The 124,152-nt window shown below is 39.5% G+C and overlaps 8 protein-coding genes across 10 annotated transcripts; all 8 read right to left on the bottom strand.

Annotated features, from left to right (window-relative positions):
• Positions 1-4,772: 4,772 nt before the first annotated feature.
• LOC106088523 (uncharacterized) lies at positions 4,773-9,748 on the bottom strand. The gene is made up of 3 exons (XM_013254084.2): positions 9,548-9,748; positions 6,168-6,340; positions 4,773-6,103 (listed from the first exon to the last, which is right to left on the bottom strand). The coding sequence occupies exons 1-3, from the start codon at positions 9,678-9,680 to the stop codon at positions 4,967-4,969; spliced, it is 1,443 nt and encodes a 480-aa protein (XP_013109538.2). The 5' UTR covers positions 9,681-9,748; the 3' UTR covers positions 4,773-4,966.
• Positions 9,749-15,308: 5,560 nt separating this feature from the next.
• On the bottom strand, positions 15,309-22,800 carry LOC131997391 (uncharacterized). The gene is made up of 2 exons (XM_059368355.1): positions 22,706-22,800; positions 15,309-15,845 (listed from the first exon to the last, which is right to left on the bottom strand). Exons 1-2 carry the CDS (start codon positions 22,789-22,791, stop codon positions 15,371-15,373), a joined length of 561 nt encoding a protein of 186 aa, XP_059224338.1. The 5' UTR covers positions 22,792-22,800; the 3' UTR covers positions 15,309-15,370.
• A 1,170-nt stretch (positions 22,801-23,970) lies between these two features.
• LOC106088526 (uncharacterized) lies at positions 23,971-25,733 on the bottom strand. The gene is made up of 3 exons (XM_013254088.2): positions 25,577-25,733; positions 25,213-25,385; positions 23,971-25,155 (listed from the first exon to the last, which is right to left on the bottom strand). The coding sequence occupies exons 1-3, from the start codon at positions 25,692-25,694 to the stop codon at positions 24,046-24,048; spliced, it is 1,401 nt and encodes a 466-aa protein (XP_013109542.2). The 5' UTR covers positions 25,695-25,733; the 3' UTR covers positions 23,971-24,045.
• Positions 25,734-37,595: 11,862 nt separating this feature from the next.
• Positions 37,596-44,158, bottom strand: LOC106088514 (uncharacterized). Its single transcript, XM_013254075.2, has 3 exons — positions 43,896-44,158; positions 38,792-38,964; positions 37,596-38,717 (listed from the first exon to the last, which is right to left on the bottom strand). Exons 1-3 carry the CDS (start codon positions 44,020-44,022, stop codon positions 37,596-37,598), a joined length of 1,422 nt encoding a protein of 473 aa, XP_013109529.1. The 5' UTR covers positions 44,023-44,158.
• Positions 44,159-52,046: 7,888 nt separating this feature from the next.
• LOC106088528 (uncharacterized) lies at positions 52,047-56,916 on the bottom strand. Its single transcript, XM_013254092.2, has 3 exons — positions 56,788-56,916; positions 53,284-53,456; positions 52,047-53,221 (listed from the first exon to the last, which is right to left on the bottom strand). Exons 1-3 carry the CDS (start codon positions 56,852-56,854, stop codon positions 52,109-52,111), a joined length of 1,353 nt encoding a protein of 450 aa, XP_013109546.2. The 5' UTR covers positions 56,855-56,916; the 3' UTR covers positions 52,047-52,108.
• A 4,931-nt stretch (positions 56,917-61,847) lies between these two features.
• Positions 61,848-71,634, bottom strand: LOC106088527 (solute carrier family 2, facilitated glucose transporter member 12). Of its 2 annotated transcripts, none has more exons than XM_013254090.2 (3): positions 71,448-71,634; positions 63,216-63,388; positions 61,848-63,151 (listed from the first exon to the last, which is right to left on the bottom strand). In XM_013254090.2, exons 1-3 carry the CDS (start codon positions 71,533-71,535, stop codon positions 62,021-62,023), a joined length of 1,392 nt encoding a protein of 463 aa, XP_013109544.2. In that variant the 5' UTR covers positions 71,536-71,634; the 3' UTR covers positions 61,848-62,020. The 2 variants fall into 2 exon arrangements, with proteins under 2 accessions (XP_013109544.2, XP_013109545.2); XM_013254091.2 differs by lacking the exon at positions 71,448-71,634 and adding an exon at positions 71,168-71,435.
• A 10,374-nt stretch (positions 71,635-82,008) lies between these two features.
• Positions 82,009-92,102, bottom strand: LOC106088522 (uncharacterized). Of its 2 annotated transcripts, none has more exons than XM_013254083.2 (3): positions 91,804-92,102; positions 83,269-83,435; positions 82,009-83,201 (listed from the first exon to the last, which is right to left on the bottom strand). In XM_013254083.2, exons 1-3 carry the CDS (start codon positions 91,973-91,975, stop codon positions 82,041-82,043), a joined length of 1,500 nt encoding a protein of 499 aa, XP_013109537.2. In that variant the 5' UTR covers positions 91,976-92,102; the 3' UTR covers positions 82,009-82,040. The 2 variants fall into 2 exon arrangements, with proteins under 2 accessions (XP_013109537.2, XP_059223460.1); XM_059367477.1 differs by lacking the exon at positions 91,804-92,102 and adding an exon at positions 89,130-89,219.
• Positions 92,103-96,075: 3,973 nt separating this feature from the next.
• On the bottom strand, positions 96,076-103,175 carry LOC106088521 (uncharacterized). The gene is made up of 3 exons (XM_013254082.2): positions 102,490-103,175; positions 97,592-97,764; positions 96,076-97,518 (listed from the first exon to the last, which is right to left on the bottom strand). Exons 1-3 carry the CDS (start codon positions 102,842-102,844, stop codon positions 96,406-96,408), a joined length of 1,641 nt encoding a protein of 546 aa, XP_013109536.2. The 5' UTR covers positions 102,845-103,175; the 3' UTR covers positions 96,076-96,405.
• Positions 103,176-124,152: the final 20,977 nt, after the last annotated feature.

Below are 124,152 nucleotides of genomic sequence, written 5' to 3'. Positions count from 1 at the left end.
TCTTATATAAGACCGTTATTTAAAGCAGGAAATCGCAATGAGGATTCTAATTACAGGGACATTTCAATTTCAAATGCTATTCCGAAGCTATTAGAGAAAATTCTGACTGACACTATTTCACATCAAGTCTCTTCTATATTGTCTCCCTACCAACATGGGTTCCGGAAATCGAAATCGATGATAACAAATATGTTAGAATTTACTTGTTTAGTCAACGATGGATTTAGGGAACGCTACCAAACGGATACTATATATACCGATTTTAGTAAAGCATTTGATAAAGTCAACCACAACCTTCTGTTAAGAAAAATAGAACTTATTTGTTTCAGTCCATCGTTACTAAAGTGGATCCGATCATATCTGACTGGACGTACTCAAAGAGTTAAATTTTGTACTGCAGTTTCCAAATCAATTGTCTCTTTAGGTGTTCCACAGAATAGTCATCTTGGTCCTGTGCTGTTTTGTTTGTTCATAAACGATCTCTTTCTTTTACTTTAAAGCACTCGAATATTTTGATGTATGCAGATGATGTAAAGACCTTCAGATCAACGAGGGACCCTGATGAACAATGTTATCTTTAGTATGACCTGTATACTGTTTCCGAATGGTGCAACCAGAACTTTATGGCTCTTAATATATCCAAATGCAAACACATACAGCGGTCAAAAAAAGTATTCATCATTCAATGTTTTTTTTTTTAATAAGTCTACAAAAGACAATTGGAATAAAAACATATTAAACTAATGATGCAGTAGTGCTTGTGTGATATATATGTACACAATTTCATTGTTTTTAAAGAAAAAAATAGTATTTATTGGAACAAAAAGGGCCATTTTACAGCTGAACACAAAAAATTAAACAAAAAAAGTATTCATCATTGCAAAAAAACAAAAAAATAAATAACATCATTTATAAAAATTAATACTTTGTTATTCGACCACCGCGTCTTATAACTTCTTTTAATCGGTTTGACATCGATTGGACTAATTTAGCGGTTATATTTTGGTCTATATTAGTCCATTCCTCCATTATCACCTGTTGCATTTGACTCTTGCTCGAAAAATTGCGCGTTCTCAATTTGCGTTCGAGATGTTCCCAAAGATGTTCAATTGGGTTCAAGTCGGGACTTTGAGGAGGAGTTTTAATGACTTTGGGGCAGTTATACAGCATCCACATCTTGGTATTTAAAGCAGAATGTTTGGGGTCATTATCTTGATAATATTGAAAGTTATTACCAAGCCCAAGTTTTACAGCACTATCTTTTAAATTCCTCTTTAAAATGTCAATGTAATACTTATGATCCATTACTCCATTAATAATTTCAAGATTTCCCGCTCCTGAAGCCGCCATACACCCCCAAACCATTAAACCACCTCCACCATGTTTTACAGTAGCAACTGTGTTTCGTTCTTCAAGCTCTGTATTTGGTTTTCTGTACACTATGACCTTTCCATCGCACCCAAAAAGATTAAACTTGCTCTCGTCTGCAAAAATGACTGTTTTCCAAAATGATTCGGGCTGTTTTACATACATTTTTGCGAAGTTTAGCCTTTTCACTCGGTTTATTTTATTTATAAAGGGCTTCTTACGTGCAGTTCTTCCTCTGTAACTATGCCTTTTGAGTGTATTTCGAATTGTTTGTGTAGTAACTTCCTTCCCTAAATATTCCATAGTGTTTTTACGAAGAATGGTCGCATTTGTCTTCGGAGTTTTCTGAACTTGCCGCACTAGCCAACGCACATCTCCAACTGAAAGTGCTTTTGGTCGACCAGATCTTGGTTTATTGTCAACAGTTTTCGTTTCTGTCCACTTTCTGATGATGGATTGTATAGTAGATCGTGGTCTATTTAATATTTCACTGATAGTTTTTTGAGTTAAACCATTCCTGTGGTGTTTTATTATCAAAACTTTTACCTCATCAGAAACCTCGTTTTGCTTACGACCCATTTTGACAAAAACTATATTTTCAATGAAATTAAATATTTGCTGTCAAGGGCAAAGCCTCCTTTACTAAATAAAACAGAAAAGGGGGATTCCCAAATAATATTTGAATTTGACTTTGATGATAGCACATCAATGATGAATACTTTTTTTGTTCTGTTTTTGGTGTTATTATATAAAATTGCATTTTTTGCGCTAATTAAATTTATTTTTTGAATTTATTTTAAAACATATTACGAAAAATAAACTATTGCATAAAACTGCATTATTTGTTTACTTTAAATTTTCTTCAATTACCCAAAATAAGTGAATTTATTATCAATTTTGCTAATGATGAATACTTTTTTTGACCGCTGTATCATAACTTCTCTTAAAACTAGCTACTTTTTGGGTTCCAATCAACTTCAAGTAGTCTATAGCTTTAAAGACCTTGGATTTCTTCTAGACCAACGCTTAAACTTCCGTCAACACATCTGAATGGTGGTAAACAAAGCACATAGTGCTCTTGGTTTCATGAAACGCTGGAGTAAAGAACTTAATGATTTCTCTGTGACGCTACTCAGAAGTAATCTCGAGTACGGTTCAGTTGTATGGGATCCGTACTACAATATTCATTCTGATTTGATAGAATCGGTTCAAAAACAATTTCTATTATTGGGTTTTATCTCCGTCGAAATGGGTGCGACAGAAGTTAACTACCTTCGTATGAGTACCGATTAAATCTTTTAAATCTTCCTACATTAAAAAGTCGTAGAACCATGCTAAACATTATGTTTTTGACTAAATTAATCCATGGTCAAATATATTCCTGCTTTCTTTTGAGTTGAATTGCCTTTAACGTTCCTATCAGACCTATCAGATATTTTGATCCTTCAAAAATTTCTTATCATAAAACCAACTGTGCCAATAATGATCCTTTTCGGCACCTGTGCTATCAATTTAATCAACTGAAAGATATAATAGATATATCTGAGAATGGAGAAAGTATAAAAAGGAAAATTATATATTTTTATAAATTCTTAGGTTAAAACATTTGTAAATATATTGTTATTAGTCTGTAAGGGTATTTATTATCTATAGACTTCTTCACGAGGAATTCCCCACGTCAAGAAATAAAGTTAATGCACTCATTAGTGATGCAAAATTATGATATTATTCATCCAAATATTATTCGGCGTTAGACACGAAAGGCAAGTGGAGGCTTATAAACCATATCGGAATTGGGAAATCCAAGGCAGTTTCTAACTACCATGGTGATATAAATGAATTGAATGAAACTTTCGTTAGTAGTCCGACCTTGAAAATAGACTCGATTTTTTACCAAGACACCAATACGCTTCCGGAAAGCACAAATGTTGATTGCTCTTTTGAGTTTAGATGTGTATCGCACGATGAATTTTTTGATAACATTGACCCAGGATTCATTGGAATATTAGTTCCTTACCTTCGACCCTATTTTACTCATCTCATTAATTCAATTCTAATCTCCAGTGCATATGCGACTATTTGGAAAAGATCAAAGATAATACCAATCCCTAAATCGAATGCAGATTTCCGTCCGATTTCTATATTTTGTTACCTCTCGAAAGTTTTCGAGAAGATTTTGCATAAACCAATGTCCGAATATCTCGATCATGAATCTATGCTGTCCGATAGACAATCTGGGTTTCGTGCCCATCATAGTTGCGTTAGTGCATTAGTTGAAGTTTCGGAATCAATTGGAATTGAAATTGATGATAGCAGTGTTAGTTTTCTCGTCCTACTAGATTATTTAAAGGCTTTCGACTCGGTTGATCATCATAACTTATATATGAAGCTTAGAAGATTTTTCAATTTCAGCGATACTTCTATCATATTGGTTCAACCATATTTTAGTAATCGACAACAGTCAGTGTACGTAGGAGATTCAATATCAGAGCCAATTCTAGTGCCCAAGGGAGTTTCACAAGACTCAATAATTTGTCCGCTCATTTTTTCGCTTAACGCAAATGATCTGGTCCATAGCCAAATCCTTATGTAAGCTGATGACGTTCAGTTAGTGAAAGCGTTGTGCGTCGAAAGTGATTGTTATTCACAAAAATAAAAGATTTAGTTTGCGAAACCTGGATATCAACAGCAGATCAACAGGAAATTGATATTGTGTCTTGTGCTTAGAATTTAGGTGTGATTTTTAACAATTCTTTAACTTGGTCAAGTCATATAAATGCTGTAGCCGACAGACAAATGCAATACACCAATCGAAATTCGAATTCTGTTAGCAAAGACATTTCTAATTCCTGGTCTGATCTATGGGTGCGAACTTTTTTCAAACTGCGATTCACTAAGTCAACAAAATTTAAATGTAGTATTCAACAGCATTATTAGGTATATCTATAGTATAAGAAGGTCTCAACATGTTTCTCACCTGGCTACTTTCCTTTACGGCTGTAGCTTCGACAATCTACTTAGAACTAGATCTCTACTATTCTTACATAAAATCATTTGAACCGATCTAGAAGGCGTAGGAAACTTGTCCCTTTTAGAAGAAGGAGCCTAGTATCTAAATGGCAGGTTTATACGAGTACCATACGTCTTTGCAACTCTTTCTCAAAATATCGAAAACATCAGCAGCTCAATTTTTCTCGAAAAATTCCAAAATTCTCGCTTTAGATGAAATTTCTTAAACAATTCTGCCTTAAAGGAATTTTAATGAATTTTTTTTAAAAATTTCGGTTTTTAGTAAAACTTTTTTATTAAATTTTATTTGATTAAATATTGGGTTGCCCAAAAAGTAATTGCGGATTTTTTTAAAGAAAGTAAATGCATTTTTAAAAAAACTTAGAATGAACTTTAATCAATTATACTTTTTTTACACTTTTTTCTAAAGCAAGCTAAAAGTAACAGCTGATAACTAACAGAAGAAAGAATGCAATTACAGAGTCACAGGCTGTGAAAAAATTTGTCAACGACGACTATATGAAAAATCCGCAATTACTTTTTGGGCAACCCAATACTTGCTTACAAATTTTTTAAACAGAACTCAATTTCATATCGCTTTCCAATTCAACAAATTTCGGAAACGTTTCTGCGCTTCACGCAGCGAAGTTTGTTTAGTCTCAGGCATGGTTATGCCAAAGTAGATGCTGGCCACGACTATCATTATTCCCTCTGCCATTAGGGTGCCATCATTGCCAATGGGATCAGCCAAGCACAGGACAATAATTTGTATGACCTGTTCCAGTACGGCACACAAAGCTATGCAGTATGGTTTTGTTTTCAGAGGAAAGGCTTCAGCCACATATGCCGAGGTAAGGGGGGCAAACATGCCTGCACAGAATTGCACCATCAAACAAAATGAGCTAACACAACTCATGGCATGGGCACTATCCAAATTGTCATAATTACGACATATGACTGCTATACTTATCATGAAAGCTCCAGTTGCTAATGCCGAAATTAGAGCAGGTAATTTTCGACCCAATCTATCTGTAGCAAGTAGGGCTAGAAATGCTCCCAATATACGCATAGCAGCCACCACAATGGGTATGTTTAGAAGATAAGCTGACGGATTGCTAGTTTTACTTAAAATCGTAGATTTACTCATCTTCAGCATTTCCGATAGTGGCAATGAGAAAGTAAAGGCCAACATCATGCTACGGAAGAAAATCATTTTCAACATGGGTCCAATGCTGCTGCAAATACCCAAATCACAATGTTCATTCAGATAGGTGTTGTGTTCCACAAGTGAAATATTTGTGGCACTATTAACACGTGGTGGTCGTTGTAGACGAGCCAAAGCACCCAGAGCCGAGGCCTCATCGCCCATGCGCAAATAATCCACTGGTGATTCCACAAAACGCCACAAAGAGATTCCCGCCAATATGGCTAAGATGATATCCAATATTCCATGAAAACTGTTGGTGGTCAATAGCGATCGCACATCCCAACGAGTAGTTATGATTATTTGTAGTGCCATGCCCAAGGTCAGCGATAACTGTTCTATGCCAAGACAAGCGCCTCTAGCGCCAAAACGTGATATGTCACTGATTACCGTCAGATATGGAGTGGTGGCTAGACCTACCGCAATGCCATTGAGATATCTTCCAGCTACAAGGGCATCCAAATTGTGCGGTGAGCAGGTGAACACAATGCCACCTGCCAAAATCAGCAATGAGGAAATGCCCTGGAAAATGGTCAAGTTGAAGATGGAGTTTTCTCTTATTTTCAAGATTTCGTTTGATACATACCATTATAAATTTCTTTGGCATAATGCGTATAGCTGGCAACGACAAAACTATTCCAATTATGACAGCCACAAACCATGAATACTGAAAGTGTCCACTATAACCGGTTACCCGATATTCAGTCCATCCTAAGCCTTGTGCCATTGCCATACCACCGGTGAAAAAGATAAAAGCACCTGAAAGAAAATGAGAAATAACATTATCTGTATAGCAAAAGATAAGCTTGTACTTTATAGGGAGTCTGCATTATCAGAAGGGTTTAAGCGTTAGGCCAATTGGTAACACAAAAAAAAAAACTCGCCTGACTTTTGTCAAAATTGTTGTCTACGACAATTTTCCGGTGTTAAACCATAATTTTTACTTTTGTTCTTACGCTTTACGATCTCCCAGTCTTGAGGTTAAACCCTGGAAGCTGAATTTTTTAGACCTTTTTTTTACCCACCACCATTGGATGAGAGTGTACTAATCTAGTCATTCCCTTTGTAACACCTCTAAATATTGATCTTAGACTCCATAAAGTATACATATCCTTGATAGTCTCAACATTCTGAGTTGATCTAGTCCGTCCGTCTGTCGAAATCACTGTAGCAGCTGCTTGAAATTTTGCACAGATACGTACTATTGATGTAGGTCATTGAGGGTTGCAGATGGGTCATATCGGTGTAGATTTGAATACAGCTCCCATATAAACCGATTTCCTGATTTGACTTCTTGAATCCTTACCAGCAGCAATTTTTGTTCGATTTGGCTGAAATTTTGCATGCGGTGTTCCACATCCAACAACTGAACCAAGCACCGTTCAAATCAGACTATAACCTGATATAGTTCCCATTTAAACCGATCTCTTGATTATAATTATTCGGTTCCTTTAATTTTTACTGGTTTGACAGAAGTTTGGTATGTAGAATAAAACTATGCCCTCCAAGTAAATTTATTTTGTATAAATTTTAAAAAGAATCCATGATAGTGGATTCTCAAGATTCGGACCTGCCGATCTTAGCACGCTTTTACTTGTTGTGGATAAAACCTGATGCAAATTTTAAGAGTTACCTGTTTTTTACACTCTAACAAACGTTATGATTGAATATATTTTTAATTTTAGCAGGTTGTCTAATGTCAGTATGAACCTCTCTTTTTCCCATTGGACGCTTATATAAGTAGTTGCAAGCCTTGGTCCTTTTCTCCATGAAACACAAATTTTAAGACTTACAAGCGTTTTAAGTTTGGTCGAAAATTTCGGATACATTTAAAAATTGTATTTCTGGTCGATGAAAAGTTTGTTTTCAGCTGAGTTCCGTAGACTTTTCCCAAAATGTACTTTATTATTTTTTATGACTTTTATACCCTCTGCCATAGGAAGGAGATGATTTACCTTCGCCATTCCGTTTACAATACGTCGAAATATTGGTCTAAGGTCCCATAAAGTGTATATGTATATTCTTGATCGCCATAACATTTTAGGTCGATCTAGCCATGTCCGTCCGTCTGTCTGCGGAAAGCACGCCAACGTGCGAAGGAATAAAGCTAGACGCTTGAAATTTTGCACAACAGTGTAGGTCAGTTGGGATTGTAAATGGCGTATATCGGTTCATGTTTTGAAACAACTGCCATATAAACCGACCTTGGTTTTTGACTTCTTGAGCCGCTAGACGGCGCAATCCTTATCCCATTTGGCTGCATTTTTGTACCAGGTGTTTTATAATGGCTTCTAAGAATTGTTTTAAGTATTGTCAAAATGGGTTCAAAACTCGACATAGCTGTTATGTAAACCGATTTTGGATCTTGACTTCTTGAGCCTCTAGAGAGCGAAATTATTAGCCGATTTGGCTGAAATGGAAGTTGGAAGTCAAACTTTTGTTTTGACTTCCAACAACTATGCCAAGTATGTTTTAAATCTGTTCATAACCTGATATAGCTCTATAAAATGATCTCCCCATTATACTTCTTGAGCCTATAGCAGACTCAATTCTCATCCGATTTGGATGAAATGTTGTTCAACGACTTCTCTTTTAACCTTCGGCAAGCGTGCCAAACATGGTCTGCATCGGTCTGCAATCTGATATCGCTCCCATATAAACCGATGTCCCGATTATACTTCTTAGGCCACTATAAGGCGCGATTCTTGTCCGATTTGGCTGATATTTTTCGCAATGACTTCCATCATGGTCTCCAGCATCCAAACTAACTACGGTCCGATTCAGTCCAGAATGCATTCAGTTCATAATGGTGGAGGGTATATAAGGTTCGGCCCGTCCAAACTTAGCACGATTTTACTTCTTCGATTATATTTTAGTTTTTTTCGATTATTTTTTAAGAATTAACATGGCATGGGGGTATTCAAAAATCGCCATTCGATCATTTGAACAGATGCCAAGAACTTATGATGCACTACGGCTCCAGAACTTATGAAAATTTTACGCAAAACCTTGCCACATTTTGGCCTAAGCTCCGCTTGGCTCTTGCCCGAGTCTTATCTCGAAGCTTGTCTGCTTTACGATGCATATTTCTGTGGCCAAAACGGACATTTGCCCACAAACATTCCATTAAGGAACAGGGGTAAACTTCTGACATATCAATGAGTTGGAGTATTACCTCCTTTTTATAGGCGGGTTTGAAAGGCGTGCCGCATTGCTAGATCTCTTTGGAGAGATGTTGCTATATCATTTTTTCTTATGACACAGTGCCCCGCAAATGTTGCCATCATTAGGAGGGGAAAGCCAATAGAAAAAATGTTGTGCCTCGCACCTCAAGTGTCGTCTCAGGTATCCAATCGAAAACCTCTCTTCCCTTCCTTCCAGGTTTTCTATCGTCTCCTCGAGTTTATGGCGATGGTATGAGCTGCTCCCATCATCAATCCAATCTCCAATTGCCTGGCTCGGATATCTAGCGCAGTCTCCAGTTCTCTAGTAGAAGTGGTCCTCATCGCTCCGCCTATGCCAAGACAACATGTTCTCTGAACCTGTTGTATGGTCCTTATAATTCATTTTTTCTCCATAGCATTCCACTAAACTACTGAGGCGCAAGTATGTATTGGTCCAATAACGCTTCTGTAGAGTCAGTGGTCCAATAACGCTTCTGTAGAGCCAGTTCGAGACTACGGCCCAACATCTGTGAGGTTTGTCAGTACCAACCTGAATGTGACACTTCCAATTAAGTTTTCTATCCAAGATTACTCCGTTCTAAAATGGCAGACTTATTTTCCCTTATTTTTTTGTTATCGCGATAAACTTGTGCTTCAAGTACGAACATAGTACCGGTCTTAATGTATATATGCTTGATTGTCTTGACATTCTAAATCGATCTAGCCATGTACTCCCCTTGTCTTATTGCATTTCGCCATGACCTCGGATTCAATACAGTTTCTCTTTTTTTCTATCACTTACCTGCTGCCATAGAGCAGAGATGATGCAGACTGTACCATACTGATATGGGTGCTGGTATTGTTGAGCGTTGTGAAGAACCTATATTGGCATCATAAATAATTGTGGGAGATTCAGCCATAGGTCTTAATTCCATTCCAATAACTCAAGGATTTGCTATTATGTACTGTGCAGAAAAAATATTCCTAATGAAATCCAATCCAATGACTTGAAATGCCAAAGTATGACTGATGTTTTTGTATCACACAAATGTTATGAAATTTTTATATTATTCCTAAAAATAAATGCATGACAATTTTTTGCCACATTATAAATCTTTGTGGTTACTCGTTGGTCCATAGTAAATAAAATTATTTCTATGTCCCTGGAGAATGAATGCCCTATTAAAGTTGAGATAAACACTGAGTTGAGGTTCATTTTTTTTGGTCTGTAAGCAAATTGTATATTCGTAGAAGCTAAAGTAGTATTCGCGGTTAATTATTATTCAAGAACTGATTTCCTTCTTCCATGGCTATGAAAATATCAGATATTTTTAATATACAATCTATTTGTGTATATAATAATTGTAGTAACGAATGAATGATGTGTCATAAGATTAGGTTCAAGATGAGCGCTAGCGGCATAGGGAGCTCGAAAGGCATTCAGACGAAAGCAGCACCTGCAAGAAGGAATCATCCACACGTGTGGAATGTACTATAATGACAAGATCAAACGAATCTTGTGAGGATGAACTTTTGTCCGACAAAGACTGTGGTGAAAATTTTGAATGCTGACAATGCTCCGGTTTCTACAAATAAACCTCCACCATTGTAAAGCCACTTCGGCGACTGTAAAGGTCCTCCTGGTGGCAGCAGGATTTGACGTTTTTCCTATTCGGGAACGATGGGTGAATGGAGGTTTGGATTGTGAACTAAGAGTTCTTGAAGGTAAAGAACTAAACGGAATGAGAAACATAGATCCCGTATTCTTCTAAAGAGTAAATGCAAATTTTGCCCATGAACATGCCATTAAGGAACATGTTCAAACATCTCACATATCAATGAGTATTGGTCGATTCAAGTTTGCTCAATAATAAGGGGCCTACTTTTTATAGTCAAGTCCGAACGGCGTGTCGCAGTGCGATACCTCTTTGCGGAGAAGTTTTTTACATTGGGAGGGGATATCCACCGTTGAATTTTTTTTCTCGTCAGGATTTGAATCCAGGCGTTCAGCATTATAGACCCAATTGCTAACCACTGCGGTGACACCCTTCTACAGAGTTCGGTTTACATGGGAGCTATATCAGGTTATAGACCCATTTGGATCATACCTTGCACAGTTGTTGGAAGTGATAGCAGAACACTGCGTGGAAAATTTCAGTCAAAAAGGACAAAAATTGCGGCTTCCAGGTGCTCAAGAAGTCAAATCGGGAGATCGGTTTATATATAGAGTTATATCAGGTTATTGACCGACTACACTACGTGCAAATTTTCATCCAAATCGGACAAAAATTGCAAGTTCTCAGCCTATTCGAATAAAAATTGCAGCTTGTAAAAGCTCAAGAAGTCAAATCGGGAGACCGGTTTATATGGAAGCTATGTCCAAATATGAACCTATGTCCAAATATGGAAGCTATGTCCAAATATGAACCGATATGGCCCATATGCATACCCCAACGAAATTTTCTGGAAGCAATAGCAGAACATTACGTGCAAAATTTCAGCCAAATGGGTTAATAATTGCAAGTTTTCAGCCTATTTGAATAAAAATTGCAACTTGTAAAAGCTCAAGAAGTCAAATCTGTTTATATGGGAGCTATATCCAAATCTGATCTGATATGGCCCATTTGCAATTTCCTACGACTTACATCAATATTTCTGTAAAAAATTTCAAGCGACAGCTTTACGCGTTCGACCGCTATCGTAATTTCAACAGACCAAGAATATATATAAAGTTTATGGGGTCTCAAATCAATATTTCAAGGTGTTACAAACGAAATGACTATATTAGTATACCCTCATCCTATGGTGATGGGTATAAAAAGAAGTAGAAAAGTAGAAGCCTAAATCTTCTCGTTGAATTGTATGACAGGGTGGAGCACCAAACTGACATATTTGTCAACTTCACTTTGACTAATTTCCATGGCGAAGTGTACTCTTGAGTTTAGGGAAAATAAGTTGTCAGCATCTTTTTCAATGGCTTAGTTACTTCTGTGATAGGATAGTTAGCGTGGTTGGTTTTACAGAAACAGTTTGTGAGGGTATTGAGAGCTTGTCCTCAGGGATCCAACTGTGCTCTTTACATATGGATCTTCATGCTGGATCCGATGCTGAGGTGTTTAGCTAAGTTCTTTACGAATTGTGTATATGCAGATGGTTGCTCTTCTATGCGGAAGACCAGCTCATTCTATGCCGATGACGTGCTTATCCTATGCGTAAAACGTGATCATCATATGCAAATTTCCGCTCCCATCCTATGTGGAAGCCCTGCTCATCCTGTGTGAATGACATGCCCATCCTATGCGGATGACCTGCTCATCCTATGCGGATGACCTGCTCATCCTATGCGGAAGACCTGTTCATCCTATGCCGATAACCTGTTCATCCTGTGCGGAAGACATGCTTATCCTATGCGAACTACCTACTCCCTCTTTGCGAGTGACATACTCCTCCTATGCGAATGACTTGCTTATCCTATGCGGAAAACGTGATCATCTTATGGAAATTACCTGCTCATCCTATGCGGAAGACCAGCTCATTGTATGCGATTAGTTTTCTAATTTAAGATTCTAAACTTGCGCTAAATACTCGGTGTGACCAGGCCATGGGTATTGTACGCGAACGGAGCAATCGTGTCACTGTTTACACGGTGCTAAATAAAGGGTTTTAGAGGCAAAAAATCATAGGATGCAGCTAGGACTCTAAAATGTTTCACAAGCGACTGTGGGGGCATCAAGACGCCGCGGATAAAATATAAAGTCAATATGATCTACACCCCACCTACTTTTAGCGGTTGGTGTTGAATTGACCTCTTCCAAGTTGATTTCTTAAGCTGCTACCGGGGGCAATTATTATACGATTTGGCTAAAATTTTGCATACTGGCCTCTTCTACCGCCAGCGTACACGTCAAATATGGTTAAAATCGGTCCATAACCTGATATAGCTCTCACATGAAATGATCTTCCGATAACATTTCTTGAGCGCCTATATGACGCAATTCTTATTTGAATTGCCTGAAATTTTGCACTATAAATTTTGCTATTGCCTCCAATATCCAAACCAATATGACCTGAATCGATTCATAACCTGATATAGCGTCAATCTCTTTCTTACACTCCAAGATTTTTTGTGTCCTTACCACCCTGGTTATTAGTGCCTTAAGGCCAATTTAATGTCCGTAATGATGTTCACACTCGACGTCCTCGCGTTAACACCACCCCACCTTACGCATTCCGTGATCGCCAAGAACTCTGCCCGCAGGACCGTATTATGGTCGTGTAGTAGAAAAAATAAATCTTAGTACCTGTCAGATTTAGATATAGCTCCCATATATATAACGCCCGATTTTCATGATTTTGCACGAAATGTGGTAAGGAATGTTTTATTAGCCACCTCAAAATCGGGCTCTAGTTAACCAATCGTTGATGATTTAGATTTTTGTACCCACAACCATAGGTTAGGGGGTATATTCTTTAAGTCATACAGTTTGCAACACATCAAAATAAGACATTTTAACGATGTCATCGTGTCTGTCCGTCTGTGTGTCCATCAGTTGTAATCACTCTACAAACTTTAAAAATTTATAAATCGAGTTGAAATTTTGCACAGGCTCGTATTTCTTCTATACGCAGGTTAAGATCTTGAATGGGTCAAATCATGGATCAAATAAATAGACCGATCTGCCGATTTTGGGCCTCAAGCCCATAAAAGCCAAAAATTTTTTCCATTTTCGCTGAAATTTTAAATAAGAAGTTGTACTAGGGCCCGATATTCAAACCGAACATGGCCCATATCGGAGCATATTTTCATATATCTGAAATTGTGAGTTGGTTTGAGCCTCCCATCATCCGATTTAAATCTGGTTCAGACCGGACTATATTTAGATATAGCTGTCATATAGACCGATCTCCTGATTTAGGGTCTCAAGCCCATAAGAGTCGCAATGATTACCCGATTTCGCTGAAATTTGAAACAGTGAGTTGATTAAAGCCTCGCGATATCTGACTCAAATATGGTTAGATTGGTCTATATTCAGATATAATTGCCATATACAGCGATCTGCCGATTAGGGATCTTAAGTCCACAAAAACTGCATTTATAACCCGATTTCGCTGAAACTTGAAAAACCGAGTTGATTTAAGCCTTTCGTCATCACACCAGAAAATGGTTCGGATCGGTTTTTATTCAGATATAGCTGCCATATATACCGATCTGCCGGTTAGGGGTCTTAAGACCATAAAAGCTGCATTTATTATCCGTTTTTTTTTGGAGTTTATGGTTCGGATCGGTCTTTATTCATATATACCTGCCACACATATCGATCTGCCGATTAAGGGTCTTAAGCCCATAAAAGCTGCATTTATTATCCGGTTTCTCTGAAATTTATGGTTCGGATCGGTCGTTATTCAGATACATTTGCCATATATACCGATCTGCCGATTAAGGGTCTTAAGGCCATAAAAGCTGCATTTATTATCCGATTTCTCTGGAATTTCACACAGTGACTTGTATTAAGCCTCCCGTCATCCGACCAGCATATGATCCAGATTGGCGCGGTCGAACTCAGCACATTTTTTCTTATTCTTATTGGGATTAAAAGGAAACAAGTAAAGGATATGAGTTTCACCAAAAAACAGAATACTTTTTTGCTTTTTGGGAGAGTATCTGCCCAGAATTTTAACCTTGGGGTACTCATTGCAAAAAAAAAGTTACGAAAAAAAAATAAGTCAAAGTTTTGTTGTTTTCTGCAGCGCTCGTTTTCTGTCAGAAGTTTTGTTAGTTTTGCAAATATGGCTTGTTCAGATATATGTGGGAAGTTCAATGTTTTGTTCCATAGGGACTTAAGCTCTATAGCAATTAGATCAACTCTCTCTCTCTCTCTGCTCTTTGGTAGGGGTATTGAACGTTAAAAAATTTTCATGATGACCCCTCATAAATGTGGCTTCTGTAACGAACTCATCCCCAACAGGTAGCCAACGGAAAAACACACATTGTTAAAGTTTATGGGGATAAAACATTTAGATTTAAAAATGGGTTCATAAATAAATAAATTTATGAATTACCATTACACCAATGGTGGGAGAAAATCGCTTTACCCAGAGGATGGGAAAAGGTAAGAGTATCGGGAGTTGATACTATGGATCTAAAACAATTCTTTTCAAAATTGGAAAGATCCAAGGAGTTGTGGGAAACGAGTAGGAAACCACGGGATTGTGGTCAGACACAATACCAAATATTGCAGTCAAGTTATAAGGGAAATAAAAATGCTCCTTTTTTCAAACAACTTACATTTGTACTTTTATTTATACTTAGGTGAGATGTGATCTGGTTCGCTGCTGAGACAAGAAGAGACCCTATGCTTAGTCTTTACTTGACAGGCCAGTTCGTAGAATATGCGAACTGCCAACGAGATAAAAGAAAGAGCCCTAATTGCCAGATCAATACATATTAAAAATAGGGGGAAAAATTTATGTACTGTAAAGTTAATACATACTGATTCATATTAAAATATTTTTGAGTTATTATTAAAGTTCAAACTTATTTCATTTCTTAAAAATAAGGGTAAAGTACAGTAAACATCCTGCCCCCCTTGGCCAGTATTGGCCAAAGAGAGAAGGTCTAATGTCCTTAAAGAGTCCTTTGCAGACGATCCAATGCCATCATCGCATTCTGCACACATCGCCGTAAATTTGTAGTGGGAGGAAGTGAAGAGGTTGTCTTTTGTTGAGATCGTTGTCGTTTACACTCGGCTAAATTCCGTCTGTTAATTCCATTTTGGTTTCTCACCGATTTATTTTGCCTTGTGACATTAGAGCGTACATTTCTTGGAGTTTCACATTTTTTGGAAGGTCTAGCTTGTATACGATCTGTAATAGGAAGATGCAATAGTGTATTATGTGCATGGCCGCAGCGCTGACACAAGTCCGGTGATGTACAGCCTGCCGAATCATGTGATCTTGCCATGCAATTCATACAATACCCATGAGCTCGCACAGCTCGACGCCGATCCTTAACGCTCATTGCCAAGAACATTTTGCAGTATTTCAACGGATGATACTTACGGCAGATGAGACACTGGTGTAGGTTTGAATTTTTAGGACCCCTATAATGGAATATTTCTCTGGATAAATGATAAAGATTTGCAACATTTTACAAAAACTTTAATAAGAAATGGAGCATATACTGGACACCTCTGATGTTTTATTGAAAAAGGAGATTTTCAAATGATTTTGGGAAAGTAAACTATTTTGGGATTTTAGGATATTGTAGGAAATGTTGAAGGATTTTTACTACAAGTCTTCGTGTCCGAGGGGAGAAGGCAAATCTTCGTTATTGGTCTTGTGAGAACACCCATCTGTGTACGTATATCCGCCACTCTAACATGACCATCGCTACCGTAGTAAGTTTTCTTAATCCTCCCTAATCGCCATTCGCATGGTGGGAGAAGTTCGTCTTTAATGACAACGAGTTGGCCGATAGAGATATCGTCCTTTACATTTTTCCACTTGTACCTTCTGTGGAGTTCTTTCAAGTACTCGTCCTTCCATCGACGAGCGAATTGGTGCTGAAGAGCCTTGAGTTTATCCCATCTATCTGTTAAACAAAGGGGTTCTGAGGGTGTTTCTGGAAAGGCCATCAATGGGGCACCCCTCAGAAAATGTCCTGGTGTCAATGCCAATATTTCGTGGGGATCATCGGTCATAGGTGATAGTGGCCGAGAATTCAAAACAGCTTCAATACGAATTAATAGAGTGGAGAACTCTTCAAAGGTGTACTTATAATTATGTGCCACTTTTCGGAAAAGAGTTTTAAAGGATTTTACTCCAGCTTCCCAAATCCCTCCCATATGTGGGGCATTTGGAGGGATAAAGGACCAATTAAAACCGTGGGATGAGTACTTTTCAGAGATGTCCTTGAATGAGGACTTTATAAAGTGTTCAAAGGACTCTCGAAGGATTCTTTCAGCTCCCACGAAGTTTGTCCCGTTGTCAGAATAAAGTTGTTTCGGTAGGCCTCTTCGACCCACAAACCTTGTAAAGGCTGCTATAAACGAATTGGAGGAGAGATCAGAGCAGATCTCAAGGTGTAACGCTTTTGTGCAAAAGCAAACAAAAATACAGACATATCCTTTATGATATGCTGCTTGTCGAACAATGGAAGTCTTAATGGAAAAGGGGCCTGCGAAATCCAAGCCAGTCACAGTAAAAGGGAGGGAAAAATTGGTTCTTTCGGGTGGCAGTGCAGCCATGATTTGGGATTGAACCTTTTGCTTGTATATGACGCACGTTTTACAGTTTCTAATACACTTTTTTATGAGTGGTCGCAGCCTTGAGATATAATACTCTTGCCTAATGGTCCTGAGCATAAGAGAGTGTTCAGCATGCATGAGGAGTTCATGTGTAAATTTTACAAAAAGTTCAGAAAATCTCGATTGAGCCGGTAAAATAATTGGATGACGTTCGATATAAGTGAGATCTGAATTGACCAACCTTCCATTTGCTCTTATGGTATCGTCTGAGTCAATAAAGGGGTTAAGGGAGTAAAGTGAGCTTTTCTTGCTAACTATTTTAGCTGTACAAAGAGAGTGATACTCTGATGCGTAATACCTTTTTTGGGTTAAGGTAATGAGTCGATTTTTCACCAAATTAAATTCTTGAAAGGAAATAGTGGGTGTTGTGAATGGGGGATAATCAAATGATCTTGAGATTTTGGAGTAAAATCGGAAAACATAAGCAAGAACCCGTATGGCCTTGTCCCATTTTGAAAACCTTTCTAATGTGTCGGATTGGTCATCGAACGTGTGAAATACTTTTATCCTTCGCATTTCTGGTGGATTCTCAGATAAGAATCTGGACTTTGGCCAATCCTCGGGGGGGCCAAGAAGCCATGTCGGTCCATGCCACCACAATGTGTTATTCATGAGATCAACAGAGCTACACCCACGGGATCCTAGGTCTGCTGGATTATCTGCGGAGCGTATATGACGCCAGATGCAGTTTCCAACATTGTGGAGGATTTTGGAAGTCCTGTTGGCCACATAAGTTTTCCACGTATTAGGTGGTTTTTCCAGCCAGCCCAGTACAATGGACGAATCACACCAGAGAAACATATCGTAGTTCTGAATTGGGAGAGAGGTTATGAGTTGTCTCATTAATTTCGAGAGTAAAACGGCTCCACAAAGTTCCAATCTTGGGAGACTGACTGGATCAATAGGAGCGACCTTCGTTTTGGAGACAAGAAGGTGGCACTGGACAGAATCCTCCGTTCGAGTTCTCAAGTAGACCGCAGCACAGTACGCCTTTTCTGAGGCGTCACAGAAACCGTGTATCTGCGTATGATATAATGGGGCAAAATTGATCCAGCGAGGTATTTTTATATCAGCCAGCTGGGAAAGATTTACGACAAATTTATTCCACTTTAATAGAGAGGAGGGCTTTACATTCTCGTCCCAATCGGTCCCTTCCAACCACAGCTGTTGCAAAAGGAATTTTGCCTGGATGATTATTGGGGAAATCCAACCAGCTGGGTCGAAAAGCTTCGAAGAAGCCGATAATATTTGCCTTTTAGTTATAGCTTCAGAGGGCGATATATTTGCAACTTGATACGAAAATTGGTCGTTGAGGGCGTTCCATTGGATACCCAATGTCTTTGCCGAACTAGTTTCATTGAACTTTAGAAAATTCGTATCCAACAGACAATCCTTTGGGACGGAATTTATAACTTGTGGGCAGTTTGAAGTTATTTTTTTGAAAGGAAAACCGGCTGAACTTAGGACTTTGATTAATTGTGATAGGGAATCAATAGTTGAGGCTATATTGTGTACTCCTGAGAGGACGTCATCGACGTAAATTTCTCTCTGCAAAATTTGAGACGCCTGAGGGTGTGTATCCGCTGAATCACGAGCTAACTGCAAAATTGTCCTTATTGCCAAGTAGGGGGCTGAACTAACACCAAAAGTCACGGTATTAAGGGCATAATCTCTAATGGGACTAGTGGGTTCTGGCCGGAAAAGTATCCTTTGGAAGTTCGTGTGGTCCTTGTGAACTAATATCTGGCGGTACATCTTCTCGATGTCACCGCTGAAAACGTACCTATACAGACGCCAGTTCAAAATCAAAGTCGAAAGGTCTAATTGTAGGGATGGACCGATATACAACACGTCATTAAGGGACTTTCCTGAGGAGGTTCGCTGAGAGGCGTTAAAAACAACCCTCACTTTTGTACTACGACTGTCAGGCTTAAGGACCGCATGGTGGGGCAGGTAGTATGTACTTTGAGATGAGTCTTTGGAAATTTCATGAGGCGTAACCTCCTCCATATGTCCAAGGGAAATATATTCCTTTAATATATTGTAATATGTGTTCGCCATTTCTGGTTTCCTGCCTAGAGACTGTTCCATACGCAAGTACTGGATAAGGGAAATATGTCGTGAAATGCCTAGACCTAGTTCCTTGTGATTTTCGGACTTAAAAGGAAGTTTTACTATGTATCGACCTTCTGCGTTTCGAGTGGTGGTTTGACAGAAAAAACTTTCGCAATACTCATCATCTGGGGATATAGGAGGGCTTGAAAGAATCTCTTCCTGCTCCCAAAACAATCGCAGTTGTTGGCTTATCGGATACTCAGAAGTTTCGGTGGTTTCAATAGCGAATGATGAGCAATTGAGGGTTTCTAATGGACCGCTAATTATCCACCCAAATATAGTCGCTTGGGCCAAAAGAGAATTTGGCAACTTCTTGACCCCATCAAGAAGTAATTTTGGCATGACATTGCTGCCGATCAACAAATCTACGGGTCCAGGAGAAAAGAATTCAGGATCAGCCAGATCTAAATCAGATAAATCGTCATAAGAATAATCTGATTGAGGGACAAAAAAGTTTGGCAGTAGTCGGGTTATCTTGGGGACGACAATTGCTTGGATGGCCAGCGAGTGGTCATGTTTCCTCGAATATAGGGTGAGCTTACAAAAGGACTTTGAGTTTGCCACTACACCGCCGCCCATTCCCCGTATTTGAAAATTCATTGGTTCGGTTGGAAGCAACAAACGCTGCTGCAAACGTTTAGAGATAAAGGTTTTTTCTGACCCTTGGTCAAGAAAAGCACGAGCACTAAATGTGTCTCCATTATGGATTATGGAGACTAAAGCGGTTGGCAAAAGGGTTTTCTCGCAGAGCTGGTTGTTCTCGGAAACATAATGAGACGACGTTTGGGTCACTTGGTAAAAGTCTTGGCTAGGAGTGGAAGTGGATGGTAATTCAATAGGAGAGTTTACGTCAACAGGGTTTGTGGTATTTACGTTAGACTTGTTTGGAGAAGATTTGGTGTTGGAATTGGGAAAGTGCAAGAGCGTATGGTGGTTTTTCTTGCACGTTGTGCACAGAAATTTGCTTTTGCAATCGCTCCGAATATGTGTATATGACAAGCAGTTTAAACACGTATTATTCTGCCGTACAAATTCGCTGCGAGCTTGGGGACTCATTTTTAGGAATTCTTGGCAGCTTCGAAGAGAATGGTTGGAGTTGCAAATCTTACAGGGAAATTGGGCTTTACTTTCTGTATTGAAAGCATGAATATCAGAATCCTGTTTTCTACTGTTCCCTTTCTTGGCGCCCTGGATGCTATTGAGTCTTTCGACCACCTCATACCGATTGGAAAGAAAGGTATCCATTTGGTCCCAATTGGGGAGATCCCTATGTGATTTCAATGACTGTTCCCATAGTGAAAGGGTTTCATGTGGGAGTTTTGTAGAGCACAAAAACACGAGGATAGGGTCCCAATCGGCTGTGGAAATTTTCTGAGCATTTAAAGCGGCCAAACAATCATTTATTGTAGCCTGGATTTCCTGAAGGGCCTCGCTGCTTTCGGAGGGGATTTGCTTTAAATTGAGGAGGATTTTTAGTTGGTTGTCAACCAAAATTCTCCTGTTTTCGTAACGAGTCTTTAAAGCATCCCACGCCAGAGCAAAATTCTCTCCACAGAGCTTATATTTCTTCACAATAAGTGCCGCCTGGCCTCTTACCTTCAAACGAAGGTGATACAACTTTTGTACGGCCGATAATCTGGGATGTTCTCCATACACTGCGGAGAACATGTCCCTGAATGAGGGCCATTCCTCATAGCCCCCATAGAAGATCTCTGTGTCGCAAGGAGGGACCTTTATGCAGGGAACAGAGTTGTCCATAATTGGACTTTCTAAAACAGGAGAAGAGGATGAATTATAGGGGTTTATGAGGGTCTTTTGCAAGTCCAAAATCCTGGCTTTACAAGACTGAAAGTCACTTGTACATTTAACAAACTTCTTTCTAGCTGACTGTAGCAGCCCCTCATCAGAATTTGAGTCCTTCGAAATACAAAGTGTCCTATAAGTCTTTTGAAGAATTGTCCATCTATCATTTAGCTCCTGAAGAGCAACTTCAAGGCGAGAATCGGAAAGGTCCTCCACGGGCGTGTCGCCAAAGCTAGCAGAAAATGTTATTAAATTATCAGAATCGAAAATGAATTCTTCCATTGTGGATAAAGGGATATTCCGAAAGGAAATATATCAAAACTGGATGAAAATATTAATTTGCAATTTCCAAGGAATGGAAGTGCCCTCAAAGTTTTGAAAAACTTTAGGCTTGAGTAAAAGAAAGTAATAAAAATAATAAAAAGGGTTTTCAGAGAGGACAAACCTATAAGAGAATATGGGTATTTTTGTTATATTTATTTATATATATATGTAAAAGACGGTATATATTTGTGACACAAATACAGAAAATAATAATATCTATTATGGAAGTGACACAAATATAAAAAATAAATAATTAACGTTGGGGTTGTTCTCGTTCTTTGTACCATATAATTCAAAAAGGTAATAGGTTCAAAACTGTTCCCAGTGTGGACAAAATTTCTTCGTTCTAATATAAATATCTCAATATCAAGGGGTTTGATACATAAAATCTTTCAAAGACCTATTTCCTTATTCACATATAAAATTGAACGATGGTTTCTTAAAAAATTCTTGTATTTAGGAAAACTATTCCCAATTTCGCCACAAGGTATCAATAAAGATTTATAAGCCCGATTTTTACACTGTTGTTGGTTCATAAAAATGTAAAAACTGTTTCCAATTTGAATATGCCACTGACATTCAATGTAAAGGCAATAATAGTTTGAATTACTGCTTAAAAATTAAAACGAACTGTTCCCAGTTACACAAGCAAAATTTCATAACAGCTTTTCAAATGTTTCCAAAATTCACAAGGGTCTGTAAAACTGTTCTCACTTTGAGCCTTCGTCTATATGTACATTCATTTTAACAATGTTAACCAACACTTCGTATAAAATTGATAAAATATGTATGTTTTGGGTTTGGTCGATTAAGCTATCGTTTCTAGCACCGAAGATCCGAACCCAAATAAGCTAAGTTGGAGTTCATGCAAAACAAATTGTTGATATAATATTTTGAGGTAAAATAATTTAACATTTGTTAATGATTGTTTCGAGAGAGTTTTTACAATTTGAATAGCACTGTCCTCGGATAACAATATGTATGTTACTGTGTGTAGTACATATTAAGTGGGAATTTAACACCCACGTTCAGAACCACATTAAGCAATGAGTGCTAACATTGAATGTTAAACCGAATGTTATATAGTTTAGTAGTCACTGATCGCAAGCAAGAATTGATTTGGGGGATTTATTTGCAAATGTTAATGTGGGCTCCAAGTGGATGTCAACATTTGAGTCGTAAGTTGTTGTTGTTTATTTTTTCTTTTTCTTTCGTATATTAGACCGTTGTTTCAAGGTTAATTGAATTGAGTTACACTTCCTGGTAGCCCCAGGGGATGGGGGGAATGGATATGTAAATGGTTAAGTGAATTGAGTTACACTTTTCGGGAGCCCCAGAGTAGGGGGGTGGTGTACGGATAAGTAAATGGACTGTATTTGTGATAATAAAATAGGAATAATTTGGAAACTTACTTTGAAGTGAAGAGAATTAATTCCATGTGAAGTACCACTTGTGGGATGAAAGATCCAGCTGCGACGACCGTGGGCAAGAGGAGCATTGCAGCATGCGGTTTTCGTCCAATGTCGGTGAGGGGGTGAACCTTTGATACACCCCTGCTTCAAATAATAGAATTGCACGTTTTTGTGAAAAAAAAAAAAAAAAAAAAAAAAAAACGTTTGACGACCAATCCCTATCCAGTAGGGGGAACACAACAGATGGGAATCTGGATTGGCAAATGGAATGCTGATATACTTTCCGGCTTTCTTGCGTTTCCTTTAATATTCTGGACAAGGCACATAAAAAAGAATTTTTTTGCTTTTTAATATTCTTTTTGGGACGTGAAGTCCTCCAAACGCAAATGATTCTTTACTCACTTCTATCCTTTAATTTTCACTGTTCTGTCCAGCAAAAACTATCAAAAACAAAACACTTTCTTATTCCCGAAAAAAATTGATATTCAGCGAATATTTTGTCAAAACACTTTTTCTTCACGCAAAAAATTGATATTGAGTAGCAATTTAAAGAATGCGAGAATACGGGAAATAGTGATAAAACGTGTTCAGCACTAGCTGTCACTTTTTACTTCGTTGCACTTTTTAGTAAAGGTGAGGTTGCCAGATAACAAGCAAGGCTCGAATGGACCATGTTAAAGTTTATGGGGATAAAACATTTAGATTTAAAAATGGGTTCATAAATAAATAAATTTATGAATTACCATTACACCAATGGTGGGAGAAAATCGCTTTACCCAGAGGATGGGAAAAGGTAAGAGTATCGGGAGTTGATACTATGGATCTAAAACAATTCTTTTCAAAATTGGAAAGATCCAAGGAGTTGTGGGAAACGAGTAGGAAACCACGGGATTGTGGTCAGACACAATACCAAATATTGCAGTCAAGTTATAAGGGAAATAAAAATGCTCCTTTTTTCAAACAACTTACATTTGTACTTTTATTTATACTTAGGTGAGATGTGATCTGGTTCGCTGCTGAGACAAGAAGAGACCCTATGCTTAGTCTTTACTTGACAGGCCAGTTCGTAGAATATGCGAACTGCCAACGAGATAAAAGAAAGAGCCCTAATTGCCAGATCAATACATATTAAAAATAGGGGGAAAAATTTATGTACTGTTAAGTTAATACATACTGATTCATATTAAAATATTTTTGAGTTATTATTAAAGTTCAAACTTATTTCATTTCTTAAAAATAAGGGTAAAGTACAGTAAACACACATCAAAAGTTTTACAAAAAAATAAAATCATATTTATTAAAAAAAAATCGATGACTGACAAAGTTAAACATAGACAATTTTAAATCGACTTCCAGTTGAAGAAATGTCTAAAGCGTTTCTGAGCTTCTCGCAATGAAGTTTGCTTCGTCTCGGGCATGGTTAGGCCAAAGAAGATGCTGGCCAACAATATTATAATACCCTGAGCAATGAGAGTGCCATCATCTCCCAAGGGGGTTGCCAGACATAAGACAAGAATGCCGATGACTTGTTCCAGTACCACACAAAATGCAATGCAATAGGATTTTCTTTTTAGGGGAAAAGCTTCAGCCACATACACCGAGGTTAGTGGGGCAAAAAGTCCAGACCAGAATTGTATTATCAAGCAGAAGCTAAAAACATAGCTCATGGCACGGGGATTGGTTAAATTATCATATTTTTGGCATATTACGGCTACAGTTATCATCAGACTACCAGTTATCAAAGACGAAATTAAAGCGGGTAATTTTCGACCCAATCTATCTGTGATTAGTAGGGAAAGAAATCCTCCTAATATACGTATGCCGGCCACCAACATGGTAGTGGTCAAGGATAAAGTGGCAGTTTTACTGTATTTAAATGTTCTCGTCAAAGGCAAGGAGAAAGTAAAGGCCAACATCATGCTTCGGAAAAGTATCATCTTGAACATGGGTCCTATGCAGCTGCCAAAGCCCAGCTCACTCTGTTCACTTAGATAGGTGTTGTGTTCCATGAGTAAAATATTGGCGGCACTATTGGCACCAGGTGGCTTTTTTAGTCGAGCCATGATACTCAGGGCAGTTGGCTCATCGCCCATGCGCAAATAGTCCACGGGGGATTCCACAAAATGCCATAGAGCTATGCAAATAAATATGGCAAAGACAACATCCAGAAGTCCATGCAAACGATTGACCGCAAATGTGGTGGTAACATCCCACTGTGTGCTAATGATGATTTGGAGTTCCAAGCCAAGGGTAAGCGATAATTGTTCAATGCCTAGACAAGTGCCTCGGGTGCCAAAACGTGATATATCCCCAATCAGCATGAGATATGGAGTGATGGCCAAACCTACTGCCATGCCATTGAGATAGCGTCCAGCAATTAGGACATCTATACTATAGGGAGCAACTATGAAAACAATGCCACCCATTAGAATCAATGCTGCTGAAATGCTCTGCAAAGGAAAATGATTTTAGGTTCATGTTAAGTGTGATAATTCTTTCATACCTACCGTGATATATTTCTTGGGCATTATTTTGATAGCAGGCACCGACAAAATGGCGCCTATAAGCACCGCTACGAACCAGGATAAATGAAAGTGTAGGCTATAGCCGGTGGTTGGATACACCGACCATCCTAAGCCATGTGCCATGGCCATGCCTCCGCTGAAGAATATAAAGGCACCTGCAAAATGAGAATAAAATGACAGGGATAGCAGAAGAGAGAGAGGGAGATAGTTTGCTGGATTAAGGAAAAGGCAGATACATGGAGATTAAAAAGTTCTAAGATTCTTTCATCGACACCCCTCGGTCAAACTGGGACTCTGCCCAAAACTTAATATGAAATATTATTACGAATATGAATGGAAAACTCACCTGCTGCCATTGTACTCAAATGATGCACACTATACCATGCTGATGTGGGTGCAGCCGATAGTGAGTACTTGGAACCACTTATATTCGCCTCATAATTTAGAGTTGGCGTTTCGGCCATGGTTATTTAGGCACTTTTATTTTATAACTTCCGGGTATTCGCCTTATATGAAGAAAATTAAAATCAATTTTCATCAATCCAATTACTAGTAATGTTTAACAAAGACTGATGGCAGTTTTTTCAATTTGTAATGCGTATTGTATTTGGATTCTAAATTAAATCTATGATATGATTTGCCACAAACAAAAGACGTTGTGTGGTTAGGCATAGGATAATAATAAAATATTTAAAATGAGAAAGATGAGATAAAAGTCATTGAGGTTTTTTGTACGAGTTGTTGTGCCACAAAATATTTAGTTCAAGGTAATGTTTTCTTGTTATTATTAGATGTTGTTGGAGTTTTGTTGAGGGTCAAGATGTAAAATGGGATAATTTTGAACCAACCAACGTCATCTTGGGTGTGGCGTGGCCCCTTTATACTTGGTCAACTAATCACATAACAATCCTATTGCTTTCCCTAATACTTTTCAATTATGTCCCATATTTGCATATTGTAACAATTGGTTTATACAACGGCTTTTGGGTTTTTTTTGGTGGCGCGTTCCCCCAAGTTTTTTATTTGTTGTTTCGATCCAATTATCCTTCTTATATCTCAAATGTATAAAAAAATGTTCGCAAAACTTTATGTTCGAACAGGTTACATAAAGAAAGACCCTGAAAATATTGGCCTGAGAATTTCAAGCCCATTTTAGATTTTGCTCTTCCGACTTTCCAATATGACCCTAACTTGGAATTTCCCACCCTTATATAGGCTGTTGTACTGAGTTATATGAGAAGGTACTCTCCCATGTAAGATTAAAAGATAGTCAGTTAGAATTTCCACTCAAAATCCGCTTCCGCTGCTATTTAACTTACATATCTGTCATTACTATATTGTCATATAATTGATTGAGTAATTCTATTGCTTTTAAGATGTTATCAATTCTGTGATTCCATCGCTTTTGCGAATATATAGCATTTTTATTAGAATATTGCTTTTGTGAAAATGAGTTTTTCTACAAATTTTCCGTTGTTGTGATTTTATTACTTATAAGAAATTTTCCCCGTATTTATCACTTTTCCAATTTTTTCCCGTTTACTTTGGTGAAATTAATCCCTTATGCGGCTAAATCACTTGTGCGACTTAAGCACTTGTGCAATGTTATTGCTTGTACAGTTTTATGGCTTGTGCGATTTGTGAATTTGATACCTTGTGCGATTCAATTGCATATGCGATTATCGCTTATGCGATTTTATCGCTTATGCGATTTTATCGCTTATGCGATTTTATCGCTTATGCGATTTTATAGCTTATGCGATTTTATCGCTTATGCGATTTTATCGCTTATGGAATTTTATCGCTTGTGCGATTTTATTGTTCGATTTTATGGCTTGTACGATTTGTGGATTTAATTGCTTGTGCGATTTTATCGCTTGTGCGGTGTTATGTCTTGTGCGATTTTATCGATTGTGCTATTTTATTACTTGTGCGATTTAATCGCTTGTGTGGTTTTATTGCTTGTGCAGTTTTATGGCTTGTGCGATTTTATCGCCAGTTCAATTTGTGGAAATAATCCTTTATGCGAGATATCGCTTGTGCGGTTTTATCGTTAGTGTGATTTGTGGTATTTATCCCTTGCGCGAGATATCGGTTGTGCGTATTTATCGCTTGTGTGTATTCATCGCTTGTGCGTATTCACCGCTTGTGCGTATTTATCGCTTATGCTGTTTTATCGCTAGTGAGATTTGTGGAATAAAAATAATCCATTCTGCGAGATATCGCTTGTGCAATTTGTGGAATTAATCTATTGTACGAGATATCGCTTATGCGATTTGTGGAATTTATCCCTTGTGCGATAATCTCTTGTGGGATAACCGTTTGTGGAATTTTTTGTACGATTTTATGATTTGTGCGATGTTATCGCTTGTGTGTGTTTATCGCTTATACGATTTAATGAATTGTGGGGTTATATCGCTAGTGCGATTTGTGGAACTAATCCATTGTGCGATTTTTTTGCTTGTGCCTATATATCGCTTGGGCGGTTTTGTGGCTTGTACGGTTTTATCACTAGTGCGATTTGTCGAATTATTCCCTTGCGCGAGATATGGCTTGTGCGATTCATGAAGTTATTACCTTGTGCGATTTTTTGCTTGTGCGTATTTATCGTTTGGTCGGTTTTATGGCCTGTGCGATTTTATCGCTTGTGCGATTAATGGATTGCTCGTTGTTATAGTTTGTGCAAATTTATTGCCTATGGCTTTGGTTTTATCGCTTACACGGTTTTATAGCTTACACGGTTTTATCTCTAGTGCGATTAGTATAATTAACCCGTTGTGCGAGATATTTTATGGATTGTGTGATTTTATCGCTTGTGCGATTTCATGGATTGTGCGATTTTATCGCTTGTGTGATTTTATTGCTTGTGCGATTTTATCGCTTGTGCGATTTTATTGCTTGTGTGATTTTACGGATTGTTCGATTTTGTCGCTTGTGCGATTTTATCGCTTGTGTCATTTTATCGCTTTTGTGATTTATAGATTGCTCGATGTTATCGTTTATGCAAATTTATCGCTTATGGCTTTGATTTTATCGCTTACACGGTTTTATAGCTTACACGGTTTTATCTCTAGTGCGATTAGTGGAATTAACCCCTTGTGCGAGATATTTTGTGGATTGCGCCATTTTATCGCTATTGCCATTTTATCGCTTGTGCGATTTTATCGCTTGTGCGATTTTATCGCTTGTGCGATTTTATCGCTTGTGCATTTTATTGCTTGTGCGATTGCGCGATGTTATCTTTTGTGCAAATTTAACACCTATGCGTTTAGTTTTATCGCTTACGCGTTTTTATGTCTTATGCGATTTTATGGCTTTGCGATGTTATTGATTGTGTAAATTTATCGCTTATGCATTTACTTTTATCGCTTATGCGGTTTAATAGCTTGTCCAGTTATATCGCTAGTGCGACTAGTAAAATTAACCCCTTGTGCATTTTTTTCTTGTATGTATTTATTGCTTGGGCGGTATTAGCACAAGTGCTATTGGTGGAATTAATCCCTTGTGCGATAACAACTTGGGCGATCGTGGAATTAATCCCTTGTGCGATTTTTGTTTGCTTGTGCGTTTTTATCGCTTAGGCGGTTTCATGGCTTGTGCCATTTTTTCGCTTGTGCGATCTTATCGTTTGTGCACGGTTTGCGCGATCTTATCGTTTGTGCAAATTTATCGCTTATACGATTTTATCACCAGTGCGTTTTGTGGATTATCGCTTATGCGATTTGTGGAATTTATCCCTTGTGCGATAATCTCTTGTGGGATAACCGTTTGTGGAATTTTTTGTACGATTTTATGATTTGTGCGATGTTATCGCTTGTGTGTGTTTATCGCTTATACGATTTAATGAATTGTGGGGTTATATCGCTAGTGCGATTTGTGGAACTAATCCATTGTGCGATTTTTTTGCTTGTGCCTATATATCGCTTGGGCGGTTTTATCACTAGTGCGATTTGTCGAATTAATTCCTTTGCGCGAAATATGACTTGTGCAATTCATGAAGTTATTACCTTGTGCGATTTTTTGCTTGTGCGTATTTATCGTTTGGTCGGTTTTATGGCCTGTGCGATTTTATCGCTTGTGCGATTAATGGATTGCTCGTTGTTATAGTTTGTGCAAATTTATTGCCTATGGCTTTGGTTTTATCGCTTACATGGTTTTATAGCTTACACGGTTTTATCTCTAGTGCGATTAGTATAATTAACCCGTTGTGCGAGATATTTTATGGATTGTGTAATTTTATCGCTTGTGCGATTTCATGGATTGTGCGATTTTATCGCTTGTGTGATTTTATTGCTTGTGCGATTTTATCGCTTGTGCGATTTTATTGCTTGTGCGATTTTACGGATTGTTCGATTTTGTCGCTTGTGCGATTTTATCGCTTGTGTCATTTTATCGCTTTTGTGATTTATAGATTGCTCGATGTTATCGTTTGTGCACATTTATCGCTTATGGCTTTGGTTTTATCGCTTACACGGTTTTATAGCTTACACGGTTTTATAGCTTACACGGTTTTATCTCTAGTGCGATTAGTGGAATTAACCCCTTGTGCGAGATATTTTATGGATTGCGCCATTTAATCGCTATTGCCATTTTATCGCTTGTGCGATTTTATCGCTTGTGCGATTTTATCGCTTGTGCCATTTTAGCGCTTGTGCGATTGCGCGATGTTATCTTTTGTGCAAATTTAACACCTATGCGTTTAGTTTTATCGCTTACGCGTTTTTATGGCTTATGCCATTTTATCGCTTGTGCGATGTTACCGTTTGTGCAAATTTATCGCTTATGCGTTTAGTTTTATCGCTTACGCGGTTTAATAGCTTGTACAGTTATATCGCTAGTGCGACTAGTAAAATTAACCCCTTGTGCGAGATATTGCTTGTGCGATTTGTGAAATTAATCCCTTGTGCAATTTTTTTCTTGTATGTATTTATTGCTTGGGTGGTATTTTCACAAGTGCTATTGGTGGAATTAATCCCTTGTGCGATAACAACTTGGGCGATCGTGGAATTAATCCCTTGTGCGATTTTTGTTTGCTTGTGCGTTTTTATCGCTTAGGCTGTTTCATGGCTTGTGCCATTTTTTCGGTTGTGCGATCTTATCGTTTGTGCAAATTTATCGCTTATACGATTTTATCGCCAGTGCGTTTTGTAGATTTAATCCCACGATTTTTTCGCTTGTGCGTATTTACCGCTTGTGCGATTTTTTGAATGGTGCGATTTTATCGCTGGTGCGGTCTTATCGCTAGTGCGTTTTGTGGAATTTATCTCTTGTGCGAGATGTCGCTTATGCGATTTGTGGAATTTATCGCTAGTGCGATTTTTTCGCTAGTGCGATGTTGTCGCTTGTGTGATGTTATCGCTTGTGAAATTTGTCGCTTATGCGTTTGGTGTTAATCACTTGTGCCATTTTATCGTTCCTGCTATTTTTCGCTTGTGCGATTTTCTTGCTTGTGAGATTTTAACGTTTGTGCAATTCTGTCGCTTGTTTGGTTGTGGTATTGTATTGTAGCATTAGTACCAGTGTCCACCATGATTGGTTCTTCTTACTCGATTTAAACGCTCGTACGATTTTTTCGCTTGTGCGATTGATGATTATTGCTTGTGGGCCTTCGCATATGTTCCCTGAAACTATCCCACCTAGTCTTCCTCAGATTTCTATACAGCTTCCTTCCTTCTCCCCCGTGCCCAACCTGAATATCTATTCTGAAATGATCGGAAAACGGACATTGGGTGGAGACTTTCCAAGACTTCAAACATGACTCTAAGACTTCAATCCTTACAAGCATTTTGCCTATTACCAATTCTGGTTCCGTTTGTAGAATGTTGGGGTGTTTCCCTGTTGCACATAACCAAGAAAAACAAAACCATATATATCTGCCCAGAACAATTTATTTATTCATTCCCAAACACTATACCCTTTATTTGTATCCCATATAGCCATAATTAGCAAATATTTGGGGGTGGGGTCTTGGAGTCCTATACTGTTATGACTTCCCCCTTCCGATATCCTTCCGGACCATATTCTCCCATGTACTCCCTAATACCTTTCATTTGAGGCCTATATTGCCATTATCATCCAATATGCCAATTTGATGGGGTTTTAGGTCGAGGCGGCCCTCTAGGTACCAAATTATTATCAAATTAATACTCTACTCCCGAATACCTTTCATTTAAGTCTCATATTGTCTCGATCGGACCACTTTTATGTTTGGTGGTGCATTTGGGTTAAGATGGAGGGTCCGCCACCTTACGATATCAACAAATTCTATAGCCTATTACCTCTTCCTGACCATATACGTAATCTACCCCTTCAAACCATTATCGTGAAATATGTATATTTGAGGGAGTTTTGGGATGACGGCGCTCTAAGTATCTGGACCCAATGTTTATTATTAAATTAATACTCTAATACGGGACTCAAATGAAAGATATTCGTTTCATTTGAGTACCACATTGTCCCGATCGGTCCACTTTTAGTTTTGGGTGGTGCTCCTACACAATCTGTGAAAATCAAGAAAATCGGTTCAGCCATTTTCATTTTGAGTTTTTTTTTTAGATTTTTGGCTCTTTTATTGATTTAGCAAATTTTTTCTTTTATGATTTTATTGGTCCTGAGACTTCATGGTGAATTTATTGTTTCTATGAATTTATCGTGCGCAAGAGCGTTTCGTCCTAAATCTAAAACGCTTCTGTCAATTTATCGCTTTAGTGATAATATCGTTTTTGCTATTTGATTGCATCAGCAATTTGCCTATAGATTTGCTATTTAATTTTTCAGATTTTATCGCAATTTTATTGCTTTCGTAAAATATGCTAGGTTTTACTGCCATAGTATAAGTTGCAAATCATTTGTTCAAGTTCCTCCTATTATGGGGGTACTTAAAAATCAGAAAAACGCCAAATATAAACATGTGAATAAAATTTTATTGTTGTGGATAGACAGACTTGTTCCAGATGAGTTAGCTATTGGATGGACATGACTTGGATTAGTTCAGCTAAAATGCGTAGATGGCGTTCGGTATTGTTGTTGTTGTTGAAGATCAGTAGATGTCGCGTCAACATCAATCGTTATCGCATGATATCGATAACTATTCAGTACAACTTTGCTCCCAAAACCTGTTCAGTTCATCTGATTTGCACCGAATAGATCGAAAATAAAACAAAGTAATTTATCTTTCAATCGATTCCCAATTTTATTACTTTATCAATATTTTTTATATGCGATATTGATTTGGTTTGGTACATTTTAGTATTGTTTTTTCTTTCGTGATTTTAGAAGTCTTAAAATTTTATTCCTCCCGCAGTATTATCGCTTCTAGGCATGAATCATTTACTGGAGCATTTTGGATTTTCGAAAATTGAACGCTTTTTACAATTTATAGCTTTTGCTTCTTATCATTTAGACCATTTCTTCTTTTAGTGAATCATTTACGGGAGCGTTTTTGTCCATGATTCCATGATTAAAGCGTTTGCATAATTTTATAGCCTGCAATATTGTATCGGTTGCTTGATGTTATTATACACTCCATCATAGGATGGGGTTTACTAATTTCGTCATTCCATTTGTAACACCACAAAATATTCGTCGAAGACCCCATAAAGAATTTATATTCATGATCTTCATGCCGTTTTAAGTCGATCTAGCCTTGTCCTTTCGTCCGTCTGTCGAAAGCACGCTAACTTTCGAAGGCGTAAAGCTAGACGCTTGAAATTTTGCACAAATATTTTTAAAAGTGTAGGCCAGACGGGATTGTAAATTGGTCATATCGGTCCATGTTTTGATATAGCTGCCATATAAACCGATCATGGGTTTTGACTTTTTGAGCTTTTAGAGGGCGCAATTCTTATCCGATTTAAAACGATTAGTGTGATATTCAACAACTGTGCAGAGTATGGTCTAAAGTTTTGCAATGACTTCCAACAACTGAGCCGGGTATCGTCTTAATCAGTCTATAACCTGCTATATCCGTCATATTAATCGATCACCTAATTTGACTTATTGACTCCTAGGAGTCCTGTAAATGTAGGTCGGTTGAGATTGTAAATGGGCTATATCGGTCCATGTTTTGATTTAGGTGCCATATAAACCGATCCTGTAACTTGGGTTCTTGAGGCTCTCGAGGGCGCAATTCTTATCCAATTTGTCTGAAATTTTGTACGAGGTGTTTTGTTTTCCCTTCCAACAACTGTTCCAAAATCGGTTCATAACCTGATATAACACCCAAAAAACCGATCTCCCGATTATTCTTCATGAGCCTGTAGAGTGCAAAAGGATTTGACTGAAATTTTGTAGAAGGATTTTGCTGGGACTTCCAACAACTTTGTTAAGTACGGTCAAAATCGGTTGAAAGCCTGATATAGCTGCCACACAAACTGATCTCCCGATTACACTTCTTGAGCCTCTAGAGGGCTCAATTCTTATCCGATTTGACTGAAATGTTCATGATGTGTTTTATTACGACTTCCAACAACTGTGCGAAGTGTGGCCCGAATCGGTTCATCATCTATTGCTCCCATATAAACCGATCTCGAATCTTGATTTCTTCAGCCTCTAGGGGTTGCAATTATTATTTAATTTGGGTGCAATTTTCAATGAAGTGTTTTCCAACGACTGTGCCAAGTATGGCCATTACCTAATGTAGCACCCATATCAACCCTATCTCGAAGCTTGACTTCTTGAGCCTCTAGGGGGCGAAATTATTCCAATCCGATGTTGCTGAAATTTTGTACAACGAATTCTTTTATGACCTTAGACATAACTGCTTAATATCGTCTGAGTCGGTTTATAATCTGATATTGTTCCCATAAAAACCGATCGCGGATCTCAACTTCTTGAGCCTCAAGAGGGCGCTAATATTATCCGATTTGGCTAAAATTTAGTATGATTTGTTTTATAACCACTTCCAACAACTGTGCAAAATGAAGCCAAGACATTTTGAGCCTCTAGGGGCGCAATTATTCTTATCCGATGTGGCTGAAATTTTGTACAACGACTTCTTTTCTGATCTTAAACATAGCTAAATATCGTCTGAATCGGTATATAACCTGATATAGCTCCCATATAAACCGATCTTGGATCTTGAATTTTTGATTCTCTAGAGAGTGCAATTATTTTACAATTTGGCTGAAATTTTGCATAAAGTGTTCCCATATTAACCCTATATCGGATCTTGACTTCTTGAGCCTCTAGAGGGCGCAATTACTCTTATCCGATGTTGCTGATATTTTGTACAACGACTTCTTTTATGACCTTAAACATACCTAAATATCGTCTGAATCGGTATATAACCTGATATAGCTCCCATATAAACCGATCTTGGATCTTGAATTTTTGATCCTCTAGAGGGCGCAATTATTGTACGATTTGGCTGAAATTTTGAATAAAGTGTTCCCTATTAAGCCTATCTCGGATCTTGACTTCTTAAGCCTCTATTATTATCCAATTATTCTTATCCGATGTGGCTGAAATTTTTTACAACGGCTTCTTTTATGACCTTAAACATAACTGCACTGAGTCGGTATATAACCCGATATAGCTCCCGAATCGGATTTATGGTCCCAATCGGATTTATGGTCACCGCGATTTTGTTTTCCTGATTTTATGGCTTCCTGGACTTCATCGCTACGTCGCTTTTTCCCCAACTACGCCCGATCTAAGAGAGGTTCGAGAGCAACACTACTGTTTTGAAAACATTAGCCACGCCAGAAATGTACTGGCACGTACGTACAAATCCATCTGTTGTCTAGCAATTTCATTTCAGTAATCAATAAATAACCTCAATTTTCTGGTGATATTCATTCTTATGGTCAGATTAGCTGGACTGACTCCCCTTTGTGAGAAACTAGCTGTAGCCGGCCTGCTCTGCTGCACCTTCATTGGCACCAAGCGAAAAATAAGTTTCTTACTTACCATGTATCTCCCCAGCACAATTTGTTTAACTACAACCAAATTTCTTTTATTGAACCCCATATAGCCGTGGTTAACATTTTGTGAGGTAATTGAGTCCCGAAAACCTTTTATTTAATCACATATTGTCATGATGGTCTAATATGCCCACTTGGGACGGTTTTGATTTTGAGGCGGCCCCCTTGGTAATTACACACAATTTTTAATATTCGATTATCATATTCGTACTCTACTCTCGAATACCAATTTTCTACACCATATTCCTATTCTACTCCCGAAAACCTTTTACTTAAGTCCCATACTGTCCCGATCGGTCCACTTTGATTCTCCTAAGTACTTGGACCGTATTTTCAATACCATGCTCGTATTTAACTCCCAAATACCTTTCATTTGTGTCTTATATTATCCCAATCGGTGAATATGTCCTGATGGGGGGTTTTGGGTGGTGGGGGTCCCTCACGACACTTGGAGTGACGTTTTTATGCCAATTTCGTACTCTACTTTTAAATACCTTTCATTTGATACCCATATTGTCCCAATCGGTAAAAAATTACGTTCGGGTGAGTTTTGGGAAGGGGCGTCCCCCCAGGTTATTTGACCCCAAAATTTTATTCAAACTTTGTGTTTTTGGGGTACCATAAGGTGGCATTCAATTTTGGTTTAAATCGGTGCAACCAGATCTGGCGTTTTTGAAATCGATTTTGATTTTAGCCAAATCTGACAAAAATTGCGGCTTGTAAGGGATCAAGAAGTCAAATCGGGAGATCGGTTTATATGGGAGATATACCAGGTTATAGACCGATTTGGACCGTACTTGGCACAGTTGTTAGAAGTCATAACAGAATAGTGCATGCAAAATTTCAGCCAAATCGGAAGAAGTCAAATCGGGATCTCGGTTTATATGGGAGCTATACCAGGTTATAGACCGATTTGGACCGTACGTCACGCAGATGTTGAAAGTAACATAACAGAGCACTACATGCAAAATTTCAGCCAAATCGGATAAAAATTGCGGCTTCCAGAGGCTCAAGAAGTCAAATTGGGAGATAAGTATGTATGGGAGCTATATCCCAATTTGAACCGATATGGCCCATTTGCAATCCACAACAACCTACATCAATACTTAGTATCTGTGCAAAATTTCAATCGGGTAGTTTTTAGCGTTCGAGCGCTATCGTGATTGAGACAGACGGACGGACGGACATGGCTAGATCGAATCAGAATGTCCAGGGTCGCAGATCAATATTTCGAGGTGTTACAAACGGAATGACTAGATCAGTATACCCCCTCCTATGATGGTAGGTATAACAATCATTCCATCGGTTTCCCAATTGTAAACCATATTCGATTTTACCGATGCCGTAATTTTATCACCTCCAAGATTTTATTGTTTCCATGATTTGATAGTGACTGCAATTTTAGCGCTTTCATGATTATGTCGCCACCAACATTTTATAGTAAGCGGATGTTAGCCTCACCTTCGCTATTTGATCGCTTTTGCGATTTTATCGCTTTCGCGATTTGATCGCTTTCGCCATTTTATCGCTTTCGCGATTTTATCGTTTTCGCGATTTGATCGCTTTCGCGATTTTATCGCTTTCGCGATTTTATCGCTTTCGCGATTTTATCGCTTTCGCGATTTGATCGCTTTCGCGATTTGATCGCTTTCGAGATTTTATCGCTTTCGCGATTTTATCGCTTTCGCGATTTTATCGCTTTCGCGATTTTATCGCTTTCGCGATTTTATCGCTTTCGCGATTTTATCGCTTTCGCAATTTTATCGCTTTCGGGAGTTTATCGCTTTCGCGATTTTATCGCTTTCGCGATTTTATCGCTTTCGCGATTTTATCGCTTTCGCGATTTTATCGCTTTCGCGATTTTATCGCTTTTGCGATTTTATCGCTTTCGCGATTTTATCGCTTTCGCGATTTTATCGCTTTCGCGATTTTATCGCTTTCGCGATTTTATCGCTTTCGCGATTTTATCGCTTTCGCGATTTTATCGCTTTCGCGATTTTATCGCTTTCGCGATTTTATCGCTTTCGCGATTTTATCGCTTTCGCGATTTTATCGCTTTCGAGATTTTATCGCTTTCGCGATTTTATCGCTTTCGCGATTTTATCGCTTTCGCGATTTTATCGCTTTCGCGATTTTATCGCTTTCGCGATTTTATCGCTTTCGCGATTTTAAAGTTTTCGCTATTTAATAGTTTTCGCGATGTAATAATTTTCGCAATTTTTTTCTTTTTATTGTTATCGTTTCGCGATTGTACCGCTTCCACAATTTTACTGCTTCCTCGAGTATAATGCATTCTCTGTTGCTTACCTCATATCAATTTTTAAGCCTTAAATAATTTTTTTCCAAATCACATCATTTAGATCAAAAAGAAATTTGTATTGTTTTTTTTCAGTGTAGTTTATGCACTATTTTATTTTAAATAAATATACAAATATATCGATTTCAATGCGCTCTCAAATAAAATAAACTTCTAAAACGCTGTTGTGCTTCGGTCAGTGATGTATTTCTAGTCTCCGGCATGATTAGCATCATTAAGAAACCAACAACGACAACAATAATACCTTCAGCCATCAGACCATTACCCAAGGGTAGTCTTAGCGTTTCTATCAAAATGATTTGAATGATTTGTTCAAAAATCACACAACAAGCTATAAGATATGACTTAACACGCAAAGGAAAAGCTTCACCCATATAGATTGAAGTGTATGGAGTAAAGAATCCAACAAATGCCTGGATCACAATAAACATTACCATGGCTGTATGTAGACCGGTAATATTCACCATATCGACAAGATTTACAAAAAAAGTGGACTCTCCAATCATCAGGCCGCCAATGACAATGGCGGCAATTGTTGAGGGCAGCTTACGTCCCAGTCCGCTATCGGCCAACACATAGGCTATGATGCCGGCCAAAATTCGACACGCGCCAGCTACAGTAGGAGCCCATATATCCCCATTTATGAGGACACTATATTTGAGGGTAAAATTCAGTGTTAGCGAATATAGGAAAGCCAACATAACACTGCGGACAAGTAACATTTTGATCAAGGGCACTAAGCCCTGTTGAAAGCTTTCAGCTATGCTTAAATTTTCCTGCTCTCTTACATAGGATTTGAGTTGCTCGAGCTGCAGTCGGGTGTAGGCGGTCACCCCTTGAGGCCTTTGCAAACGTGACAAACAACCTAAAGCTGCAGCCTCATCACCTTTGCGTATTTGATCAATGGGAGATTCCACAAACCATATAAGAAAGATGCCAGTAAATACGCCAAAGATTATATCAAATATGCCATGTAGACGATTCACAGGAAAATTTATGCCCGAAGTCCAATAGGAAGCGTAAATCATTTGTATGGCTATGCCAAAGCTTATGTAATATTGCTCAGTTGCCAGACATCGGCCGCGATAAGAGTCAACAGCTATTTCACTGACATGCATCAGAAATGGTAGAAAAGCTAGGCCTGCCGCAATGCCATTGAGGTAACGTGCCGCCAACAGAGCATCGTAGTTTTGAGGGACGCTGGTAAAAAGTATGCCTCCAATTAGGACAAGAACTCCTGCACTTGCCTGAAATTTAAGCAAAATGAAATGTTGACGCTTTTATTTTGTTTGGATGATTTTTTTCTTTCATGCATACTTACCATGATCCACCTCTTGGGCATGAAATGCCTTAAAGGTATGGCTAAAATGGTTCCAATTATGACACCAATAAACCAGGAGTAACAAAAATGATTTACCCAGGCATATAAACTGGCTTCAGACCAACCCAAACCCATGGCCATATTCATGCCTGCTGAAGAGAATATCATGGCACCTGTAATGAAATCGAAATAATTTAATAGGATTATAATGGAGCTCTGTTAATACAGATTTCAAAATTAGTGACCTGGAAAGCAGCCTTTATTATTAACCAGACAAAGTAATCTATTCCAAGTATTAACTTTGTAATTGGTCATTGCTTTGAAGTAGAAAAGATTTGAAGCTTGACTGGAGACTTTAAGGTCGTTGTCCTATGTGCCCTGTTACGATACCGATAGCTATACTGACCTCCTTCTTACTCCTTTTCAGTAAAAGTCTCATCTTCTCACAATCCGGTTCCCACTGAAGGATTTTCGTTGTACAACCGACCGTTTCGCTGTTCCACAGTCCTCGGCGTACGAGGTTGAATCTGTACCCCGAGGAGAAATGTGACGGAGTTTCAATCCGCGTCAGCACTTCAATGACCCGGATTTGTTACTAGGAGGAAGTGTGACTTAGTTCGACCCCTCGTCAGCGTTTCTGCAAAGCGGTAATGTTATTCTGCTGAACGCGAACTACAGTTTGAGCAAAAAGGGTACACCCCAAAGTTGAACTCTTACGCTTTCTGTACTAAGGTATGTGAAGTACGAATGAGCTGGAAATCTGAAACCCCGGCTCAGCTTTTGGTCTGCATTTCGACGACGAGGCATTATTACGAGGAGCAAGTTTGACATGGTTAGATTTGAAGTCAGCACTTTGGCGACGCGGGTTGGTTACAATTAGCAAATTTGATGAAGCTCGCCTCCTCATTAGCGCTTAGGGGCGACATGGGTTCGCTACGAGGAGCAAGTGTGACGTAGCTGCACTCCTCATACGCACATTGGCGACACGGGTGTTTTGCAAGAAGCAAGTGGAAGGCAGCTCGACCCCTCATCCGCATTTCGCCGATGCGGTATTGTTGATCAAACAATGGAAACTAACTCCACCGCCCATTCTGCCGACCATGAACCGACAGTTTGGACAAAAAGGGAAAGATCTCAAAGTCGGTGGCAAAATAGGTTTGCCAAATGGAAAATCCCGACTTTTGGAGTCTACACAAATATTGTACAAATCGGAAGGTAGCTTCTTTTGTGAAATAAATTTCATGTTGTGTCTATCTGTTTGCTCTAATTACACTACTGTTTTCAAAAATACTGCTATCGGACTGAAACTTGGTATAGTTATGTTTTCGGTCCCGTTCTATTTTGTTAATGGCAGTGGTATTTTTTATCAGGTGCAACTTTCGGTATGGCCCCCATATAGACCATTATTCCGACTTTGCCTCTTAAAGGCATAAAGAGCAAATTGTTTATCCGATTTCCTTTTCGCTTATCCGCACTTCTATAGAAATCACGATGGCGTTCGTACGAGTGAAGGTATACGCAAAAGTTACTTCTTATTGATGTCGGTCACTGGGTATTGCAAAAGGACCACAGTGGTTTACATAAATGAAAAAAATATGTCATTTCTCGAAAGAGAATTTTCGCCAAGTATTTGTAAAAAATATAAAGATTTTGTTGCCCCGTTATTCGGTGTTTGATATGATCTGCTGCCTTCGTTTTGCTTTAAATAAAACAAAAAATTACCTATGGCAGTTGTTGTTTTCGCACATTTAAAACCTTCTTTGGGATGGATACATCCCTATTGCGGGTTCTTGTTGTACTGTTTTGTACCTGGCATCCCTTTGTCTGTTGCTCTAATGATTTTTTTCGTTGGACATAACAGGATTTTTTAATGAAGGCGAAACATTGTCACTTTCCGGCTTAACATCCGCACTCGACCGAGCTGCTTAACACACCGACCGCTCTTTGCTCGCTAAAAACAAAAGGCGTGCTAAGTTAGGCCGGACCGAATCTTATATACCCCTTTAACATGGTTCGCATTTGTCAAGTTCTTTGAATGACTTTTTCAATATATACATATGAGCAACGTCAAGTTATTGGGCCGTACTTGTCATGGCTGTTAAGAGTCATAGCAAAATACCACCTCCAAAATTTCAGGTAAATTCAGGCGATATTAGGTTATCAACCGATTTAGACCATACTTGTTGGAAGTCATACCCAAACGATCTATGCAAAATTTCAACCAATTCGTCACATTTGTTGGAAGTTTTACCAAAACATCACGTGCGAAATTTCCGCCAAATCGGATGGGAGTTGCGCCCTCTAGAAGCCCGAGAAGTCGAATCGCGAGCACGGTTTATATGGCAGCTATATCAGGTTATAAACCGGTTCGAAACAAATTTAGCACAGTTCTTAGCATTCATTCTTTAACTATAAGTGCAAAATTTCAGCCAAATCGGTTAAGAATTGCGCCCTCTAGAAGCTCAAGAAGTAAGTCTAATCGGGAGATCGGTTAATATGGCAGCTGTATCAGGTTATGAACCGATTTAAATCTTACTTTGCACAGATGTTGGAAATGATACCAAAATACCATCTGCAAAATTTCAGCCAAATCGGAAATAATTGCGGCCTCCAGAGGCTCAAGAAATCACGACCCAAGATCTGTTTATAGAGCAGATAAATCAGGCTCATTTACAGAGCAGCACTGTAGAGGCTCAAGAAGTCAAGATCCATGATGGGCTTATATGGCGTCTATATCAAAATTTTAAGCGCTTGGCTTTGCTCCTTTGAAAGTTAGGCTGCTTTCGACATATGGATGGATATACGGACAGACGGATGGACATGGCTAGCTCGACTTAAAATGTCATGACGATATATATTCTTTATGGGGTATTAGACGCATAGTGCGGGGTGTTACAAACGGAATGAAGAAATTAGTATACCCCCATCCTATGGTGGAGGATGTAAAAAAAATATTTTGTGTGAAAACGTGGATTTACAACACATTAAATAATGCTACGTTAACGGCTAACATTTGATATGTTGAATCGAAAAGTCACTCGGTTAGAACAAAAGAAAGACTTTGTGATAAAAGTAATTTGTTTATCGTAAAAAAGTTCCAAACGTCTTTAGTTTGTTAGTTAGTTTGTGTACAGAGTAAAGGTCGCTATTTTCATCCGACCGTCTTCAAATTTGGCACTAGCATTTTTTTTTTGCCCTAGAGACGAAGCCTATTTAAATTAGAAAAAATCGGCTCAGATTTGGATATAGCTCCCACATATATGTTCGTTTGTTTTGAAAACTGATACTCACGAAATTTTTCACGAGGAATTCTCTTTAAGACTCGACTTTATTGGTGAATTTCATAGAAATCGGTTCAAATTTAGATCCACGGGACTATATCCGTCCACGTTTTGATATAGCTGCCATATAAACCGATCTGGGATCTTGACTTCTTGAGCCGCAAGAGGGCACAATTCTTATCCGATTTTGCATGAGATGTTTTATTAGGACTTCCAACAACTGTGCCGAGTATGATGGAAATCGGTCCATAACCTGATATAGCTGTCATATAAACCTCTCTGGGGTCTTGACTTCTTGAGCGTCTAGAGTGCGCAATTCCTATCCGATTTGGCTGAAATTTTGCACGACGTGTTTTATTATGACTTCCAACAACTGTGTTAAGAATAGTTAAAATCGGTCCATAACCAGATATAGCTGCCATATTAATCGATCTGGGGTCTTGACTTCTTGGGCCTCCACAGGGAGCAATTCCTATCCGATTTGGCTGAAATATTGCATGATGTGTTTTGTTATGATTTCCAACAACAGTATTAAGTATGGTTCAAATCGGTTCATAACCTGATATAGCTGCCATATATACCGATCTGGGGTCTTGAGTTCTTTAGCCACTAGAGGGCCCAATTATTATCCGATTTAGCTGAAATTTTGCAGGACATGTTTTGTTTTAACTTTCAACAACTGTGCTAAGAATAGTTCAAATCGGTCCATAACCTGATATAGCTGCCATATAAACTGATATGGGATCTTGACTTCTTGAGCCTCTAAAGGACGCAAGTATTATCCGATGTGGCTGAAATTTTGTACAACGGCCTCTCTCATGACCTTTAACATTCGTATCGAATATGGCATGCATCGGTTTATAGCCTTAAACAGCTCCCTTATTAACCGATCTCCCAATTTTACTTCTTCAGCTCCAAAAGTGCGCAATTCTTACTAGATTTGGCTGAAATTTTACACAATGACTTCTACTATGGTCTCCAATATTCAGTTCAATTATGTTCCGAAATGAACCATAACTTGATATTGTTCCAATAACATAGCAATTCTTTTCTTTTATCATTTGTTTGCCTAAAAAGAGATACTGTGACAAGAGCTCGACAAATGCGATCCATGGTAGAGGGTACATAAGATTCGGCCCGGCCGAACTTAGCACGCTTTTACTTGTTTATATTCCTTATAGAGTTTCCAAATACGGCAGCTTCTCTCCCAAGGCAAAGTTGGGCTGCGCTGGTATCCTTCGACTTTGTTGAATAAAGCCACACAAATTTCGTTAATGCTTCAACCACAACCGAAACACGATTGTATGCCTTGCTCATTATTTCCATAGGTCGAACTAGGTCAATATGGAAGGTTGTCGATAGTCAATATTCTTTACCGATTGGATTCACGAAACCGATGCAGTGAACACAACTTTTTACTATTTTTTCCAACTTCAACAAAATCTGTATTGTCCTGGCCAGTATAGGGGTATGTTTTTGGGCAGCGTGACAACTTTGCGTATTGGCAGAAAATTTGTTAACTTTCATTTGAGTCCCAAATTGTTGCACTCTTTTCAACACAACATACTGGCCGGGACAATACAGATTTTGTTGAAGATGGAAAAAATAGTAAGAAGTTGTGTTCACTGTGTTGTTTGGTTTTTTATCCGTATTCTTCGCTATATATCTTGCGTTAAGTCTTAGATCAACATACATTTTATTTGGGGGATTTTTTGGACTTGTTAAGGCAAACTACCAATCGACCAATGTTTTGTCATTTTTTTTTTGTTCCGTATTTCAACTATCGGAAAAACACAGTTCAAAACTCAAGTCCTTTTAATTACCTGCCATTGTTGAATTCATTGTTGGTTGATTTTGCCAACTGGAATCAGTTGCAGTTTGTGGCCCGGAGACATAAATCACCGTTGGAGGAGCAGGTGGAGGCGGATTTTGTTTACTTGTTTGTGACATTTTTGTTTTAAACCACCTACTTTGACTTCTGACTTTATTGAAGATATCCTCAAGCTTATTGCAACACTATTTAATTCCACGGCAATAAAAAACTAACGTGGTCGTTTTCACTCAACAAATTTCGTTATACTAAACTGCTTACTGCAATTTTCCCAATTATCATACACTGATGATATTTTATAGAAATCTTGTCGAAAAAACGATAGCCTACACAGGCACAGATATGAACATTTTTATTATCATATCAGTCTGGACATGTCACAGATAATTTTGGCTTATCGTGCCAAAGATTGATTCATTTCCGAGAGAGCAGAAGAGTAGCTCAATTGTGATAGGGCCACAATTATTTACAATTTTTAATTTGCTTCACAATTATTTCTAATAAATTGTTAATCAGTAAGATATGGAAGTTGTAGCTAAAAATAATCATAGATATAATTATAAGAGGAGCAGATTGATTAGGTTGGAGACAGGAAAAATCAAAGTTTAACAAAGTTCAAAAATTATCTTTTTAGGGAATTTTTTTTTTAGGAATCTAACAATTTCGATTTTTTTTAAATTCACACAAGTTCATTCCTATGCGGATCAGGGATGAGTGACATGTATGGAGTGGGTGATGTGTGTGTGTGGATATAGCTGCCATTTAAACCGATCTTGGATCTTGACTTCTTGAGCAAATAGAGGGCGCTATTCTTATCCAATTTGGCTGAAATTTGGTGTTAGATGTTTCGTTATGACTTCCAGCAAAGTATGGTTTAAACCAGTTTATAACCTGGTATAGCTGCCATATAAACCGATCTGGGATCTTGACTTCTTGAACTACTAGATGGCGCAATTCTTATCCAATATGGCTGAAATTTGGCATAAGTAGTTTTGGTATGACTTTCAACAACTGTTTCAAGTATGGTTTAAATCGGTTGACAACCTGATATAGCTGCCTTATAAACCGATCTTGGATCTTGACTTCTTCAGCCACTAGAGGGCGCCTAACGTATCCAATTTGACTGAAATTTGGCATAAGCTGTTTAGTTATGACTTCCAGCAAAGTATGGTTTAAATCGGTTGATAACATGATATAGCTGCCACATAAACTGATCTTGGATCTTACCTTCTTGAGCCTTCTAGTGGCGCTATTCTCATTCGATTTGGCTGAAATTTTGCATTAGGTGCTTTGTTATGACTTCCAACATCGGTCTATATGAGATCTATATCAGGTTATTCACAAATTTTAACCGTACTTGGCAGTTGTTGGAAGTCAAAATTGATCACTATGTGGAAAATTTCAGCCAAATCGGACAAAAATTGCGGCTTCCAGTGGCTCAGGAAGTCAAATCAGGAGATCGGTTTATATGGGAGCTATATCAGGTTTTTGACCGATTTCGACTGTACTTGGCTCCGTTGTTAGAAGTCATAGCAGAGTCCTATGTGCAAAATTACATTAGGTTCTTGACCGATTTGGATCGTATTTGACACAGTTGTTGGAAGTCATAACAGAACACTATGTGCAAAATTTCAAAATCGAACAAAAACTATGGTAGGGTCAAGAAGTAAAATCGCCAGATCGGTTTGTATGGGAGCTATGTTCAAATCTGAACCGATTTGCAATCGCCAACGACCTACATCAATATGAATTATCGGTGCAAAATTTCAAGTGGCTAGTTCTACGCCCTCGACCGCCATCGTGATTTCGACAGACGGACGGACTTGGCTAGTTCGAATCAGAATTTCGAGACGATCAAGAATTTAAATGCTTTATATGGTCCTAGATCAATATTTTGAGGTGTTACAAAAGGAATGACTCGATTAGTATACCCCTATCCTATGGTGTATGGTGGTGGGTATAAAAAGGTATTTGTTTGGTGATACCAAAAACAAAAAGCGCTGCAGGCGAAAAAATTTAAAAAAAAATCGCCTGAATTTTTTGACCCTAGGGAAGTCCAGGGGCTTTGCCCCCCCCCCCCCCAAAAAAAAAAAAAAAGACTTCAGATTCGTGTTCCTGAGGTCAACCCACAAATGCATACCACATTTCAGCGAAATCAGAGGTTCGCCCTATAAAGTTAATTTTTACCTTTTCTGTTTAACAATGATTTTTCCCCCTTGACAAGTTATAAAAAAAAGCAGAAGAGTAACCATAAATTCCGAAACGATCATCGATTGCGAAGACGTACCACTTTTGTACACCAGGGCACGTGCTGGATTTTTAGAACAAGGGTGAACATTAGAACAATGAGTTCAATCCCACCTGGGACAAAAAAGTAGCAATAAATTATACGTCTCTAAAGCTTTACTTGGTCTTTTTTGACTTGTTTCTACTCTCTCTACATCAAGGCTTATCATTTTCTACATTGGTCGTTAGAATTTTTTAGAAGATTTCTATCGTCTGGTAAATGAAAATGCCCTGATGCTTTCTGCCTTGTAAAATTTTCATTAGACAGTAAATTATTACTCAACTTTTTGCAAAATGTATCTTTTTTTAAAAATTGTGATTATATTTTGACTTGTTCTTTGTCAAACAAAATGGTTTCCTGTAGGGCATTCCTGGAGCATATCTCTTTGCAACATTATCATTTTGTGTCATATCTTTTTGCAACATTATCATTGTACGTTTGGAATTTGTTGTATATTACTTAGTAACCTTTGGTATATTAACGCATTTATTGTTTTGTTTTCCGATAAACTTATTTGATGGATTCCCCCCATAACATACTATGTGGGGGTTTTTCAAATTGTGTCTGATTCGTTGAATTCTTTAAAGCACCACTTTAAGATTAGTAATTGCTGTATATTTATAGAACAATGATGCATGCCTTTGCTCCACATACTTTTCTGATTAGCCGCAATCGTCATAGAAACAATTGGGTAAAATCTGAATTCAAAATTTTATCAGCACACTTGAGGGCCAGTGGATGGTTGTTAGAAGCAATAACAATGTGTTACTCGATATAGACTAGTCATTAGCATGATAATAAAATCAAGAAAATAGTTAATTATCACATACATGACACATATTAAAAAAAGTGGGTACCAACGATATGACAATATGGATTCTAAAGGTGAATGTTACCTAATAGAACTTTTTTTATAGAACTCAATTATATAATATCAATTATTACAATAAGTATGGTACTGAGAATCAGAAAAAATTATGTCAGATATGCAAACTATAAGACTATGAGACTGTACAACATATTAATGGGGGCTATCCCATTCTGAAAAGTTCAGATTACCAAGTTTCAACAAACCTTGGTTATCAGGAGAAGAAATATTTTTAATCCTAGATGGTCCTAGATGTAGTATATGGTTGGTACAATTTAAAAAAAAATATTTGAAATGTACAATGAAAGAAGAAAAAAGTGAGTTAGCTGAATTTTGTTCAAATGACTGTTGAAATGAATACAAAAACAAAGTCCTTACTTATTTCGAAATTCGTTTTTAGCCATTTTCATTACAAATTCTTCTATGCCTACTTTGAAAATAGCGACCTCATTTATAAAATTTTTGATTTTGTTTTTATCAAATTTTTTGAACCATTAATAGCGGATCATCGGTGAGGTAAGTTCCGAACTTAACCCCTACAAGCTATGAACAACAAAACAGATTTACCGAATTTGATGATAGTGCTCTGGAATCAGCCCGAGGAATGTAAATCCGCCTGCAATACAACTTTAATTGGAGATACAAGCTTTTTAAGTTACAAATACCCATGAAATGAGGTTATGGAATATTAACACGCTTGGAATACAACTTTAATTGGCGATATATGTCATACACGTGGTATGATTTGTCGCCCGTTTGTGGCCCGTAGTGTTCCGTTATGATACCGAAAGCTGTACTGATTTCCTTTTTACATTCTTTCAATAAAATTCTGGTCTTCTCACCATTCGGATCTCCCTACAGTATTTTTGTCGTCCTACTTTCGTAGGACGTCGAAAGTAGGAAAGGAAAGTATAGCGAATTGTTGATGTATCGCCATAAGTTTGAGCCACCTATTCGCTAAGGAGATGTCGTGACAATGCCACGATGGGCGAGCTTTCCAAAAAGGGTCCGGGAGGTAAGGTCGTTCGGGTCCTCATAGACAGAGGAACTTCGAAGTCAGTTTAAGACTCTTTCGATTTGTGCCCAGCGGTAAAAGGTGGGGAACTGGAAGCCTAATATCATTCCATCTTTTACATCCGGCAGGCGTAGTCTCCGAATTCCATGTTCATATCTTTTTAACATTGAGTTTCATTACTTATCTTTCACGGTAAACGCATGGTCTTCAGAAGGACAGAATTACTGCTTTAGACAAGTAAGGAAAGGCAAAAGTCGGGCGAACTAGGCATACTTTAATTTTGCATACCTATTTTCTTACGATAGGACAAAAATTGTGGATTTCTACAGCCTTAAAATGCCGATTTTGATGAAATTTTGCACACATACTGCGACGTCAAATCGAACATCTCAAGCCCGATATTGTAGGGATCTGACCAAAATTGTGGCTTCTACTGCTTTAAAAGTCCATATCGAATGAAATATATATATGGGAGCTATTGGGTTGCCCAAAAAGTAATTGCGGATTTTTCATATAGTCGGCGTTGACAAATTTTTTCACAGCTTGTGACTCTGTAATTGCATTCTTTCTTCTGTCAGTTATCAGCTGTTACTTTTAGCTTGCATTAGAAAAAAAGTGTAAAAAAATTATATTTGATTAAAGTTCATTCTAAGTTTCATTAAAAATGCATTTACTTTCTTTTAAAAAATCCGCAATTACTTTTTGGGCAACCCAAAATATTTAACTCAAGTCCGATTTCAATGCAAGTTTGGGCGAGTATTGGGAAGTCAATTAAAACGTTTCCTACAACTTTGTAAAGATCGGACTTAAATTGTGGCTTCTACAGGCTTAAAGTCTATATCGGATAAAATATATGTATATCTGCGAGCTATATCAAAATCATAACCGAATTCTATGAAACTTTTCACACGCTTTGGAACATCAAATAAAACATCTAGTGCTAAATCTAGTTAAGATCGGACTAAAATTATAGGTTCTACAGCCTTAAAACTCCATATCGGATAAAAGGTATATATGGGAGCTAAATCCAAATCTGGATCGATTTTAAAGAAATTTTACAGACTAGGACTTTTGACAGACGAAGACTACTCTATACAAGACACTGATACTACCCGTTTTATATGGACTTAGGCATGGGTACTTGTGAAAGTAGATGAGACAGTGCTTGGAGTATTTGAGAGAAAGATTCTTCGTAAAATATATGGACCAGTTTGCACTAATGGAGAATATAGGCGACGTATGAATCACGAGCTGTATGGCGACAATGGGGTAGAACAGAAAAAACTATTGAATAATATGAGAACGTGTGAGATATCTCTTTGACATTTTAACTGGCTTGAGCTTAGTTTTTAGTGAGATAATGCGCAAAATTTTAAGGCCCTAGGTTGTCCGGACGTCTTTTGGCAGGCCCCTAAATTTGGACACCTCGGTTTTTCGAAAATTTGTTGGGGCTGCCATTGTATACTTCTAACGGATGTTTTGTAGAGATTTTTAAGCCCTATCCAGCAAAAAAAAATTTAAATTGGACCACAAATGCAGATTTGAACGAACGATTTTTCGAAATTCCAAGTTTACTAACTTTAGGAGAAATATTGAAATATTGCAAATGGAATATTTTTTACTAGTTTTTTTCGGATTCTAACCCACTATGCATCGTCTCATAAATTTCCCCACATGTCCTACCCATGGTAAAACTTGCTGCATCTATTGTACACAACTGTGTCTCGTTGTGATACCGAAATCTATACTGATCCCCTTTTTACTTCCTTTCAGTATTAGCTTCGTCTTCTAACGACTCCCCATAAGATTTTCGTCTTCCAACCGTTTCATTGATCCACATCGCTACGTTCGTCGCTCACGCCTTTAATTCGAATTGCATCGCCGTAATACTTCGGATTCATCTATTTTTTCATGGCAGTCCTTTCTTTCATTCCCCATACTCCGCTTAAAACCCAACATCCAAATCATTAGGATCCTGCCATCCTCAGAGAAAGCTTTAATCTCCTTAAATTCCCAATTATAGCCATCAGGGCTAGTATACGAATCCAGGAGTTCTGGGTCATAGGTGGACATTGCTTCATATATAATCTGTATGTCAAAGGACCGGATATCTGGAATGCCATTCTCAGAGAAAGCTTTAATTTTGTTAGATTCCAAAAGCTACCGTGAATTTAGCCCTTATCACACTCGATGTGCTCGCTTTAACACCATACCAACTCATACCAACGCCTTTCGTGATGACCCGCATCTCTGCCTGCAGCCCGTTTTACGGTCCGGCAGTCGCAAGCAGAGCTTAGTCCCTGGGTCGTCAATGTAGGCACAATTTGTCCTCTAGCTTCAATCCATCCGTGTAACGCGAACTAATAGATGCCAATTCCGGAGGTCCGTTTATACAAGACAATGCTGCCCTGAGCAGTGCCTAACATTCAACCCCAAATATCGGTTCATATATACAATCTGAAACTTCTTCAATTCAATATTGGTTTTATATCCTCGCCTCTATTATACCACCATAAAATGATCTGTTCCTTTCTTCTTTTCATTCCCCCATCGCATTAAGTCTCCTAGCCGCGATGGCTGCAAATTTGCTCACGTAAATTCCGTTAAGGAACAGGGGCAAACTTCTCACATATCAATGATTCAAGTTCATGTAACCTCAATGATGATGAACCTTGTTTTTATAGACGTGACCGAGCGGTACGCCGCAGGACGATCCCTCTTTGGGGATAAGTTTATATACATCTGCTGTGTCATATAAACATGGTTAGGAGGGCAACCATCAGAAACAACTTTTCTGATGTTTTCGCCAGCATTCGAATCCTGGCATCCTGGGTCATAGGCGGACATTGTTTCATATTTAATCCGTATATCAAAAGTCCGGACACCTAGAATAGTTTCCTGTGCGCTAGGAGACGGCCAACGTTTTCATCGTCCCGCCTATGGCAAGATCATATTTTCTCTGAACCTGTTTTGTTGTCCTAAGATAACACCTTTTTTCCACATTTTCTAATAAAGCTCCTATAGTAACGTTAGACTATTCTCGGATTCAGGCGCAGCCTACCCTATTTACATAGTGCTCAAAATCTGTAAGTCTCGTCAGTTAACTCCTAAATGTGACACTTCTGCTTCAGTTTCCTTCACTCCTAAGTATTTGACCATGTCAAATAGCGAAATCGTTTGTTTGAGGAAACGTGCCTCACCTTCTTCTTCCTCGTAAACAGGCAGATTTCAGTCTTCCATCTCTCAAACTCCTAGGTCTAGTCGTATGGCATATACAAAACCCTTTCGACCTTTATGCATAGATTATTCGGATCATCCATCTGCTTAGCAGAATCGTTCAGCTAGGATCCGTAATAGTTAATTCATAGTTATCACTCAAAGGAGTGACTATAAAATTACCCCATTTGGCTTGCCCTGTGCAACTTTCTCCCATATCTTTGATTCATGGGGCCCACAATGTTTTTTAACATTTGGTTTATCCAGCCTATAAGTACTTGGTCCACCAACTATTGGTCTAAGGATAGGATTAATGTGTTGGTCCGCGCATTGTTAAAAGGCCCCTTGAAGACAATGCATAACGCCATTCTGTACATCATGGCATAGAAAGATTCTTTTATTTTATGCACAACTTCGTGCAGGGCGGTATCCATCGAACTCCCCTTCACATAGGTATGCTGCTTGTATCTGATCAACCCGCTGCATGTCCAACTCTTTATCATGGATCCAAGAATTTGAGTGGAAATGACTGCAGGCATTTGATGCCACATAACTTGCCTCCCCAGTTTTGGGTGTAGACACCACCATTGCGGTCAGTTTGGGCGGAAAATATTCCGTCCGTTGAAAACTCCTCAAGGTTTTCTTAACCATAAATTCCGTAATGATGAGCCCTCGATCAACCTCATTGTTCCCGGATTCCGGTGTCTCGGTATGTCCCGTCGTATTTCGTTGGAATCTGGCAACACTCAAAACAAGATTTGGTTTTATTTTCATTTATTTTTCCAATTCATTTTTCAAAACTCATCAAGGTTTATTTTTTTACTTGGGTACCAATTTCCAAAATCGCCTATGAGCTTCTGCCAACGATGTCCTTCTTGTCTCCGGCAAAGTTAGGCTTAAGAACGCAAAACCCATAATTACAAGCAACCCCTGAATAAATAAATTCAAAGCCAAATGCTCGAAGTTCCACGTTTCGATTAGAATTATTTGAAAAATTTGTTCAAGATTTATACAGGCTGCCATTAGATAAGGCTTACCACGCAAGGGGAATGCTTCACCCATAAAAACCGAAGTGTAAGGCGTGAAGAACCCCACAAATGCTTGCAACGCAATGCAAACACTTATAGCTGCATTCACATAATTTGGGTTCAAATAATTTTCTTTGAACCAAAACAAGACACCCAAAGTAATCAGGAATGCTCCCACAAACATAGCCGATAAAATGGAAGGCAATTTTCTTTGTATTTTATCCATTAAGTTGATTGATATGCTGGCTCCAATGACTCGAGCACAGCCAAATGCTGTGAGAGGCCAAGAACTTTCCATTAAATCCATACTAGTTAGAAGAGCTGCATTCAAGGGTAATGAGAAACAAAATGCCACTGTCATACTGCGACAAAATATCATCTTTAGTAGGGGTATTTGACCTTGTCTAAAAATCTGACGCATTGTGAAAATATTCTGCTCTCGCACCATGGCCTTGTGCTCTTCGAAACGCGCTTGAACTTCCATTGTTATGCCAGGGGGTTTTTGTAAACATGCCAATGATTCCAAAGCCGAGGCGTCGTCACCTTTTTGTATATAATAAATGGGTGACTCCACAAAATGTATCATCAAAATTGCAGCCATTAGAGCCAAGATGATGTCAATAATACCATGTAAGCATATAATTGAAATACTCTCTGAGTTATCCCAAACCGATGAGTAAACCAATTGGATCATTACTCCGAATGAGAGACTATATTGTTCCATTGCGAGACAGTGGCCACGATTGCTAGCGGCAGATATTTCTCCGGCATTGATAAGATATTGAACTGTGGCCAAACCTATGGCTATGCCATTCAAATAACGTCCTCCCAAGATAGCGTCATCATTATCAGAAGCAGTGGTAAATAATATGCCTTCGATTAAAATCAGCAGCACAGATAGGGCCTTAAAATAAATAATGTGTGGTTGTTTTGTGTGTTGTTATTAACTTTCATTGTTAAACTAACCATTATGAATTTTTTGGCCAGACATTTCAGCGGATCAATGCTTAGGTAAGTCCCAATCATCACTCCTATAAACCATGAGCAAGTGAAATGTTTTTCCGAATATGATACAGTGTCATGGAACCAACCAAAACTCATGGCCAAATTCATGCCCGCCGAGAGGAATGTTATGCCACCTGAAATTAGAAGAGAGTTCAGTTTTAATAGACCCATTTTGCGGCGATTTTTCATTGGGAGGTACAAGCATTTTAAGTTTTCAATATATGAGAAGATTCAATATTACGAGAAATCAAATCAAAATGGTATTCCCATACACTTTCTCAAAGTATGACTTTATATGGAGAAAAAAATTGGTTTTATTTCTAGCTTACGGGCCTAAAACTAGCATTTTTTGATATTTGCTTCTATTTTTTTTTTAATTTATTCGTAGTTGATGGCTTAATGTAACTTGCAAACTTTATTTGGGAGATACAAGCATTTTATAAATATAAATTCGTCTTTCGATTATCCTTTAGTTTTTGCTGGTTTGTCAGAAGTTTTCTAGTAGAATAAAATAATGCCCTTCAACTTAATTTATTTTGTATAATTTTTTAGCAGAATCGATGGTGGTGGGTTTCCAAGAATCGGCCCGGCCTAACTTAGCTCGCTTTTACTTAAGTTATATTTTGGACAACCAATATATATTGCTAACATAAGAAAAGGTATTTGAATTTTTTTTGATAATGATATGTTATATGCTGAATCTGAGCCCCGTCTAAATAACATACGAGATATCCATTCCGCTTCACTATTTTTATAGCCAACGCCGAATAATGGTGGTATATTCTTATATATTTTGTCATTCCGTGTGCATGTAACGATCCACTGCACTACCGACCACATACTTTCTGCCCTTGCTACCTTTGAATCCGGTCTTGCCCTGAGCACGACCGGATTCAAAGGTAGCATGGGTGGTGTTCTTGCAGAAAGTAGGTGTCTAGATTTGTTAGCATAAATTAAAGTTTATAGCTAGCTATGTGCCGACTAATTAGTTTTGAGGAGAAATGATTGTTAAGAGGAGTATGGTATTGCTAGCCCCTGTCTTGCTGGAAGAACCGGCCCACCATGCCGACTTGCAATAATTTGTTCAGCCCACTAAAAGTTTAATTCCTCTTCGAACGCTCCTGTTCGCTCCACTATCCAAATGAGCAAGAATTTTGGTGTCTTCTATCCCAATATTCATATATGATATATTATCTGAATCCTTGTTCACAATGGTGGTTATCACGATGAAATTATATAGTCTCAATGTCCGGTAATATTTGTTAATACGCAAAAGGAGATAGTCTCTTCTTGCTTTGATGCAAAAGCAAATGCATATTTGCCCATGAACATTCCATTAAGGTACAGAGGTAAACTTCTCACATATCAATGAGTGCCGTACGATGTAAGTTTTAGCTCAATAAAAAGAGACTTCCTTTTTGTTGCCGAGTCCGAACGGCGTGCCGCGACACTTCTTATTGGGGAGAAGTTTTTACATGGCAAAGTAGCTCACAAACGTCGCCGTCCTTAGGCGGAGACAACCATCAACAAAAATTGTTTCTGATGTTCTCCCCAGGCATTCAGCGACATAGATGCATATTGGTAGTCTTGTGTAGATTCTGCAAGTTCTACTTCTTATCACCGCGTCTTAAGGGGTTGAAGGGTTTTCCACGGAATCTCAGTCACTCATCACCGGGCAGCTAATCGCCTTACAAGTATTTAATATCCATTCGCCAAGTATTGTTAGTCAAAAATTTGAGGACCTTGTTCTTGTTTCTTGCCTTATTGCGTGGGCTGGCATTGAGAAATGGTTGTGAAGGGTCATACCCAGAAATATCGAGTCTTCAATGTGGGAATTGCTACCAAATTTCACATGAACATTCCATTTAGGAATATCAATGAGTGCAGTCCTATTAATATTTAAGCTCAATGATAAGGGGACTCCTTTGTATGCCAAGTCCGAACGGGGTGACGCTTAGCGACCCCACTCGTTAGAGAAGTTTTATCATGGCAGGATACCGCTGAAGTTCATGCCAAGATTTGAACCCAGGCGTTCGGCGTCATAGGCTCAAATGCTTACCTCTGCAACACGGTGGCCTCCTCAATGTAGGAATTATTTGTCCATAAACCATTATCCAGTTTGTGAACAAAGTCGCTGATGATTTTGTGCACCAACCTTTAAGAAAACGACTCCTTAAAAATTCCGCAGATTTTGGAGCATAGCCGAGCCCATCAATGCGACAGTCCCTCATCAGGTTAGAACTGTCGTTGGCATACAATAATATTTCCACTACATCATGGGATGGAGGTTGTTTAGAGAGATAGATAGGCTACGGAGGGTGGCTGCGACTTCATTGAATTTATTGTAATGTCCTTATATCGGACTTCCTCTTCTATGCCGTCCGTCATATTTTAGAGGCATAAGTAAGTATTCGGCTAGTCACTCCAAGACCCTTTCGGCTTCACTGCATAGCTAGAGATGGGTTTCTATCGGGTAAATACCCAACGCTTGGGTATTTATTGGGTTAGTACCCACTAAATACCTTTTTTGGGTATTTAAAATTTAGCAGATTTCTTGGGTATACAAACATTTTCCAAACAATTTTTGATGATTTCGTATTCTTTGTATATAAACCTGACCTTCTGATCTCCTAAAATCGGATTTTAGTTAAGCCGCTCTATAGAGCGATCACCAGACTTAAATTCTTGAGGCAATACATTGGTAATTTTTCATCCGATTTCGATGGAATCTGGCACAGTGAGTTCTGATAGACCCCTTCCCATTTCTGTGATGTGTGATTCAGATCGGACTATATTTGGATATAGCTGCCCTATATACCGATCGCGCGATAAAAGGTATTGAGGCCATAAAAGATCCATTTATTACCCGAATTCGATGAAATTTGGCACAGTGTGTTCTGGTAGACCCCTACCCATACCTGTCAAATGTGGTCCAGATCGGACCATATTTGGACATAGCTGCCACAGAGACCGATCTCCCGATATAGTGAAATGAGCCTATAAAAAGAGCATTTTTCATCCCATTTCGATGGAATTTGGCACAGCCAGTTTTTGTACCCCTCTAGACCGATCTTCCGATATAGAGTATTGAGCCCATAAAAGGAGCATTTTTCATCCGATTTGATACAGTGAGTTTTGTTAGACCCTACACCTTTGTGTCGAACATCGTCCAGATCGGACCATATTTGGATATAGCTGCCATACAGACCGATCTCCCGATATAGAGTATTGAGCTCATAAAAGGAGCATTTTTATCCGATTTTGATGAAATTTGAAACAGTACCTTTTGGTACCCCTCTAAACCTTTTTGTTGTCGGTCTATATAGCGGCTATACATAACTAAAATCCGATTTTATGAGATCAGAAGGTCAGGTTTATATACGAGGAATACCCATTAATAGTTTTTTCTTTGAACTTTTCACTTTCCAATTTCTTATCTTAAATTTATAATCCATAGTAAATCACCTGCGGCAATTGGCAGCGAACGCGGCTTGCTTACATTTTGCTCTGGTTGAAGATTTATCTGTGACATACTCGAGTTTTAACGATAATTGTTTGAATTTTCTAAATGTACTTTCAATGTAGTAACTCAAATGTTCCTCGAACACTGAAACAGTCATCATAATTGTATATTCAAATGAGTTTAATCACTAACGGGCATAGCAAAACGGTAAATTTTATTTTTATAGTCACCGCAATAACTTCCAATCCATGATATACTAAATAAGTCATTCCGTTTGTTACAAGTATGCATATTCATGATTGCCTTGTCATTCTTACTTCATCTGGCCACGGATAGATGGCAGCGACATCGACTGTACGATGGATATCTTAGACAGAAGCAAGTCGGTATTTGTGCAGAGGGGTGGTGTGGAGAGATGTTCTTAGCTAGCATATTTTGTTATAGGGTTAGTGCGGATTTGGAGCCATGTTGAAGTATGTGGATATGCTTCTTGAGCACCTAGGAGCCTCAATTTTGTCCAATTGAGAAGAATTACGTACATTAAGTATACTTTGGAACTCCAATATTCACATAAAAAAGGCCTGATGGGCTTATAACTATTTAGATGTAGCCCCATCGCGGAGTGAACATCAGAAATATTTTCAGCGGTGGCTATGCCCTTACTAATGCTTGCTACATTTGTGAGGTGTTATGCCATGTCAAAACTTCTCTACCAAGTGAGGCACGCCGTTCGCACTCGATATAAAAAAGGAGGCCCCATATTATTGAACTTAAATTTGATCGGACTGCACTCATTGATATGAGAGAAATATCCCCTGTTCCTTAGTGAAATGTTAATGGGAAATTTAGTTTAGTAGCTCCATGTGAACCGATCAGTCAATTTGACTTTTAGAGAAGCCTCACTGATTCCCCACTTTTACTTGCTTCAAAAGAACTTAAAACTTGAGATTATTTTTGTAAAACTTATCCAAATATATGGTGGTGGGTATATGAGGTTCGACCCGGCCTAACTTAGCTCACTTGTACTTGTTTATGCTGCAGCCTTGCATTTAACCACTCGATTATTTTCAAATGCGTTAATGAGAAATACTTGACAATCGTTGCGGTTAAGTTAGAATATTTTTAAGATTTATAATAGAGTATGAGATTCGCAAAGATTTAGTACTTACCTCTAGAGTATGTTCAGCGAACCCTGGGTTATTCCAAATTTGATAAGGTATTTCACATCATAGGCGTTTGGCAAGATTTGTGGACATGTCCATATACATATATGCAGAGGATCTTGTCTCACGATGAAACGTCTGCCTCAGCCATCTACGAACGTACAGTCGACTGTTTATTAAGAGAACAGGGGTGTGTCTTCTTGAAGAGAGTGTGCTATGGTGAGTGTAGGAACGATTTCCTTATGCGGGTGAGATGATGTTGCCTCCTTCACATTTCGAAAGAGTCTAAATAATGGACAGAGTCAGTCTGCCGTCTCATGTACGAAAGATAGCTGTGAGTCTATGTCATGCCATATGACTAGACGGATGTGTAAAAGCATTTGGAACGCTATACTAGATCATGTCAAGTCGATTCTCGCTTGGTGTGTCGAAGACGGTTATTCCCTCATACCGAGAAATGTGCCCTAATTGTAGTCCTTCTAAAAGCGCAGGATCGTTTGAGGGGCATCAGCCTCTTTCTTTGCTTGCAAATATACTGGAGAGGATAATGGAGACAAATGTTCAGGGGGCTACGACAAAGTTCCTGGTGAGTGGTTTGAGCGCATCATTTGAGGGACATCAGGCCCTTCCCTTTGCTTGCAAATATACTGGAGGGGATTTTGGTGACAAGATTTCGAGGTGCTACGACAAAGTTACTGGTGAGTGTTTGACCAGTACGGCTTAAGAGAGGAAAAGGCCACTGGGGATGCCTGGACTGAGTGCGCGGCTCGATAATTGTCGACATTCGATTACCTTTCATGATGAAGTGCACTCACGACATTAGGTGAAATAGCTTATTGGGAACTTTCTCTTTGAATGAATTACTTTGTGAAAGAAGCTTGTGTGGTTTGAGCTAGCGATACGTTTTGGAAGGATATTGGGAGAGGCTGTCCCCAAGGGTCCATCTGTGCTCTATATATATGAAACCTCATGATGGATCATCTGTTGAGCCGAGTGAATAACCTGCTCATCTTAGATAAGGAGATTCCAGACTTGCGCTGGAAACTCGGGTTGAACAGGCCATGGGCATTGTGCGCGAAGGGAACAGTTATGTTGATGCTGACGTCGTGAAGGACAAGAGCATCTTGATACGGAATCGTCCACCCTTGATTAGATTCGGCATAGCGCAGCAATAACATGGGCAACGCAGTTGTCGGATCAGGGCATATCTCTTTCAGGGGACCTGTCCGAGGTAATTTTGAGTCCAACTTATATTACCTGTTGCGACCCCAATTCGAGTCAGACGGCACGGTTCTGAGTCGCTGCAAACAGTATGTACTTCTCTCCGGTTGATCTCCCAGCCCTGGCTTTGTCGACAAAGTTTGACCGAAAATTGCGTACTTCGGTTATCAGGGGCCTCTGTGCTTCGCCTGGGCGATCCCGAATTCGCATCTGAGTATTTACACGGTGTCGGTGCTGAGTCTCTGCAAACTTTATTTACTCCTACGGGACTCGACTTCGATACCAGCTTTAAAATCTCATCTCCGATCGACCCCGCAGCCCTGGCCTTTTCTAAGACGTTTGACCAAAAATCTCGTACCGCGGGTGTCAGGTGCCCCTGGGCGACCCCGAATTCGGGAATGAGTATTTAGGCAATGGCGGTTCTGAGTCGCTGCAAACTTTTTTCAATCCTATCGGACTCAGACTTTGATTCCGGCTTTAAAACCTCATCTCCGGTCGACCCCGCAACTCTGGCTTTGTCTATGAAGCTTGAGCTAAAATATCGTACTTCGGGTATAAAGGGCCACTGTTCGTCCCCTGGGCGATTCCGAATTCGTATCTGAGTATTAAGACGGTGTCGGTAATGAGTCTGTGCAATCTTTTTTTTATTCCTACGGGTCACCGTCTTCGATTCCGCGTTTAAAACCTCATCTCCGGTCGATTTTCCAGTCCTGGCTTTGTCTGTAAAGTTTGACCTAAAATCTCGTACCTCGGGTATCAGGGGCCCTTGGGCATCCCGAATGGTCGACACGGTTACCATATAGATGATCACTCTATAGAAGTAGTGTTAAATGCAGGAGGTTGACATAAAAGTCGCTATGATAACGTTTTTTGTTCCCAATAAACCAAGTTACCAAGCCTCGACAACTAGAAATAGCCGCCAGTATTTTGACCGGTGTCCTGAGCTTCCCAACTTCCGCTCATCCTGTTTGTAACACCTTGAAGTATTGATCTAGGAGTCCACAAAGTATATATATTCTTGATCGTCTCGACATTTTGAGTCTATCTAGCCAGTCCGTCCTGAACCGACCCATTGAAATTTTAAACAGATACTTAATATTGATGTAGGTCGTTGGGAATTGCAAATGGGCCATATCGGTTCAGATTTTTATATAGCTCCCATATAAACCGATCTCCTGATTCAACTTCTTGAGCCCCTGGAAGTCCGATTTGGCTGAAATTTTGCACATAGTGTTCTGTTATGACTTCCAACAACTATGTTAAGTACGGTCCAAATTGGTCAGGAACCTGATATAGCTCCGATATTTGAACAGAATCTATGGTGGTGGGTTTCGAAGAACTTGGCAATCTTTTACTTGTGACTTCTCATCTGAAGTAGAGATGATGGGAAATTAACGATAGTATCGATACTATCGATATTTATTATTAAAATGTTGCGATTATCGATAGTTTGACAGCTTTACTTAGAGCCAGACTCACTTCTGAGTGAAAAACGTCTCTGTGACAATACTAGCCATCGTTCTGCCAAGTGTGCCTCAGATGCAGAAGCCATTGAACGTTCGTTGTATTCTTCTATACCCATGTCCCCGTGATCTGGTGACTCAATCAGACCATGAGTGATTGGCCTCCCTATGGCTATGATAGCCAGCTTAAGGTCAACGGGCACCTTAGACACAGGAACCATAAAACCATTGTTCACGCGTTCTTTCCATCAAGCTGCACCCGGGTCCAGGTGACCCAATGCCTCGATCACGATGTGATTGAACCCCGTCTCTGTAACCATACTAGCCAGCGTTCCTTAGACACAGGAGCCAATGAGCCATTGTTCATGCGATCCTTTTGTCTGCCTACACCTGTGACTAAATTACGCGGAGAGTGAATCGCATCTCAGTAACTACTAGCCAGCGTTCTGCATAGTGTCCCTCAGATACAGGAAACTCTGAGCCACGCGTTTGTTTCATCGTCCGTCCCCTCGTTTTTCCGCAGGTCTACCCCAATGCATGAATCACGGCGTGAGTTAACCTTGTCTGCACCCATGTTTCACCATCACTTAGTGGCTGAATCGAGCCATGTGCGAATCCCGTCTTTGTGACTATAATAGCCACCGTCTTTTTCGGTGTCCATCAGGCACATAAGTCGCTGAACCATTGATGATGCGTAGCTTCTATCCGTCTGCACCCGTGTCCCGGTGACCTAGGGAGTTCGTTTCATTGTCTACCTCCGCGTTTTTCTCTAGGTCTACCCCAGTGCCTGAATCACGACGTGAGCCAACTTTGTCTATACCCATGTCACTACATCATCTAGTGGCTGAATCAAGCCTTGTGCGAATCCCGTCTTTGTGACTATAATAGCCACCGTCTGGTTCGGTGGCCATCAGACACATAAGCCACTGCAATGGTTCAGTGGCACCCATGTCCCGGGCGTGTATTACGCCGCCGTCTCTGTTACTGTACGTAATAAGCCAGCGTCTTGATATACGTTCTAAGATATACGTTCGTTACGATTACCCAGCGCCTCGGACACGTCGTGTGTGTGCCACGTCTCTGTAGCTATACTTGCCAGCATTAATCACAGGCACGTTCCATCCGTCTTTATGCTTGTGCCGTTGAGCCACGTCTCTTAGACTATAATACCCAGCAGACCAATCTTTATGCCGTTTCTACTTAAGAAGGAAATAATTTTCATTAAAAAAAATTCTTCATATTCGAAGTATATTTTCTCGATAGCTATACCAAAATTTCACTCAATTCGTTGACATCCTTTTTATCAAATACATTTTTTTTTGTCTTAATTCTTAATTCTATATACAATAGCTGTTCTATGGACACTACAACTTTTAGCTTATTTATAGTTAAACCTCTATAATAAGTTTAGTATTGAAAAGATTCCTAAATCTTAGCTGGGCCTCGTTCAATGATGTTTTCCTCGTCTCCGGCATAAGGAGTAAAAGCAGCATGAAAATTGCCACAATCATAATGCCTTGCGTCATTAAACTCACTCCCAAATCTGCCCATAAGAAGGTGTTTATGAATATGATGTGCAACATTTGCTCCAAGAGCACAACTACAGCCATTAAGAAGGGTTTGACGCGTAAGGGAAAAGCCTCTCCCATATATACAGAGCCATAGGGGGTAAAGAATCCGGCAAATAATTGCAATACTATGGAAAGTATCATGACGGAGTTCATACCGCTGGAAATCAAACTGCCGCTTACGTCACGCATCAACGAGGCAATGCCAATCATAAGGCCACCAACAATAATTGCCGAAAATATTGAAGGTAGCTTGCGTCCAATGTTATCCACCAGACATATCGATAGAATGGCTCCCAAGACACGAACTACACCCACCACACTGGGTGCCCATGAGCTGCTATTGATGAAGGTGCTATACTGCAGAGCTGCATTCAAAGGCACAGAATAGCAAAAGGCCAACATCATGCTGCGAAAGAAGATCATTTTCACCAAAGGCACTAAACCCTGACGGAAGGCCTGTTCCATGGACATGCTCTCTTGATCGCATACATAGGCCTTGTTTTCTTCAAATTGAAATTGCACTTCTCTGTTTATGCCACGCGGTTGTCTTAGACGTCCCAATGTCTCCAGGGCCATTTGCTCCTCACCCTTGCGCATATAATCAATGGGCGATTCGACGAAGAGGAACAGAAATCCGGCTGCCAATAAAGCAAAGAAAATATCGATAATGCCATGCAGGCGACTGATGGGAAAATCCAAGGTATAACTCCACAACGAAGCATATATCATTTGAATCATAATGCCAAAGGTAATGCAGTACTGCTCCAGAGCCAGACATATGCCACGATTAGAGCTGGTTGATATTTCCGAGGCATTCATGAGGTAGGGTATAATGGTCAAGCCTATGGCTATACCATTGAAATATCGCCCAATCAGCAGACAGTCATAGCTCTGGGGAACACTGGTGAATAATATGCCCCCAATGAGGATCATCAACGTCGAAAGGGCCTGTAAAAATCAACAGCAAGGATTATTTTAATTTTATGTAACTACTTGAGTAGGTACTACCAACCATTATAAATTTCTTGGGTATAAAATTGACCAGTATTGCTGTTACAATGGTGCCAATCATCACACCAATAAACCAAGAGAAGCAGAAATGGTATGGCGTGCCGAATAGGCTAAACTGATACCAGCCTAAGCCCAGGGCCATATTCATGCCAGCTGATAAAAAGATCATGCCACCTAAAATGGGAGAAGAAAATTGAGAGTTATCATAAAATTGTATTGATGTAGGCAGTCGAAAAAAATATGCAAATGCAAATTTTGCCCATGAATATTCCACTAAGGAACAGGGGCAAACTTCTCACGTATCAATGAGTGCAGTCCGATTCAAGTTTTTAAGCTCAATGATAAGGGGCCTCCTTTTTATAGCCGAGTCCGAACGGCGTGCCGCAGTGCGACACCTCTTTGGAGAGAAGTTTTACATGGCATAGTACCTCACAAATATTGCATAAGGAGGGGAAAACCACCGCTGATAATTTTTTCTGATGGTCTCGCCAGGACTCGAACCCAGTGATTCAGCGTCATAGGTGGACATGCTAACACCTGCGCTACGGTGGCCTCCCGAAAAAAATAGAAGGCCTCGTTTATAGATGTTTGTCTGCCCGTCGGACTGTTTTAATCGTTCTTGTTTGTCTTTAGGGAGGCTAAGTTTTGTAATTTTAATTACGTCCCTATGATTAACCTAGCCAGAGTTTTGCCTTTGTCCCTCAGATACAGCAGCCACTGAGCCCAGCCATCGTCTCTACCGCCTACTCCGGCGTCCCGGCGACCTAATGCCACGTGCATGCCGTGAGTGTATCATAAGTTTTACTAGCGTTTTGCATCACCTCAACATAGGAGTCACCTCAAACATGGAGCCTTTGTCCCAACAGGCCACTACCGTGTCCAGCCATCATAGAGGCACATTCAATCCGTGAGTGTATCACGTCTCGGTGATTAGTCTGGCCAGTGTTTTGCTTTTGTCTCTCAGACACTGGAGCCACTGAGCCCAGTCATCGTTGCTACTGCCTACTCTCGCGTCCTGGCTACCTAATGCTACGCCAACGCCATGATTGTATTATGTCTCGGTAATTAGCCTAGCCAGCGTTCTGCCTTTGTCGCTCAAACATAGGAGTCACTGAGTTCGGCCTTTGACCCAAACGCACAAGCCCGCGTGCAGGCACCCTAGAGCTACATTCACACCGTGAGTGTATCACGTCTCAGTGATCAGTTTAGCTAGCGTTCTGCCCTTGTCCCTTAGACATACCCCCGCCTTCGTCCGAACCGCTTACTCCCACATCCAGCAACCTAGCGCCTCGTTCACACCGTGGGTGTATCGCGTCTCGTTGATTAGCTTAACCAGTGTTCAGCCTCAGACACAGAAGCCGCCGACCCTCCCACCATGCTTTAGTTACAATCACCTTCTGCCGCGTCTCGGCGACCTAGTGCCACGTTCACACAGCGAGGGTATCACATCTCAGTGATTAGGTTAGACTACATTCTGCCGCTGTTCATTTCAACATATGAGTCACTGAGTCCAGTCTTTGTCCCAACGGCCCAATGCTGCATCCAGACAATATAGAGACACGTTAAAACCGTGAGTGTATCACGATTCGGTGATTAGTCTAGCCAGCGTAAAGTCCTTATCCCTTAAACATAAGTCACTGACAACAAGCTCGCAACAACTACCTACGCCCGTTTCGATTATCTAGTGCCCCTTTCACGCCGTGAGTAAATAATGCCTCTGTGAATAGCCTAGCCAGCGTTCTGCCTTTGTCCCTCTGACATAGGAGTCACTGAGACCCACCTTTGTCCCAAATGCACACTACCGCCAGCCCAGAGCTACGTTCACACCGTGAGTGTATCACGCCTCGGTGATTCGCCTAACTAGCGTTCTGCCCGTTTCCTTCAGACATAGTCCCACCTTTGTGTTCTGCCTTTGTCCCTCTAACATAGGAGTCACTGAGACCCGTCTTTGTCCCAAATGCACACTCCCGCGTCCATGCAACCCAAAGCTACATTCACACCGTGAGTGTATCACGTTTCGGTGATTCGCCTACTTAGCGTTCTGCCCTTGTCCCTCAGACATATCCCCACCTTTGACCCAATCGCCTACTCCCACATCCAGCTACCTAGAGCCTCGTTCACACCGTAAGTGTATCGCGTCGCGTTGATTAGCTTAGCCAGTGTTCTGCCCTTCTCCCTCAGACACAGAAGCCGACGAGCCACCCACAATGCTTTAGTTACAACCACCTTCTGCCGCGTCCCGGCGACTAAGTGCCATATTCACAAAGTGATTGTATCACATCTCACTAATTAGGTTAGCCAATGTTCTGCCCTTGTCCCTCTAACATAGGAGTCACTGAGTCCCGCCTTTGTCCCAACAGCCCACACCCGCGTGCAGGCAACATAAAGACACGTACAAACTGTGAGTTTATGACGTATCGGTAATAAGTCTAGCCAGCGTACTGCCCTTATCCCACAAACACAGGAGACACTGACAACGAGTTCGTAACAATTACCTAGTCCCGTGTGTCGGTGACCCACTGCCCCGTTCACGCAGTGAGTAAATAATGCCTTGCCTAGCCGGCGTTCTACCTTTGTCCCTCAATGAACACTTCCGAGTCCAGTCAGCCCAGAGCTACGTTCATACCGTGAGTTTATCATATCTTGCCTAGCCTGGGTTCTGCCATTGTCCCTCAGACATAGCCTCAACTTTGTCGCAACCGCCCCACATCCAGGCAACCTAGGACCTCGTTCACACGGTGTGTGAATCAAGTCTCGTTGATTAGCCTAACGAGCGTTCTGTCCTTATCCCTCAGACACAGGAGTCACTGAGCCACTCATCATGCTTTGGTTATAACTCTCGCGTCACTGAGTAGCGCCTTTGTCCCAACCGCCCACTCCCGCGTCCAGGCACATAAAGACACTTTCAAAACGTGAGTGTATCACGTCTCGGTGAAAAGTCCAGCCAGCGTTCTGCCCTTGTCTCTCAGACACAACCAGTTCACAACAACCACTTATGTGTATTAGCTCGGTGATTAGCCTATCCGGCGTTCTATCTTTGTCCATTAGACATAGGAGCCACTGAGTCATTGGCCCGTCTTCGTGCAAACTTCTACCGCGTCCTGGCTACCTAGTTCACGTATACTGTGTGCGTGTATCACGTCTCGGTGATAAGCCAAGCTCAAGTTCTATCCTTGTCCCTGAGACACACGAGCCACTAAGCTATTGACCACGCGTTCCTTACAACCATCTTTTTCCGTGTCTTGTTGACCTCGTGCCATGTTGACGTTCCCGCCGTTAGTGCATCAGTCCTTGGTGATTAGCCTAGCCAGCGTTCCGCCTTTGTCTCTTAGGCACAGAAGTCACTGAACCATTGATTATCCGATTGTTAAAACCACTTACAACCGCAGCTCGATAATCTCTAGCCACTTTCACGTCGTAAGTGGATAACGTTTTGCTGATTAGCTTATCCAGCGTTCTGATCCTGATCCTGAGTGAGTGAACCACATCCCGGTAATCTAAGTAGCCAAGATTTCGCCCAGTGTTCCGCTGACATAGGAGCCATAGCCCAACGCAGCCCATTCCAAGTGTTGACTTAACCCCCGCAGCCACAGGATAGTTGTCCTCTTCGAGCGAATCTAATCAGCCTAAAAAAATCGAGATAACCTCAACATTGAGAAAAATGTCCGGCGACTATAAAATAGGATAACGGCTACTATAAAAAAGAGCGGCAGTTTATGGCGATGTATATTACACAAGGCCCAAAGAATACAATAAGATGATCAGAGCGGCAAAACGTGCTTCCAAGAAACTTAACTGCGAACACGTCGATAGCGATAAAGACACCGCCAAGATGAAAAAATGTCTCTCAAAAACCCACTGCCCAGTGGGCGTTGGAGCGGAGACAACGAAATATATGCTGAGGATTTTGATGAAAACACATTTTCCACGGGATATAACGAGAATCGTGGAAACACCGGAATCTTGGAACAATGACTCCCAAATACTTGGGAGTGATCTTGGACAGGAAACTGAATTGGAAGTGTCACATTCAGGAGCGTACCGTGAAGTCACAGATGTTGGGTACTATATAATTGGGCCGTAGGCTCGAAATGGGACTTGAATTCGAGCATGGTCCACTGGCTCTACAGGAGCGTGATTTGACCCATACTTACCTGCGCCTCAGTAGTTTGGTGGAATGCGATGTAGAAAAAGTGAAACGTAAGATACTACAGGTTCAATGAACATGTTGTCTTGGCATAGGCGGAGCGATGAGGACTACGCCCGCTAAAGCAATGGAGACTATTCGAGATATCCGACCCATAAACATACAGATTAAGTGCGAGGCAGCTACTGCGGCTATGTGACTTAATGCATATCATCGCTGTATAATCGAGGCGACGATAGGAAATCGGGATGGATTAGAAGAAGTTTCCGATCGGACACCTGAGATGACACTTGAGGTCGAGTGCGAGACACTGATGCCAGCGGCACAGTCTTGGATTGAAGAAACTTTGGTACTACTATCTGGGAGATCATGCTATGCAGACGGATCAGAGCTAGAGTACAGAGTGGGTCTGGGGGTTTACATTGAGAATCCAGGAACTGAGATCTGTCTGACCATATTACGATCCTGCAGACAGAGGTCCGGGCGATCACGGAATGCCTGAGGTGCGTCACACGATGACGTCAAACGCGACCATCTTTACGGACAGTAAAATTAGGTCACGAACAGCCTTGGAGTGTAATATAGCCGATTTTCAAAGTTTTTTTTTTGTAGAAAGCGCTTAAAAAGCCCTACAAAAACAGACCTAAATATGCGGGATATCTTTAATAGTGTCCAAGAAACTTGACTAACAAATTGTTTTTTTTTTGAAATTTTTTCCGTCATCCAAGGATTGAGATCTCTACAGACATCTACAAATTTGTGAAAAATTAGAACGATATCTTTAGTGGTTTTGGTTTTATAATATTTTCAATTTGAATTTTATTTGTCACAAAAGTGTATTTTTATACCCACCCCCGAAGGATGGGGGTATATTCATTCTGTCACTCCATTTGCAACACATCGAAATACCCATTTCCGACCCTATAAAGTATATTCTTGATCAGCGTAAAAATCAAAGACCATCTAGCCATGTCCGTCCGTCTGTCCGTTTATCTGTTGAAATCACGCTACAGTCTTAACAAATAGAGATATTGAGCTGAAACTTTGCACAGATTCGTTTTTTGTCCATAAGCAGGTTAAACTCGCAGATGGGCTATATCGGACTAAATCTTGATATAGCCCCCATATAGACCGATCCGCCAATTTAGGGTCTTAGGCCCATAAAATCCACATTTATTATTCGATTTTGCTGAAATTGCTGTGTAAGGCCCTACGACACCCTTCTGTAATTTGACCCAGATCGGTCCAGATTTGGATATACCTGCCATATAGACCGATCCGCCGATTAAGTGTTTTAGGCCCATAAAAGCCACATTTATTATACAATTTTGCTGAAATTCAGGACAGTGAGTTGTGTTAGGCCCTTCGCAATCTCTCTTCAATTTGCCCCAGATCGGTCCTGACTTGGATATAGCTGCCATATAGACCGATCTCTCGATTTATTGTCTTGCGCCCATATAAAGCGCATTTATTATCCGATTTTGCCGAAATTTGGGACAGTGAGTTGTGAAAGACTCTTCGACATTTTTCATCAACTTGGCCTTAATCGGCTCAGATTTGGATATAGCTGCCATATAGACCGATCTCTCGATTTAAGGCCTTGCGCCCATAAAAGGCGCATTTATTATCCGATTTTGCCGAAATTTGGGACAGTGAGTTACGTTAGGCTCCTTGACATATTTCTGTAGTTTGGCCCAGATCGGTCCAGATTTGAGTATATTTGCCATATAGACCGATCTCTCGATTTATGGTTTTGGGCCCATAAAAGGCGCATTTATTGTCCGATGTCACCGAAATTTAAAACAGTGAGTTAAGATAAGCCTCTCGGCACTCTTATGCAATATGGCACAGATCGGTCCAGATTTGGATATAGCTGCCATATAGACCGATCTCGCGATTCAAGGTTTTGGGCCCATAAAAATCGCATTCATTGTACGATGTCGCCGGACAGTGAGTTGTGATAGGCCCTTCGACATTCTTTTTCAATTTGGCCCAATTCGGCCCAGATTTGGATATAGCTGCCATATAGACCGATCCGCCGATTTAGGGTCTTAGACCTATAAAAGCCACATTTATTATGGGATTTCGCTGAAATTTGGGACAGTGAGTTGTATTAGTCCAGTCGACATCCTTCTCCAATCTGGCCCCGATTGGTCCAGATTTGTATATAGCTGCCATATAGACCGATCTCTGGATTTAAGGTGTTGCGCCCATAAAAGGCTCATTTATTGTCCGATTTCGCCGAAATTTGGTACAGTGAGTTGTGTTAGGCTCTTCGACATTTTCCTGCAACTTTGCCCAAATCGTCGCAGATTTGGATATAGCTGCCATATAGACCGATATCTCGATTTGAAGCCTTGGCCCCATAAAAGGCGTATTGATAATCCGATTTCGCTAAAATTTTACACAGTGACTTATGTTAGGCTTTTCGACATCCGTGTTGTTGGTCCAAATCGGGGCAGATTTGGATATAGCTGCCATATAGACCGATATCTCGATTTAAAGCCTTGGCCCCATAAAAGGCGTATTGATAATCCGATTTCGCTAAAATTTTACACAGTGACTTATGTTAGGCTTTTCGACATCCGACATATTTTTAGATATAGCCACTTAAAAGACTAACTGAACAATGACTTATACTTATTAGTATTTGGTCCAAATCGGAACATATTTTGATATAGCTGCTATGGGGCATAAGGTATGCATTTTCACCGGACTATGACGAAAGGTGGTTTGCACATATACCCGAGGTGGTGGGTATCCAAACTTCGTCCCGGCTGAACTTAACTCCTTTTTACGCGACCATCCCGCACATTTAGGTCTGTTTTTCGTAGGGCTTTTTAGCACTTTCCATCAAAACAATTTTTAATTTTTGAAAATTTTTCGGAAAAAAATCGGACTATAAATGCGCTTTTGACAGCTTGAACAAAATTTTGTAGAGCCGAGGTGACCAACTTTGAATGCTCACCAATGGACCCCTGGATTTTGTATATAAACTGGATAACTCCTCAGTTATAACCACGTAAAATTTCATGAAGATATCTCTGTCCGTTCCAAAATGTCGGACTTATTTCCACTTATTTTTTCCCATCTCACTGTGCGCCGGCATATAGAGTAAGCCCCAAAACAATGACATGTAGAACACTTAACCCATCTGGGCAGCTCTCATCAACCACGCCCCATAAAGAACACGGTCACCTCCACAATGCAACAGAAAACGACAGAGCAGCATCAACATGATCAAAGCAGTTGCCAGACCATATACTGCATTGCCTCAAATCACTCAATCTCGCCAGTACACTAACGTGCACTAACCCCTTCACTAAGTCTTTCCCTACTATTACTAAATACCTTTCGTGAAAAAGTAGCCAGACTTATATCTGTCGAATTGTCCTTCAGTGTCGTACTAAAATCCCGTAACGCCACACCCAAATTTCTAATGTCAGTCTGCTACAGTCGCACAAACAAATCGCCGACTGATTCTGCTGACACCGAACAGTCATGTTTCTTTAATATGAAACCATGTTTCGTCAGTATGAAACCTTCACCGACTAAAGTCTAGTATGAGCGGTTCCGTACAAACATGTCTAACGAATAATTTGGCAACTTCAGTCGACCATTGGCAATGTTCGTTCATCTAGTTTTGCACCTAGCATCAAGACGCTCCAAAAGAAGCAATTTCTTCGCTTTTTACTAAATTACCATGTAACTCACGACAAAAAGCAGGGGGCACTTCAAGGTTAACTTAACGTACATCTGCTGTCACAGTTCTGCACAAGGCAAGCGGACCCATTTCAAAGTCTTACCAAAAAGAACCCCATATGAATTTTTCAGCCCCTAGACTTCTTATTTACTCGGCCATATCATTTTTCCACAATTATCCACAACTAATCCACGGCGCTTTGTACTGGAGGTTCGATGCGGCTGAACTTGGCACGTTTTTACTTGGTTTTTATACAATCCTACAGCTGATTTTAAGATTAGCGACTTCACTTCATGGTAATCACTTCGGAAAATATTTTATTTAAAAAATCCACAACAATTGCACTACTGGTAGGCGTGCCCTCTTTAAACAGTTGTAATCACCTGCTGATGTTGATATCGTTTGCGGTTTACTAGGGTTTTCTGTAATTTCTATTACATTTGGCATATTTATATTTGATGACTGAGCCATGGCATGCACTTGATTTTTATATTTGTAATTTTTTTTTTAATTTAATAAAAAAATATTTTTTTATCGATTTCGATCGCAAAAAATCTGGTCAAGCGTATCGCGGCGAATGTTATGGACTGAACTGTGACTCTTAATTTAATTACCATTTTGAAATATATATGCAATATCAATGAATTGTAAATATAAACTAAGAGAGAGTGATTAATCATCAATCGACGAGTGGGATATCCCTTGATAAGAACTTGAAGTGCTTTAATGAGGACGACTAAGAGGTGCGGTGAGAAAATTTTATGGATTTGAATAAAAAACTAAAGAAATAAAGAAAAAATACGGAGATAGAGAGGAATTAGGAAGAGATGAAATCCTGCAACAAGTGCTGAACCCTGAAAGAGAGGGCACTCACGCAAGCCATAAGCTGCGAACACATTGGGATATGTTGATGCTGCAAACCCTCCCAGGGTTTTGAGATACGAAAGCTACTCTTTACCGAAGTCTTTATTAAGGGTTGATCCAGCAGGATTGCCAATGAATGTTGGAAATCTAAAGCAAGCAAAGCCTAAACTAAATAGGTTGTGAAGAAAAGGGAAGTGTTCCACAGGGATGATAAGGGAAATAAAAACTCTTCCATTTGTCACCTTGCAAAGTTTCTTTGGAACTAAAGACATGGCGTTCTTGGATCTTGGAATCTTGGAGCATATGGGGATATGTTGATGCTGCAATTAGTATTAGCAGGGTGTATCACAAACCCTCCCAGATTTGTGAGACACAAAAGCTACTCTTTACCGAAGTCTTTATCAAGGGTAGATCCAGCAGTCTGAAGCAAGCAAAGCCTAAACTTGGTTGTGAAGAATAGGGAAGTGTACCACAGGGATGATAAAACACTCTTCCATTGGTCACCTTGCTAAGATTGTTTGGAACTAAAGACATGGCGTTCTATATGTCCTGCAAATTTGCCCATGGACATTCCATTAAGGAACAGTACATTTCAATGAATGCTGTCCCATTCAAGTTTAAGTTCAATGATGAAGGTCCTCCTTTTTATAGCCGAGTCCGAACGGCGTGCCGTAGTGCGACACCTCTTTGTGGAGAAGTTTTTACATGGCTGCCATACCAAATGGTACAGTACCTCCCAAATTTCGCCAGCATTAGGAGGGGATAACCACCGCTGAAAATTTTAATGATGTTCTCGCCAGGTGTCGAACCCAGGCGTTCAGCGTTATAGGAATGCATAGGCTCTCGTTTTCTATATATGGCAACACCAGGATCGACGATGACCGTCAGAGCAGTGACATAAAGTGTGTCTTTTTAAAAGACACTTTCAAGAAGCCTTCTAGGAATACATACACCAACTATTTATGCGGACATTACCACTTCTAAATTTCCCATAAACATTCCATCAAGGAACAGGGGATACTTCTCTCATATCAATGAGTGCAGTCCGACTATATTTAAGCTCAATGATAAAAGGCCTGATTTTTTACGGCGAGTCCGAAAGGCGTGCTTGATGGCGACAACCCTTGGTAGAAAAGTTTTAACATGGCGAGATAACTAATAAATGTAGCCAGCATTACTAAGGGGATAGGTGAGGTAAGAGTGGCAGTCTTTACAGACTCACTTAGACAATTTTAGGTCCATTGTGATAACACATTAGCGACAGACCAAGGCTTCTGGCGGGATTTGAACTCACGACTTCTGGACCGGTAATCCAAGCACGCTACCCACTCGGCTTCCGGGGCGCCCAAGTAAGGGGATAGCCACCGCTGAAAATTTTTTTCTTATGTTCGCGCCGTGATTGGAACCCAGGCGCTTGGCGTCATAAGCGGATATGCAAACCTCTGTGTCATTATGCGGACATTACTTTAGTTGCTTATTAGCTAAACTTTGAAAAGATTTCCAACCGTCCCGAGCCCATTTTTTGAGCCCCATATTGTCATTGGGTTAACCCTTTGGCGGGTGAGAGGTTCTTGGGAACTTTTTCAAGATCCTAGGGGACCTTTTTAATTGATGTCTAAAAATTGAAAAATAAAAAACGCGTTTTCATATAAAATTCCATACAAAAAGTACAAGGATGACTCAACCTAAAAAATGTCAATTTTGCAAACATCTTTTCCCAGTGTGGGGATTTTGGGTCTTTTCATTGATAAATGTGGCCAAAATTTTTATTAATTTTTTTAAAAAGATAACCATCTAAAAATTTGTGAAAAATTAGAACCATATCTTTAGTAGTTTTGGTCTTATGATATTTTCAATTTGAATTTTATTGTTCACAAAAGTGTATTTTTTTGCCTCATTTTGGTTTTTACCCAAATAATAGGACTAAAATTTGTTGTAAGGCTTTTTAAGCACTTTCCAGCTAAAAAAAATTGAAACTCGGACCGTAAATTCTCTTTTGACAGCCTGAAAACAATTTTGTAGGGCCGAGATGACCAACTTTGAAGGCCCACCAATAGGCCCATGGGGCTTATAGGGCCCTGAAATTTTGCATTTAAACTGGATAACAATTTCATGAAGATATCTCTATCTGTTCCAAAATGGCAGACTTATTTCCATTTACTTTTTTTCCATCCCACTGTGCGTCGGTGGGTTAAGGGTAATTTATAGGATGAGGCGTCCCCCAAACACTTGGGCCAAAATTTGGTAATCAAATTCGTTTTCTACTCTTAAATACATTTCATTTGAGCCCCTTATTACCATAGTCGGCAAATCTGTCCGGTTTGGGGATTTCTTGAGACCCTGGAAGCCGCAATTTTCATCCGATTAGGCTGAAATTTTGCACATGGTTTTATGTTATGACTTCCCATAACTGTGTCAAGTACGGTGCTGATCGGTCTATAACCAGATATAGCTTCCATATTTTAGCAGAATCCATGGTGGTGGGTTCCCGAAATTCGGCCCGGCCAAACTTAGCATGCTTTTACTTGTTTTATTGACTCGTAGACACCACGCATGTTTTCAATATTAGCTGCATTTTCATCTTGCTCTGCAAGCATATTAAAATATATTCGCTTATTTCTGCAAACTAGGCGCTTGACCAGCGGGGCGGAGGCGCGATATTCAGTCTTGACCGCGCTTTTAGTTACAGTTAGTCAGTCCCGATTTAGATATAGCTCCGATATATATCTTTCATCCGTCATGGACCTTTGTTTTAAAGGGAGGGGCATATGTAGTAGCCACAATTTAGATTCTATCGTAAGAACATCTTACATGGTTCTATTCAATATTTCAAAAGGTATACAAAATTAAAACCTGGCTGGAGAAAATTTTCAAAAATTGAAAAGAAAACAAATCTTAGAAATTAGGGAAAATTTCTTAGAAATTAGGGAAAGTTTCTTAGAAATAAGCAAAATTTTTTAGAAATTAGGGATAATTTCTTAGAAATTAGGGATAATTTCTTAGAAATTAGGGGTAATTTCTTAGAAATTAGGGATAATTTCTTAGAAATTAGGAATAATTTCTTAGAAATTAGAGAATTGTTTTAAAGAAATTGGACAACATTTTTTTTGTTTTTAAAAATCATCGACATTTTCTTAGAAATTTTGTCTTTAGTCATAAAAGTTTCCGAAATTTTGTTGCAAGAGAAAATTTCTAAAATTTTGTCTCTAAAAAGATTTATAAAAATTTAATGTTTATGGAACATTTTTTAGGAAAGTTTTTTTTTTTTTGTTTGGATAATATAAAACAAAATTTTGTTGAAATTAGATTTTTTTTTCGAAATTAGAGAACATTTTATGATAATGAAATAAAATTTCTACAATTAAGGAACAGTTTTTAAAAATGTTTTCCCTGAGGCTAATATCATTGAATTTTGATTGCGAAATTTTGGTTTTTACAGAAAACTACGGACATTTTCGAAAAACTTTTGTGTTGAGAGGTAAGTTTTTTAAATTTTTATAACATTTTTGTCTCCAAAATAATTTTCGTAGAAATTTTGCTTTAAAATCGATTTTTTTAGAATTTTGTCTTTAGAGGCGATTAACAAGCAATTTTTGTCTTTGGCGAAATTTTTTTTTCAAATATGTATAAACAATTTTTTTTCTAAATACTCTCTTCAGAAAACCTTTTTGTAGGAATTTTGTAATTTTTTCTTTAAATTTTATTAGTTGTCTTTTTTTTTAACTTTGTGTTGAGAATTTTTTTTATCTTAATTTTTCCTTTAGAAAAAATTTCGAAAAACTTAAAACAAAACCTTTTAATCACAAAATTTATAACAAAACTTTTCAATTACACCTCGTAACAAACTATTTTCGCATGCTATAAAAATATCTGAGGGATTTTTTTTATCATCAACTTTGCAGACCTACTCATATCTTTTAAGCTGAAAACTCAAGTGGATTCGTAAATTTATCAGAAATCGAAATTTTAAATATTTCTTATCATTGATAGACACTTTTGATGAAATGGCGGTGACAACACATGAAACGCATTGTGTCAATTTTGCGCCAAGCACTCAAACGTACATACAAACCTAGTTACGTACACGTGAAAATATTAGAATGGACATGAAGTAATATGTTTCAATGGCAAAGCAATAAAAATAAGATCGCCGTCAACTAGGTAAGATAAAAACAAGTAAAAGTGTGTTAAGTTAGGCCGGGCCGAATCTCGGGAACCAACCACCATGACCAAACTTGTGTCAAACCAGCAAATATCAAAGCTTTTAGAAACCGAACAAGGGAGCTAAGATTTGGCCCACTTACAATCCCAACCGTTTTTGCGCAAAATTTCAAGCGCCTAGCTTTACTCCTTCAATAGTTAGCGTGCTTTCGATAGATGGAAGGACATGACTAGATCGACTTAAAATGTAATGACGATCAATAATATATATATATACTTTATGGGGTCTTAGACGCATATTTCGAGGTGTTACAAACGGAATAACAAAATTATTATACCCCCTATTCTATGGTGGAGGGTATACAAAATAAATTGTTAAATTCGAGTGGAATTCATTGTATCAAATTTCAGCGAAGTTGGGTAATAAATAGGCCATTTATGGGCCCAAAACCCTAAATCGGGATATTGACATATATGGCATTTATATTCAAATACATTCTGGTCGAGACCATATTCAGATGTTGCTGAATATTCAGGGTCTTAACACTGCTCACTGTGCGAAATTTTAACGATATCTTAAATCCTCAGATCGGTATATATAGAGTCCGAAATAGCCCATCTTCAAACTACATCTGCCTAGGTTAGGTTAGGTTAAAGTGGCCGTCTTCCATCCGACTCACCTAGACGTTTTGGTCCATTGTGATACCACAGGAACAACAGAAGGAAGATGCCTTCTAGAGCTTGCCGTTGAACCATCCAGATCTCTTTAAAAAGCCTAATAACATGCGAATGTTCACTTCCGCTAAATCAGACAGGTTCTTAAACAAATGAGAACCTAAAGTGGGACTCCTTTTGTCTGCTAGTGCGGGACACACACACAGAAGGTGTTCTATAGTCTCTTCTTCTTCGATGTCCTCACAGCTTCTGCAAAAGTCGTTGCTGGCAACCTTCAGTCTGTCAGCATGTTTACCGATTAGACAGTGATCTGTCATGACAGACACAATGACTGAGACGTCTGTTTTAGCCAATGACAGCAAAGCGGTAGACCTCTTCAAGTATAGATTAGCCCTTATAGTTTTAGAATACTCACAGCCCAGTCTTTGTGACCATTTGTCATTCTTTGTCCTTCGGCCCTGGTTCTGAAATCTTAGCTTACATGCATACCCACATATTTCAGTATCCCTAGAATATGTAGGGTAGTTCCTAGTCTCGCAAGCTCATTCGCTTTACAATTCCCTGGGATACCTCTGTAGCCCGGCAACCAGGACAGTTGAATTTTGAACTGTTCAGCCATCTCGTTGAGAAATCTGAAACGTTGGTGGAGGGTTTTTTGTGTTCAGAAATACAATACATTCTCCAGGGATTTAATAGATATTACCCCAATCGTCGTTATGAAATAATATCATAGCCATTCAACCACTTTCTTAATTGCAAAGATCTCCGCTTGATATACACTGCAGTGGTCGGGTAACCTGTTCGATATGACAAGTTCTAGTTTTTCAGAGTACACCCCAAAGCCCACCTGGTCGTTTAGTTTGGAACCATCCGTATACAAGTCTATGTAGCTTCTGTTAAGAGGGATATCGTAGTTCCAATCGGTTCTATCAGGAATAGTGATATAGTACTTTTTATCACAAAGCGGCTCAGGTAGGGTGTAATCCGCACTGCCTGGAATAGTGGATATTGTATCAACGATAACACAGTGTCCGTAGCCGCCACATGACCAATAAAAAAGTTCCACAATGCCACAATGTCCAGAGGCATAAGGTGTAGCATTAAATTCAGTGCATCAGATGGTGTCGTCCTCAGTGCGCTTGTGATGCACAAACAAGCCATCTTTTGGATCCGGTTAAGTATTATGCATAAGGTGGACTTTCGAAGCGCCGTCCACCAGACCACAATACCATATAGCATTATAGGTCCGACAACTGCAGTATATACCCAACGCATGATACGCGGTCTAAACCCTCAACTTTTGCCAATGACTCTCTTGCAGATGTATTGGGCAAAAGTTGCCTTTCATGCCCTTTCCAAAATGTTGGATTTGACAGTCAATTTTCAGTCTAGCAATGCACCCAGGTTTTTTGCGCTTTCTGTAAATGGAACATTCTCTCCACCCAAGGAGACAGGAACCACTGTAGGCAACTTGTATCCCCCGCTGAAAAGAACTACTTCCGGCTTGCACGGATTTATACCTAGATCACTTTCGGTAGCCCACTTTGCTGTTGCACATAGATATTCTTTTTATACCCTCCACCATAGGATGGGGGTATACTAATTTAGTATGTTTTATTAGTGTAGGTCGGTTGGGATTGTAAATGGGCCAAATCGGTCCGTGTTTTGATATAGCTCTAGAGTCTCTAGAGGGCGCAATTCTCGTCCGATTTGACTGCACGTGATATTTTGGTATCACTTCCAACAAATTCGCTAAGTATGGTTCAAATCGGTCTATGTTTTGATATAGTTGCCATACAAACCGATCTTGGGTCTTGACTTCTTGAGCCTCTAGAGGGCGCAATTATCGTCCGATTTGACTGAAATTTATCATGAGTTGTTTTGTTATCGGTACATAACCTAACATAGCTGCCATATAAACCGATCTGGGATCTCGACTTTTTGAGCCGCTAGAGGGCGCAATTCTTCTCCGATTTTGCAGAAATTTTGTACAACGGCTTCTCTCATGACCTTCAACATATGTGTCTAATATAGTCTGAATCGATCAATAGCTTGATACAGCTCCCATATAAACCTTTCTCTCGATTTTGCTTCTTGAGCCCCTATAAGGCGCAATTCTTATCCGAATGAACTGAAATATTACACAATGACATCTACAATGTTCAGCATTAATTTATGGTCCGAATCGGACTATAACTTGGTATAGCTCCAAAAGCATAGCAGTTATTATCCAATATTTTTTGTTTGCCTTAAAAGAGATACCGTGCATAGAACTCGACAAATGCGATCCATGGTGGAGGGTATATAAGATTCGGGCCGGCTGAACTTAGCACGCTTACTTGTTTTTGTTTTTTAAATGGCTTCGACAGAACATTTGTTCCACTAGCCGAACTTCGAATAGCTTTCCAAGAGCCTCGATCTAATGCACTCATTCTAAAATCTCTGACACCATGTTTCCAGGTGTTTCCCACCACTTGATCTTTCCATCAGACTTTTGGTCTTCCCGGTTTGCGCGTACAACCGTGTTTGCCTTCAAAAGACTTCTTTGCTGGAGCTTCTTCATCCATTCTGATAACATGACCTAGCCAACACAGTCGTTGTATTTTGATGCGTGTAACTATGCCATCGTCGTCATACAGCTCAAACATATTCTCCATTAACGCAAACGGGTCCATATATTTTACGAAGAATTTTTCTCTCAAATACTCCAAGCACTGCCTCATCTGCTTTCACAAGTACCCATGCTTCAGAACCATATAACAACACGGGTAGTATCAGTGTCTTGTATAGTGTAATCTTCGTCTGTCGTGAGGTGGCTTACTTAGTCCAAAGCAGCATCTGTTTGCCAGTATTATTCTTCGGTTTATCTCAAAACTGGTGTCATTTCTTTCGGTTACGTCGGTACCGAGGTAGATAAAGTTACTGACTGTCTCAAAGTTATGGTTCCCAACTTTCTCCATTTTCTTTATCTGCTCGGTTGTACAGGATGTTTCAGCTCTATATTCTCTTGATATCTGATTTAGGGTTGTTTTTGGCGGTGAGGTGGTCCCCCAGACACTTGGACCTGAAAAAATATCAGCATCGTGCTGTTCTTTCAAATACCATTTATTTAAACCCCCTATTGCCATTGGTTTAAGGGGAGTTTACACGATGAGGCGTCCCCCAAACACATGGCCCCAAAATAGGTTATCAAATTCGTTTTTTAATCTAAAATACCTTTCATTTGAGCCACATATTGGCATGGTCGAAAAATTTTTACCCTTTGGGATGTATTTTGGTGAAGGGGTGATGCGCTACATATAAGGTCCTACATTTCGAAATCAAATTCGTATTCTACTGTAAAATACTTTTATTTGAGCTCCATATTGCGATGGTCAGTAAAAAATGGCTGTTTGTAGGGTATTTTGGGAAAGGGGTAGATCCCCAGAAAATTGGTCCCGAAAGTAGGTATCAATTCTTGCTCTACCCCCCAATACCTTTCATTTAAGCTCCACATTGACAGGGTCGGTAAATATGCCCGATTTAGGGGTGTTTTGGAGATTGGGGTGGTCCCCCAAACACTAAGCCCGGAAAATATATCAGCGACGTGCTCTATTCTCATATAACCATATATCATTTAATTGGACCCCATATTGCCATTGGCCTAAAAATTGGATATCAAATTCGTTTATAAATCTCATTTAAACTCCTTATTGCAAAAGTCACCAAATATGTCCGGTTTGGAGTATTGGTCCTTAAAACTATAAATATTTAGTTCCACTCTCTTTAAGACCAACATTGTCTTGGTGAGCAAGTACGTTCAATGGGGGGTTGTTATAGTGGTGGGACGTCCCCTAGACAATTGGTCTCTAATAATGATATCAGATACGTGGTCTACTTCCACATACCTTTAATTTGAGCCCCATATTTCCACAGTCGGCAAATATGACTGGCTTAGGGGGTGTTTTGAGGGATGGGCGGCCACTCAGTGAGTTGCCCTTGAAAATATATATCGAATTCGTGTTCTAATCTAAAAACCCTCTTATTTGAGCCTCATATATCAATAGTAAGAAAATACTTCTATTTGGGTGGTGTTGTGGGTGTTCTGTTTGGGGGTTTTTTTGTGGAAGTTGGTCCGACAATTGGATATCAGATACGTTTTCTTATCTTAAATACCTTTCCTTTGAGTCCCATATTGTCGTGATTGGTCTAAATATATGTTTGGTAGGTTTTAGGGTGGGGCGTCCCCCCTAGGTACACCGTCCGAAATTTGGATTTTATTTATTTTTAGGGTACTTTAAGAGAGCACACAAGATTTCGCTTAAATCGCACCACCCATCTCCGAGTTCTGGCATTTCTAAAAATTATGGTAATGGGGAGGGTCCGCCCCCCCTTCAGATATCAAAAATGTAGTGTCCTCCTTTCACCACGGGATCATTATGCACCATCTGTGAAAATTTCAAGAAAAGCGATTCAGCCGTTTCTGAGTCTATAAGGAACACACAAACAAACAAACAAACAAATAAACCTACAAATAAACACAAATTGATTTTTATATATAAGAAGATTAATATGGTCGGAAATTGATATTTCGATATGTACAAACTACGGAGGCCACCGTAGCGCAGACGCTGAACGTCTGAGTTCGAATCCTGGCGAGACCATCAGAAAAAATTTTCAGCGGTAGTTTTCCCCTCCTAATGCTGGCAACATTTGTGAGGTACTATGCCATGTCAAACTTCTCTTCAAAGAGGTGTCGCACTGCGGCACGCCGTTCGGACTCGGCTATAAAAAGGAGGCCCCTTATCATTGAGCTTAAAATTTGAATCGGACTGCACTCATTGATATGTGAGAAGTTTGCCCCTGTTCTTTTGTAAAATGTTCATGGGGAAAATTTGCAATTTTTACAAACGAAATGACAAAATGAATACCCCCGCTCCCCGTCCTTCGGTGTTAGCATAATAAAACATTTTATTGAACAACTACAAGAATTTTCTTATAAATAATTCGTTTATATATAATAAATATTCGATTAATGTTATTAAAATTTAAATAAAATATTTTGTTTAAAAATTTTCAATAATACTGATTTTCCATTCTATTCAATCATTTTACGATCAAATTGTTGCTTGGTAATTGAAATAAAACAACTTGTAATCCATGTTTCCTTGTAATCCATGTTTCCTTGTAATCCATGTTTCCTTGTAATCCATGTTTCCTTGTAATCCATGTTTCCTTGTAATCCATGTTTCCTTGTAATCCATGTTTCCTTGTAATCCATATTTCCTCTCTCCCCATTATCTAAAGGTGATTAAGGTCCTGAAACGTTTTTGGGCTTCAGACAAAGTTGTGTTGCGGGTCTCCGGAATCATGGCAACACAGAGAAAGAACACCACCACACTTATAATGCCTTGGATGATAAGAGTGTTGCCTATTATCACATCAAGAGTTTCAATAAAAATAATATGCAGGAGCTGTTCCATAGTGACTATCAAAGCTATTAGAATGGGCTTGATGCGCAAAGGGAAAGCTTCGCCCAAGTACACTGAAGTATAGGGTACAAAGAAGCCAGTAAATAGTTGTAGACACATGTACAGATAATAAGGAAGCCACCTTTCATCGTTCGTATTGTCATACATAGTCTCGTCCACATAATCCTCCATATCCTTGTTGTATGGCTCATGTTTGCCTCTTGGGCTGTTATAGCCCAATACAATGAGCAAACAGCCTATGACAGCCACTGGCAGTATGGAGGCAAATTTGCGATTTACATTATCTACCATACAAATGGCAATGACCCCTCCTAGAACTCGACAAATTACCATTCCAAGGGGGGCCCAGGTGTAGTCCATCCTGAAGGAGTTATGCATCATTCCCATATTAAGAGTTATGGAACAACAAAAGACCACCAACATACTGCGCACCAAAAGTAATTTTAGGAGAGGTGTTGTGGCTCGCCTAAAACTCGCCAGTAGCGTTAGTTGCTCCTCTTCCTTTACATAGGTTTTGTGCTGCTCCAAAAGGGTTTCGAACTCATTTGGACAAAGGGGAGGGCTACGCAAGCTGGCTATAGTTTTCAAGGCAGCACTATTATTGTCTTTGCGTATTTGCTCGATGGGTGACTCTACAATGGTAACCAGCAAGGCGGCGGCCAGAAAGGCACAGATCAAGTCCAATATGCCATGTAAACGATTTGCAGGAAAGTCATATGAGGTAATCCCAATGAAAGGATAATTCATTTGTATGGCTATGCCCAAACTCATTGAGAATTGTTCCATGCCAAGGCATGTGCCACGATGCGCCACGTCAGCTATTTCACTGGCATTTTTGATGAAGGGAACTATGATCAGTCCTATGGCAATGCCATTAAGGTAACGTCCCGTCAACACGGTGTTATACTCCTCGGGACCACTTATGAATAGAATGCCTCCGATTAGGATGAGCAATGAGGCAAAACCCTTAAAAAAATATAAAATTTTAGGAAGTTATTATAGATGTTGCATAAATCTTATAGCAGGGACCTACCATAATCATTTTCATAGTGGTAATCCTGAGCAGGGGCAAAGATACCAAAGTTGCTGCAATTACAGCAATAAACCATGAAATGTTAAATTGGTCACCCATCATGAAGTCTAAATTCCAACCAACACCCTGCGCCATGTTCAAACCGCCGGATATGAAAATAATGCTGCCTGGAAAAATAAAATAGAAATGGATTATAACTCGTATATAAAAATGAAATTGTTGAGCTTAATTTGTTTGTCTGTTCCGTATACACTCAGAAACGGCTGAACCGATTTTCATGAAATTTTCACAGATGGTAGAGATACTACATTTTTTGATATCCGAAGGGGGGCGGACCCTCCCCCATGCCCAAACTTTCAAAAACGCCAGATCTCGGAGTTGCGTGCACCGATTTAAGCGAAATTTTGTATGCCACCTTATGGTACTCCAAAAACACGAAATTGTTACAAAATTTTGGGGACAAATAATCTGGGGGGACGCCCCATTTCAAAACCCACCGAAACGGACATGTGCACCGATTGGGACAATATGGGTATCAAATGAAAGACATATAAGAGTAGAGTACGAATTTGGTATAAAATGTTAGTCTAAGTGTCGGGGAGCTCCCCCCCCCCCCAAAAAAAAAAAAAACTACCCAACTGGACACCTTAACCGCTTTGAGTATATAGGTAGAATACAAATCACCAATTATTTTTTGATGTCTGAGGGCCCTTCCCAGCACCCAAAACCCACCCAGCAGGACAAATTTACCGATTGGGAAAATATGGATATCAAATGAAAGTTATTTAAAGGTAGAGTCCAATGCTGATATAAAAATGTATTCCTTGGTGTCTGAGGTGCCTCCCCACCCTCCAAAACCCCTTAACAGGACATGTTTACCGATTGGGACAATATATGTATCAAACGAAAGATATTTGGAAACTGAGTACACATCTGTTATAAGAATTTGGTCCAAGGTGTCTAGGGGGCCTCCCCAATCCAAAAAAAACCCAAAACGGGCATAAATGTCCAACATCACAAAATGGGTATTGAATGAATGGTCTTTGGGACTTGACTACGAATCTGGCATGCACAATTAGGACAAAGTCTGGGACCGGGCTACCCAATAAATAACTATCAATAGGACATTTAGTTCGATCGGGATAATATGTCAATTCGTATATAATGTTGGTATAAGAATTGAAGTATCTGAGTTACGTCCTACCGTTCCGCAGGACAGTAGATCGCGACAATGAAAGACTCAAATATATTGTCATTTGGTTCTTAGCGCCAGGGGGACCAACCCTTCCTCCCAATAAATGCAACGTCAGAGAATATATGGTACAAAAATTAAAGGACGTGTCAGAGGGCAATCCCCCTCTCCCCATCCTACCCTAAATAAAAGGAATTAAGAATAATATGAAAACATATATGAAGGCCGATCAGGATAGAATATGGTAGAAATTGGGATGGACACAGGAGGACCTGCGAATCTTTAAGAATGTAGTATCCTAAGTGGTCGCTTTAAAATATGATTTTGAATGTAGATAACCAATACAAAAAAATTAATTTGTGTAAATCTGAACGAGATCCCACAGCCCTGAATATCTTGATAGCCTCCTTCAAAATGCTTGACATTATGGGGCTCAAACAAAATCGTGCTCTAGCACGATGCTGATATTACTTCAAGGTCCTTCTCTAAACTACATTTAAACCGAAACCTTTTCCAAAAGGTTTGCCGCAGTGCGACACCTTTTGGGAAGAAGCTTTTACATAGGTTAGGACCTCACATATCTCGCCAGCATTAGAAGGGAAAATCCACCGCTAAAAAATTATTTCTGGTGTTCTAGCCATGATTCGAACACAGGCGTCCAGCGTCATAGGCGAACATGTTAACCACTGCGCTAAAGTGGCCTTCGATTTGACGATCAGTACATCAGCAAAAGTGTAGACCTGAAATTGAAGGTGAGACTGACATGGAGGAAATTAAGGTGGCAAAACATTTTTGCCTCAAGGTGAGGTCAAAGGAGACGGCCCTACGAGAGGTTAAGATGTCTCTCCGACATAAAGAGTATATGATGGCGGCCTTTCTTGATATTGAGGGGCATTTAACATCGTGGAGATGGGGTCGATTGTCGCCACCCTGGACCGCACGTTGATCCGCCTAAGTATTATCAGTATAATATGCTTCGCGACAGGATTATTAATGGGGAATTCAGAGAAAGCGTGTTTTGTAGGTGGGTGACAAGGGAATGCCTCAAGGAGGGTATTCTCGTCATTTCCCTGGATCCTGGAGATAAACATAATTCTATCTATCTCATCAGATATGGCGTGAGACTGATTCCATTTGCAGATGATATCCTCTTATTGATTCGAGGTAAATTTCTGTTATTGATCATCGAGATTATTGAAAGGTCATTGTGAAGGTTATCGAGATGGGTTACGAGAAATCGGCAAGGGGCTAACCCATGGAAGGAGGAGGGGGTGCTCTTCACTCAGAGGTATACGATAACGGATTTCAGACTTCCGTCTTTGAACGGGACCACTTTGCAATTACCAAAGGAGGCGGAATACTTATGCCTAATTCTCGATTCCAAACTGTTCTGGAAAAGGAATACGGAGGAAAAGTGCCGATAAGCTATATGCGCCGTCTACTCCTGCAGAAAGTGTGTAGTCAGCCCAAAGATGATATATTGTATGAACACAGCCAATGTGAGACCAGTGGAGAAAAGTACACGAAGCAGGGAGCTTCGAAAAGTGAACAGACTGGCGTACGCGAGTCTGGAGGAAAGGCTGAATAAGCAACCCGTTGAAATCTAAAATGGGGGATGTGAATCTAAGATAGCGCTTACGCTTTCCCGTAAGGGAGAAATTGGAAGCGTATGCTTTGTTTGACTTGGATGAGACCTTGGTCTTCACTGACGGCCCCCAGATGGAGCCAGAAACGGGATTGGGGGTCTAATCGGAGACACTTGACATAGGTGTGTTAGTAAGATTGCAGAACTAGTGTACGGCTTTTAAGGCAGAGGTATGTGCCATTTCCGTGACTGCAAAGCAGCTCCACTTTTGAAACTCACGATATGTGTGGACAGTATGGCGGTCCTCAAAGGGTCTCAAATTCGAGGACGATGAAGTCCAAGTTCGTGGCGGAATGTGTTTTCCTGGGTTCCCATACAATTTGGTATTCTGGTGAATGAAAGGGCGGGCATCCGAGTATGTAAGAAGAGGATCCTCTGCGGCAGGCTCACGTGTGGAGGGGGTGGCGGGGTAGGAGTCTGTGGCTGGTTGTCGGATTCCCAGAACACTCTGGCCAGCTGTAGGCCAGAGGAGGACGAGGGAATTGCTGGCTCTTGATATAGGGTTACTGAGTACGACTACAAGAGTCCAAACCCGACACTGTGCGATAGCACATATGGCGGCGTGCATGGGAGTCCCGCACAACGACTACTGCGGACGCTATCTTGGTGAGGATGAGGAGGAGATGATCGAACACCTGTATTGCCCAGGCCGGGTCTTAAAGACACAGGCTTTTCAATCCTAAAAAAGAAGTCTTTCAGCTATGTATAGGCGCTTGTTCCCTATTCTATTCTTATATATGTTTATACCCACCACCAGGATGGGGGTACACTAATCTAGTCATTACGTTTGTAACAGCTCGAAATATTGATCTGGAGTCAATGGAAGCCGCAATTTTTGTCCGATTTGGCTATAAGTTGGCAAAAAGTGTTCTGTTCTGACTTCCAACTAACTACATTAAGTACGGTTCAAATTGGTCTATAACTTGCCATATAACTCAATTTTCCGATTTGACATCTTGAGCTCCTGCAGACTATAATTTTTGTCCTATTTGGCAAAAAATTTGCATGTGGTGTTCTATTATGACTTTCAATAACTTTGCCAAGTACGGCTGAAATCGGTCTATAACCTGATATAGCACCCATATAAACCTCTCGATTTCTCGCCTGGATCCCCTGGATCCGATTTGTCTGTTACGACTTCCAACAACTGTGCCAGTACGGTCCAAATCGGTCTTTTACCTGATCTAGCTCCCATGGTGGCGGCCACAGTAGCGCAGAGGTTAGCATGTCCGCCTATGATGCTGAACGCCTGGGTTCGAATCCTGGCGAAACCATCAGAAAAAAATTTTCAGCGGTGGTTTTCCCCTCCTAATGCTGGCAACATTGGCGAGGTACTATGCCATGTAAAAGAGGTGTCGCACTGCCGTTCGGACTCAGCTTTTAAAAGGAGGCCCCTTACCATTGAGCTTAAAACTTGAATCACGCACTCATTGATATGTTCCATAAGGAACAGGGGCAAAATTCAGGAGCAGGGGTCCTGTTCCTTATGGAACAGGGGAATTTTCATGGGCAAAATTTGCATTTTGGCTCCCATATAAATCAATCTCTCGATTGTCCTTGTTCCGTTCCCAGAAGCTTTCATTTTTGTCCGATTTGGCAGAAGTTTGGTACATAGAGTAAAATTATGCCTTTCAACTAATTTTATTTTGTGACAATTGTACGTTTAATCCATGGTGGTGGGTTTCAAAGATTCGGTTCGTCCGAATTTAGCACGTTTTTATTATACCCACCACCATAGGATGGGCGTATACTAATCTAGTTATTCCGTTTGTAACACCATGTCCGTCCGTTCATCCGTCCGTCCGTCTGTCGAAATCATGATACCGGTCGACGTTCTGAGTCGATCTAGCCATGTCCGTCCGTCCGTCTGTTGAAATCACGTCGAGCTAGCCGCTTGAAATTTTGCACAGATACTTTATATTGATGTAGGTCGTTGGGGATTGGAAACGGGCAATATCGGTTCAGATTTGTATATAGCTTCCATATAAACCGATCTCCCGATTTGACTTCTTGAGGCCATGAATGCCACAATTTTCGTCCAATTTTGATGAAATTTTGCACATAGTGTTCTGTTATGACTTCCAGCAACTGTGCTTAGTACGGTCCAAATCGGTCAAGAACATGATATAGCTACTATATAAACCGATCTCCCGATTTGACTTCTTGAGCCCATGGAAGCCACAATTTTTATCCGATTTGGCTGAAATTTTGTATAAAGTATTTTGTTATGACTCTCAACAATGGAGCCAAGTACAGTTTAAATCGGTCAAGAACCTGATATAGTTTTCATATAAATCGATCTCCCGATTTGACTTGTTGAGCCCCTGGAAGCTGCAATTCTCATCCGATTTGGCTGACATTTTTTACGTGGTGTTCTGTTATGACTCCCAACAACTGCACTATTGCGTTGCCCAAAAAGTAATTGCGGATTTTTTAAAAGAAAGTAAATGCATTTTTAATTTAACTTTAATCAAATATACTTTTTTTACACTAAAAGTAACAGCTGATAACTGACAGAAGAAAGAATGCAATTACAGAGTCACAAGCTGTGAAAAAATTTGTCAACGCCGAATATATGAAAAAAAAAATGTACGGTTCAAATCGGTCAAGAACATGATATAGCTCCGATATAAACCGATCTCCCGATTTGACTTCTTGAGCCCTTACAAGCCGCGATTTTTTTTCGATTTGTCTAAAATTTTGCATGACACCAAGTACGGTCCAATTTGGTCTATAACTAGATATAGCTCCCATATTTTAGCATAATCCATGGTAATGGGTTCCCAAGATTTAGCCCGGCTGAACTTAGCACGCTTTTACTTGTTATTCCATATATCCTTATCTCGCCATCTCCCTAAATCCCCTTCCGGTCGAAGCAGGTGACAGGGTTTTTTATTATCGTAATTCGCACTTAGTTTTCCTTTTCTTCTTCTTCTTACCAAGGTGTCACAATGGGCCGGACCGGTCTCCGAGTAAATTCACATTTCCGGTTGGGCTATCCATTCAACCTTAACCTAAACTTACTTTTTCTTGTTTTGGATTTCGATTATTTACTGTTGGTTTTCGTGGCAATGGATTTGAATGCCAGACAGCAATATTTTCGGTTTCAACAATAACAAAATAACGTAATTGTTTAGATTTTTCCCAGATGGGCCATGCGCAAATAATTTTATCTACCTCTATACATATGCAAGCTTTGTATATTTTTCGTGTGTATCTATGGTATACGCAATTGCAGTTTATCTTTGGAAATTTGCATAATTTGTGCGAAATGCTTTGGACTTCTCCAATGTGTGGTGGTGACCTCACCTATGTGGTTTTTGCAGTGATGGCACAATCAAACGATAGATTTTTGGGATTTTTTCCGAATTTGCTATAAATTTATCGATAAGTATCTTATTCGTATGCTGAATTTATTGTTCACAACCTTTGGAAAATTTGTATGAGAACTTTAAAAGTAAATATTTTCCAAGTTGCGACCAATCCGATTAAAAAAGACCATTTATGAAGCCAATATGTTTATTCGAGTGTTTGGTCGTACGATTTGACTTCTTAAGCAGCTACAGGAAACAACTCTTATCCAAATATATGAATAACAAGTAACAGCATGCTAAGTCCGGCCGTGCCGAATCTTGGGAACCTACCACAATGGATTCTGCTAAAATATGGGAGCTATATATGATTGTAGACCGACCGGATGAAAATTGAAGCTTCCAGGGCCTTAAAAAATCAAATCGGACGATCGGTTTCTATGGGAGCTATATTAGGTTATAGACCGATTTGGACCGTAGTTGGCACAGTTGTTGGAAGTCATAACAGAACAGTATGTGCAAAATTTCAGTCAAATCGTATGAAAATTGCGGCTTCCAGGGACTCAAGAAGTCAAATCGGGAGATCGGTTTATATGGGGGCTATATCAGGTTCTTGACTGATTTGGACCGTACTTAACACAGTTGTTGGAAGTCACGACAGAACACTATGTGCAAAATTTCAGTCAAATTGAATGAAAATTGCGGCTTCCAGTTGCTCAAGAAGTCAAATCGGGAGATGGGTTTATATGGGGCCTATATACAAATCTGAACCGATATATCCTATTTGCAATCCCCAATGACCTACATCAATATTAAGTACCTGTGCAAAATTTTAAGCGGCTAGTTCTACGCGTTCGACCGCTATCGTGATTTCGACACACGAACGGACATGGCTAGTTCGACTCAGAATGTCGAGAGGATCAAGAATATATGGGGTCCTAGATCATTATTTCGAGGTGTATGGTTCCTAGAAGCATTAATTTTTGTCTGGCTTGGTAGAAATTTCATACGTACACAGAAAAAAATAAAAATTGTTTTCAACCACGAAATTAATTGATTCAATGAATTTTTTAATTAAAACTGCTTCAATCACAAAAATGGTCATACCACTCAAAGTTTTTGAAAATGCTGATTGACAAATTTTTCAATGAAAACAAGTAAGTAGGCATTAAGTTTGGCCGGGCCAAACTTTGGATACCAACCACCCCGGGTATATATGTAAACCCCCGTTCGTCACAATCCGGTGAAAATTGGATAACTTAAGCACCCAAAATTCGGTACGGACATTGAGTGGTCTAACATAAATAAGTCACTATCCAATTTGGTAGAACAAACTATTGGTCTTTTTGGTAGCTATATCCTAATATAAACCGATCTGAACCATATTAAGGTCGAATATCGGGAGGCTCAGAACAACTCACTGTTCCAAATTTCAGCGAAATCGAGTAATAAATAAAGCTTCTATGGGCTCCAGTCCCCTTATCGGCTGATCGGTCTATATGGGAGCTTTATCTAAATATAGTCCGATCAGAACCATATTTAGGTCGGATGTTGGGAGGCCTTTACCTACTCACTGTTTCAAAGTTCAGCAAAATCGGGTAATAAATGAAGCTTTTATTGGCTTCAGACCCTTTATCGGTAGATCGGTCTACATGGCAGCTATATTTAAATATAGTCCGATCAGAATCATATTTGGATCCTATGCTGGGAGGACTTAAACTACTCACTGTTTTAAATTTCAGCGAAATCAGATAATAAATAAAGATTTTATGGTCTTCAGATCTTTTATCGGGAGATTGGTCTAAATGGCAGCTTTATCTAAATATAGTCCGATCTGAACCATATTTGGATCAGTTGCCGGGAAGCCTTAAACTACTCACTGTTTCAAAGTTCAGTGAAATCGGATATAAATTAAAACATTTATGGGCATTAGACCCATTATCGGAAAATCGGTCTATATATCACCTATATCCTAATATGGTCTGATTTGGCCCGTTCAAGAACTTGACCAACGTGCATCAAAAAGACGTATCTGTGCCAAATTTCAGCTCAATATCTCAAACAACAGACAACAGACGGACGGACAGACACACGGACATCGTTAAATCGTCTTGGAATTTTACGACGATTCTAAACATATAAACTTTGTAGGGTCATAAATTGATATTTTGATGTGTTGCAAACGGAATGACTATATGAATATACCCCTTATCCAACGGTGGTGGGTATAAAAAGATTTGGCCTGGCCGAACGTTCTGGCACGTTCTTACTTGGTTTCGCCTATAAAGAGACAACATGCAAAGAACTCGACAAACGCGATTCATGGTAGAGGATATGTAAGATTCGACCCGGCCGAACTTGGCACGCCTTTACTTCTTTTAAATTACCTACTACAGTTGCTGTTGTTTGTGGCATATTGCGCCATCTATGGGCAACCTTGACTTCCATAGGCGCCGGTGCGGCAGATATTGTTGGGACATCAACGACTGTTGGTTGACCTTGCTGCATTGGTGGTTGGTATGGTTGTTGACGAGGCAGCATAGGTACTTCCTCTGGCATTATGGTATGCAATTGCAGTAGTAACACCACTATAGCACTTCACTAGAACAATATTCTCAGTTTTAATGAAATTGGAATCTATTAATACACAAAATTTTAATCAGTTTATCGTTGCTATCGTCCTTTTTCCACAAATGGTTCTGTATGACTGAGCTAATGCAAGTATTTTTATTGAAAAACATGCGATGAGCTGCAATGACCTAATTTTTTGGTTGGGGGGAGGTATGGTTTTGTATTGATACAAAACGTTTTGCAATGGGGTGTGCAGAAATGTAGCACAGTGTATGGACACATAAATTTTTCTCCGAAGAGAAACAAACGAAAAAAATTGTGAAATAAAATCATTTCACCCAAATAGGCAAAATAACTTAAAAAAGATTTTTTTTTAATTATAATATTTTTTGTTTAATGTTTTCTAGAGACATGAAATGTTAAAAAATTTTCTATTTTATTAAATTTTGACTAGATTGTACATTTAAATACAATTTTGAAAAATGTTGCTAAAGAAATGATATTTTGAATTTTTTTTTTTTATATTTTTATTTAAATAAAATATTGAAAATAATTCTGTAGAAATAAAATTTTTTCAAACTTTTTTATAGAAATAAAATTTGGATTTTCTGAAGAATGACCTAATTTTTTGGTTGGGGGGAGGTATGGTTTTGTATTGATACAAAACATTTTGCAATGGGGTGTGTAGAAATGTAGCACAGTGTATGGACACATAAATTTTTCTCCGAAGAGAAACAAACGAAAAAAATTGTGAAATAAAATCATTTCACCCAAATAGACAAAATAACTTAAAAAAGATTTTTTTGAATTGAAATATTTTTTGTTTAATGTTTTCTAGAGACATGAAATGTTAAAAAAATTTCTATTATATTAAACTTTGACTAGATTGTACATTTAAATACAATTTTGAAAAATGTTGCTAATGAAATGATATTTTGAATTTTTTTTTTTATATTTTTATTTAAATAAAATTTTGAAAATAATTCTGTAGTAACGAAATTTTGCCAAACTTTTTTATAGAAATGAAATTTGGATTTTCTGAAGAAATAAAATTTTTCAGAAAAAATTCTATATTTTTAGAAATTTTCTCTAGAAATGATTTTTATTATATATTTTTTCAATAATTTTTTTTAACATAAATTTTGACAATATTTTCAGAGAAATAATATTAGAAAAAGTGAATTCTAAATAAAAAAAAATTACAATAATTTGTAAAAAAAAATTTATAATAAAATTGTATGCAAAAGTTTTCTAAGTATTTTGCTTACTTATTTAGTTGGCGGTTACAGACAAATACAAGCGAGAGTGCAAGGGGATATGCAGCCGTAAATGTAGCTGCATTGAAATGCAATCTACAAATGAATATGCATTCACGGAGTGTGTAACACGAAGTGTGCAAAATTATAGCTGATATGTACTCTGCCACAAATCGATGAGAATTAATAAGCAAATCGACCAAATGAAACAATAGCGCAAGATAAAGCAGATGGCAAAAAAATCTCATTATGGATTTTATTTAGTTTACTTTTGTTATACACACCACCATGGGAAGGGTGTATACTAATCTAGTCATTCCGTTTGTAACACCTCGAAATATTCATCTACGGCCCCATAAAGTATATATTGGGTTGCCCAAAAAGTAATTGCGGATTTTTTAAAAGAAAGTAAATGCATTTTTAATAAAACTTAGGATGAACTTTAATCAAATATACTTTTTTTACACTTTTTTTCTAAAGCAAGCTAAAAGTAACAGCAGATAACTGACAGAAAAAAGAATGCAATTACAGAGTCACAAGCCGTTGAAATAATTTGTCAACGCCGACTATATGAAAAATCCGCAATTACTTTTTGGGCAACCCAATATATTCTTGATCCTCTCGATGTTCAGAGTCGAACTAGCCATGTCCATCCGTCCATCAGTCCATCCGTCCGTCCGTCCGGACGTCGAAATCACGGTCGAAAGCGTAAAGCTAGCCGCTTGAAATTTTGCACAGATACTTAGTATTGATGTAGGTCATTGGGGATTGCAAATGGGCCATATCGGTTCAGATTTAGGTATAGCTCCCACATAAACCGATCTCCCAATTTGAGCCTCTGGAAGCCGCAAATTTGGTTCGATTTGGCTGAAATTGCATGTGGTGTTCTATTGTGACTTCCAACTCCTGTGCTAAGTATGGTCCGAATCGGTTTATAACCTGATATAGCTCCCACATAAACCGATCTCTATATTTGATTTCTTGAGCCTCTGGAAGCCTCAATTTTGGTTCGATTTGGCTGAAATTTTGCATGCAGTATTCTATTTATGACTTCCAACAACTGTGTTTAGTACGTTCCAAATCGGTATAAATCCTGATATAGCTCCCACATAAACCGATTTCCCAATTTGACTTCTTGAGCCCCTGTAAGCCGAAATTTTTGTCCGATCTGGCTGAAATTCTCAGACGCATATTTCGAGGTGATACAAACAGAATGACGAAATTAGTATACCCCCATTCTATGGGGGTCGTTGTCGATTGTAACGCCAACAAATAGATCCTCTAACTCTCCTTGGCGCAGTTAGAGAGAAGAAAGCTTTACTTTCCACTTTTCCGGTACAAACTAATCATCAATGCTAAGAACAACAAACACCTCAATATTGGCAAACTATTTTTATGCCCACCATCGAAGGATGGGGGTATATTCATTTTGTCATTCCGTTTGCAACACATCGAAATATCCATTTTCGACCCTATAAAGTATATATATATATTCTTGATCAGCGTAAAAATCTAAGACGATCTAGCCATTTCCGTCCGTCTGTCCGTCTGTCTGTTGAAATCACGCTACATTCTTTAAAAAAAGAAATATTGAGTTGAAACTTTGCACAGATTCTTTTTTTTTCCATAAGCAGGTTAAGTTCAAAGATGGGCTATATCGGACTATCATGATATAGCCCCTATATGGACCTATCCGCCAATTAAGGGTCTTAGGTCCATAAAAGCCACATTTATTATCCGATTTTGTTGAAATTTGGGACAGTGAGTTGTGTTAGGCCCTTGGACATCATTCTTCAATTTGGCCCCGATCAGTCCAGATTTTGATATAACTGCCATATAGACCGATCCGTCAATTCAGGGTCTTAGGCCCATAAAAGCCACATTTATTATCCGATTTTGTTGAAATTTGGGAAAGTAAGTTGTGTTTAGCCCTTTGACATCCTTCTTGGATATAGCTGCCATATAGGATATAGCAGCCATATAGGCCGATCTCTCGATTTAAGGTCCTGCGCCCATAAAATGAGAATTTATTGTCCGATTTTTTTGGGACAGTGAGTTGTGTTAGGCCCTTCGATATCTTAATTCAATTTGGTTTAGATCGGTCCAGATTTGGGTATAGCTGCCATATAGACCGATCTCTCGATTTAAGGCTTTGGGCCCATAAAAGGAGCATTTATTGTCCGTTTTCACTGAAATTTGAGACAGTGAGTTATGTTAAGCCCCTCGACATATTTCTGCAATTTGGCCTAGATCGATCAAGAGTTAAGCCCCTCGACATATTTCTGCAATTTGGTCTAGATCGTTCAAGATTTGCATATAGCTGCCATATAGGCTGATCTCTCGATTTAAGGTTTTGGGCTCATAAAAGGCGCATTTATTGTCCGAATGTCGCCGAAATTGGGGACAGTGAGTTGTGTTTGGACCTTGGACATCCATTTTCAATTTGGCTCAGATCGGTCCAGATTTGAATATAGCTGCCATGTATACCGATCTCTCGATTTATGGTTTTGGGCCCGTAAAGAGCGCATTTATTGTCCGATTTCGCCGAAATTTAGGACTGTGAGTTGTGTTAGGCTTTTCGACATCCGTGTCGTTTGTCGTTCTTTGAATGTCACTGCAAGTGATTTTTGTGCTTAGACCATATTGACCTACAGCACAGCGAAGGGCCGGTTCGTTTGGTTTGTCTGTTTGCGCTCTTTTAATTTGATCGTTAAAATATGATCTCGAGCAGACTTTACAATTAATTTTTATAAATTTTCAAATAAATTTTTTAACTTCAAGCTTTGCGAATCTTTGCTTAAGAATTTTTTATTTATTAAAACCTCTTTGGAATATATAAATAGCTCCAATTTTATACTCTTTGATAATATAAAGTTGGAGAAATCCTATATTAAAATATATCATAATAATACAATAGTTATGGAGAAACGAAATGTAAAATAGAGACAAAAGTAAATAAATACAAATAAGAATACCCTCTACCCCAGAAGTGATGTAAGGTATAGAAACAATTGTCTGTCTTCATTTGCTTCAAAAATTGTCATAAATACTTTTGCAGTGTCATGTTTCCATAAAATCTTAATCCTTTTTTAAGGATTTTTTGGTTTGGTTGTTTCCTTGACGTTTTCGTGTCATTACTACTCTCTCTCTGCTCCTTAAACTTTATCTAAAGGTGATTAAGGTCCTGAAACGTCTTTGGGCTTCGGCCAATGTTGTATTGCGGGTCTCTGGTATAATGGCAATAAAGACAAAGAACATCACCAAGCTTATAACACCTTGGGCAATGAGATTGTTGCCGATTATCACCCCATAGGTCTCAATGAAAATAATATGAATGACTTGTTCCATAATAACCACCAAGGCAATTAGAATGGGCTTGACGCGTAGGGGAAAAGCTTCGCCCAAATATATTGAAGTATAGGGCACAAAGAAGCCGGCAAACAGTTGCAGGAACATGTAAAGGTAAACTGCAGACTCCATATCACTGAAGTAGTAAATGCTGGTGTAGCTGGTGAATAAGGAGCCCAGGCCAATAAGGAGACTGCCAAAAATGGCCACCGTGAATATGGAGGGAAATTTACGATTAGCATTGTCCACCATGCCAACGGCAAGGATGCCTCCTAGAACTCGGAAAATTGCCGACACAGTGGGGGCCCATGTGTAGCCTGTCCTAAGGGTGCTGTAGTACATGGACAGATTTAGAGGTGTTGAAAAACAGAAGGCCACCAACATACTGCGCACCAAAAGCAATTTTACCAACGGCACTATGCCTCGTGTCAGACTTGCTACCAGCGAAAGATTTTCCTCTTCGCTCACATAGGATTTGTACTGCTCCAACAGGGCATTAGTCTCCACAGTTACATAGGCTGGTCTACGCAAGCGGGCAATAGTTTCCAAGGCAGCATTATCATTGCCTTTGCGTATTTGCTCGATGGGCGACTCAACTACAGTGACAAGGGAGCCTGCTGCCAATAGGGCATAGATGATGTCCAAAATGCCATGCAAACGATTAGCGGGAAAGTCAACTGAGGTATTCCAATATGAGGCATAAATCATTTGTATAGCTATGCCCAAAGTCATCGAGTACTGCTCCACAGAGAGGCATGCACCACGATATCCTACATCGGCAATCTCGCTGGCATTCATAAAGAAGGGAACTATGACCAGGCCTACGGCAATGCCATTCAGATAACGTCCTGCCAACATGGTGTTATATTCATCGGGGCCACTGGTGAATAGAATGCCTCCGATAAGGATGAGTAAGGTGGCAAAGCCCTATAAAAACAAAACATAATAAAATGAAGGTGGTCATTACATATTTTAATTTTCCAATAATACAAGGACTTACCATTATAATTTTGGTTGTTGTTATCCTTAGCAGTGGCAAGGAAACAAGTGTTGCACATATGACACCAATAAACCAAGAAAAGCAAAATTGATATGATGTTCCAAAAAAACCTCCTTCAGACCAGCCCACACCCAGAGCCATGTTCATGCCACCCGATAAGAAAATAATGCCAGCTGAAAAAAAAAACAAAATACTCGGACTTTTAACAAAAAAAAAATTACATTTTAAAGGGTAAAAAAGGCATAAAATTAAGAAAACAATCTCTGAAAATAAGGGACCATGTTTTTGGAGAAACGCTTAACCCCCTGGAAATATAAACTTCCTATTTATGTTTGGTTACGTTATTCTGTTATACCCACCACCGAAGGATGGGGTTATATTCATTTTGTCATTCCGTTTGCAACACATCGAAAAATCTAAGACGATATAGCCATGTCAGTCCGTCTGTCTGTTGAAATCACGCTACAGTCTTCACAATAGAGATATTGAGCTGAAACTTTGCACAGATTCGTTTTTTGTCCATAAGCAGGTTAAGTTCGAAGATGGATTATATCGTATAGACTGATCCGCCGATTTAGGGTCTTAGACCAATAAAACCAACATTTATTATCCGATTTTGGTGAAATTAGGGACAGTGAGTTGTGTTAGGCGCCTTGATAAACTTATTCAATTTGGCTTAGATCGGTTCAGATTTGGACATAGCTGCTATATAGACCATTCTCTCGATTTGAGCTTTTGGGCTCATAAAAGGCGAATTTAATATCCGACTTTGCCAAAATTTGGAACAGTGATTTCCGTTAGGCCCCTATATTTATATATCAACGGTGAGCAGCACAACACGTATTTAGTCAGTTTAATTTTGATTTTGTTTTACGCTGCCGGCTATAAACCACAATTTCGTTTTTTTTTTCTTAAATTAGATTTGATTAATTGTGGTAATCCATTGCATAAAGCCGTATACCCACCCCCTCGGGTATACATGTAAAGCACCTTTAGTCACAATCCTGTGAAAAATACATTATTAATGCACCCATAGCAGCTATATCGATATATTATTCAATTTGGATCAAATTCGGCACGGACATTGAGTGGTGTAATATATGCGAGTCCCTGTTCAATTTTGGTTCAAGATTGTTCATTTTGGCAGCTATATAAAACTATAGACCGATCTGAACCACAAAGCACACAGATGTCGAGAAGCCCAAGTTTGGTAAGAGTGACAGACCTTAAAAGACTCACTTAGACAATTTTAAGTCCATTGTGATACCACTGTAGCGACAGACCAAGGCTTCTGGCGGGAAACGAACCAATGACACCTACACTGGTAATTCAAGCATGCTACCAACTCGACTACCGGGGCGTCGAGAAGCCTAACACAACTCACTGTGTCAAATTTCAGCGAAATCGGATAAGAAATTCGACTTTGATGGGGCTAAGACCTAAAATCGAGAGGTCGATCTATATGGCAGCTATATCCTAATCTGGACCGATCTGGGCCGTCTTCAACAGGGATACTAAGGGGGCCCAGCACAACTCATTGTCCAAGATTTAAGCGAATTCGACAATAAATGGGCCCTTTAATGGGACCGAGAACTTATAACGAGAGAACGGACTGTATGACCGCTATATCCAAATCTAGACCAAACTGGGCCAAGTTTAAAAAAGATGTAGAAGAGCCTAACACAACTCAATCGGACAATAAATGCGCCTTTTATGGGCCCAAGACCTTAAATCGAGATTTCGAACTATATGACAGCTATATCCAAATCTGGATCGAACTGGGCCAAATTGAAAAAAGATTTTAAAGGGCCTAACACAACTCAGTGTTCTAAATTTCAGCGAAATAGGACAATAACTGCTCCTTTTATGAAACCAAGATCTTAAATCTGGAGATCGCCCTATATGGCAGCTATATCCAAAGATGTAGAAGAGCTTAACACAACAACTCAATCGGACAATAAAAGCAGCTTTTATGGGCCCAAAACCTTAAATCGAGAGATCGGTCTATATGGCAGATATATCTAAATCTGTACCGATCTAGGCCAAATTGAAGAAGGATGTCGAGTGGTCTAACACAACTCACTGTCCCAAATTTCGACAAAATCGGATAATAAGTGTGGCTTTTTTAAGATCAAGACCTTAAATCGAGTGATCGGTCTATATGGCAGCTATATACAAATCTGGACCGATCGGGGCTACATTACAGAAGGATGTCGAGTGGCCTAACGCAACTTACTGTCCCAAATTTCATCAAAATCAGAAAACAAAAGTTGTTTTTATGGGCCTTAGACCCTAAATCGGCGGATCGGTCTATATGGGGACTACATCACGATATAGTCCGATATAGCCCATTTTCGAGCTTCACTTGCTTATGGACAAACAAAGGATCTCTGCAAACTTTCAGCTTAATATCTTTATTTTTAAAGACTGTAGCGTGATTTCAACAGACAGACGGACGGACATGGCTGGATCGTCTTAGATTTTTACGACTATCAAAAATATATATGTAGCTTATAAGGTCAATGTGTTGAAAACGGAATGACAAAATGATTATTCCCCCGTCTTTCGGTGGTGGGTATAAAAATGTCTCCCAAAAGTTTCACAAATTTTTTCTATAGAAAATTTCTTTGAGGTTTGTAGAATTTTCCTTTTTATGCCTACCACCATAGGATGGGAGTATACCAACCTAGTCATTCCGTTTGTAATACCTCGAAATATTGATGTAGGACCCCATAAAGTATATATATATATTCTTGATCATTTCGACATTCTTAGCCGAACTAGCCATGTCCGTCCGTCCGTCTGTCGGAATCACCATAGCGATCGAACGCGTAAAGCTAGCCGCTTGAAATTTTGCACAGATACCTAACATTGATGTTGGTCGTTGGGGATTGCAAATGGGTCATATAGGTTCAGATTTGGATACAGCTCCCATATAAACCGATCTCCTGATTTGACTGCTTTCGCCCCTGGAAGCCGCAATTTAAGTCCGATTTGGCCAAAATGTTGTACATAGTGTTCGGTTGTGACTTCCAAACACTGTGTCAAGTACGATTTAAATCGGTGAAGATCCTAATATAGCTCCCATATAAACCAAAACTTCTTTGGCCTATGGAGGCCGCAATTGTTTTTGGGGATTTGGCTGAAATTTTGCACATAGTGTTCTATTGTGACCCTCACCAACTGTGCCAAGTATGGTTTAAATCTGTCAAGAACCTGACATAGCTCCCATATAAACCAATCTCCCGGTTTGACTTCTTGAGCCCTTGTAAGCCGCATTTTTGTCCGATTTGGCTGAAATGTTGCATGTTATGTTCTGCGATGATTTACAATAGCTGTGGCAAGTTCAGTTCAAATCGGTCTATAGCCTGATATAGCTGCCATAAATTTGAATTTGAATATAAACCAATCACCCGATTTGACGTCTCGAGTCTCTGGAAGCCGCAATTTTTGTTCAATTTGGCTGAAATTTTGCACATAGTGTTTTGTTATGATTTCCAACAACTGTGTCTAGTACGGTCCAATTCAGTCAAGAACCGGATATAGCTCCCATATAAACCGATCTCCCTATTTGATTTCTTTAGTCCTTGTAAGCCGCTATTTTTGTGCGATTTGGCTAAAATTTTGCATGTAATGTTCTGCTATGACTTCCAGCAGCTGTGCGGAGTACAGTTCAAGTCTGTCTGTAACCTGATATAGCTCCGATGTCCCGATTTGACTTCTTAAACCCCTGGAAGCCGTAATTTTTGTCGGATTGGGCTGAAATTTTGCATGTAGTGTTTTGTTAGGAGTTCCAACAACTGTGTTAAGTACGGTCCAAATGGGTCTATAACCTGACATAGCTCCCATATAAACCGATCTCCCAATTTGACTTATTGAGTCGTTGCAAGCCGCAATTTTTGTCCCATTTGGCTGAAATTTTGCATGCGGTGTTCTGTAAAGACTTCGAATAACTGCGCCAAATACGGTTCAAATCAGTCTGTAACCTTATATGGCTCCCATCCTTATTCGGTTCCTAGACGTTTAATTTTTTGCTGATTTGACACACGTTTAGTATGTATTGGGTTGCCCAAAAAGTAATTGCGGATTTTTCATATAGTCGGCGTTGACAAATTTTTTTACAGCTTGTGACTCTGTAATTGCATTCTTTCTTCTGTCAGTTATCAGCTGTTACTTTTAGCTTGCTTTAGAAAAAAAGTGTAAAAAAAGTATATTTGATTAAAGTTCATTCTTAGTTTTATTAAAAATGCATTTACTTTCTTTTAAAAAATCCGCAATTACTTTTTGGGCAACCCAATAGAATAAAATTAAGTCCTTCAACTAAAGGTTCTCAAGATTTGGCCCGGCCAAACTAAGCACGCTTTTAATTTTTATGCTATTTTTAAATTTTATGTTATTGTCTGTTTGAGCTCTTTTTTTAACTTTAAAACCTTTTCGTGATTTTTCGAACACCTTCCAGCTCGAGATCGTATTCAATGCTTTCTACTTAAAGAATAGCATAGCAAAGAACTTATAAAAGTTGAGCAAGTGTGTGTTATATTTCAAAATACTTTGACTGGCTAGTGGATCATGATTTTTGATACACCACTAATCTTCATCAACACCTTTGTCAAATTGATTAAGGTGTTGTACATGCCCAAAGACTATTGGGTGTAGAGCATGCTTTTGGTTTGAAACAGGACTCAATAAGTCCTCTTACTCTCCTTAGCGCAGTGAGAGAGAATCATACATTTTATGTTATTGTTTAATTTTATGTTAATTTCTTTTTTTTGTAATTTTTTCTTTTATACCTGGTTGTTATATTTTGTAATATTTTAATAATTTTCTTAATTTTTATTTGTTTTAGTTTTTATGAGAAATAGTTGAATTATTTTAAAATTGTTTTCATTATTGTTTACCTGTTGATGTGGCATTAGTCTGCGGCCTGTTACGCCATCTTGTGTTGGCCTGTATTGGCGCTGGTGCTGCAGGTGATGTTGAGACATAAATCACTGGTGGTGGTTGAACTTGTTGAATTGGTGGTTGTTGTGGTGGATATGGCTGTTGTGGTGGATATGGCTGTTGTGGTGGATATGGCTGCTGTGGTGGATATGCCTGCTGCTGTGGGTATATTTGCTGTTGTGGGTATGGTTGTTGTTGCTGGTAGGGCTGCTGTTGAGGATAAGGCTGCTGTTGTTGGTATGGTGGCGGTGCTTGTTCGTATGATTGTTGTTGGTAGGGTTGCTGCGTTGGCATTGGTGGCTTTTCTTGCATTTTGCTATAATTTCACTGTACACACTCTCGATTGTTTTCAAATTTCACTTTCACAGGCAAATATTTCCCTCTGTTTAAATTGAATATTGTGGGAATTGTAAAAACAATGTGATTTTTTTTTAAAACTTCAGTTTAGTAGATATCTTATCAGCGCAAAAAAAAAAAAAATGATTTCTCTATTGTTTTAGATTGTAACACTATTTTTTTATTGAATGATTTGTATGCAAGTTGGGTTATATAATTTTTTCGTTTCTTTCGTTCTATCGTCCTATTGTCGCAAATGTTTTCGTATGACTGAGCCCAACCAAGTGTTTTTATTTGAAAACATACGAAAATGCGGCAATAACTCATATATGTTTTTTTTCAAGCACCACATTATCGGTAGATCCATCAAGCGATAGGCGATAACTGGCCCAACATATAGGTGAGAAGAGAGGTTACAGGTTGTGGTGGAGTGTGGTGTTTTGCTTAGGTGATAAGCCATTTTCGAAAAGGGTGAGTAAGAATTCGACAGATAACACCTTAGAAATTTTTATTTAGGGAAAAGTGCCTTATCAATAATTGATAGAACCAATTATGGACTGTCAGTGATAAGGTAAGGGGGGATTTTGAAGAGCCATGCCAACGTTTTTCACGTTAGTGTAGACATTGGGAATATATTGAAAACACAATGTGGGATATGCACATTGGGCGAACCTCATTTTAAAAGGTTTTAAATCCTCGTAATAGAGTTCTTTTTTTTTAATTTTTTCTAAAACTCATAGCCAATCACATGGGGATGGGGGTTTACTGTTGCAATCATGCTGGAATTTCGCACGAAGTTCTGTTCGGACTTACAATATTTGCGCCATGAATGGTCCAAATCGGTTCATATCCTGAGATAGATTTTTATACCCACCACCATAGGATATATTCATTTAGTCATTCCGTTTGCAACAAATCGAAATACCCATATCCTATCTTACAAAGTATATATATTCTGGATCATCGCAAAGTTCTAAGGCGATTAAACGATGTCCGTGTGTCTGCCCGTCTGTTGTAATCATGCTACAGGCTTCCAAAATTCTGATGTAGATCTAAAGTTTGGCACAGATTCGTATTTTGTATATACGCAGATAAAGGTCTTGAACCAGCTGTGCTGACTTAGAATTTTGATATAGCTGCCATATAGACCGATCTCCCGCTTGAAACCCGCTTTTATCTTCCAATTTCACTGAAACACGAAATCGCAAGTTGTACTAGGTCTCCCGATATCCGAACCGAAATTTGTTCTTATCGAGCCACAATTACACATAACTGCTCTATAGACCAACCTACCGATTTAAGTCCGCGTTCATCACCCGATTTTTGTTGAAATTAAGAACAGTGACATCCTGTCGACGTCCGCAACCAGTTTGATCCAGATCGAACTATAATTAGATATAGCTGTCATACAGACCGATCTGCCGATTAAGTGTCCTAAACTCATATAAGCCCCATTTGTCACCAGATTTCTGCGAAATTTTGATAGAGTGAGTTGCACTAGGCATTTCATTGTCCGAACTGAACATGGTCCAAATCGGACCATACGAATATGGTATTAAACGATGGGTTCAAGTAATAATGAGGCCGCCCCAGGTCCAAAACCGCCCTAAAAGTAGCACCCAAAATCAAAGTGAACCGATCGGGACAATATGGGATTTAAATGAAAGGTATTCGGGAGTGAAATACGAATGGGACGTAAAAATTTAAACCAACTAATTAGGGCGCCGCCTCAAGCCCAAAACCGCACCAAGAGTGCAGTCTAAAATCAAAAGTGGGTCACGTCCTGCCGTTCAAAAGAACATGTAAGTCGCGACAATAAGGGACTCAAATACATTGTCATTTGTCATTGGCTCAAATCTAATATTTGTTTTATAGCCAAGTGTTTCATGTACGCCTCACCTCACACATATATACCGACTATATTGCTATAGCCCAAATGTGGTTTTTGGGATTAGAGTATGAATCTCATATCCACTTTTGAGGTAAAGGGTTTGGCTACTCCCATCCACCACCGAAATCGAGAAAATGAAGTTGATCTTCCATCCAAATTCTCTACGGCCGGGCCGAATCTTGGGAAACCACCACCATGGATCCTGCTAAAAATGTATACCAAATAAATTAAGTTGAAGGGCATACTTTTATTCTACATACCAAACTTCGGTCAAATAAGCAATAAATTAAAGCTTCTAGACACCGAACAAGGATTAGTGAGAGACCGGTTTACATGGGAGCTATATTTGGTTACAGACTGATTTGGACCGTACTTGGCACACTTGTTGGAAGTAATGACAAAACACTACGTGCAAAATTTCCGCCAAATCGGACAAAAATTGCGGCTTCCAAGAGCTCTAGAAGTCAAATCGGGATATCGGTATATATGGGAGCTATAGCAGGTTATAGACCGATGTGGGCCGTACTTAGCACAGTTGTCGGAAGTTTAACGAAACACTATGTGCAAAAGTTCAGCCAAGTTGGACAAAAATTGCGGCCTCCAGAGACTTAAGACGTCAAATCGGAAGACCGGTTTATATGGGAGCTTTATCAGGCTATAGGCCGATGTGGACTGTACTTGGCATAGTTGTCGCAAGTCATAGCAGAATATTACATGCAAAATTTCTGCCACATTGGACAAAAATTGCGGCTTCCAGAGGCTCAGAGATCGGAGATCGGTTTATATGGGAGCTATATCAGGTTATAGACCGATGTAGGCCGTACTTGGCGCAGTTGTTGGAAGTCATAATAAAACACTATGCGCAAAAGTTTAGTCAAATCGGACAAAAATTGTGGCTTCCATAGACTTAACACGTCAAAACGGGAGATCGGTTTATATAGGAGCTATATCAGGTTACAGACCGATATGGACCGTACTTGGCGCAGTTGTCGGAAGTCATAATAAAACACTATGCGCAAAATTTCAGCCAAATCGGACAAAAATTGTGGCTTACATAGACTTAACACGTCAAATCGGGAGATCGGTTTACATGGGAGTTATATCAGGTTATAGACCGATGTGGCCATACTTGGCGCAATTGTCGGAAGTCACAGCAGAACATTACATACAAAATTTCAGCCACATTGGACAAAAATTGCAGCTTCCAGAGGTTCAGAAAGTCAAATCGGGAGATCGGTTTATATGGGAGCTATATCAGGTTATAGACCGATATGGACCGCACTTGGTGCAGTTGTCGGAATTCATACCAAAACACTATGCGCAAAAGTTCAGTCAAATCGGACAAAAATTGTGGCTTCCATAGACTTATGACGTCAAATCGGGAGATCGGTTTATATGGGAGTTATATCAGGCTAAACAACGATTTTGACCGTACTTGGCACAGTTTTTGGAAGCCACAGCAAAACATTACATGCAAAATTTCCGTTAAATCGGACAAAAATTGCGGCTTCCAGAGGCTCTAGAAGTCAAATCGGGAGATCGGTTTATATGGGAGCTATATCTAAATCTGAACCGATATGGCTCATTTTCAATCACCAACGACCGGTTGATCGGGAGATCGGTTTATATGGGAGCTACATCTAAATCTGAACCGATATGGCCCATTTGGAATCCCCAACGACCTACATCGACATTAAGTATCTGTGCAAAATTTCAAGCTACCCTTACGCGTTCGAGATTTCGACAGACGGACGGACATGGCTAGATCGATTCAGAACGACGAGACGATCAAGAATATATGTGCTTTATGGGGTCTTAGACAAATTTTTCGAGGTGTTACAAATGGAATGACAAGATTAGTATACCTCCATCCTATGGAGGTGGGTATAAAGATCAATTTGTTTTTGTTTGCCTGTTCCGTATAAACTAAAAAACGGCTAAACTGATTTCCTTGAAATTTTCACAAATGGTGCATAATGACCCCGTGGTGAAAATAGGATCCTACATTTTTTGATAGCTGAAGGGGGGGCGGACCCTCCCCCTTACCCTTATTTTCAGAAACGCCAAATCTCGGAGATGCGTGGTGCGATTAAAGCGAAATTTTGTGTGCTTTCGTTAAGTAACCTGAAACCAAACATTTGGTATCCAAATTTCGGATGGGGTACCTAGGGGGACCTCCCCCAAAACCCACCAAATATATTTAGGGACCAATTGCGGCGGTATGGGACTCAAATGAAAGGTATTTGAAAATGGAAGACGAATCTGATATTCAAATATGGAGTCATGTGTTTGTGGGCCGCCCCACTCCCAAAACACCCCTAAATCTGACATATTTACCGACCATGGCAAAATGGAGCTAAGAAAAAGGTATTCGGGACCAAGTTTTTGGGGGTCAATACCACACCCTATCCCACAAACCACCAGACTGAGGGCCTTCCCACTCCCAAAATCCCCATGAGAGTATCGGACTCAAATAAAGTGTTTGTTAGAAGTGGCGTACATATAACATCCAGACTTAGATTATCCTTAATCCTCCAAGCGAATTCACAGATGGTTGGTTGCGTAGCTTTCACACAGACGAAATGTTTATGATCTTTACAAATACTGCAAATAATGGGCTACGAAACCAAGGGCAGGTCAGACGGATATATATCACTATGCTGCTGCTGAAGATTATCTGAAGAACAAATTAGCAAAATTAACGATAAAAAAAATTAATTTGCTCAAATGACAGACTGGCTGTCATGGCCAAACAGAAAACAAAACTGATTATAGGTATAACAGTCAACTATATTTAGCACATTTTAACTGATAATCGTTAAGTTTTGGCTATTGTTTCTAAAGGCCGTCACCACATCGACAGCTCACAATTTTGGCGTACTTGATAATTAAGAGTGCTTGTGCAATGCATATCAATATCAATGTAGGGTGGACAATACGTTTTTGATATTGAAATGAATTTGCCAACTAAGTAAATATTAAAGTTGAAAAAAGGTTGTTTTTGTTTTATAGTGAAAATTTAGTCCCAAGGGGAAATTTCCACAAAATGTTGTCTATAAATATACATTTCTTGGAAATATTTTCTTTGTAGCTAAGCGGCCATTCCACCACTTCTTTTATTGTAAGAATACAGACTACAGTAATTGAGTAACCTTCTCGACATATGACCGATCCTAATTCTTCAAAAAAAAAACTTAAGTCCACATAGTCGTCTAAACTGGACTACACGGCTCCGTCAGGTAGGTTTGTTCAGAACGCTTTATCGAATAGCGGCTCAAATGATGTGCGATAATGCTCACATTCTGAATTTTGATTATTCCATTAGGTATAACACAGTGCCCTAGCAGCGGCTTTACTAAACAGATAAAACTTCCTCAATGCAGTGGTCAAACAAACAAAGCAATTTGGGTCCTTTTGATTAGTAAACTGTGGATGGAGTTTTTAAGTGTCTTTCACCAAACCACAACAGTATTTAGTATATATGTAGGCCTGACAACTGGGTATACAGTCAGTTAATGACTACTTATATGCTAAGTTGTCTAACATATAACGTTTTTCCCTCCAGTCGAGCTCAAAACAGATTTTGTGCGATTTGACTGAAATTTCGCACGCAGTGTTCTGTTTTGACTCCCAACAACTGTGTCAAGTACGGTCTAAATCGGTCTATAACCTGATATAGCTCCCATATAAACCGATCTCGCGATTTAACTTCCTGAGCCCCTGAGAGCCGCAATTTTTGTCCGATTTGGCTGAAATTTTGCACATAGTGTTCTATTTGGACTTCCAACAACTGCGCTAAGTTCGGTTTAAATCTGTGTATAACCTGATATAGATCCCATATAAACCGATCTCTTGATATGAGATCTTGAGCCCCTGAAAGCCACAATTTTTGTCCGATTTGGCTGAAATCTTGCATGTGATGTTCTGTTATGACTTCCAACAACTGTGCAAAGTACGGTCCAAATCGGTCTATAATCTGATATTGCTCCCATATAAACCGATCTCTCGATTGTCCCTGTTCGGTTCGAAGAAGCTTAAATTTTTGATGGTTTGGCAGAAGTTTGGTATGTTGAGAGGAATAAATTTTTTTCTGTATAAATTCTTAGCAGAATCCATGGTGGTGGGTTCCCAAGATTCAGTCCGGCCGAACTTAGCACCTTTTTACTTGTTTTTCATGCGTGTATAACCTCAGGATTTGGTACGAGGACTCACATCTTATTTCTCTTCCCTTTCTTGCTAGGGTATCACAATGGGCCAAACTGGGCTCGGAGTGAACTTATCTATGGTAGGCAACCCATTCAAAATAATTTAATCTACATCTACGAATTAAATTCACCTATGGTGAGCAACCTTTTCAAAATAACGTAACCTACATCTCCGAATTGAATGTGTTTCTCAACTTCGTAAAGAAATAAAAAGCACGAAAAATGTTTAAGGGAGTTTCAGACTGCCCATAATCGCAAGGTAAAAGTTTGGATTGCTGAGATTGATTTGTATGCTCAGAATGACGATGATGAACCCGATGAGGTTCAAGATATTTATGACCTGAAGTCGGTGAGAAGTTGGTATTGTGTCTCCACCTAAGTGCCGATATCTGTTAGACGCGAAAGCCGGACAATGACAAAGGAAATGCTACAAAGTCTCATCATTTTCCTCACATGCCCTACACATGCTATCACTTGCCGCACCGATTTTACATAAGTGAGCTCGTAGTCCTATTTGTCCCGTTATGATACCAATAAGTATACTGACCTCCTTTCAGTAATAGCCTCGTCTTTTCGCGATCTGGATCCCCCATAGGATTTTCGCCGTCCTACGACCGTTTCGCTGTTAAACAATGTTGAATGCGCATTCTTCGCCCACTCCCTTAACTCGGACTGCGTCGAACCGAAACGCTTCTAGTTAACCAAGTTTATTGATGGCAGTCCTCTGGCCTTTACCGCCAAATCGTCTGTCCTTTCATTTCTCCTTACTTCGTTATGGCCCGTCACCCAAACGATGCGGATTTTTCCATCCTCAGAGAAGGCGTTAATCTCCTTCATACACTCCAAGACTGTTCGTGAGCTTGCCGTCCTGGTTGTTATTGCCCTTATGGCCATTTTACTGTCCGTAAAGATGTTCATACTCGACGTCCTCGCGTTAGCATCAAACCACCTCACGCTTTCCGTGATCGTCCGGATCTCCGCCTGCAGGGTCGTGTTTTGGTCAGGCAGTCTAAAACAGATCTCAGTCGTTGGGTTCTCAATATAGACTCCCAGGCCCACTCTGTCCTCTAGCTTTCATCCATCCTATCGTCGCCTCGATTATACCGCAATGTTTTGAGCTGGTCCCATCCTCAATCCATTCTCCCATCGCCTTAAGTATCATAGCCGCAGTGGCTGTCTCACACTTAATCTATATGTCAATATGTCGGATATCTAGAATTGTCTCCAGTGCCCTAGTGGGCGTGGTCCTAATCGCTTCGCCTATGCCAAAACAATATGCTCTCTGAACCTGTTGTATGGTCCTTATGTTGCACTTCTTGTCCATAGCAGTCCATTAAACTAATGAGGCGTAAGTAAGTATTGGTCTAATCACGCTCCTGTAGAGCCAGTGGACTATTCTCGGATTCAGGCCCCATATCGAGCCTACGGCCGGTCTACATAGTGCCCAAATCTGTGAGCTTTCCCAGTGCGTTGCTGAATGTGACACTTCCAATTCAGATTGCACTAACTTTTGCGGAAAGTCGTTTCTTTTTCCAATAAGAAAGAGTGTGAGAGTGGAAAACATTTGAGAGTTTTGTAAATGAGACCTTTAATGCTTTATAGTGTTGTTGTCTGGTGGACGGCGCTACAAAAGTCCACCTACTGTTCAATAGTCATCCAAAGGCTGACTTATTTGTGCATCACAGCCGCACTGAGGACGACACGACGGCACTGAATTCAAGGCTACACCTAATGTGGGCATTCATTGCAATATTATGTGGCTTAATTTAGACTTGAAGAGTTCTATCGCTTTGCTTTCACTAGCTAGAACAGACATGTCTGCCACTGTGTCCTTCATGACCAGTGTTGCCATTTTTGGTAGGTTCCTACCAAAATTCGTAGGGTTTTTCTCTTTTGGTAGGTTGGTAGGTTGACCTCAAATTTTGGTAGGCTTTTCCCACTCATTAATACCAAGCTAATTATTTAAAAAAATCCCCGTGGATTCAAAATTGTGTCACTTTCTTTCGTTTCAGTGTATTTATTCAGTGTATGATGAATGAAACCATTTTTTTTTTAAATCCGTGCCACTTTGATCACGAGCTTGAAGTTTCAAACAAAATTATCTGATATGATTATTATAAGCCTTAATAACCTGATCTAGACTTTATTTATCACGTACTCGGCTTGGACGTCGGGGGTCTAATATTGTTAAAGGGTCCCACTGTTTCTTATTTCGGAGAAAAAATTTAATAATAAGTTCTGATATTGATCCAGGGTAAAAATTCGGCTTTCCTCCGATTGCCTTCAATCCGAAGATCAGGCTATATGGCACCTACAAACAATTGACCCGTACTCGGATGCTTAGGGGTACAATGCAACTCACTGTATCGGTGGAAACGGGTAGTAAATCTGGAGACAGCTTTATCCGACGTTGTTGTTCATGGATATCAGGCAAAATATAATTTTTATAAATTCAAGAATTCTTAGCAGGAAATCGCTACAATGGGTTCTACATCCATATATAAGTCATCTATAACTATGCAAATTTGCCCATGAATATTCAAAAACGTCTTATAATCAAGTTTAAGCTCAATAATAAGGGGACACCTTTTTATAGAATCCGAACTGCGTGCCTTAATGTGACACCTCTTTGCGGAGAAGTTCTAACACGGCTGCCATACCTTATGGTACAGTACATCACACATGTCGCCAGCATTACGAAAAATTTTCCAATGTTCTCGTCAGGATTCGAACCCGGGCGTTCAGAGTAATAGGCGGACATGCTTACCTAGGCGCTACGGCGGCCTCCTTCTTTCCATCTCCATCTTTAACTATGGCCGAAAATTTAATAGGCTGTAAAGTGATTTCAACAGACAGACGGAGGCACATAGCTAGATCAACTATGAATATTAAGACGATGTGGTCTAGGTTGCATTTTTGGCTTGGTCGCGTTTGGTAGGATTTATCTTTAATTTTGGGTAGGAAATAATTTTCTTGATTGGCAACACTGATAATGACAGTTAAGTGCCTGATCGGAAACATGCTGACAGACTGAAGGTTGCTTGTAATGACTTACTGAAGCTGTGAGGGCGTCGAGGAAGAAGGGACTATAAAACATCTGCTGTGTATGTGTCCTTCACTGGCAGTCAGAAGGATTTCCAATTTAGGTTCTCATTTCTTTGAGAACTTGTCTGATTTAGCGGATGTGAACATTCGGAAGTTGTTGGGCTTTTTATAAAGATCTGGATAGTTCAACGATAGGAACTAGGAGGTATCTTCCTTCTCTTGTTCCTTTGGTATTACAATGGAGGAAAGCGTCTAAGTGAGCCTAATGGCGGACTGGCATTTCAACCTAACTTGACCATGTCCCTTATCATTGAGCTTACTCTTGAACAGGACAGCGCTCATTGATAAGTGGGAAGTGTGTCCCTGTTCTTTAATGGAATGTTCCTGGGCAAATTTGCATGGCCATGCCAAATGGTACTGTACCTCACAAATGACGCCAGCATACACCTTTCCTAATGTTGACAATATGCATGTGTTTGTCCAAAATATGACTAAACATTACTGAACATAATTTTCATCTCTCATATACAAAGTATTCCCTTGCTGTTGCTAATGGGGTTTAATTTGCCTGTACATGATATAAATTCATTTATAATCCTCTTCGATATAAGAGTATTTTGTATTGCATGTGAATAACTGTGGAAGGTTTATGCATGATAGGTTTTCAATGAGACACCACAAGATTTTTTCCATAAATACAAAGTCCTATTTGCATAATTGGTAATTCCCTAATTTTTTTTTTTTACCACTTACTTACATTTGAGTCATCACATTTTTTTGGATCTACCAAGAACATATATAAAATGAATCATTCGAAATCATTTCTTTTGTTTGTCTTCGCAAAAAACATTAGTTTTGACATTCGAAGAGCACCAAGGCTTCACATCGATCGGCCATAAAGGCAAGCGTATACATTTTTTTTTATCAAAAAATAATGTTGTGAAGCATTTTGGTTGGAAAGTAATCTACAAATATTTGTATGAGTGCTTAAATCATTGATTAGGGCTACTGTGTTGGTGCTGCACAGTGGGGTATAATTAAGGAGTGATTTCAAAATCCAGCCGAACTAAGAAAGAACAAGCAAAAGCGTGCTAAGGAGTGATTGCAAAATCCAGCCGAACTAAGAAAGAACAAGCAAAAGCGTGCTAAGCCCGGCCGGGACGAATCTTATATACCCTTCATCATGGATCGCATTTGTCCAGCTCTTGCCACGGTATCTCTTTTTACGCAAAGAAAGCATAAAAGAAAAGAATTGCTATGTTATAGGAACAATATCAAGTTATGGTTCATTTCGGACCATAATTGAACTGAATATTGGAGACCATAGTAGAAGTCATTGTGTAAAATATCAGCCAAATCTAGTCGGAATTGCGAACTTTAGAGGGCTGAAAAAGTAAAATAGGGAGATCGTATGTTAAAGGTCATGAGAGAAGCCGTTGTACAAAATTGCAGCCAAATCGGATAATAAATGCGTTGTTGGAAGTCATAACAAAACACCTCATGCAATATTTCAGCCGAAACGGATAGGAATCAAGACCCCAGATCGGTTTATATGGCAGCTATATCAGGTTATGGACCGATTTGAACTATTCTTAACACAGTTGTTGGAAGTCATAACAAAACACCTCATGCAAAATTTCAGCCAAATCGGATAATAATTGCGTCCTCTAGTGGCTCAAGAAGTCATGACCCCAGATCGATTTATATAGCGGCTATATCAGGTTATGGACCGATTTGAACTATTCTTAGCACATTTGTTGAAGATCATAACAAAACACCTCATGTAAAATTTCAACCAAATCGGATAGGAATTACGCACTCTAGACGCTCAAGAAGTCAAGACCCCAGATCGGTTTATATGGCAGCTATATCAGGTTATGGACCGATTTGAACTATTCTTAGCACATTTGTTGAAGATCATAACAAAACACCTCATGCAAAATTTAAACCAAATCGGATAGGAATTACGCACTCTAGACGCTCAAGAAGTCAAGACCCCAGATCGGTTTATATGACAGCTATATCAGGTTATGGACCGATTTGAACTATTCTTAACACAGTTGTTGGAAGTCAGAACAAAACACGTCGTGCAAAATTTCAGCCAAATCGGATAATAATTGCGTCCTCTAGTGGCTCAAGAAGTCAAGACCCCAGATAGGTTTATATGACATCTATATCAGGTTATGAACCGATTTCAACCATACTCAGCAGAGTTGTTGGAAGTCATAACAAAACACGTCGTGCAAAATTTCAACCAAATCGGATAGGAATTGCGCACTCTAGACGCTCAAGAAGTCAAGACCCCAGATAGGTTTATATGACAGCTGTATCAGGTTATGAACCGATTTCAACCATACTCAACAGAGTTGTTGGAAGTCATAATAAAGCAGCTCATGCAAAATTGCAGCCAAATCGGATAAGAATTGTGCCCTCTAGCGGCTCAAGAACTCAAGATCCCAGATAGGTTTATATGGCAGCTATATCAAAACGTGGACCGATATAGCCCATTTACAGTCCCAACCGACCTACACTAATAGGAAGTATTTTGGGCGAAATTTCAAGCTAGCTAGCTTCACACCTTCGAAAGTTAGCGTGCTTGCGACAGACAGGGCGGACATACGGGCGGATAGATGGACGGACAGACGGGCGGACATGGCTAGTTCGACTTAAAATGTCATAACGATCAAGAATATATATATACTTCATGGGGTCTTAGACGAATATTTCGAGGAGTTACAAACAGAATTACGAATTTAGTTTACCCCCATCCTATGGTGGAGGGTATAAAAATCATTAACGCCGCCGTGGGGTCACTGTGTGGTTGCATGCTTTTCTGTGACGCTGAACGACTGGTACTTCTACTGGAAAGAAAATCAGAATAAATTTACACCTATGGTTATCCCTGTGCTAATGCTGGCGACTTTTGTCTGGTATTTATCGAATTAACACTTCTTTAGAAAGAGAAGTAGCCCTGCGTCATGCCCTTTAGATTTGCCTATAAAAAGAAAGAAGGTGTTGATTTGTCCTTCTCGGGTCTTTTCCAGGATTTGCCACAGTGTGAATATCTGGTCCAATGTGGATTTGGCAGGTCTAAAGCCGCATTGATACGGCCCAATTATCTCATTGACTTTAGGTTTTAATTTTTCACACAGTACGCTCGAGAGTATCGTGAATGCGATGGGGAGGAGACTTACTTCTCTGTAGTTGACACATGCCGTCTTGTCTCCTTTCTGGTCCACGAGACATAGTATGCTGAGGTTCCAATCATCGGGTATGCGTTCTTCTAGCCAGATTGCCCAGACAAGCTGATGCATATGCCTTATCAGCGTGTCGCCTCCGGTCTTAAATAGTTCAGCGGGTAGCACGTCGGCTCCTGCTGCCTTGTTGTTCTTTAGTCAGGTCACTGCTATTTGGACCTCATTCTGACTAGGAGGTAAACATTCTATACCATAATCATTGATTGGTTCTACGGTATTATCTTCGCCGCCAACGTCGGTTACTAGCAGTTGGGTAGAATGTTCTCTCCATATGTGTTAGTGAACAGATTTCTTTCTTTGTCTCTGCAGGAGAATGTGCCTGCACCAAAGCCATCGGTTTGATGTTTAATTCTTTGGTAGAATTTCCGGACTTCATTCTGAGTCCTGTACATCTCAATTCGCTCACACGTACGTGTTTCCATTTCCTTTTTCTTTCTGCGGAATAGAGGTTTCTCCTCTCTCCTTTTCTCCCGATACCTCTCCTTCATCTGGTGCGTTGCTACTGATTGCAGGGTTGCTCTATATGTCGCATTCTTGGATTCAGTAGCATCTCGACACTCTTGTTCGTACCATGGGTTTCTTGGAGAAGGCTTCCAGTACCCAAGTACGGATTTATCGGCATTTTCCATGGAGTGGGCAATAGTTTGCCACTGCACCAATATATTATCCGAACAAGGAGTGCTTTCATCAAGCAGTTGGCTCAGTCGAGTGGAGTATGCCGCTGCCATCTGTTGTGTTTGCAGCTTTTCAATGTCCAGATTCTGTGCAGTGTCAGATCGTACTTTCCTCGCCATGTTCAAACGGATGCGAACCTTTGTTGCAACAAGTTTATCATCCGTATCTATAATCGCTCCACGGATCGATCGTACATCTAATAAGCAGGATGAATGCCTTCCATCTATCACAACGTAATCAATTTGGTTCCTCGTGTTTTGATCGGGTGACAGCCATGTGGCTTTGTGAATATTTTTATGTTGAAATCTGGTACTACTAATACCATGTTCAGCCTCAACACATTACTAGACGTTACCTCGTGGAGGCTAAACTTCCCGACTGTTGGAACAAAAATGTCTTCCTTCCCTATCTTCGCATTAAAATCTCCCAGGACGATTTTAAATATCATGGGCGGTGGATATTCTCTCTCTAGGCGCTCGTAGAAAATATCCTTGGTCTGCTCGTCCTTGTCTTCCGTCGGGGCATGGGCACAAATGAGGCTGATGTTGAAGAATTTGGTTTTTGCGGGAATTGGGGCTAGCCTCTCATCCACTGGAGTAAAGCTGGAGACAAGGTGTACAAATCTAGAGCCAAATTCATGCCTCGTGTTATGGCAGCTATAGTATAGTTCGTCACTGTTTGGTGTTGTAGTGATGCCATTCCCAGTTCATCGCATTTACTGTAAGGCGGTAATATCTGCCTTGTACTTCTCTAATACAGCCGCCAACGCGTATACTGCACCTTCCCTATAAAGAGTGCGGACAATACAGACAAGCCCCCTTCAATTGACGCATTGGAAGACAACATTGAAGCATTTATTCGTGAGATATCTGGCGGAAAGAGTATGCCAGTCTATAACATGATATAGCTCCCATGTAAACCCTACTACTTAATTTATTTTGTATAAATTTTTTCAATAGAATCCATGGTTGTGGGTTCCCAAAATTCGGTCCGGCCGAACTTAGCACGCTTTTACTTGTTTTTATCTAAATTACCTTTTATTGAAACCCCTTATTGCAAAAGTCAGCAAATATGTTCGGTTTGGGATATGAGCCCTAAAAACTATCAATATCGAGTTCCACTCTCTGCTCGACCCACATTATCATGGTGATCAAATACGTCCTATTTGGGGGTTCTTATGGGGTGGGACGTCTCCTAGACAGTTGGTCCCGAATGCTGATATCAGTTTCGTGGTCTACTCTCAAATACCTTTCATTTGAGCCGCATATTTCCATAATCGGAAAACATGAACGGTATGAGGGTTGTTTTGGTGAATAGGGCGGCCACTCAAAATGTCTCTTATTTGAGTGGGATTTCCCCATAGACATTTTTTTGCGAATATTGATATCAGATTCGTGCTTTACTCCCAAAGACCTTTCATTTAAGACCCATATTGCTATGGTAGTAAATTTGTCCTCTTTGGGGAGGGGCAGCCCCCAAACACTTCGCCCCACGTTTGGACATCAGATTCGTATTCTATACTCAAATGTCTTTTATTTGAGACCCATATTACCATGGTCGGTAAATAAGTTCTGTTTGGTGGGTGTTTTGGGGAAGGGGTGGTCCCCCAGAAACTTGGCCCCCACATTTGAATATCAGATTCGTATTCTACTCAAAAATGCCTTTCATTTGAGCCCCATATGGCCATGGTCGGTAAATTTGGCCGATTTAAGGGTATTTTGGCGTTGGGATGGTCCCCCAAACAATTGGTCCGACAATTGGATATCAGATACGTTTTCAAGTCTTAAATAGCTTTCATTTAAGTCCCATATTGTTGAGATTGGTCTATATTCATATATTTGGTAGGTTTTGGGGGTGGGGCGGCCCCCTAGGTACACCATCCCGAAATTTGGATAACAATTTTTTGTTTTCAGTTTGCTATAAAAGAGCACAAAATTTCACTTAAATCGCACCACCCATCTCTGAGATCTGGCGTTTCTGAAAATTAAGGTAAGGGGGGTCCGCCCCCCTTCAGATATCAAAAACTGTAGTACCCTATTTTCAAAATAAACCGACAAACAAACACAAATAAATTTGTATACCCTATACCACTACTGTGGTACAGGGTATTATTGGGTTGCCCAAAAAGTAATTGTCGGTAATATAAATAGTAGTAATATAGTCGGCGTTGACAAATGTTTTCAACGGCTTGTGACTCTGTAATTGCATTCTTTCTTCTGTCAGTTATCAGCTGTTACTTTTAGCTTGCTTTAGAAAAAAAGTGCGCGGAATTTTGTTTACATTTGTTTGTTTGACGTCAATTTTAATATGGGTACCACATGTATTGAAAGAAATTCATTTAACAAACCGAATCAACGCTTGTGATATGCACCATAAACGCAATGAATTTGATCCGTTTTTAAAATAAATCATAACTGGAGATGAAAAATGGATTGTTTACAACAACGTTAGTCGAAAACGATCATGGTCCAAGCATGGTGAACCAGCTCAAACCACTTCAAAGGCTGATATCCACCAAAAGAAGGTTATGCTCTCTGTTTGGTGGGATTGCAAGGGTGTGGTATATTTTGAGCTGCTTCCAAGGAACCAAACGATTAATTCGGATGTTTACTGTCAACAATTGGACAAATTGAAAACAGCCATCAAGAAGAAGCGACCAGAATTGGTCTATCGTAAAGGTGTCATATTCCACCAGGACAACGCTAGACCGTCACTCGCCAAAAACTGAGTGAGCTTGGCTGGGAACTTTTGATGCATCCACCATATAGCCCTGACCTTGCACCATCAGACTACTATTTATTTGCATCTTTGCAGAACTCCTTAAATGGTAAAACTTTCGGCAATGATGAGGCTATAAAATCGCACTTGGTTCAGTTTTTTGCAGATAAAGGCCAGAAGTTCTATGAGCGTGGAATACTAAATTTGCCAGGAAGATGGCAAAAGGTTATCGAACAAAATGGCAATTATATATTTGCTTAAAGTTCATTCTAAGTTTTATTAAAAATGCATTTACTTTCTTTTAAAAATCCGCAGTTACTTTTTTGGCAACCCAATATAACTTAAGGAAGAGAGATAGACCCATCGATAAGTATACCGATCAACACAGAATCACTTTCTGATTCGATTCAGCTATGTCCGTCTGTCCACCTGTCCGTCTGTCTGTCTGTCCATCTGTCCGTCTGTCTGTCTGTCCGTCTGTCTGTCTGTCTGTCCATGTTAATTTGTGTACAAACTACAGGTCGCAGTTTTCTTCAAATTTGATACAGGCATGTTTTTCAGCCCAGAGACGAAGCCTATTGAAATTGGAAAAAATCGGTTCAGATTTGGATATAGCTCCCATATATATGTTCGTCCGATTTGCTATTATAATGTATTAAATGGTTATTGGTTAACCAATTCTCTCGAAATTTGGCAGAAGCGATTTTCTGATGACTCTCGATATTAGTGGTGAATTTCATAGAAATCGGTTCAGATTTAGATATGGCTCTCATATATATACATCGCCCGATTTTCACACCTAGAGCCACTGCAAGCACATTTATTGACCAAATATTGCAATAAAGGGCTCATTTATAAACCGATTCGCTTGAAATTTGGCAGGAAAGATTTTCTAATGACTCTCATCATTGCTGGTGAATTTCATAGAAATCGGTTCAGATTTAGATATAGATATATCGTTCGATTTTCACTTCTATGGTCACTGCAAACGCATTTATTGAACAATCTTGCCAAAATTTTGCACAGCGCTTTCGCCGACAACTACCACAATATCTAAGAAGTTTGCTAGAAATCGCTTCAGATTTAAATATAGCTCCCATATATATGTTTGTCAGATTTGCAATAATGTTGTCATTTGTCCTCTACCGTATTAATTACAGTTTGAACATATTTGCTTGAAATTAAATACGGATTGTTTAATACTCCAACTGAAAACATCAGCCGAGGTCCATCAAAATTGGCAGAATAAGAGATAGCTCCCACTTTGTACCTATAGTGTAGGTGTAGGGTATTATAAAGTCGGCACCGCCCGACTTTTGCCTTTCCATACTGGTTATATATAAGAAGAAGATAAGCTTTTATTCAATTTGGTAAAACCCAATATACAGCGCAGGAAAGGGAAGATTTTTCGGACTTGCAAAAAACCCTTCTTCCTTACGGCAATATTCATGGGCAAATTTGCTATTGGTTTAGGCTCTTCCGAAGAGTTGCGAATTCCAGATAAATTTATATATTCTTCAACAAAACAAATTTATTCCCCTTTATTCTCTATCTTTTTCAGACAGACGATCCAAAATGGCTCTAATACCCATTAGGGTCTTTCTGTCTACAAAACTCATGCTGTTTGGTCTTCATCTGGTTAAACAAGGTAACCAACATGTAAGTATTTTGAACAATTTCTGTTTTAATGTGCCCAAATTATCATAAAAAAGTTTCTCTTAATCTACTGATGAACATCTCTTTGGTGTTCCTTTTTATTGTAGTATGTTCAGAATTTGATGTCAAACAATTTTTGGGAAATTGTTTCATATTGCTAAACATTTTTATTTGGCTAAGCGTGTTACGTACGTTTGACCGTGTCTTTTATTTCTAACGTCTTAACAGTGTACTCGTACAATGTAGCTTATCTCTCTTCACCTCTCAAGTGTGAACAACTAAATCCAATCAGGGGCAGTAACTGAGTAACAAATTCCTAGAAAATCTCTTTAAAATGAAGTTACTACAACTTTATGAGCATTTGCGATTATATTGTGGCACAAAGTTGGCTTCCTCAGCAGTTGTTGGTTGTTATCGCCTCGCTAACACAGTGTCTTTAAAGGGTAAATTATAAAATATTAATGGTTAACCAAAAAAATTAATTAATTAAAAAACAAGTAAGAGCGTGCTAAGTTCGGACGGGCCGAATCTTATATACCCTCCACTATGAATCGCATTCGTCGAGTTCTATGCGCGGTATCTCTTTTTAGGCAAACGAAGAATAATGAATAAGAACTGTTATGCTATTGGAGCTATATCAAGTTATAGTCCGATTCGGATCATAAATGAATGCTGAACATTGTAGAAGTCATTGTGTAATATTTCAGTTCATTCGGATAAGAATTGGACCTTGTAGGGGTTCAAGAAGCAAAATCGGGAGATACGTTTTTGTGGGAGCTATATGAAGCTATTGATCGATACAGACCATATTAGACACGTATGTTGAAGGTCATGAGAGAAGCCGTTGTACAAAATTTCAGCCAAATCGGATGAGAATTGTGCCCTCTAGAGGCTCAATAAGTCAAGACCCAAGACCGGTTTATATGGCAACTATATCAGGTTATGTACCGATTTGCGCCATACTTCGCATAATTATTGGAAGTCATAACAAAACACCTCACGCAAATTTTCAGTGAAATCGGTTGAGAATTGCGCCCTCTAGAGGCTCAAGAAGTCAAGACACAAGATCGGTTTATATGGCAGCTATACCAAAACATGGACCGATTTGGCCCATTTACAATCCCAACCGACCTACACCAATAAAAAGTATTTTTGCAAAATTTCAAGCGGCTAGCTTTACGCAGTGACACCAAAACACCATGTGCAAAATTTCAGTCAAATCGGTTGAGAATTGCGCCCTCTAGAGGCTCAAGAAGTCAAGACACAAGATCGGTTTATATGGCAGCTATACCAAAACATGGACCGATTTGGCCCATTTACAATCCCAACCGACCTACACCAATAAAAAGTATTTTTGCAAAATTTCAAGCGGCTAGCTTTACGCAGTGACACCAAAACACCATGTGCAAAATTTCAGTCAAATCGGTTGAGAATTGCGCCCTCTAGAGGCTCAAGAAGTCAAGACCCAAGATCGGTTTATATGGCAGCTATATCAAAACATGTAGCGATTTGGCCCATTTACAATCCCAACCGACCTACACAAAAAAGGTATTTGTGCAAAATTTCAAGCGCCTAGCTTTACTCCTTCGAAAGTTAGCGTGCTTTTGACAGAGAGACGGACGAACGGACGGACTGACATGGCTAGATCGACTTAAAATGACATGACGATCAAGAATATATATACCTTATGGGGTCTCAGACGCATATTTCGAGGTGTTACAAACAGAATGACGAAATTAGTATACTCCCATCCTATGGTGGAGGGTATAAAAAATTACCAAATTTTTATACCTTCCATTTTTATACCTTCCTTTCGTCATTCTGTTTCTAACTCCTCGAAATATTTGTCTAAGACCTCATAAAATATATATTCTTGATCGTCCTGACATTTAAAGTTGATCTAGCCATGTCCGTCCGTCTGTCGGTCTGTCGAAAGCATGCTAACTTTCGAAGGAGTAAACTAGCCGCTTGACATTTTGCCATGTCCGTCCGTCTGTCTGTCTGTCGAAAGCATGCTAACTTTCGAAGGAGTAAAACTAGCCGCTTGACTTTTTGCACGAATACTTCTTATTAATGTAGGTTGGTTGGGATTGTAAATGGACCATATCGGTCCATGTTTTGATATAGCTCTCATATAAACCGATCTGGGATCTTTACTTCTTGAGCCACTAGAGGGCGCAATTCTTATCCGATTGAGCTGAAATTTTGCACGACGTGTTTCGTTATGACTTCCAACAACTGTGCTAAGTATGGTTTAAATCGGCCCGTATCATGATATAGCTGCCATATAAACCTATCTTGGATTTTGACTTGAGCCACTAGAGGGCGCAATTCTTACCCGATTTAGCTGCAATTTTGCATGACGTGCATTGTTATGACTTCCAACAATTATGCCAAATATGGTTTAGATCGCTCCATAACCTGATGTAGGTGCCATATAAACCGATCTGGGATCTTGACTTCTTTAGCCACTAGAGGGCGCCAATATTATCCGATTTGGGTGAAATTTGCATGACGTGTTTCATTATGATTTCCAACAACTGGTTTAGATCGGTCCATAACCTGATGTAGGTGCCATATAAACCGATCTGGGATCTTGACTTTTGGTCACTGGAGGACGCCAATATTATCCGATTTGGGTGAAATTTTGTTCAACGGCTTCTCATATGACCTTCAACATACGTGTCAAATTGGTTTATAGCCTGATTAAGCTCCCATATAAACCGATCTCTCTATTTTACTTCTTGAGCGCCTAAAGATTGAACCAAAATTGTGCCTTCTGCAGCCTTAAAAGACCATATCGGATGAAAAATATATATATGGGAGCTATATATAAATTTCATCCGATTCGGATGAAATTTTGCACACATATTGGGACATCAGAAAAAGCACTTCGTGCCAAATTTGGTAAAGATCGAATTGTGCCTTCTACAGCCTTAATAGGTCAAATCGGATGAAAGTTATATATGGGAACTATATCTAAATCTGAACCGATTTAGATGCACACATATTAACACGTCAAACGAAACATATCAGGCTAGATTTGATAAAGATCGGACCAAAATTGTGGCTTCTACAGTTTTAAAAAGGCACATCGGATGAACGATATATATGGGAGCTATTTCTAAATCTGAACCGATTTTTTTCAAAATCAATAGCTTTCGTCCTTGAACCAAAAAGAGACTTGTGCAAAATTTTGAAGTTTGAAGTTTAAGTTTTTTTGAGGTGTTACAGTCGGAATACGAATACGACGAACAAAATTTCGAATTCCAAATCGGATAAGAATTGCGCCTTCTACAAGCGCAAGACGTCAAGACCCAAGATCGGTTTATATGTCAGCTATATGAAAACAAGCATCGATTTGGCCAGATCGGTGTATATGGCCGATTTGGTCTGATTTGGCCCTTTCAAGAACTTAACCTGTTGCAAATGGAAGTTTGGTTACCCCATCCTATGGTGGGAGGTTAAAAAATTCTAGAAAAATAAAGTTTAGATTAAATTTAAAAATTAATTTCGACAAAATTCTTATGAAAATTTTCATTGATTTTCTTTTTAGAAGTTGACTCTGCTTGACATTGCTGTCATTGTACACAATGTGCTGTGACAGACAACATATGCCCGGTGGCCATGAGTTAGTCGCACTTTCTACCTCCACCATTGTTCTTCTTGCTCGTCTTCTTGGTGTTTTTATCAGCCACTAAAATTTGAAAAAAAAACCTTTTGTTTACAGGAAAATTGTTAGATAGAGATTTGTGATTTATTTTCCAATTTGTTGTTGTTTCATAGCTTGTACTTGTGTTTACTATGTTGTTTAGCCCCCATTGCCACCAGTTACTT

Source organism: Stomoxys calcitrans, chromosome 4 (assembly GCF_963082655.1).
Source record: "Stomoxys calcitrans chromosome 4, idStoCalc2.1, whole genome shotgun sequence".
NCBI lineage: Eukaryota > Metazoa > Arthropoda > Insecta > Diptera > Muscidae > Stomoxys > Stomoxys calcitrans.
This window is presented reverse-complemented; position numbering and strand designations above follow the sequence as displayed.

Excerpts from the sequence above, each read along its gene's own strand:
- LOC106088527 (XM_013254090.2), bottom strand. The coding sequence starts at position 71,535 with ATGGCTCAGTCATCAAATATAAATATGCCAAATGTAATAGAAATTACA. Across the intron at positions 63,389-71,447 it reads AACGATATCAACATCAGCAG|GTGGCATGATCTTTTTATCA; the intron begins GTGATTACAACT and ends CTCCCATTTTAG. Across the intron at positions 63,152-63,215 it reads TACCCAAGAAATTTATAATG|GCCCTTTCGACGTTGATGAT; the intron begins GTTGGTAGTACC and ends TGATTTTTACAG.
- LOC106088523 (XM_013254084.2), bottom strand. The coding sequence starts at position 9,680 with ATGGAATTAAGACCTATGGCTGAATCTCCCACAATTATTTATGATGCC. Across the intron at positions 6,341-9,547 it reads TCTCTGCTCTATGGCAGCAG|GTGCTTTTATCTTTTTCACC; the intron begins GTAAGTGATAGA and ends ATTTTCTTTCAG. Across the intron at positions 6,104-6,167 it reads TGCCAAAGAAATTTATAATG|GGCATTTCCTCATTGCTGAT; the intron begins GTATGTATCAAA and ends ACCATTTTCCAG.
- LOC131997391 (XM_059368355.1), bottom strand. The coding sequence starts at position 22,791 with ATGCTCCTCTTGCCCACGGTCGTCGCAGCTGGATCTTTCATCCCACAA. Across the intron at positions 15,846-22,705 it reads TTAATTCTCTTCACTTCAAA|GGGTCCTAAAAATTCAAACC; the intron begins GTAAGTTTCCAA and ends ATTCCATTATAG.
- LOC106088514 (XM_013254075.2), bottom strand. The coding sequence starts at position 44,022 with ATGTCACAAACAAGTAAACAAAATCCGCCTCCACCTGCTCCTCCAACG. Across the intron at positions 38,965-43,895 it reads AATGAATTCAACAATGGCAG|GTGCCATGATATTCTCTTCA; the intron begins GTAATTAAAAGG and ends ATTTCATTACAG. Across the intron at positions 38,718-38,791 it reads TGCCCAAGAGGTGGATCATG|GCAAGTGCAGGAGTTCTTGT; the intron begins GTAAGTATGCAT and ends CTTAAATTTCAG.
- LOC106088528 (XM_013254092.2), bottom strand. The coding sequence starts at position 56,854 with ATGTCACAGATAAATCTTCAACCAGAGCAAAATGTAAGCAAGCCGCGT. Across the intron at positions 53,457-56,787 it reads TTCGCTGCCAATTGCCGCAG|GTGGCATAACATTCCTCTCG; the intron begins GTGATTTACTAT and ends TTCTAATTTCAG. Across the intron at positions 53,222-53,283 it reads TGGCCAAAAAATTCATAATG|GCCCTATCTGTGCTGCTGAT; the intron begins GTTAGTTTAACA and ends ATTTATTTTAAG.
- LOC106088521 (XM_013254082.2), bottom strand. The coding sequence starts at position 102,844 with ATGCAAGAAAAGCCACCAATGCCAACGCAGCAACCCTACCAACAACAA. Across the intron at positions 97,765-102,489 it reads GACTAATGCCACATCAACAG|CTGGCATTATTTTCTTATCG; the intron begins GTAAACAATAAT and ends TTTTTTTTTCAG. Across the intron at positions 97,519-97,591 it reads CAACAACCAAAATTATAATG|GGCTTTGCCACCTTACTCAT; the intron begins GTAAGTCCTTGT and ends TTGTTTTTATAG.
- LOC106088522 (XM_013254083.2), bottom strand. The coding sequence starts at position 91,975 with ATGCCAGAGGAAGTACCTATGCTGCCTCGTCAACAACCATACCAACCA. Across the intron at positions 83,436-91,803 it reads AACAACAGCAACTGTAGTAG|GCAGCATTATTTTCATATCC; the intron begins GTAATTTAAAAG and ends TTATTTTTCCAG. Across the intron at positions 83,202-83,268 it reads CCACTATGAAAATGATTATG|GGTTTTGCCTCATTGCTCAT; the intron begins GTAGGTCCCTGC and ends TATTTTTTTAAG.
- LOC106088526 (XM_013254088.2), bottom strand. The coding sequence starts at position 25,694 with ATGGCCGAAACGCCAACTCTAAATTATGAGGCGAATATAAGTGGTTCC. Across the intron at positions 25,386-25,576 it reads TTTGAGTACAATGGCAGCAG|GTGCCTTTATATTCTTCAGC; the intron begins GTGAGTTTTCCA and ends CTCATTTTGCAG. Across the intron at positions 25,156-25,212 it reads TGCCCAAGAAATATATCACG|AGCATTTCAGCAGCATTGAT; the intron begins GTAGGTATGAAA and ends TTTCCTTTGCAG.